We start from the raw sequence: 142198 nt of genomic DNA, 5'->3' as shown, positions 1-142198 counted from the left end.
AAGCATCTGAAAACTGCCAGTTCTAAAATGAAGCAGAAAAACATTACTAAAGTCTAATATTTTTCCACATATAATTTCTATTTAATATTTCTATGGCAACAAGATACACAGAGTATCTCATACTGGGACCAAAGTCTTCTATAACACTCATTTGATTGTCCTGCATCTTTGATATAATTCTTCCCCTAAGCCATGAAACCAGGACCTAGAAAGAGAAAGAACTGGAAATTTTTAAATAAAAGCACATGAGAATAGCAAGGTTTGAAAAGATAATTCTGAAATTCCCAGTGATTTAGTTGACAGCATTATTTTTTAATTTACTAAATGTGTACTTATAAGTAATTAAAAGAATAAAGTATTCAAAAGACTTATCTTTCAAGGTGCTTTGGCTACACACCTCCAAAAAATATTTTAGATACTGGCAGAAAAGAGCATTTGCAATTTCTAAGATGGATCAAAGGAACAACAAACTTAGCCACCCCTACCTTTGATAGCAAGTTGTTATTTAACATACATATTCATGCCAACCTTCTGAGAACAGCTACTAATCAATAAACTTGTAACCACCACTCCTTAATCAGGCTTGTTTCTGTCAAAATCGTTTAGAGCAGTGTTTTCAATCTTTTTTTATCTCATGGCACACTTGAACCTAAAGTTAAAACTTCCACAGCACACTTAAATTATGCTGATCCAAAAAAAAAAAGAGTTTAACAAAAAGAATATACTTACTGTGCTTTGAATTCTTTCAAAAATAATTTAATTAATGATCTTCAAAAATTTTTCAAGGCACACCTAAGATCCTCTCACAGCACAGCACACTAGTTGAAAATCACTGCTTTAGACAGAGAAGTTGGCACAGGTCTAACATCACAACTGTACATTTTTAAATCATGTAAAGTAAATAAAAATTTTTTAAAAGAAAAATGCATTCATTAAAAACATGAGTATTTTAAGGAGGCAGAACCACCTTACACTTACACAGCAAGCTGCTGGAGGGCTTCTTTGCGTCTCTCCTCATGTCCCTTCCATTCCCGACTAATAAATGGTGGGACAGGATCTGACTTGCTCCAATACAGAGAATATCTTGGATAATGGATCAGGTTACTGAACATGGTTCTAAACCTAGGAACCTTTTTCTAATGTTAGGAAAGAGAGTCAGGGAGAAAAAAGGAAAAAATTATACTGTCAGATTTTCCAAAGCATTTTAATCATGTTGTACGTTTTTAAAAAGAGTACAAAACAATGTATATGGCATAGGAAGAGATATTAATAATATATGCATAGAATATCTCTAAATGGATTCCCAAGAAACTGATGACAATGACTGTTTATGTGGAGGGGGTTAAAGCTAGAATTTACTTCATACTGCACTTTTGTACTACTTGAATTCTTTTAACATAGGCATTACTTTTCCTATTAAGATAAATTAGTTATCAAGGCCAGGTGCAGTGGCTCACGCCTATAATCCTAGCATTCTGGAAGGCCAAGGTGGATGGATTGCCTGAGCTCAGGAGTTTGAGACCAACCTGAGCAAGAACCAGAGTTTGCCTCTAAAAATAGCGGGCACCTGTATTCCCAGCTACTATGAAGGGTTAAGGCAAGGGGATCGCTTGAGCCCAAGAGTTTGAGCTTGCTGTGAGCTATCACACCATGGCACTCTATCCAGGGTGACAAAGTGAGACTCTATCTCAAAAATAAAATAAAATAAAATAAAATTAGATATGTGTCTTTTATTCATAATTAGTAAATTAAACCTCACAACGAACCACAAGTATTAGGATGCATTGCCCCCTAGTAATCATGGCAAAGCAATTTCCGCAGAACCTAAAATCCAGCAGAGATTTGGTGATGAATCAATATGATCAATGCAGTTAGCCAAATAAGGTGGCTCAGGGTCATTAGGCAGCCTTAGTCAATGAATTAGACATACCAGTCGGCTTCTAAACAGGGTGGCTTGGATATTTGCCTGTGTGTGGTCTTTCTCACTTGACACAATGAACAGTGGATCTGCAAAACAAACAATAAAGTAGCATAAGGCATAGAACATATCTACTCCTAGGCTGAAGATAATGGCAAAGCAATGTAATTGGAAAACAAGTTAGAACGTTTAGATGTTGAGTAACTCCCCAGCAGCTCATGCTCTACCACATCGACCAGTGAGAGTTTCTTTTCTTTTTTTTTTTTTTTGTAGAGACAGAGTCTCACTTTACTGCCCTCGGTAGAGTGCCGTGGCGTCACACGGCTCACAGCAACCTCCAGCTCTTGGGCTTACGTGATTCTCTTGTCTCAGCCTCCCGAGTAGCTGGGACTACAGACGCCCACCACAATGCCCGGCTATTTTTTTGTTGCAGTTTGGCCGGGGCTGGGTTTGAACCCGCCACCCTCGGCATATGGGGCTGGTGCCCTACTCACTTAGATGCATTTCTTTTCTGTTTATCCCAAGTCAGCTTATGGAATTGGAATGCAAAAAGAAAGCCTAGCTTATTCTCAAGTACAATACTCTAAACACACTCTGTCCCCCCTATAATGAAAACTCTTTCTGGGGCTGGGTAGCCCAAGAAATACTCCAAGAAAAGAGTATTGGGCATAAGAACTATGCCCATTTGCAAGTGAAAGAAGCAATAAATTTAGATACTATATATCTCCTATATTCATGTACTGGGAAAATGCAAACATGACACCTCAGGATTGGTAGACACAGCAAGAAAATGTCATTCTGGCTCGGCGCCTGTGGCTTAAGCAACTAAGGAGCCAGCCACATACACCTGAGCTGACGGGTTCGAATCCAGCCCAGGCCGCCAAACAACAATGATGGCTGCAACCAAAAAAAAAAAAAAAAAAAAATAGCCAAGAGCTGTGGCGGGCACCTGTGGTCCCAGCTACTTGGGAGGCAGAGGCAGGAGAATCACTTGAGCCCAGGAGTTAGAGGTTGCTGTGCTGTGATGCCACACCTCTCTACCCAGGGCGACAGCTTGAGACTCTGTCTCAAAAAAAAAAAAAAAAAGAAGGGCGGCGCCTGTGGCTCAGTCAGTAAGGCGCCGGCCCCATATGCCGAGGGTGGCGGGTTCAAACCCAGCCCCGGCCAACCTGCAACCAAAAAATAGCCGGGCGTTGTGGCGGGCGCCTGTAGTCCCAGCTACTCGGGAGGCTGAGGCAAGAGAATCGCTTAAGCCCAGGAGTTGGAGGTTGCTGTGAGCTGTGTGAGGCCACGGCACTCTACCGAGGGCCATAAAGTAAGACTCTGTCTCTACAAAAAAAAAAAAAAAAAAAAGAAAAGAAAATGTCATTCTCTAATAAGTGGTAAATAAGATCAGCTGCCTTTAGAATTCACCCCTAAAGTTTATAAATATGGTGGGCCTAAGTTATTTCTCCAAAATGCATAAATATATTGACCTGCTGTTGTGAGTATCTGCTTATCAGGTACATCTTTAAAGTGATGAAGAGTATTCATAATTAATTATACTGTACCATCCTTTAAAACCAACAAATTTGACATTAAACTCACAAGCACACTTGATCTCCCAAGTAGACATATCTCAGGGAGAAACAAATAAAAACCCTGACCAGCTAGTCTAGATGACTTGGTAATATATATTTCTCCATACAAATTAATATATTGGTATTACGGTTTAGAAATAAGTCTCTTTAAGCATCAGTTTTAACTTACCACTATGAAATTATACTGGGCCTACAATACCTTACTCACCCTTGGTTAGGTCTCTATTTTTTTAACAGGGATATATGCCCAGGAATGAGAAAGTGATTTCCTCGCATAGTGGCTCAGTTCAGCTTTTTTTTTTTTTAAAGAATTGCCATTTTATTTCATTTTTGCAATTTTTGGCCAGAGCCGGGTTTGAACCTGCCACTTCCAGTATATGGGGTTGGCGCCCTACTCCCTGAGCCACAGGCACCACCCTCAGTTCAGCTTTTGACTTAATGATAATGACATTCATTTGAAGTCATCACTTTCCCCCAAAATACACAGTGTAAAACTATTTACTAAGTTTCCAGTGTAAGTTTTATTTATGCAAAGAAACTTCTTTTCCCACACAAACTGAGGTTTCATGACATTGGCACCTTAGAACATATTTATTGAGAGTCCGAGTGAAAAGACCATGCATATAATTACCTTTCTGAGGTATAATGCTCTTTATTTATCAACTGCAGATTCTTCTGCAGAATTGCATTTTAAGTTCTTTTGTGTATTCATTTAATTCTAAGGCCCCAGTTTAATGTACTTTTTCCTTAGAATAATCTATAAAGGCTTAGAGCCTGTAGCACAGTGGGTACATGCCAGCCACATACACGAAGTCTGGCGGGTTCGAACCCGGCCCAGGCCAGCTAAAAAACAATGATAACGGCAACAAAAAATAGCCAGGCATTGTGGCAGGTGCCTGTAGTCCCAGCTACTCAGGAGGCTCAGGCAAGAGAATCACCTAAGCCCAAGAGCTGGAGGTTGGTGTGAGCTGTGACTCCACAGCACTCTCCCGAGGGTGACAAAGTGAGACTCTGTCTCTACAATAATAATAATAATAATAATCTATAAAATATGTAAAACAGGGGCAGGTGAGAGGTGAGACAGGGCAGAAATGTGTCAGGTTGGCAATATTCGTATACTAGACCTTGATTTCAAAACCTGTATTTTACTAAGGAATCCTTGCTTCCTTTTTGTTACAAAAGGTTAAAATTTTTTGACAGCGATGATTCTTAACAGTTGGATAGTAGAAAAATATAAAGAAGCATAGCAATCTTGTGTAGTACCCAGCCAAAGGACCCCTAAAGGCCCCTAACTGTCTCAGCCTGAGTCCCCGCACGTCTCAAATCCCACCTTGGGTTAATTCTGAGAACAGGTTTCAGGACAAGGAAGTTCCCTGAGTTCCCAAAAACTTCTAGCAACAGGGGAAACAATGGTAGAACTTACCCCAACCCCCTAGCAATGGCTAAACAATGGTGGAAAGCTTACTCAAGCAAAATTTCCCAAGCCAAGTTTCTCCTCCTGCCAGCTGCCACAATGCAACCCCCTGAGCCAACCAGCTCCCCCCACCACTGTAACCCCGCCCCGAATTAACCCCTGAGCTAACCAACCACCATGGTCTGCTTCTGTTTTTGCTTGGCTTGCCACGACAGCACAAAAATGGTATAAAAGACAGCCTGCTTTTCTCTTTGGGGCTGTTTGCCCTTTGGGGCAGCAGCCCGGCTGTGCAGGTGTTAATAATCACCATCTGATTTATACCTGATGTGGGGTTCGAGTCTTTCTTACAGGTGGCATGAGTACAACACTTGTAGAAAGGGCTTTTTTGGGACAGGTGTGGTGGCTTATGCCTTCAATCCTGGCACTTTGGGAGGCTGGGAGTTCAAGACCAGCCTGAGGACCATAGTAAGACACCCCCCCCCATCTCTAAAAAAAAATTTTTTTTTAATTAGCCCACGCCTGTAGTCTTAGCTACTCAGGAGGCTGAAGTGGGAGGATCATGTAAACCCAGGAATTTGAGAAAGAAATTTCTTTTGAATTTGGATAATGTGAGTCAGTTCCTAAAAACCTAATAATTCCACAGTTACCCAACAAAAACAATTTATTGAATGCAAACATTTGATATTCCCATCAAGGTTGAAATGCTACAAGGGGCTCAGGCTCTTTTCATTCAACAAATATTTATCAACTGGCCTCTATGTTCTAGGTGCTTGGACTATTATCAATGAAAAGATAAAAATCCCTGACTTCATGGGAGAGAGACAATAAACAATTTATTTATTATTATTTATTATAATAATAAATAAATATTAAATAAATATAATAAACCAGTAAGTTATTATATATTATGTTGGAATTAGAGGGTAATAGTTTGTTTTTTGTTTTTTTTTTTTTTTAAAGAAGAGATAAGGGGAAGGGAGATTTGGTTGCAATTTTAAAGGTGGTCAGGGCAGGCTTCACTGAGAATGTGACATGTAAGGAGACTTAAAAGTGATGAAGTTAGCTAAACAGGTATCAGGAGGAAGAACATTCTAGGCAGAAGCAGCAGCTACAGCAAAGGCTCCAGGAGGGGAGCATGCCTAATATGTTTGAAAAATAACAAAAGCCAAACAAACGAACAACAAAAACAGAATGAATGAAGCAGAATGAAGGAGGGGAAGAGTAGTAGATCAAAGGTGAGAAAAGTTACCAAGGGGCTGGATGACATCCGGCTTTGCAGAGAAGGGTAAAAGAAAGGTGTTCATATTTGTCCCACTGGCACCCACACCCATGCCACCACAGTTCTTTTCATCAAATTGGAAACCTGATCCAAGGCCAGTCAACTCATTGGCCAGCCAACAACTTTATTTCTCACTTAAACTTTCAGTTAAGATACTTGAAGATTCTACACAATTGGTGTTATGCTTTAGGGCTAAGAGATCAAATAATGTGCCACCCAGTCCCTGTCATAGTAAGAGAAATCCATACATAAGTGTCTTTCTGTCAGATGGAAGGAGGAACAAAGAGGCATGTACAGTCATGCGTTGTTTAATGACAAGGATACTTGCTAAGACATGGGTTCTTAGGGGAGTTCATAACACTATGGAGTGTACTTTCCAAATCAAGAGAGCATACCAGGCTGTATGTATAGCCTATTGCTCCTAGGCTACAAACTTAGACAGCATGTTACTGTGCTAAATCATGTAGGCAACTGTAACCCCAAACTATGGTATATCTAAACATAGAAAAAGTAACGAATTGGGCTGCAATGTTAAGAAGGCTATAGCTTCTAGGAATTAAGGAATGTTTCCACTTAGCCTGTAGTCCCAGCTACTAGGTAGGCTGAGGCAGGAGGATTGCTTGAGTCCAGGAATTTGAGATTCCTGTGAGCTAGGCTGTCACCATGGCACTCTATCCCATGTGACAGAGTGAGACCCAGTCTTAATTAACAAAAAAAAAAATCAAAAGCAAAAACAAAAACATCATTGTCTAGAGTTTCCAGATAAAATACAAGATATCTAATTTAAATTTCAGATAAGCAATTATAATTTTTAATATAAACATATCCCTAATATTGCATGAGATAAAATATCTATACTAAAATATTATTCATTAGTTATCTGAAATTCAAGTTTAACTGTACAACCTTTATTTTTATTTGCTAAATCTGGCAACTTCAACACAGTAAAAGATCATAAGATTCAAGAATGGGCCAGGCGAGGTGGCTCACACCTGAAATCCTGGGATACTGGGAGGCTGAGGCGGGTGGATTGCTTGAGCTCAGGAATTTGAGACCAGCCACAGCAAGAGTGAGGCCACATCTCTAAAAAACTAGCTGGGCATTGTGCCAAGCGTCTTTAGTCCCAGCTACTCCAGAGGCTGAGGCAAGGGTATACTTGTGCCCAAGAGTTTGAGGTTGCTGTGAGCTATGACGCCATAGCACTCTACTGAGAGCAATAAATAAATAAATTCTGTCTAAATAAATAAATAAATATAAGTTTCCAGAAAGAGAGCAGGAGAGTACAGCAGCTTAGTTCTGCCCTTCCCTGCTCAAGCTCTAGTATGCCCTGGATCTGCACTGCTTCCTTCCTTTGACTAGCAGTGAGATGGCTCACTTTATTGTAGCATCCAGACTTCCATTTGACCTGTTCTGAATGGATTTCTTTTCCTTGCAGTGGACATGGAATAGCAATTTAGCAATTCTTTGCAAAACAGACACTTAAGGATGAAAGAAACAACTACCTTAACAAACCTTTTGTCCGTCTTTACTGAAGATGTTTAACCCCATGCCCAAATTACCTTTGGAAAACACACACACACACACACACACACACACAGTGATGTGTTTACAGAAGTTTATTAGATTTATTCCATAAAGTCAAGAGTAAATAAAGAAAACCACTGGCCAGAATATATAAGCAATCATTACACAGCCTCTATCTAGGCAATGGGTACCCTGTAGATTCTCATCCAAAAGAGACTCTGGGATTCCAAGAAGTAACACGGTTCCAGTAAACAGCTTAAGACTAAGGAGAGCAATATTGTAAAAAAAAAAAAAATGCTCAGCTGGTTACAATTTTTCTAACAGTGAATTTGATAAACATTTATGAAGAACCTACCATATGTACCAGCACCAGTTGAAAATACATTCTTCTTAATAAAGCATCACAAAAATGGAGAGGCAAGAATCCAATGTAGTCAATTCTGATATGAAGACAATTGATACTAGTACATGGTTGGGGGTGGGGGAAGGGGACAGAGGAGAGAGGAAAGGAGGGAAGAGGATGGGGGGGTCACAGTATGTGACACACCTCTTGGAGGCAGGACATAATTATAAGAGGGACTTTACCTACCAAATGCAAACAGTGTAACCTGGTTCTCTGTACCCTCAATGAATCCTCAACAATTAAAAAAAAATGCTTTGATGGATAATGAATGAAACAAAATTGAAAGTAAACGTTAAGTAAACTGGCGATTCTTTACCTAGAATGCCAAATTTGGATTTGCCCAGAGAGTAGAAGAAAAAAAAGTATTTTATTTATTTATTTTTTTTTTTTGTAGAGACGGAGTCTCACTGTACCGCCCTCGGGTAGAGTGCTGTGGCGTCACACGGCTCACAGCAACCTCTAACTCTTGGGCTTACGCGATTCTCTTGCCTCAGCCTCCCGAGCAGCTGGGACTACAGCGCCCGCCACAACGTCCGGCTATTTTTTTGTCGCAGTTTGGCCGGGGCTGGGCTTGAACCCGCCACCCTCGGCATAATGGGGCTGGCGCCCTACTCACTGAGCCACAGGCGGGCATTTTGTGCAGTTTGAATTTGGGAGCGTTGAGTAAATCTCCAAGTCTACATATAATTCCATACTTTTCAGGATATCCAAAAAGCCCGGAATAGATTTCAGGAAGATCACTCTGGGCTGAGAAAATTATCAGGAAAAGAGGAGTAAGGCGGACTGGCACTGCGCTACGGTGGGCAGAGCACACCTGAGATTTCTGCTGCGCCCCCCACCCCCACTCCGAGCGCTTAAGTCACCTGGAGGGCTTGGAGCTGCCCCCACCCAACAAAGGACCACCGCAGGCAAGGGGTCGGTTCAGAGGCTTTTCTTTCGTTCGCTACGCCCCTGGCCGTGTTCCTCATCTGGAAGCCACCTGACCGGGAGTCGACAGCCTTGGGGCGGCCCTTACCGTACAGGAAATCATACACTCGACCAGAGAAGATTTTCCCGGTCTTCGAACTCATCCCACACTGGAGTTTAGACACTTGCGGCTTGGCCTGGGGTTGGTCCACGGTTACTATGTGGCTCATCGTGCTGGCTCCTCCGGCCATCCTGGGACCGGCTAGGGAGGCCTGCTTCTGTGTGCACTGTAGCTATGGTAACCGCCGCTGGCTCGCCGGGATGCGGGGCGGGGCGCGGTTGCGGACGGGGCTGGGCCCGGATACGGGAGGGGCGGGGCGGGGCGCGGATGCGGGCGGGGCGCGAATGAGGGGCGGGGCGCGGTTGCGGACGGGGCTGGGCCCGGATACGGGAGGGGCGGGGCGGGGAGGGCGGGGCGGGAATGTGGGGCGGGGCGCGGATGCGGGAAGGCGGAGCGGGGCGCGAATGAGGGGCGGGGTGCGGATGCGGACGGGGCGGGGCCCGGATACAGGAGGGGCGGGGTGGGGCGGGGCGGGAATGCGGGCGGGGCGGGTAGGGCGGGGCGCGGATGTGGGAGGGCGGGGCCCGGATACCGAAGGGGCGAGGTGGGCGGGCGGGAATGCGGGATGCGGGGCGGGAGCGGATGCGGACGGGGCGGGGCCCGGATACGGGAGGGGCGGGGTGGGGCGGGGCGGGGCGCGGATGCGGGAAAGCGGGGCCTGGTTACGGAAGGGGCGGGGCGCCGATGCTGGGCGGGCGGAACCAGGAACCCCAAAGGAGTGAAGGTGGAGAATGGGTTGGCGAGCGGGGAGAGAAGTGAAAGGAGAAAAGAAAGGGCAGGCGTGAGGGCAGCGGCGGGAGTCAGGAATCCACAGCAGCCGGCTCCGACCTTTCAGCCTCCCACAAGTGGTAGTGCTGGAGGCTGGGGAAAGAGCTATTTGGATTTGCCGTGTACACCTTGTAGCTCCTTTCGGAAATCCCTGGGAAATCTCGGAATCTTCTAAAATAGTTGGGTGCTTTTTTTTTTTTTCGCCACACCTCCCACTTTCCCGACAGCCCCTTTCCTCGGGGCGCATCCTGAGACCTGAGGAATGCAAGCTTCTAAATGTTGGACCTTGCACACTGAGCTCTGGGTCCCACCACACAACCACGCATCAGCACTTATAATGGGTTAGTCGGTTCTGCAAACTGCTGCCCCTTTCTGAGCTCTGGGCATGTTAGATCAACTTACGATGACCTGGTGAAGGGGCACTGGATCTTTTTTTTAAAACTATAATGGAAAATTTTAAACGTAGGAAAAAGTGATTTCACTTTTAAGAATGAACCCTCAGTACTTGTCACTCAGAATCAACATTTATCAACATTTTGCCAATCTAGCTTCCTGCCCCTTTTAAAAGAAATCCTAGCATATTGTTTTACCCTTAAATTACCCTGCATCTAAAACTGATACAGATTTTAAAAATTTAACCACCATTGTCGTATCGAACAAAATTAACAATTCATATCATCTTATATTTAGTGTATATATTCAGATTTTCCTGGTTGAGTTCAAGATGTCATTGATAGTTGGTTTGTTCCTGTCAAGATCCAAAGAAAGTCCTCATGTTGCACTTTGGTATGTCTCTTTACATCTTTTAAAGAGGACCTGTGAATTTTTAATACTTTCCATAATTTTCCATTTATTACTTGGAAGTCATCTATAAAAAGAACTTTTTAAAACCAGCTCATTGGTTATCCCGAAATATACATCATAGAGAAAAGATCGGATAAAAGCTGGATTTTTTTCTAGTTACCAAATTTCAGAGAAATGCGTTGGTGCCATAGCACCAGTGTTAACCATGAAATTATTTTTATCTTTTTAGAATCTTTATGAATGCATGCATTTTTACACATCTGGTGATTTCATCCATTTTGGTCATTATTATGCTTAAATTATCCCAATAGCCTAGTGCACACATTAGAGTTGGCTTCTTCATCCTTTTGATGTGCTCCATAGACACTTGTTTGAGACAGTCTCATTCTGTCGCCTTAATGCTGTCATGAGCTTGGGCTTAGGCAATCTTCTTGCCTCTGCTTTCCAAGGAGCTGGGATTACAAGCACCTGCCACACCACCAGGCTAATTTTTCTTTCTTTCTTTCTTTCTTTTTTTTTAATTAAATCTTAGCTGTGTACATTAATGCAATCATGGGGCACCATGCACTGGTTTTATATACCATTTGAAATATTTTCATCAAACTGGTTAACATAGCCTTCCTGGCATTTTTTTAGTTATTGTGTTATAATTTTTCTATTTTTAGTAGAGACGGGTCTCAAACTTTTGAGCTCAAGCAATCCTCCTGTCATGGCCTCCCAGAGTGCTGGGATTACAGGAATGAGCCATTGTGCCTGGCCTATGGACACTTTTTTTTTTTTCACTTTTTGAATAAGCTTCCTTATTTGCTACTTCTCTTTCTGCAGATACTCCTGTTTTGTTTTGTTTTGTTTTTCACTTATTGTCTCAACTCCTAAACTAGAGTTTTTGGAAACCAGCCATCTAGTTTGTCACTGCCAGAGCTTTGCTCAAGCTGATTGCTTTCCCTAAAATGCCTTTTCCTATTTATGCCACTGACAAGAGATTCTTTGCTTGGCCAAACTTTAATCAGGCTCCCAAATCTTGTCCTAGACCCATCTGTGTACTTCCTTGTCACTGTGAAGTCCCTTTGGCTAGAATCTCCCCACCATCAATATCTGATGGGTTCCTCATCCTCCACCTTGGCCTGTATTCAGCAAGAATTCCGTTCAGTTGGTTTAACCAGAATCCCTCCAATCCTCCATATTTCCTCTTAGTAAGTTTCTATCCACTGACCCCTATCTTGCTCTTTGCTATAAATTTCTGCTTGCACGTGCTTTATTTGGAATTGAATCAAGTCTGTCCCCCACTGCAAGACCCTGTTGCCATAATCCCTATACCTATGGCAAAGGTTTTGAGTACAATTTGCCTTTCTGTGCTTTACCAATTATCCTTGAATGAGTTTTTCTTTAACACCCCAAAAGTAATCTACATATCCTTCAAGAATCACCTCTAACTTTGCCATCTCTAGGCAGTTTCCCCAAGTAGAGTGAGATGTTATTTTGTCTTCCAATGCTGCAGTAGCATCAGTAGCATTGACCACTTCATATTGGTAATGGTTTGCAAATCTGCTCCCCACAACTTTGAGTTCTTTGAATTCATTGAGGGCACAGACATTCACACAGATATTCTTGTATCACTGAAGTACCTGGTACATGAAAGCTTAATAAGTGATTACTAACCCATCCATTTATTAAACAAATTTACTGAATGTCTACTATATAATTAGGTGTTAAGATTCTGAGATCATTTGTACAGCTCACTGGATGATGGAGAAAGCAGACACAGAAAAAATAAAATTCATTGTTATTTTTAATAATATAATGGTATAATATCTTTCTGTTTATTGAATGCAGATAGTTTACATGCCCAGCAAGTATGTAAATTTGGAACCATAGGTGATGGGGTATAACAATATTATTTAAGGCACAGAAATCCTGAACAAATCTCCATCCTCAACCATTAGGTTTTCTTACTGGGAAGATAGGAGTGTTACAGGGGCTGGTATAGGGAATTATTCTTTGACAATGGGCCTTGTGCCTTCTAAGACAGTTAATGGGCCTTATGCCTCATAAGGTTGTTTAGTTCAAGGAATATTGTTTTATACTAGGCAAATTGGTTTGGTTGGCTCAATTTAGATTTTGACTTGGGGTGCACTATGGATTATATCAACATCTGTTGATGATGTGGCTTATAAAGAGACAGGTATCTGTTCCAACAGGGAACCCTGAGACTCTGTGGGGAGGTCTTTGGTGCATGGAACAGCATAATAAGAGTGGGACATTATCTATAGAGTCTGATGGGCTACTGGGCTTATCAAATTCTAAAATTATTTTTCCATTTAGGGAGAAAGCGATCTCAGCATGATATTTTTGTAAAAAGTCTTATCCCACTAAATGAGATGGAACAGATTCTACTAATAAAAATGGAGGGCTATCTTATAAAGGTCCAGGATGAAAAGCAATGGGCTGGGCTAGAAAAGCTGTCAATGGTTTATCAGAAACTCTCACCATATGAATTATTTTATTAATCCAAGGCAGGAGCTGGTTGAGGTTAGCAGGGTTGCACACTGATAGGGTTGCTCCTGTGTATATGAGAAGTTAGGATCTCATTGCCAATTTGAAGAGAGGCCTCCCCAAGAGCATTAAAGACAAGAATTGAAAAAAGCCTCTCTTTATCCTTAGAGCCCTTCATTGAGAGGGAAGAACTCAAGGGCTAAATGAAAAGACCATTTAGATTGCTTAAGTTTATGACAGTTTTTCTTCTTCTCAGTGGCCAGGTTGTTTACAATTATGACAGATGCCAGGAAGTGAGTTTCCTGGATTAGGGGAGTAGTGTCATGTAGGGTCCCAAATATTTTCTCTGAGAGCATTCATCAGTTGTAATTGGAGGTTTCGGATTTTAGTAATCTTCCTTTTATCGGAAAGGTGTGATCCAATTGATTTGCCAAATTAATAAGGTGAGGGATAGAAATGGTTTCTTATTCCATGCAAGCTCTTTTTACTAACTGAGAAAGTTCTTAGGAGAGACCAGTAATAAACACAGAGTCAAAGTTAACTCCGATAGAGTCTATGTCCATGAAGAGGCAGAGTTCTCTTTGAATACAACACAGAGTCTGCTACAGTAGTTATGAACTTATTCATTTGCCTCTGAGGTACTAGTCTGAATTTATTCCAATAGGGATGCTTTGCAGATGACCTTATAAAAATTTTTTGCAAGTTGCTAAGCCAGGTTCTAGGGAGATGAGATAGGTTTTTCTAAATCCTGTGGAAGTGTGTGTCTAATTGGCCTTTTTCATTTAGGGTTGGGCCTGGCCTTCTCCCTAGGATGTGGACAAGTTAATAAAGATCAGAGAAGTGGGCTGGTAAGCTTGAATTGTGTTAAATGAACCAGCAAAGCAATGAGGGTTCTGAGTAACTTTAGGAAATTCCTTAGCTATAGCAGGATTTCAGCTTTAGTCCAAGGGACATGGGAGATCTAAGGAGGGTCAGGATTATTAGTGGGTCTAACATTAAAAAGACAAATTTTTATGGGTTGAGGCTGAGAATAAGAACAAAAGAGGTTAATGGGGGGAGTATTAGAATGGAAGGGAAGTTCAGAAAGGGAAGGGTAGAGAGGAGAGACAGTAGGTGGTGCCAGAGGAACAGAAAGGTTCTGAGTTTCCAAAGCCTTTTTATCATCCTTTACTTTCTATTTATCTCTGTCAATTTAAAGATAGTATTTTGGAGTGAGACAATTTTTGAGTTTTAAATGCCTTTAGATGTTTCAAGATGCCAATTAAAGTATATGTCCCATTCACGTTGTTTGATTTTGTAGCCATGGCCTCCTAATTTAGTTTTAAGAAAAACAAGTGTAGCATGTTCCAAAGAACCCTCAGATGGCCATTATAATTCCAAGTATGATTGGTCCATCAAGATAAGAAAGATGAACCACAGTGCTTGTGGCTCAAGGAGTAGGGCGCCGGTCCCATATGCCGGAGGTGGCAGGTTCAAACCCAGCCCCGGCCGGAAAAAAAAAAAAAAGAATATAACTAGTGGGCGGCACCTGTGGCTCAGTGAGTAGGGCGCCCGCCCCATATGCCGAGGGTAGCGGGTTCAAACCCAGCCCCTGCCAAACTGCAACAACAACAACAAAAAATAGCCGAGCGTTGTGGCGGGCGCCTGTAGTCCCAGCTGCTCGGGAGGCTGAGGCAAGAGAATCGCATAAGCCCAAGAGTTAGAGGTTGCTGTGAGCTGTGTGACGCCACGGCACTCTACCCGAGGGCGGTACAGTGAGACTCTGTCTCTACAAAAAAAAAAAAAAAAAGAATATAACCAGTTACGGTGGCACCTGTGGCTCAAAGGAGTGGGGCACCAGCCCCATATAGCGGAAGTGGTGGGTTCAAACCCAACCTTGAAAAAAAAAAAAAGGAATATAACCAACTAGACTCGACGCAGGGGTCCTCAAACTTTTTAAACAAGGGGCCAGTTCATGGTCCCTCAGACTGTTGGAGGGCTGGCTATAGTTTAGAAAAAAAAATATGAACAAATTCCTATGCACACTGCACATACTGTATTTTGAAGTAAAAAAAAAAAAAAAAAATGAGGGAGGGGCGGCGCCTGTGGCTCAGTGAGTAGGGCGCAGGCCCCATATGCCGAGGGTGGCGGGTTCAAACCCAGCCCCGGCCAACCGGCAACAACAACAACAATAACAAAATAGCTGGGCGTTGTGGCGGGCGCCTGTAGTCCCAGCTACTCGGGAGGCTGAGGCAAGAGAATCACGTAAGCCCAAGAGTTAGAGGTTGCAGTGAGCCGTGTGACGCCACGGCACTCTACCGAGGGCAGTACAGTGAGACTCTGTCTCTACAAAAAAAACAAAAACAAAATGGGAATAAATACAATCACATCGCTGCATGTGGCCCGTGGGCCATAGTTTGAGGACCCCTGATAGAGTCTCTAACAGAGGCTATTTCAGTATAGCTTTGAATTCTGGGAGCCCATTTATAAATAAAGTTATCCAGGCAAGTCAGTGAAAGCCAAACATGAAGAGCCAAAATAAAAACAAGCAAATAAAATGAACCAGAAAGTAAAGTATATACTCATCAGGAGCAACAACAAAGCCTTCTTTAACAGGAATACATCATAAATGGAAGTCCTCATAAACAGGAAGAGAAAAGCCCTTTCTACACAAACCCCAAATAAAGTCAGAGAAGGCAAATCAAAAGAAAAATAGTTCAATCCAAAAGAGACTTAATGGGGCAAGTGATAACCAGTAGAAGTAGAGGGTCAAGGGGCTGAGTGTATGTATGAAATGCCATTCTTAGGTGAATCAGCTTCACATCCCACTTCTGGCATCATGTAATGTCACTAACAAATATGTAAAGACAAACCTCCAAGCAAAAAGAGTTTATTTGGGAATAAACAAAGAAACAGGATTGCAACTTGGGACAAATGAATAGAGTGATATGTGTCTCTGATAATGTCCAGTGAACAAGGAAAATGTTGGGGTTTTATTGGGAAAGGAGAAAAGTTATATACGTTTTTATAAAAGAAAGTTCATTGACTCTTGTGGCATTTTGCAAGAGCTGGTAAACCCTGGCAAGCTGAAACAGTAATTAGGTAAAACTAGTTTCAAAATCATGGTAGTCATTCATCGTAAAACTAGTCTTAAAATTATAGCACCTGTTTTCCTGGATTGAACTTGCAAGGACAGTTTCTGGAGTCAGCTTTTGAGACCTGAGTGTTTCCCCCTATGACCCACTCATTCTGAATTTTTGTTGTGCGTGACAGTAATAACTCCATTTGAATGACCAATTTTCACACTTTAGATAATCAACCCACGGTGAACAGACTGTTAAGGTGACCTCCAGGATCAGTCACCCTCAGTCCTACAATAGCTGAATTCTGTCAACAACGGGGTAAGATTGGAAGTATAGCCTGCCCTGGTAGAACATTAGATGCCAAAATCTTGATAGATGTCTTAAGAGGAGCCACTTAAGCCATGTCCACATTCCTGAGGTATGGAAACTGTGAAATGATAAATGTGGATTGCCCCTAGGTTTGTGGTTACCTCACTGCCTTCGTCTCCTTGGGTTGCTATAACAAAGTACCATGGACTGGGTGAATAAATAACTTTCTGAAATGCAGCAAGACAAACATCAAGATGTGAGTCAATTCGGTTCCTGTAAGGGCCCTGCCTTTCTTCCTAGCTTACAGACAACTGCCTTCTTGCTGTGTCCTCACATGGCAAAGAGAGAACGGGCTCTGGCTTCTTATGAGAGAACTAATATCATCATGTGGGCTCTATTTTCATGACATCATCTAGAACTAATTATTTCCCAAAGACCCCATCTCCAAAAATCATCACATTGAGGATTAGGGCTTCATAGATGAATTATGGGAGGACACAAACATTCAGTCCATAGTAACAGCAATTTGTGACTAAATTAGGTTCTGTGTCATTTAGTTTACTTGTATAAAAAAACTTTAATATTGGAAAGGGGTGTTGGTCAATAAAACTTAATTAAAATGAAATACCCAGCCTTATTGTATAACACTTCTCCACGAGTGCTCACATTTCAGCATGTCTTACAAGGATCTGCACTGTCTGCCTTTGTTCCTTTGTTTGTTTAGGACACGACCTTGGAAGACAGAGATAGTGTCCACTTTGAGGGCAGAAGGCAGACAATTTTACTGCCCATTATTAAAGTTTGGGTTTCCTAAGCTCACTGCTCCTTTCTTGTGATTCAACCCAATGTGTAGGCAGCTATCATCTGACCTTTACATTATCCTGTTGGAATTGAGGCTCAGGGAACTGGCAAGAAAATGCTGATACTCTGCTGCTGTTATTGCTATAAGTAATAATTGTCCTTCATCTGTGACTGAGCTTTCATACAACCGTGGCAGGTAAGTACAGTAAAGTTGTAGATTCTACAGAGTACTTAAAAAGATACAGAGATTGCCATACAGCACACAATTACCTGTGGAAATTGGGAAGCTTTTATTTGTTTTTTTTTGACAGGGGCAGACATATAGATACAAAAATTATCTTACTTACCTTTGTAAGTTAGACTGTACACCTATCGGCTAGGCCAATGAGAATTTAAGACTAGCAAGTCTTTTTTCTCAGAATATGGTGTCACTCCTTCTCCACCAACCTTAACTACCCACCCTTTATTTACATCTTGGAATAGTTAGGCCCAAAAATGGCTAAAAAATACCATTATCCTGGATGGATTTTAGAAACTATTTCCGAAGTTGTTGCTTGTTATAATACCAGGACTGTCATTCAATCCACAGAATTGGTATTTGATGTCATTGGGAGCTAATGTCCCCATTTGGTACCATACAATAAACATTCACTTTACTGTGAAAAGGTCCACTACAGTCACCATTTCAAGTTTTAATACTTACTAATTTGGCAACTATAGCAATAGCAAATTGTCCCAGAGGTTTAAGAGTAAAGCATTGCTAGTTAAAGTTAGAAGTGAGAGCTTAATATAAAAGATACTAATCAAATTCATCTTGGAGTTGCCTTTGTAAAACAGATAGTTGCATGCCATCTTTTATTATTTAGTCCCAATCAGTTGCCTACTCTCAATTTAATCTCTAATTATAGCTCTCTAAAATTGTTTTTCTCAGGGGATGTAGATTATTGAGATTTTTCTTGGGGTCAAATAGAGAATAATACATTTCATATTCATACTTTTCCTTTAATACCAAAACAAGCCATCCCCCAAGTCTAAAGTCATTCAGGCTGGGCAAGAAAAGCATAATATAAAAATCAAAAGTTGACATTGGCTAGCTGCAGTGGCGCATACTTATAATACTAGCTACTTGGGAGGATGAGGCAGGAAAATTGCTTAATCCCAGGACTTAAGAGACCAGCCTAGGAAACACAGCAAGGCCCCATCTCAAAAAAGAAAAGTTGACCTTAAAGTTTTCTTGTTCATAAATTAAAAGGTAGCAAAAAAAAGTAATCCATATGTCTGAGTTAGCTGTACCACTCTGAAACATGAGAAGAGTTAAGTAGACAGATATAAATGTAAATATTTTATTTCAGAAAGGAACAATCTTTGGTATTATTTTTCAAGGGCAGGAGAATATTTCATCCCAATGAAGCACTTGTTGAAAGACTAAGGGTTGGCTCGGCGCCAGCGACATACACCAAAGCTGGTGGGTTTGAGCCCAGCCTGGGCCTGCTAAACAACTGCAACCAAAAAAAAAATAGCCAGGCGTTGTGGCATTGTGGTGGGCAGCTGCAGTCCCAGCTACTCAGGAGACTGAGGCAAGAGAATTGCTTAAGCCCAAGAGTTTGAGGTTGCTGTGAGCTGTGACACCACAGCTCTTTATTAGACTCTGTCTCTAAACAAAATAAAGAAAGACTAAAGGTTACTATGCTCATGGAGGAAACTAAGGGTTTGGTAATGTTTGGCACACAGCAGATTAAAGAAAGTACCAGGAGACTGCTACCCAACTTCTTTGCCTGAGGCCTGCCAATAGTAGCTTACCCGGAAGTCAGTACCCTCTCTTCATTCATCAGGGAAGGAAAGTAGGCCAAACATAGCTGTTTCAGTTGTTTGATCTATTATCTGTGTCTACAGTTTATCTCAATTCTCTTAACTCTCGAAACTCTCATAGGTATTTCCCCCTTTTCTTCCTCATTTATTTCCTATTCACAAAAATTCAGTAGCACAAGTAAACACCAATCAATGGTTCATTTTAAAATAAATACTGCCTTACATTTAGACAAATTAAGTGGTACATTAGCTAGGATACAGGGAGAAGCTGAGGCTCAGGACTGCCACTTTCCTGTGACCTTAAACAAATTGTGTACATCTCTGAACCTCGATCTTTTCTTATATAGATAGATAGATAATTAAGCTGCTCTGAAGATTAAATAATGGTTCACAAACTCAATAGCCCTACATACATGGAAGATATTGTGGCTGAAAATTATATTGTTTCAACTGATTATATATTCTACGTAAGCACTTTTTTTTTTTTGAGACAGAGCCTCAAGCTGTCACCCTGGGTAGTGCTGTGGCATCACAGCTCACAGCAACCTCCAACTCCTGGGCTCAAGCAATTCTCCTGCCTCTGCCTCAAAGTAGCTGGGATTACAGGCACCTGCCACAACACCCGGCTATTTTTTTGGTTGCAACCATCATTGTTGTTTGGTGGGCCCGGGCTGGATTCGAACCTGCCAGCTCAGGTGTATGTGGCTGGTGCCTTAGCTGCTTGAGCCACAGGCGTCAAGCCATAAGCACATTTTTTAATTTTAAAAATGTATAAAGAGATTTCAAATATTTTCTCCCAATTTGTTGTCTATTTGTTAAGTTTGCCTTTTGTGTCCTATGTAAAACCCCAAGTCTTTATTATGGTGTAATTAACTTCATCCATGCTTTTTTTTTTTGAGACAGAGTCTCACTATGTTGCCCTCAGTAGAGTACTGTGGCATCACAGCTCACAGCAACCTCAAACTCTTGAGCTTAAGCAATTCTCTTGCCTCAGCCTCTCAAGTATCTGGGACTACAGGTGCCCGCCACAACACCTGGCTATGTTTATTGTTCTCATTGTTGTTTAGCAGGCCCGGGTTGGGTTGGAAACCACCAACCCTGGTGTTTATGTGGCCAGTGCCCTAACTACTGAGCTACAGGTGCTGAGCCATCCATGCTTTTTACATAAATTTGTATTTTTGAAATGTAAAATAAGTCATTCCCCACCTTTCAGGATTAAAATATTCCTCTCTACTATCTTCTGTTAAATTCCTTTTCTTTTTTTTTTTTTTTTTTGAGACAAGAGTCTCAAGCTGTCGCCCTGGGTAGAGTGCTGTGGCGTCACAGCTCACAGCAACCTCAAACTCCTGGGCTTAAGCAATTCTCTTGCCTCAGTCTCCCAAGTAGCTGGGACTACAGGCACCCACCACAATGCCTGGCTATTTTGTTGTTGTAGCTGTCGTTGTTTTAGCTGGCCTGGGCCGGGTTTGAACCCGTCAGCCCTGGTGTATGTGGCTGGCACCCTATCCACTAAGCTGTGGGCACCACCCTTCTGTTCAATTCTTAACTTAATCTTTCACATGTAGGCCTTTAGTGCATCTAGAGCCCTTTCTTTTGATGTAATGTTTAATTTTCACCAAATGATTGTACGCCTGCTTTCTTTTCCTTATTGATTAAAGTACATTTATTGTATATTAAATTTATAAGTGCACTTTTTGATTATCAAGATCCTAAACATTGTGAGTGAACATTTAGTTGTAAGAATCCATAATAACGGATGAGGGTGAAGTTAGAGCTTTAGGGTAATGTATTATTAAACATACTGAAAGCATGTTGGAGCTTTAAAAAGCCAGCGGGTTTTCGGGTGGTCAAAGAATCAAAAGACACACCACTAAGGAACACAGAACCACAAAAAACAGACTAGGACTGGAGATGGTCCCTTGTTAAAAGAAATCCAGGGAAAAAAATCTGCTTCTCCCCCTCATGGGGAATCCATCCACGTTCCTTCCAGGGAGGCACTTCAAGCCACACCAGGGGAGGTAACCTGGCCAGAGGCTTTCAGTTAATGTACCCCTTCCCAGTAGACACAACAACCAGGATGAAATAAAAGAGTACATGCCACGTTATAGAAGTCAGAGTCTATCGAAAGACATAAAAAAGCTCTGCAAAAGTTAAGACGAAGCTTAACAATAGAGGGGTGGCTGAAATGGCTCACCAATCCTTACTCAAATATTGACTTCTTATATACCCAAAGCTACCTTTTTCCAATGTGGCATTCTTTCATAATTTGCATATTTCAAAGCAAAGACCCCATTAACCTTCAGCATAACTCAGTAACCTATTACAACATTCCATTTCAAAAGTTAATCTCCTAAATCAATCCACCTAAACTACTCAAAATAGGCATCATCATGGTGGAAGCTAAATTTACAAAACAGTAAGAATGGGAGACAGGGAGTGAAGGTCAGGCAGGACCTAAACCGTCCAGACCAGCTGTGTCATGTCCTTCTTAGCTTGCCTGACTCCATCTTACTCTCACTACAGGTACTTTCACCCTGGTGCAAGATCAACATCTGTTGTGTAATCAGTCTCAGACACAGCCATCATCTACTCTGCAAGAAAAATGACTTCCCTCACCTTCTCACAACCCCCTTTCAATCTACACAGGTACCCCCTGCCCCATTGTTCCCTCTGCCTTTGAATAAGTTCATTCCTGTTAGTTAATCTTCTTTGGCTCTATGCTTTGTCAATTTCAACTATTTTTCTCAGGGTTGCTCTCTGATTTACACAGTTTCCTCTGAAAAATAGACAAGGGCTGCTTTTTGCTTTTCAGAGACCCCTTTCAATATCAATCCAGAATCAAATAAAAATCATGCTTATTAAAATGGGGATGACAAAATGGGGATGGCCTTAGTAACTTGGAAAATACACATATATAAATTACTGACAAAATGGGGATGGCCTTGGTAACTTGGAAAATACATATACATAAAATACTCATATACGGCACTAGTTGACAGATAGGCCCATAGATTCCCTGAATTAAATATCTAAAATATAAAAAGAAACTTTAATTAGGTGATATTGTAAGTTTGATACCCAAAATATCTTTCACTGGGCAGCAATTGGACAATGCCTCCAAGTCCTACTTTAAAAAAGGAGTTCATGGGCAACGCCTGTGGCTCAAGGAGTAGGGCGCCAGTCCCATTTGCCGGAAGTGGTGGGTTCAAACTCAGCCCTGGCCAAAAACCAAAAAAAAAAAAAAGGAATTCATTCCCTGTTTCCAACAACTCTTTGCAGGAAAAAAATCCAGTGATTATGTTTATTCTGTTGCAAATGTCATGGGCACCAGTTTGTTTATCTACCTAACTGAACTCAAGAAACACCATGGAAGAAGGTATTTTTTTCAATTTTATTTCCCAGCGATACAGGAGTCCACCACTCAGGGCTAGACAGGGAGCCCCCATTCTCTAGGCCCAGGTGCGTTCAGAGGTCAGACCCCCATTTCCAGGCACAGAAGACTGCCTTTTTCGGGACACACCCTCTGGGCTCTGATAAGATCGCGAACAAAGCAGCCTGTGATGGTTTTTTGGGTGGTTCCACCTTGGGTAGGAGCACACCCTAATCCCTTCTCAGGGACAAATAAAGGACGAACTGCCAGCCATGTCCAATCCTCTAGCCTGAAGACCACTAGATAAAAGAGTCCACATGGAAGCTCCGGAGGGAGTTCTTCAGTTCTTTCCCCCTTCCAGAAGCTCTGGTGCTTTTTACTTCTTCTGTATTCCTTTCTAACTTCTAATAAAAGTCCTATCTTACCACTGATCTGTGGTCCGTGGGTTCATTCTTCCAATTCCTGAGACCAAGGACCTACTGAAGAGTGAAATCGGATAGCACCAGCATATTAACAAATATTGAGCAATTCATACCAAAATCAAATCTGTTGGCTAGGGGACAAACAAAAATTATTAGAGAATTTAACGTGTGTGAGGTAGGGATTTAACGGACCTTATTTTCCTCTGACATTGTGGATTGTTCATATGTCTTTGCTCTTCTTAGCAAAGGGTGGAGGTGGAAACTATGCACAGGGAGACATGCATGTAATACTCCAGCATAAAAAACGGCAACATAGGGCGGCGCCTGTGGCTCAGTGAGCAGGGCGCTGGCCCCATATATCGAGGGTGGCGGGTTCAAGCCCAGCCCCGGCCAAACCGCAACAAAAAAATAGCTAGGCATTGTGACGGGCGCCTGTAGTCCCAGCTACTCGGGAGGCTGAGGCAGGAGAATCGCCTAAGCCCAGGAGTTGGAGGTTGCTGTGAGCTGTGTGATGCCACGGCACTCTACCGAGGGCAATAAAGTGAAACTCTGTCTCCACAAAAGAAAAGAAAGAAAGAAAGGAAAAACCGCAACATACTAATGGATCTGGCTTCAGTGGTGGCTTAGTCTTATTTAGCTTGAATAAGTCATTTCACCTTCCTGGAATTCGGTTTTGACATTTCATAGCGATGGTGCAGCTGGTGGTGGCGGTGGGTGGGGGAATTGGAGGATTGAGCGATTTCTTGGTACTATTTTTTTTTTTCTTTTTTGGTTTCAGCTAAATTGCTAACCTGTGTGGCTCAAAGAGGGGAAATGACTTGCCACAGCTCAAAGTAATAGAGCCAGCTTTTTTTATTACTATTATTGCTTGGGATCAGTTTTATTACTATTATTGCTTGCTAATCGTTGAGTGTACAAAGAATTAGGGTACACTGATTACTTCTGTTAGATATTATAATTGTGTCCCGCCCCCAAGAGGTGTGTCCCACACCGTTACCACCCCCCTCCCTGCCTCGCCCAACTCCCTCATTCCCCTACACCCCCTTGTATTAGCTCATCTACTACCTCCATATTAGAACAGAATACATCGTATCTTGCTTCTCCATTCTTGGGATGACATTTCTGTCTTCTTGGAAGACTCCAGGTTGACCTTTTAGCCGGCCCCTGCGCATGCGCCGAAGAGGCACCCTCTGATCCGGCCCACGTTTTGCCTCTCGTCCGGACGCGCTCCTCCTCCAGATCCGGGAAAGTGGCAAGACTTCCGGTCTTGTTTACAGCGAAAGCCGGAAGTGGCTGCGAGCGAATCGGCGTTTGCTGAGGCTGCTAGTTTAGAGTGTTTGCGCTGGTAGCTGCTCTTGGCACGAAAGATGCCGAGTGTGGCGGCTGCAAGCACCGCTCCGTCCGAGTCTCAGGAAAAGAAGCCGCTGAAGCCCTGCTGCGCCTGCCCAGAGACCAAGAAGGCGCGCGATGCGTGGTCAGTGCGCAGCCGGGGAGGGGGCGGCCGACGGGTCCCGCGCGCCGCGGTCGTGCCTTCCGGTGTCTCTGCCCTTTGCCCTCTACCCTTCGCCCTTCCTTAGCTCTGCGGCGCTCGCGAGAGAGTTATAGCGCCCTGCAGATGTCACGGTTAGTTCTTTGTTGAGTTAGCATGTAGCTCAGTCCGGGAAACGATGGGAGAAGAGAGAGGTCAGATTGGCCCGAGGCTAGCTTCACTCAACGGAATCCTGCCTTCCTACAAATGTTTTTTAAGCATATGTTAAGGCTTAGCCATTCCCTAAGTTATGAAGATGTTGAAATGGATAAAGATGCTACCCCATTTAAAGGGGCTTAAGTTAATGGAGATAAACCGATTGGCATACCACGTTGTAAGGGACTGTTTCCGAAGATTTGGCAAGACCAAAGAGTAAAAATTTTCTGGTGATTGCTAAGGCTTTCTCTCCTAAAATTTGGAGATAGAAGGACACAGGGTATATTCCTTACAGTTCTGAAGAGTTCCCCTTCAACCCTTCAAAGGCAACCAAAAGTTAAAAGTTAACCAGTCTGTCATGTAGGTGACATTATAGTATTCAGAATAGTTCATCTATCATCATCTCCTAGAGGAGAGTTTGTTCGTTCCTTCTTTATGTAGCCTCCTTTGTGGACCAAATCTCATTAGAAGGAGTCCTTAGATAGCATGAGTGTACACCTCTCCCTCCGGCCTCTTTGACCTCACAAGTGGAGAAATAGTCGACATAAAAAGAAGAGAAATCATAATAGGCATAAAGGGATAATGAAAGTGTAGGAACTCAGTGCTTTAATAGTAATTAGTACTCTGCAGATAATTGTGAAGAGAGAATTGAACGACGAATCTGATTAAGAAATTGCTTCCCAGGGCTATTGAATGTTCATATAGTATGGCATCAAGATTAAGAGCCTGAGATCCAGAGTCACGATTTGAATTAACCCACCAACTTGGTGACCTTGACTAAATTATCTAACATATCTGCCTCGTATGTCTGTAAAGTGGGCCTAATAAAAGTATCTGCCTCCAGGATTATTGGAAGGGTCAGTGCTATAAGTCAGCTCCCCAGCCCTTTTGGCACCTGGGACCAGTTTCATGGAAGACAAGTTTTACCACTGAGGGGGATGGGACAGGAGGGGAGCTCAAGTGAAGGGGAGCAGCTGTAAATACAGATGCTCTCCCACAACTCACCACCTGCTTTGCATCCTGGTTCTTAACAGGCCAGGGACCAGTATTAATTAGTCTGTGGCCTGGGAAGGCTGGGGACTGTAGATATAATCCACATCAAGTGCCTAGCATATTATGTATAGTATTCCATAAATGTTCAGTAATGCTAGCTGATATAAGAAGCTTACTATCCCAGACACTCCCTCCCATTTGCAGGCAGCCCTAGAACTATATTGAAGGATGGCTAACATTTTCATGGGAGGAGAACTTAACCTCTTTAAATTCCTTTTGCATCAATTGCCTCATACCACTATGTCTTCTCCCCAAATATCTGTATTCAGGAGTCAATTTTTTCTTGTAATTGAATTTAACTTGATTATCTGCTAAAATTACATTTTCTGGCTGTGGGTTCCTACTCTTTGTGGATTTTATAAGCAAGTTACTTGATCATCATGAAGAGAGTTCCTCTTCGTCTCCTGACTACCAAATCCGTTTGATGTATATATTGTTGGGTGGTCTTGTGATTAGCAGTAGATTTATTTAGGTGTATTTGAATGTAGGGCAGAATCAGAAAGTTAATTTCTCTGTGATAATAGATGAAAATTAAGCTCTTCTCTCTGCCCTTCTTTTAACATTTTATTTAGTCTATTTATTTCATTATGGAGCAGTGTTATTCCTTAGATATGGAAAAGAGGCAATATTTGATATGTGTAATTACTTCTGATCAGATTCCCTCTCAAACTAGTTATCTGTGGGATATCTTTGTATGCATAGAACTAGGACAAGATCAAATAAAAACAAGCTGATGTAACAGCATTCCACCATACCCATGTTCTGGCTCATTGTCTGTCGTTGTCATGCATGCTTATTTATTAATGTGCTTAATTACTACTTAGATAACAAATACGTTTTGTTTTATAGTATCATCGAGAAAGGAGAAGAACACTGTGGACCCCTAATTGAGGCCCACAAGGAGTGTATGAGAGCCCTTGGATTTAAGATATGAAATGGTGAGCTTATTGCTTCAAATTTGTGCATTCTTTACAGATTTAGCAGCCATCCTGCAATACTCTATCTAAAAGGTGCTTCACTTGGTTAATCTAACATGCGTAAGTATCACAAAATAAGTAACGATTTTTCAGTTCCCAATGTAGAGAGTAAATCCTGCTAATAAATTGAGAGGCATTCAGCAGATTTGGGAAGGAAGAACTTAGCTTTCAAGGAAAGGTTTGACAAAAGCCTTTAGTTCTATGATTTAATAATAATTAAAAAAAATTAAAATAAAAGCCTTTAGTTATGTTAGAGTTAGGTTTCATGGCTGTAGGAAGTTCAAAATATTTCATTGTTTGACTTAAAGGAATGAAAGGGAAATACTTTTCTGAAGTATTTCTATTTCTTTTTTCTGAATTTGTGGGTCTTCAGTAAATGCTTCTGGTAGAAAGTCGGTGACCCATGGAAAAAGTGCTCTCTGCAAAATGAAAATGGAATTGTTGCTATTTCTTTTGTACTATGCTTTATTCTAATAAATCTAAAACCTCAGTCTAAATTTCTAATGCTGAAAGGAACCTTAAGTGCTCTGTATCCAACAGTAACACAAATAACTGATTGCTTTTTGTGTGGAAGCTATTCCTTCAATTATCAATTTAGCTCACTCCCCACTTCATTCAGATCTCTGTTTGAAAGTCTTTTTTTTTTTTGTAGAGACAGAGTTTCACTTTATGGCCCTCGGTAGAGTGCCGTGGCGTCACACAGCTCACAGCACCCTCCAACTCCTGGGCTTCGGCGATTCTCTTGCCTCAGCCTCCCAAGTAGCTGGAACTACAGGCGCCCGCCACAACGCCCGGCTATTTTTTTGTTGCAGTTTGGCTGGGGCTGGGCTTGAACCCGCCACCCTCGGTATATGGGGCCGGCGCCCTGCTCACTGAGCCACAGGCACCGCCCTGTTCGAAAGTCTTATTAGCGAGGTTGTCCCTCAATGCCCCATGTAAACTAGCATTCCTTCCCTTTCACTTTATCCTAGCACTGTCTAGTAGAGCTTCCTGTGATGGAAATGTTCTGATCTGCATTCTTTAGTCTGGCAGCCATTTGCTGTGTGTGGCTATTAAGCCCTTGAATTGTAACTAGTGAGATTGAGGTACTGAATTAACACTGTCACTTGCATATTAGGTAATTTCCTTAGTCATCTGTGTTGCTTCACTGGAACTAGAATGTAAGCTGTCAGAGAGTAGAATTTTCTATTTCACTGACTTGTTATATGCCCAGCACTTATAACAGGACCTGGCATATAGTAGGTACTCAATAGAGGATTGATAATTAAATAAATAATAAATCAGGAAATTAAGATTTTTAGTTTTGAGATAACTCCCCAGATGGGTTTAGCAGTTTCAGAATTTTGGTCTCCAGGCAGACTCCCTTCCCACATTTCCGCACCACACCACTACTGAGAGAGAATGTCAAAGCCACGTACCAATATTATAGTAGAAGAGAAAGAGAGTCTGGCTTCTTTCCCTTTCACCTCTTCCTGCCTCTGAAATTTCACATACAGCCCAATCTTCTTTAGTGAGCTGTAAAAAAAAAAAAGATAAGTAACATGCCCAGAGCTGATAAGAAATATCACTTTATAGTAGAAAACAGTTAAGGCTAAAAGTCCTGAGGCTTCATTTTGAGCCTCCTAATGTTTACTTGAGCATGTTTTTTATTTTAGTTGCATTTAACTTTTGTCCAGATACTAATCCTCTCTGCATTTCACTTTTTTTAATTTGTAAAAAAAGAACCATAATAGTATATTTTGTGATTCCATATTTAGTATGGTATATATATGTGAGTGGCTTTTAGACTAGATGGTTATTTAAAAAAACCTGCATGATGAATCATTTCATAAAATAAATAAATTTGGAGAGGAGTGCATTCTCAAAATGTATACCTATTAACTTTTTTTTTTTTTTTTTTTTGATACAGTCTTGCTTGTTGACCTTGGTAGAGTGCTCTGGCATCACAGCTCACAGCAACCTCAAACTCCTGGGCTCAAGCAATTCTCTTATCTCACCCTTCCAAGAAGATGGGACTGTAGGCGCTGGCCACAACACCCAGCTATTTTTAGAGACAGGGTCTTGTTCTGGCTCAGGCTGGTCTCAGTCAGTCCACCTGCCTCGGCCTCCCAGAGTGCTAGGATTATAGGCACAAGCCATCTCACCTGACCACCTATTAACTATTTTTAAAAACACAAAACCTTAATGTTTCTGTATTCATAATCCAACTTTTTTCTGTGCTTTTTTTTTTTTTTTTTTTTGAGACAAGAGTCTCAAGCTGTTGCCCTGGGTAGAGTGCCTCAGCCTCCCAAGTAGCTGGGACTACAGGCGCCTGCCACAATGCCCAGCTATTTTTTGGTTGTAGTTGTCATTTTGGCAGGCCCAGGCTAGATTCGAACCCGCCAGCTCCAGTTTATGTGGCTGTGCCCTAGCCGCTTGAGCTATAGGCGCTGAGCCTCTTCTGTGCTTTTTAAGTGCACTCCTCTTTTAACAACCACACAGGCCTCAGCTGAAGAAATAGTAGTAGCAGAGATAATTCTAAATATAAGTTACCTGAAGATTTAATAGTAGCAAAGGACGAGACTTGAAAATTACTGAAAAAGAAAAACTAGGTACAATTCTAGACAGTTTCTTCTATTTTATGACTACTTCTTTTACTGGGAGTGTAAGCCAACCTAGAACCTAATTAGAAATGCAAAGAGGAGGGCGGCGCCTGTGGCTCAGTCCGTAAGGCGCCAGCCCCATATACCGAGGGTGGTGGGTTCAAACCTGGCCCTGGCCAAACTGCAACCAAAAACTAGCCGGGCGTTGTGGCGGGCGCCTGTAGTCCCAGCTACTCGGGAGGCTGAGGCAAGAGAATCGCTTAAGCCCAGGAGTTGGAGGTTGCTGTGAGCTGTGTGAGGCCACGGCACTCTACTGAAGGCCATAAAGTGAGACTCTGTCTCTATAAAAAATAAATAAATAAATAAATAAAATTGTGTCTGTCTCTGTCTGCCACTTACACCACCAACAACCACACCCTCCCCAAAAGTTAAAAAAAAAAAAAATGCAAAGAGGAAATGAGTGGCTACTGTTTTTCTGGCTTTTGGAGTCAAAGAACCTAGAGAACCCTGTTTGGAGACAAAATTGTTGAAAGTAAAGGCCTAGCCCTGAGTAGTGGTAATACTCAGTATTCATTAAGTTTAACTGAACTTAAGATTTTTACATAGAAACAACTGATTATGTATGAGAATTTTATCCTGTGTTACCCAGAGAAAGGGTCATTTCTGCCATTTGGACATTTATTCATTCAGTACGTTTATTAAGACCTGTAAAATGCCCAGATAAGACTGATGGTCCTTTCTCTCAAGGTCTTCGTACCCAGAGATAAACCAGAGAGGCTTACATTCAGGATTTTTTTGCCAGGTAACCCCTTTTCATATGTAGTCAATAGCAAAAAGGTAATGGTGCTAGGGCTGCTATCATTGAAATGTTGAATGGCTGGGCAGTGCCTGTGGCTCAGTGAGTAGGGCACCAGCTCCATACTGAGGGTGGCAGGTTCGAACCTGGCCCTGGCCAAACTGCAACAACAAATAGCCAGGCGTTGTCATGGCTGCCTGAAGTCACAGCTACTTGGGAGGCTGAGGCAAGAGAATAGCCTAAGCCCAAGAGCTGGAGGTTGCTGTGAGCTGTGATGCCACTGAGGGCGACAAAGTGAGACTCTTGTCTCTAAAAAAAAAACAAGAAATGTTGAATGGCTTCATTTTTGGTTATCTTTCCTGCCCATACTTTTGCTTAAATGTATTCTTCCCTTGAGCCTTTTAGAAAAAAGTTTAGATGTTTGTATCTTAATGTGGGTTTATCCTTTTATTGAAACCAAATGAAGGGAATGGCTAGATGAGAGAAGTACTGCATTAGACCTGGAGTTGGCCCAATTTAATTATCTTTTTAGTGGTGTTCTCTGTCTTCAGGAATTATAGGAACTAGAATAGGGGTGAGAATCCTGGTACTGACGTGACTAGACCAGCAGCCCTATCTCTGCTACTCTCCTTTGCTGATCTGTCCAAATAGATTTTAAAAGTGTCGCCCTTATTTTGCCCTTGGGATTAAGTGAGTAACTACACAGGAAGTGCCTTGTATTCTGCCTTTTGCTCTGTGGATTATTGTCAAACATACTTGAATCACCAAAGAGGGGTTTGCAAGTCTCCTGTTGTGAATATCTATGAAAATAAAATGCCTTAGCCCTTTTTTTTTGAGACAGAGTCTCAAGCCGTGGCCCTGGATAGAGTGCTGTAACATCACCACTCACAGCAACCTCCAATTCCTGGGCTTAAGCGATTCTCTTGCCTCGCCTCCCAAGTAGCTGGGACCACAGGTGCCTGGCACAACACCCGGCTATGTTTTTGGTTGCAGCCGTCATTGTTGTTTGGCGGGCCTGGGCTGGATTGGAACCCACCAGCTCAGGTGTATGTGGCTGGCGCCTTAGCCGCTTGAGCCACAGGCGCCGAGCCACCTTAGCCTTTTTTATGGTAAAGGTATTTTTGAGGAGAGAGAGACAGTATTTACTTAAAAGCTACTAAAAGTTTAAACATGTAATGAATGGTTTCAGTGATGTTTTTAGTTAGGCAAAACAAATTAAAAATGTGGGTTTTGTCTGTTATGACTGGTTTAAACTAATAACTGTGACAATTAGTTAATTATTAGACTGAGGAATTTAAATTCAGAGCCCTGGCATGATGTTTAAAATCTGACTTTCTAAAATGAATTTTCCTGTAGGTTCCCTGCTGTGTGAATATGTAATTACTGAAGAATGGAGAAGACTAAATAATATTGGGAGTTCTTTGATGAGCTTTAATAAATGGAAAAAGTATTTATAATTTATTAAAAAGAGGAAAATATCCCTGGTTAATGATCTTCATGTGTATTTTTTTTTCTGTGTTCCTCACACATATATGGCTTCCCTCCCCCCTTAAAAGATCTATATCAACACATCTTGTAACATAACTTTCTTATGTTCTCGTTACTATATCATTTTGGGAACTCTGGATATTTGTTTTTACGAGAAGACAGACACTGATCTCAGACAATAAAATCTCAAAAAATAGAATTAAAGATTCATAGTCCTTTACCAATTCAGAATCACTGTAGTAGCCATAATCATCTCATTCAACACATGTTTTTTAATTTTTAACTTAAAGGCAAGAACTGGACAAGACTTTAGTCTTAATATTTTAACCATTATTGTTCTTTACTGGCTGTCCTTGGAAAAGTTGGTTTAGATTTTGAACCTAATCAAGGTGCTTGCCTTGGAGGAGCTCAACTGTTTGACATCTGTGCGTGGCTAGTTACACTTTAGGGTAGATTAGAATCATAAATTTAGTTCCTAGGGGACAGACAGTTGTCTGTTATTAACCAGAAGCTGGCCCAAGCTAGAGGCTGGATTGGTCCAATAAGTCACTAATCAAACAGCTCAATGCTATGCCATAGTGACACCTAGAATAGAACAGGTGACTTAGTGCAGCAACTCTGTGGTCCTCTTAGCTGCTTATGGGCTAATTAAGCTATCGATCATATTTGGCCTTTAAATACATTAAATTTAAAACCTCAAAAACAGAAGATACTGAGGAACATAACTAAGGATATATAATATATAGGTGTCATTGTGTGTTGGGAAAAATGTCTCCCTTTATAAAATAAAGGAGTTGAATTAAATGATTCCTCGGGATACCTTTCTAATTAAGAGCATGGCTTTAAAGTATGACAGACTTAGGTTCAACAACTGACTGTGTGTCTTTATGCATGTCACAGCTTCTTTGGGTCTGTTTTTCTTAGCTGAAAAAAAAATAGAAGTAATACTTAAAAATTATAGAGCACTAATTGAAATAATGTCTATAAAGCATTTAGCATGGTATCTGGCACTGAGTTATTAGCATTCTCATTCTTTGGTTCAATATTTTTACTTGAATATTCATTTGGATATTACTTTTATTTTAGTAAATTCTTTATGGTTTGCAGATAATTGCTAAGACGGGTATAAACTACTTCCCACCCAGTACATATCCTTGGCATAGATTTCCAGATTCCATTTGAATATGTTCTTGAACTATAAAAAAGAAACAAAAAAACTGCAAAAAAAAAAAAAAAGTCAGTTTCTTCGGGCAGCGCCTGTGGCTCAGTGAGTAGGGCGCCAGCCCCATATGCCGAGGGTGGCGGGTTCGGACCCAGCCCTGGCCAAACTGCGACAGAAAAATAGCCGGGCGTTGTGGCAGGCGCCTGTAGTCCCAGCTGCTCGGGAGGCTGAGGCAAGAGAATTGCATAGGCCCAAGAGTTAGAGGTTGCTGTGAGCCGTGTGACGAGTTAGAGGTTGCTGTGAGCCGTGTGACGAGTTAGAGGTTGCTGTGAGCCGTGTGACGAGTTAGAGGTTGCTGTGAGCCGTGTGACGAGTTAGAGGTTGCTGTGAGCCGTGTGACGCCACGGCACTCTACCCGAGGGCGATACAGTGAGACTCTGTCTCTACAAAAAAAAAAAAGAATCTATAACCTTATCACCCAGTAATTTCTGGCATACACTGTCCCAGAATTTTCCAATACATTTATATATTTTTTAAAATAAGAGGGAGATTATTTTTTGTGATATGTGTTTTTAATGGGATTATAACATTATTGACTTTCTCCCCTAATATATTTTACCATTAGTGATTATTGTTCTACAACGTCATTTGTGTTGGCTGTGTGTAAATCCATTCTGTGACTTACCATATTTTTTTTACCTATTTTTTTTTTACACTGACTGCATTTGTTGGATGAAGTCCCTCTTAAGACTTCCCATAATTTAATACATTCCCTATTGTTCACACATTCATTCATTAAACAGATGTTTTATAGAGCACCTGCTATATGTCAGATGCCATTTTGGGAGTTGGGTCTTAGTCTGAAACAATATATATCAGATACTTAAATTTTTTTGGTCAACTCTGTGATGGATATTCCAAGATGCTTTCCTAAAAAAAGTGCATGTGTGAAATATCTAGCATTTCTTTAGCTATTAAAAACTGCTAGACGGTAGTTCTATCTGTATCAATTATCGTACTTTTGACAGCAAGTAATAAAAATCTTCATCAAGGAAAACTTTCATGCAGTGGAAGAAGTCCAGAATTAAAGTTAGCTGTAGGTGCAGTGATGTTACCCAACTATCGTCATCAGAGCTCTCTCTTCTAGACTGATAAAGTCAATTGTGTGTGTGTGTGTGTGTGTGTGTAAGTCTAATAGAAGAAAGAAAAACCACTCCCCAGGTATAGACTTTTAGTTTTATTGAACCAAATTAGGTTATGTGTACATTTAGGGACTAGTAATAGTCACCAGAATACCTGGTCTGATTAGCTTACACACACATACTGCCCCCGATGCCAGTCCATTTGTAGGTTTGATATCTAGACAAAACTGAAATTCTGTTACAAAGGAGGAAGGGCAAAAATGGGTATTGACATAGCCAGTTTTCTACTACATCATCTTGTTCACCTATCAACCAGGTTATCCTGAATGGTCAAATTGAGTTCATAGGAGCAGTTCCTCTTGTAGTTTACTCAAACTTTAGAGAGAAAATTATTGGTAGGACATAGTAAGTTGACAGTTGACAGATGTTCAGAGAACTGTTTTCTGAAATGTAGTTGTTACGGAGGTCCTTAGGGAGAGCTGAATTAGGGTATATTCAGCCGAAAGTAAGAATAGCCAACTATTCTGATGCTTGCAATAAAGAAAAGTAAATTTATCTCCCCTGTCATAAAGTCCATAGATCGAAAGTTCCAGGTATAAGACAATGGCTCAATGGTGCTTTCAAGAACCTAGGCTTGTTCCATTTTCTGCTCTTTATCGTTTTCATCCCTGGGCATATCTTCTCTCGTGACTGTAGTAACTTCATGCATTCCGTTGTCACACAGCTGTATTTAAGCCTAGATGAACGGTAGCAGGCCTTGCTGTCTATCAGTGTATATACATTTCCCCAGAAGCTCCCCTACGCATTTCCTCGTATGTCAAACTGATCACATGCCCACTCTTATGCCAGTTGCTATCAACAGGAATGAGATAGTATGCTTGGCTTTAATGAATCTTAATTCAGGCCTTGGTAATTGGGGAAGAGAGAAGCCCACCTTCTTTAACATGTTGCCCAAGCAGGCTCGGAGCCTGTAGCTCAGCAGCTAGGGTGCCAGCCACATATACTAGAGCTAGTGGGTTAGACTCCAGCCCAAGCCTGCCAAACAACAATGACAACTACAAGCAAAAAATAGCTGGGCGTTGTGGTGGGCACCTATAGTCCCAGCTACTTGGGAGGCTGAGGCAAGAGAATTACTTAAGCCCAAGAGTTTGAGGTTGCTGAGCTGTGATGCCACAGCACTCTACCCAGGGCAACATAGTGAGACCCTGTCTCAAAAAAAAAAAAAAAAAAACATACTGCCCAAGCAAAATCAGAAATTGAAGAAAAGGAGGAAATAGCTACAGGAAGACAATAGTATCTGCCTCAGATCAGCTGGGCAGTATAGGCAGTCTCCAGGTTACAAACATCTGACTGACATATGACTCACACATGCATGGCGGCTATTACAGGTAATAGGTAAATGTAGCTGTTCCAACTTAAATACAACTTCAATTTAACAAAACTACAGAACCTACCTTGTTCATAAGCCAGGGATGGCCTGTATGCACCCAATGCCTGAAATCATGCTTCTGTTCTTTTTTTTTTTTTTTTTTGTAGAGACAGAGTCTCACTTTATGGCCCTCAGTAGAGTGCCGTGGCCTCACACAGCTCACAGCAACCTCCAACTCCTGGGCTTAAGCGATTCTCTTGCCTCAGCCTCCCGAGTAGCTGGGACTACAGGCACCCGCCACAACGCCCGGCTATGTTTTGGTTGCAGTTTGGCCGGGGCCGGGTTTGAACCCACCACCCTCGGTATATGGGGCCGGCGCCTTACCGACTGAGCCACAGGCGCCGCCCTCATGTTTCTGTTCTATTTTGATATGTATAATGAAAGCATTAACCTCAAGCTCAGTGTTTCTCAAACCATATTTGGTGAAGAACCAGCTTTTTTTTTTCAACTCATCACAAACCAACACTGGGAAAATGAAATATTAAAAGAAACAACCAGAATGTTTATTGCAGCTCAGTTCACAATCACCAAGAGATGGAATCAACCCAGTGCCCTTCAACACATGAATGGATTAATAAACTGTGGTATATGTATACCATGGAATACTATTCATCCATAAAAAAGATGGAGACTTTACATCTTTTGTATTAACCTGGATAGAGTTGAAACGCATTCTTCTTAGTAAAGTATCACAAGAATGGAAAAGCAAGTATCCAACGTATGCAATACCAATATGAAAACAATAGAAAAACAACTAAAAATCCACATGAGAAAAATACAATTAAATTGGGGGAGGGGAGGGAAAGAGGAAAGAGGAGAAGGGAGGAGGAATGCTAAGCTCCCGGCTAATGGGAACAATGTAAGGGTATACAGTACACCCCCTGGGTGAAGGGCTCTACCACAACTTCAACTATACCTAAGAAATGCAAACAATGTAACATCATTTGTACCTCATGTCAATCTGAAATAAAAAAAAAAAAAAATTACAAAACGACCATATAGTTTTGTGTTTTTTTTTTTTTTTTTTTTTGTAGTTTTTGGCCAGGGCTGGATTTGAACCCGCCACCTCTGGCATATGGGGCCGGCACCCTACCCTTTGAGCCACATTTACCGCCTTCAGTAGAGTGCCATGATGTCACAGGACTCACAGCAACTTCTAGCTCTTGGGCTTCCGCGATTCTCCTGCCTCAGCCTCCCGAGCAGCTGGGATTACAGGCGCCTGCCACAACGCCCGGCTATTTTTTGGTTGCAGTTCAGCCGGGGCTGGGTTTGAACCTGCCACCCTCGGTATATGGGGCTGGCGCCCTACTCACTGAGCCACAGGCGCCACCGACCATATTAAAAGACACTATAGGGCGGCACCTGTGGCTCAGCGGGTAGGGCGCCGGCCCCATATGCCGAGGGTGGCGGGTTCAAGCCCAGCCCCGGCCAAACTGCAACAAAAAAATAGCCGGGCGTTGTGGCAGGCGCCTGTAGTCCCAGCTACTCGGGAGGCTGAGGCAAGAGAATCGCGTAAGCCCAGGAGTTAGAGGTTGCTGTGAGCCGGGTGACGCCACGGCACTCTACCAAGGGCGGTACAGTGAGACTCTGTCTCTACAAAAAAAAAAAAAAAAAAAAAAAAAAAAAAAAAAGACACTATATAAGCCCAAAGTTTTTGTTACTAAATTCGAAGTTTCACTGTCATATTGCTATAAAAATATCTCAACACTCTATTTTTGCCTTTATCTCAGCGTGGACCAGTAATAAACAATTTGGACTCCAGGCTGGGTGTGTGATCACACTTGAGTGGCACTACACAGCCAGCTGACTTAAATAATCTGGCTCCAGCCTGCCTCTCCTGGCTCATGCCCTGCTACTCTTTCTGATTCACATACAAGATGTTCTGTCTTACCCAACTATGGCACGTATTTTTGCTTTATTTCTAGGCTTGACTTCACATTCTGTTTGCCCTTCCTGGAATGCCTTCCCCCAGCTGGGGAACACCTACTCATCTTCCTAGTCAAGCTTCCACGTTACCGTCCCTGTCATGTTTTCTCATGAATTGTAGTTAATTTAGTTAGGTTATGGCAGTATAGTACAAGTCCCTATAGACTGAATTCTTTGCTTCCCCATCAGTGTCCTTCCTTTGAATTCTGGGTATGCTTTATTGGATTGCAATTCTTTTCTGGGTCAGTCCCCCCTGCTAGACCAAAAGTTTCTTGAAGGTGATGATTTTTTTTTTTTGAAACAGTCTTACTATGTCGCCCTCGGTAGAGTGCCGTGGCATCACAGCACACAACAATCTCAAACTCCTGGGCTTAAGCGATTCTCTTGCTTTATCCTCCCAAGTAGCTGGAACTACAGGCACCCACTACAGTGCCTGGCTATTTTTTTTGTTGTAGTTGTTGTTGTTTTTAGCAGGCCTGGGCTCAGTTCAAACCCACCAGCTCCAGTGTATGTGGCCAGTGCCCTAACCACTAAGCTACTGGCGCCGAGCTGAAGGTGATAATTGTTTCATTCGTTTATAAATCCCCTGTTCCTGGAATACATAGTTTTTCCTGAATAAATGCTTATTGAATTAAATCAACTCACCAAATGATAAGATTTCTGTTTCTTCCCTGTTTCTTTCCAGATATTTTCTGTTGTGCTTTGGACTTCATATGTCTGTGGGTTTCCTTAAAAGAACACACCATTTTGACAGGTCCTGTCCTGTGGGCGTCAGCATCACTGTCCCTGTATGCCAAGTGAGGGGTTGTGCATCTCCGATTCTCTTGCCATCTATATCACCCATGCTGCAGTAAACAAGCCTGTATCTGCATCTATATAAACTCCTCCAAGTACCTATCAAGTTGGTATAGCACAGAAATATACAATTTACAGTCACACTGACTGGACTTTAATCCTTACTCACATACCAGCTCTGTGACCTTGGGCAAGTTCCTTGACCTCTGAGCCTGTTTCTTCTATTTAAAAAAAAAAAAAAAAAAAAAGAGTCCAGGCGCAGTAGCTCATGCTTGTAATCGTAGCACTCTGGCAGGCCGAGGCAGGTGGATTCTTTGAGCTCAAGAGTTTGAGACCAGCCTGAGCAAGAAGGAGACCCTGTCTCTAAAAACTAGCTGGGCGTTGGGGCAAGCACCTGTAGCACCAGCTACTTGATGGCTGAGGCAAGAGGATCACTTGAGCACAAGACTTTGAGGTTGCTGTGAGCTATGACACCATAGCACTCTACCAAGGGTGACAAAGTAAGACACTGTCTCAAAGAGGAAAAAAAAAAAAAAAACTAAAAATTAGGTAGGTATGAGATGAGGAGGGAACAATAGCTGCTTGTTACATGTTAGTACTCTCTGCTGAGGTAGCACATACATGGATTGACAGTATAGTTAATGGGTCTGCCTGTCTCTTTAAGGCGTCAGGGCCAACGGTTTGGGCAGGCTGGCTGAGAAAGATGAGCTGCTTTGAAATTCTATCCCAGGCAGAGCCTTGGCTGATTCTCTGTTCCTGTGCTTCTGACCTCCCTGCTCACAGCTGGCAGGGACAGCTACTCTGGGAGCTCAGGGTCAGCATGACCAAGGTGGAAGGATGAGCAGCTGCTCATTAAAGTCGTTGGGCTGCTTGGGAGGCAGGCGAGTGACACAAAAGCAGCATATGGAAATCCTCAAAACTCCACTGCTCAGATGACTTCACACTCCAAATCATTGCCCTGAGGGAGGCTCAGGGGTATTTCTTCTCCTAGCTTCTTCTAGCTCTTTGCTTTCCACTGATTTTTTTCCTCCTTCTGAACTTAGAAAGGAGAGAATAAGATACATTTGTTACTCAGTTGATTTTAATTAAATAAAAAAACTGGCTTCTTTCAACATACCATGCTTTTTCACACTTCTGTGCCCATACCTCTGGTCTCACCCCTAAAAATGCTGCTTTCCCTCTGCCCGCATGGTGAACTCAAGCCCTAAACCTCCAATCAGAGGCTAGCTCTTCCATCACCCTCCCTAGTACCACCCTGCCTTCTGGGCGCCACCACTCTTTAAACTTTAGGCAGTTACTATACTTCACACACTGAATGTTCATTCTTTTTTGAGGTCTCTTTTCTCCTGAAAGAGTGAGAGCTCTTAGGAGATTACTTGATTACTAAGTGCTTGGCTCACAGTAGGCACTCAGTAAATATTTGTTGAGTTGGAAACTTCTCGGCATATTTGACAATTTCTAATTTCTTAGGAATTTTTATTGACAGGTTATAGCATTATAATAAAAATCCCTAAGAATTGATCACTTTACTAGTTCTAGGAGGTTACTGGCACCTCACTTGTAACTCAAGGGCAATAGGAGTAATGCTAGTGAGGACTAACCCAGCAGCAAGGAAGAAGCATCAAAGCGTTGTTTAGAAAACAGAGAATTATATTTCTTAGTTTAATATTTGCATACTCCAGATTTATTTCTTGGCAACCCAGAGTAGATCCCTCGGTTCCACCAAAAATTCCATGGAAGTTATCAGGCTTCATAGGAGGAGTGTGGGAGTCACGGTTCTAGTCCTGTATTTATACTTGCTATGCAAACCAGCTGGGACAGAGGATTAAGCTTGACAGACTTGGGTTCAAATCCTGACTCTGTCACTTTCTACCTTAAACTTGTTACCTCTCCAAGCCTCCATTTCTCCCAGATATAGGAGGATAACATTATTTTGAAGGGTTGTTGTAATGACTAAATAATAAGAATGTACAATGCCTAATCCAGGTCTGGCACTTCATTTAATAGGTGATAATTATAATTTGGAAATATTGGGGTGGGTGGGGTAAGGATCTTGGTAGCATATTGCCATTTATTAACTATTACCAGATCCAGATATATTCAAAACCTGCTTTTTATAGCTACTGTGTTAAATAGGTGTAAAATAAATTCCTAGTGTTATTTACAGTGTGACTCAATAAAGGCTTTCAAGGGTTTTTCCAGTTTTCACTGTTGGGATTTTTTCTGGTAATAGTCCCACACGTTGTCACTTTGATATGTCCTCGTACTTCAGGAGCGTATCCTCCCTGCTCACTCCTCCTCTGCCCTTGCCTGCCTGTCCTGCCCTGAGGTCTTATCTTGTCCCCTGGTAGGTATGTTAAGTGCTCTGCCTGCCTGCCTGTGTGCCTGGCCTGTTTCTTCTCACTGCCAGCACCTCTTAGATTCCATTCCAAACATGGTATCCATCTGGGGTCACCCTTTCTTCCGGTGCCAAGGGAGAACACATTCCAAATGGAACACAAGTGTTCCTCCCGCGCTGGGCTCTCCTCAGTCTGCCTGGGAACAACGGAGAGCAGGATGTGGCCACTTCATCTCATGCTGCTGAAGTTTTCAGTCCCATAATCTTACCTCAGAACAGCACAGGTTTTCAGCTAAGAACCAATTAAAGACTGTCCTAAGAAACCTGGAGCCAAGGAAGTTTGCCAGAGCTCTGCAGCGAAAGCCAGAGCCTTGCCAAAGGAAGAGAGAGAGAAAAGAAACGTTTTTAAATTCTTCATGAAGTGTACTATGTTCTGTCATTCATTCCCAAAGCCCCCAGAAGCATCCCCCCCCGGAAAAGTGGAGCTGGAAGTAAGAAGCCGGAGGTGAGAAGACACCGGAAGGGCAGATTCATTCCTTTTCTACGTGTCCTATGTGGGGACAGTATTAGCACCCAGCAAGGCTTGGAGACGCCTCAGAGATGAGCGCCAACGGCAGCACAGTGGGCCGGCTCCTCTGGCAGGGGCCAGCATGCATTAGTTGGAAGTGGGATGTGGAAGGGGCTTTCTACCACCTGGCCAACTGCATCTTGCTCCTGGGCTTCATGGGGGGCAGTGGGGTATATGGATGCTTCTACCTTTTTGGCTTCCTGGGCACAGGCTACCTGTGCTATGTGCTATGGGGCTGGTTCAATGCCTGTGGCCTGGACATTGTCATTTGGAGCTTCCTCCTGGTGGTGGCCTGCCTGTTGCAGCTGGCACACCTGGGATACCGCCTTCGTGAGGACACGCTCACTGAGGAGTTCGACCTCCTCTACAAGACGCTGTGCCTGCCCCTCCAGGTGCCCCTGCAGACATACAAGGACATTGTTCACTGCTGCAAGGAGCAGGTCTTGACTCTGGCCACTGAGCAGACCTATGCTGTGGAGGGTGAGACACCCATCAACCGCCTGTCCCTGCTGCTCTCTGGCCGGTAAGCGACTCTGTCAGTTACCCAGAATTTCCTTTCCCAGCCCACACTCCCCATTTCTGGGTGTGTCCCTTTCCATTGTACATTCCCTCCCACTGACGGAAGGTTGTGGCAAGTCAAACAAAATAGATTTTTCTAAGGGTGGGTTTGCTTCCTTTTTCTTAGTATTTTCCACGAGGAAATCAGATCATGGGGCATCTTCTTGGCTGGCAACGATGATTGCGTGTGCACTTGCTACTAAGAGGTGTGGGTTGAGTGTTTCTTGAACTCTGGCCTTACATGACCCCTGCCCACTCACATACAGTGTGTCATCCCTAAGCTAAAGCAGTATCTCCATAAAACTCAACGGTTCCGTGAGATTAATTTGTTCCATATGCATTCAACATTTGCTAAGCACTAACTGTGCCTGGGGTCTTAGCATCATAGCTCATGAAGAGTGTGTAGCATCATAGCTCACAGCAACCTCAAACTCTTCGGCTCAAGCAATCCTCTTGCCTCGGCCTCCCAAGTAGCTGGGACTACAGGTGCCCACCACTACACCCAGCTAGATTTAGAGATGGGGTCTCTTTCTTGTTCAGGCTAGTCTCGAACTCCTGAGCTCAGGCAATCCACCCACCTCAGCATCCCAGAGTGCTAGGATTGCAGACATGAGCCACTGCACCCAGCCTGTTTTGAATTTTAGACTGAGAAGTCCTGAGTTGAGTGAGCTATGAGGGAGACATTTCTTTCATTTGTGAGTAAGCTGAAAGTGTAAACAGATGCCATTATTTGTAAACAAAGGTGGGTATAAATACACATATATTATGACTATTGCCAAAATGTTTGCCACCTACAGTTGGTTTCATGCTTAAAGACAATTTAGGAAGCTTGTTTATTTGTGAGATCCCTGGTGTTATTTGCCTCTCAGAGCTCCTCTGTTGAAAGGAGGGAATTGAGACCAGCAGAAGTTCCCCCTCCAGTGCATGGTGCTCATTTCCTGGAAGCGTGTTACAATTATTGTATGGTTTAGGGATCTAACATATGCTAAATTCACCACAAACCTGGGAAGGGCAGGGGCGGGGGGGTTATTCTTCAGTGTAACTTCTTTTCCTACTATACATAGCATCAAAAGCCTAAGCCAGAAATTAGATAATTTTGATTTTTTTCTTCGCGCTTTTTAAGGTTTGTAGTAAGAGTTTGTTATTGTTCTTGCTTCATCATCTTTCCTGTCTTAACTTTGCTAAGCTGGACACAGGGAAGAAGGGGCTTCTAGTCTATGACTGGGCTTTAGTTTTAAAGGAGAATCACTGTTGGACGGCGCCTGTGGCTCAGTCGGTAAGGCGCCGGCCCCATATACCGAGGGTGGCGGGTTCAAACCCAGCCCCGGCTGAAATGCAACCAAAAAATAGCTGGGCGTTGTGGCGGGCCCTGTAGTCCCAGCTACTCGGGAGGCTGAGGCAAAAGAATCGCTTAAGCCCAGGAGTTGGAGGTTGCTGTGAGCTGTGTGATGCCATGGCACTCTACTGAGGGCCATAAAGTGAGACTCTGTCTCTACAAAAAAAAAAAAAAAAAAAAGGAGAATCACTGTTACAGTGAGGTGATCAGAACCCTTGGAGTAGCAGACAAGAGCTCCGTGCCAGGAGCGGGGGCCTCTTATGTGGACCTTCCTGTCTCACGTGCAGACCATTATCTGGAGCCCTCTGTTTCTGTATCAACTCCAGAAGGCTATGTTGTTTTATTTTTATTTTAGGTTTTTTTTTTGTTTTGTTTTGTTTTTGGCAGTTTTTGGCCAGGGCCGGGTTTGAACCTGCCACCTCCAGCATTTGGGGCCGGTGCCCTACTCCTTTGAGCCACAGGTGCCGCCCTATGTTGTTTTATTTTAATAAGGGCAATCAGTCCCTTTGAAGACTCAGAGGGGCAAAGTGATTTCTTCAAAGTCTATCACCCTGTGAAGCTGTGCTGACTGTTGGACAGTTTCTTACATATAAAATTCAAAACACAACCCCCCAAATGTACATCCTCCTGAGCAGGTAACTAACTGTTGAAGCTGTAGGAGGACATTAGCCATCATCCAGGAGATCAAAAAGGAAGCAGAGACAAAGGATGAAGGGCACTGTATACCGGTTTAAAAGGCTTCAGCGAGCCAGGCAGGCTCTTAGACTCTAACGCTCTTAAACTGTTGTCCCTCCTTCGTGCCGTGCCTGAGTAGCCAGATTCCTTGCCTAAGGAGATGATGGGAGGAGCCCATATGTGCTGCAGCAGCTTCATTCTCTCCTATTGTCTTTTTTCTTCGAGAAGCTTTTCACTAAGGTTTTGATCCTGTTTGTCCATTGGTTCATTCACTCCTTTGTTCACTTATTCCTTCCTTTCTTCTTCCTTTCTTCCACTCTCCTTTCCCCCTTCCACAAATATTTACTAAGAGCGCTAGAGACTAGGAATCCAGTGCTACATATGAAAAACATTGTCCTATACTCATGGATTTGTAGTCTGTCAAGAAAGTTAGTGTTTCCACTGGGAGCAGTGGCTCACTAGGAGGCCGGGGGAGAGGATCACTTAAGCTCAGGAGTTTGAGACAAACCTAAGCGAGAATGAGACCCCTGCCAGGCACTGTGGCTCGTGCCTGTAATCCTAGGACTCTGGAAGGCCAAGGCAGGTGGATTCTTTGAGCTCATCAGTTCAAGAGCAAGAGCAAGACCTGTCTCTAACAATAGCCAGGCATTGTGGCAGGCGCCTGTAGTCCCAGCTACTCAGGAGGCTGAGGCAAGAGAATCACTTGAGCCCAAGAGTTTGAGGTTGCTGTGAGCTATGACATCACAGCACTCTACCAAGGGTGACAAAGTGAGACTTTGTCTAAAAAAAAAAGTCAATAATTCATGTTTGCCTGATGGTTCGTAATGAACGCAGTATTCCCATGGAGAGGTGCAAAGTGCAATGAAAGCATGTAACTGGTGGGTCTGACACATCTGGGAAGGTCAAGCAAGACTTCCTGTTTAAGGTGAGACCTGATGAGAAGGGGTCCAGCTGGAGCTAACCTATATGAAGACCCTGAAGTAGAAGAACATGGCACTTCATTTTCTCTTGTATCCTTTCATTACTCAGGGAAGTTCTGCCAGACTCTCTCTTTATATTACTTGGTCTTAAAGGAGCAAGTGCCTTTTTGCCATCAGAAGTCGTAGGCTGACTCCCTGTTTAGTTTGGTTTGAGACCTACTTCTCCTCCTGTCTTCTGTCTCTAGGTTGTCAGATTATAGTCGATAGCTTATTAATTGGTGATGGTCTTTGGTAATTTGTGTGCACACATTTATATGTGCATTTATGAAGAGCGAGACTCAGGAGTGCTAATATCCCATGGTCCAGAACTTAATCACATGGCCTCGCAAGCAGCATGGGAAGTAGGGCGATGTAGACACAGCTGTGCAGCTGTGTGTCCAGTTAAAACTCCAGTTCCACGGAGGAAGAAAAAAAGCATATATTGGAGAACATGCTGCCACACTGGATTTATCAGATCTTTGTCTATTCCCATCCTTATCTGCTTCTCAATATCCTTTTCATGTTAAAAACTCAGTTCAAATGTCATCTCTGAGATGTCTGCCACCCAAAGAAAACCCGTCTCTCCCCTTCCACGATGCTCCTGTTCTACAATAGCACTTAGCACACTAACTTGCAGCCAGTTACTAAAGTGCTTGTAATTTCCACTAAATCGCAAAATCCTCAAAGACAAGGGCCAGACTGTACCCATCTCTGCGTGTTCAGACCTCCAAGAACACAGAAGGTGCTCAATGAATATTTGTTCAGCCAATAAATCTCCAGAAGTAAGGGAAACATAGCTCTGTGCAAATGGGCAAGTTGGACCTTGGACCTTTCCATCTTCCCCTTTTGCCTGGTAGAGGCACCCCCTCTCCTGACAAAATTCACTTTAGAAAAGAGGTGGAAGATACTGAGTTTGGGGGGGAAATGATAAAGCCCATCTTGGATTCTAATCTTTTCCAGATGCAGCGTCATGTCTGAAATGCCCTCACTGTCCCCAGGCATAGTCAGTGATGCGCCATCAGTTCTAACAAGTTCTCATAGAATGCACCCCTACTACTCTGCAGGGGTATTAATTTTTATAACAACCTGGATGGAACAGGAGGCCATTCTTCTTCTAAGCAAAGTTTTGCAAGAATGGAAAATCAAACACCACACGTACTCATTATTAAATTGGAACTAATCAATCAATATCCATGCTCACATTTGTTAGTACAACTCAACAGAAAGCAAGCGGTGGGAGGGGACAGGAGAGGAGGGGTAAATTCACACCGAATATGCGTAGTGCACACTACCCAGGTGAGGGGCACAATACAACATTGACTCAAACTGTACAAAAGCAATTCATGTGACCAAAACGTTTGTACTCCCATAATATTCTAAAATTTTTTTCAATTCAAATGTAAATGTATTTATTTATTTTTTGAGACAGAGCCTCAAGTTGTCACCCTCTGTAGAGTACTGTTCCATCACAGCTCACAGCAACCTCAACCTCTTAGGCTTAAGCAATTCTCTGGCCTCAGCCTCCCAAGAAGCTGGGACTACAGGCACCCGCCACAATGCCCGGCTATTTTTTTTGTTGCAGTTGTCATTGCTGTTTAGCAGGCCCGGGCCAGGTTTGAACCCTCCAGCCTCCGTATATGTGGCCAGCGCCTTACCCACTGGGCTACAGTCACCACCTCAAATGTAAATTTAAATAGCCATATGTGGCTAGTGAACAGCAGAGCTTTAGAGCAGTGGTTTCTACCCTGACTGTGTATTAGAATCACTTGGGAGATTTAAAAACTAATAATATCCAGATCCCACCTACAGACTCTTGTTTAATTATTCTGGGGTAGGGCCCAAGTCTAGGTGTGTGTGCGTGCGTGCGTGCGTGTGTGTGTTTAAGCCTCCCTGGGGCTTCTACTCAGAAGCCTGGAATTGAGAACCGCTGGTAAAGAGAAGGAGGAAATGATGGCTCAGGAAGTCTCCATGGGTTCACATTCTAAACTGCTTCCAAGCAGTAATAAGGATACTCTTGCTCTGGGTTTTACCATGCTTTAGGCAAGGTATTTCTTTCTTTCTTTTTTTTTTTTTTTTGAGACAGTGTCTAACTGTGTTGCTGTGAGCTGTGATGACACAGCACTCTACTGAGTGCAACAAAGTGAGACTCTGTCTCAAAAAACAAAAATACTCTTGGGCTCAAGTGATCCTCTTGCTCAGCCTCCCAAGTAGTTGGGACTACAGGCACCTGCCACAACACCCGGCTATTTTTTAGAAACGAGGTCTTACTCTGCTCAGGCTAGTCTCAAACGCCTGAGATCAGGCACTCTACCCGCCTTGGCCGGCCACGGTGCTAGAATTACAGGGGAGCCACCGTGCCAGGCCCCTGGACAAGGTATTTCTGCTGGAAGATTCCTGTTAATCATCGACATGTAACTTCAGCAAAGGGTATTTGGGCGGCCATTTCCTTTTTCCACATGCTATCTTCTCTCCCTTTGCCAGGGTTCGTGTGAGCCAGGATGGGCAGTTTCTGCACTATATCTTTCCATACCAGTTCATGGACTCTCCCGAGTGGGAATCGCTGCACCCCTCTGAAGAGGGGGTGTTCCAGGTAACAGTGAGCCCCACGGCAGTGCCTCCCCCCACCCCACTGCAACCTGCCCATGTCCGTACCTCCATCTTTCCTCTTTCACGTCTCTCCTCCGTACGACCACCAGTCTGATGCTGGAGGAGGGAGCACTCCTCCTCTGTGGAAAGAGTGCCCAGACCCTGGCACAGGTGGGGTACGATAAGGAGGTGCCAACCCCTGATAGGTGGACCATGCCTAAAACCCTTCCTGAAGACCCAAGTCACCACCCAATAAAAACCCACACTCCCCGGTGGGTAATTTGAACCCTTCGGTGATCTCCAGCCCTTCCTTCCCCCTTCCCCTTTTTGCCTAGACTAGCCATGCTGGACTTCTAGCACCTCCCTAAACACACCACGTTGTTTTGCAACTTCATGCTTTGGTCCCTACTATCTGCAATGCATTTCCCCTTCTAGCTACAATCATGGCACCCCATTGCCTCTGGGAAGCCTGCCCAGCTCAACCTCACCAACTCCTACTCACTGCTTAGTGTTCTTGCCTGTGTGTCTTTTCTATTCCTTTTACTTATGCTGACTGGTGCACATACTGCTCCCTGTTCTAATGATCTGTTTTCCTTTCTCCCTTCTACACAGTGAATCTTGGAAGTAAAAATCTGGGCTTTTCCCTCTCTGTCACTAGGCTCCAAAGGACAGTACCTGGAACACAGTAGGTGTTCAGTGTGCATTTGCTGAACTGGCTTGCCATTGGGCAGCTGGTGTCTCAGAGGACTTTATAGAGCATTCACGTACATGTTCCAAGGCAGGAGCCGGCTCCTTGGTCCTCACTCTCTTTCCTGCCAATGCTTCAGACTTTGATTACTTTCTTTGTAGTTCTCCCTTATAGAATGGCTAGCATGTGGTAGGCCATTACATTATCATATTGCCACATTGATTCTCACAACTCTATGGGTTGGATATTATTATTACCCCATTGAACAGATGAGGAAACTAAGGCTCCAAAGCATCAAGTAATTTGCCTAAACTCTTCAGTTAGAAAGTGGAAAACTGGCCTGGTGCAGTGGCTCATGCCTCTAATCCTAGCACTCAGGTGAATCACCTGAGCTCAGGAGTTCAAGACCAGCCTCAGCAAAATCAAGACCCTGTTTCTACTAAAAATAGAAAAAAAAAAAAAATCCAGGCATGGTACCTGAAGTCTAAACTACTTGGGAAGCTGAGGCAAGGGGACGGTGCACACCCAGGATCTGTGGTTGCTGTGAGCTCAGCTAATGCCACATGACTCTACCCAGAACAACAGAGTAAGACTCTATCTCAAAAAAAAGAAAGAAAGAAAGACAGTGGAAAACCAAGTTGCCTGGATCTACTATTTCTAGCCCTCTCTCTTTTTTATTTTTTTATTTTTTGAAACAAAATTTCACTTCGTTGCCCAGACTATAAGCCAAGGAGACAGCCTAGCTCATGGCAACCTCAAACTCCTGGATTGAAATGATGCTCCTGCCTCAGCCTCCCAAGTATCTTGGATTAGAAGCACCCACCACAACAACTCTGTTTTTAGTAGAGATGGGGGTCTCAGTCTCGTTTAGGCTGATCTTGAACTCCTGAGCTCAAGCTATCCTCCAGCCTTAGCCTCCCAGAGTTCATGAGCCACCATGCCCAGCCTCTATTTCTCATTAAAATGGGAGGGCTACCAGGATAGTAGAGTTTACCTTCACACACACAGACACTCTCTCTCTCTGTGTCTTTCTGTCTGTCTCTCTCTGTCTCTCTCGCTCACCCTTTAGGGACTCCCCAGTCCAGGTAGTTTCCCAGACCTGGGTTCTATGTGTCTCCTACTACTTTTGCCAGGGAGTCTCTCCAGCCAACACATGAGCCAAGCCCAGAACGGATACATGCCAGGCAGTGCCACCTGGCTGGACCTCCTTTCGGCTGCACCCTCACACTGGCTGTGTAATGACAGAGTCTGAGAGGCAGTCCTGCTCCCGCTGCTAGGGTCACCAGCTGTAGACCCCTCTAGATCCCGTCTCTAAGCCAACCCACCACACACACTCTCTAACTAGCCCAGAAATCTCCTTTAGGAACTCCTTCAGGCCCAGGAAGACCTCCAGAAGGGCTGAGTCAGGTCCTGAGCCAGCTGGACCGGGGCTCTATTTCTGACACTGACATGGAGGAACAGGTGTCCTCCCTTAAGCCCAGTGTCCTCCCTTAAGTTATGCTCAAAAGGAAGGGCTGTAACCCCAGATGGCCTCCTGGCCTGGAATGTAGGTTTGTTCATATTCCTCTCATTTGTATTTTTAGGGTGCACCTCCTTTCAGAGCAATAAGATCCACACATTCGCTATTGGTGTGTAAAGTCTCATTTCCTCTTTGCAAATGTCAGTGTTGTCCCAAGTTACAGTTCATCCTGTCCTTGCCTTTTGCAATTACATCATCTTTGTTGACTGAGTTATCCAGAGTGACTGCCTAAATCATAATTCACATCATGCTTAACACAAATCAATCAAATCTCATCACATCTCTCAACCATTCAATTAAATCAGAATGTATTGACTGTTCAGCACTGTGACACTCACATTAATTACCAAGAAGACAGCACAGGAGAAATCATCATTATTTCTCCAATTTTCTTTTTTTTTTTTTTTTTTTTTTTATATTTTTTTGTAGAGACAGAGTTTCACTTTATTGCCCTCGGTAGAGTGCCGTGGCGTCACACAGCTCACAGCAACCTCCAACTCCTGGGCTTAGGCGATTCTCCTGCCTCAGCCTCCCGAGTAGCTGGGACCACAGGCGCCCGCCACAACGCCCGGCTATTTTTTTTGTTGTTGCAGTTTGGTCGGGGCCGGGTATGAACCTGCCACCCTCGGTATATGGGGCCGGCGCCCTGCTCACTGAGCCACAGGCGCCCACTGGATCTAAATGCTACTTACATAGATGATCTCATTTAATCCATCCAGCCAAATTTTGAGGTATTGGAGAAAAACTAAGTACTTGATAAAACTTTGTAACAGATGCGTGTATGTATGTGTGTATATATGTGTGTGTGTGTGTGTGTATGTGTGTGTATTTGAGCCAATCAAGAAGCAGATTTCTGGGGCAGTGCCTGTGGCTCAAGGAGTAGGGTGCTGGCCCTAGATACCAGAGGTGGCGGGTTCAAACACGGCCCTGGCCAAAAAACTGCAAAAAAAAAAGAAGCCGATTTCCTAAGTACCTTTGGGGATGGATTCTATACGGGCCACAAAATTGATATTAGGTTGTTTTGCAATATACAAGGTTGGTAGTCTTCACTTGATTCATTCATTTCAGTAATATTTATTGAGCACTTATTACATACAAGGCATTCTTTTCTTTCTTTCTTTTTTTTTTTTTTTTGTAGAGACAGAGTCTCACTTTATCACCCTCGGTAGAGTGCCGTAGCATCACATAGCTCACAGCAACCTCCAACTCCCGGGCTTAGGCTTAGGCGATTCTCTTGCCTCAGCCTCCCTCCTGAGTAGCTGGGCATAGGCGCCCGCCACAACTCCTAACTATTTTTTTGTTGCAGTTTGGCCGGGGCTGGGTTTGAACCCGCCACCCTCAGTGTATGGGGCTGGCGCCCTACCCACTGGGCCACAGGCACCACCCATATCACACATTCTTTTTTTTTTTTTTTTTGTAGAGACAGAGTCTCACTTTATGGCCCTCAGTAGAGTGCCATGGCATCACACAGCTCACAGCAACCTCCAACTCCTGGACTTAAGCGATTCTCTTGCCTCAGCCTCCCGAGTAGCTAGGACTACAGGTGCCTGCCACAACGCCCGGCTATTTTTTTTTTGGTTGCAGTTCAGCCAGGGCCGGGTTTGAACCCGCCATCCTCGGTATATAGGGCCGGCGCCTTAAGGACTGAGCCACAGGCGCCGCCCCATGCATTCTTTTTTTTTTATCACAGTTTTTAGCCAGGGCTGGGTTTGAGACCCATACCAGGCATTCTTAAAGTTACTTGCAATATATCAGGGAAAAGAGCAGATAAACATCTCTGCCCTCATGTTAATGACAACCTGGTGCAGGAGATTGCACCAGGAGTTCATAGCATTATGCAATATGTTAGAAGATAATTACTGCTAGTTAGAAAAACAACAAAACAACAAAAAAGTAGTATCAAGGAGATATAGTTGCAATTTTGAATAGGGTGGTCATGAAAGTCAGGTGACATTTGAGCAAAATCCTGAGAGAAACAACAGTATAAGCTTTGTGAATATTAAGGGAAAGTTTATCAGACAAAGAGCCAGTGCAAAGGCGCTGAGGTGGGGCTAGAGTGTTTGAGGTACAGAAAGGAGGACAGAGGGACAGAGGAACAGAGAGGGGAATAGGAGAAATAGCAGAATAGGAAGTTGGAGAGGCGATCAGGAGCCAGGTCATGTAGGGCCAGAGCATACGTTGTTTAACAGAGCCAAAAGTATTTCCTTTTGGAAAATTTGGAAAGGATGGGTTGGTTGTAGAATGTGAGAGAAAGAAAGGATCGAGGAAGACTTTTGACCTCAGCAACTGGAAGGATGATGATGCCATCAACTGAGTTAAGTTGGGCTGCAGGTAGAGCTGGGGAATAAGAAGTTCAGTTTGGGATATGTTAGGTCTGTGTCATCTATGGACATTCAAATGGAGATGCTGCATAGGCAGTTGGATATTTGAGGCTGGAATTCAGGAATAAGGTCTGGGTTTGGGACATAAATGTGAGAGTTGGTTGCATACAGATGACATTTAAAGGCATTGAATTGGAGAAGATCACTGATAGAGAATAGAAAGAGAAGAGTGTTCAAGAATGGAGCTCTGGGATACTGTAAAGAAATTAGAAAGAGGAACCAGCCAAGGAATCTGAAAAAGAACAATCAGGAGATTGTACCAGGAGTTCATAGCATCCTGGGAACCAAGCGAAGAACATATATCAAAGAGGAGGGGACGATTGATAGCATAGGATGCCATGAAAACTGACTACCAACTGACTCAACAACTTGGAGGTCACTGGTGACCTCGAGAGGAGCAGTGTTTAGGGATTACCAGAGGCAAAGCCTTACAATAATCAGAACAACGGGATTGGAGATAGTAAGTATAGACCATTTATGTGTGTGTGTGGAGTTTTGCTAAAAGGCAGAGCAAATTAATGGAGTGGTAACTGGCAAGGAAAGTGAGGTGAAGAAAAAGAATTTTTATTTTTTAATTTTGTTCTATTTTAAAATGGAAGAATTATTATTATTATTTTCTTTTTTTTTTTTTTGAGAGAGAGTCTCACTTATTTGCCCTGAGGTTGAGTACCATGGCATTATAGCTCACAGCAACCTCAAACTCTTGAGCTCAAGTGATTCTCTTGCCTCAGCCTCCCAAGTAGCTGGGACTATAGGCACCCACCACAACAACCGGCTATTTTTTAGAGATGGGGGTCTGGCTCTTGCTCAGGCTGGTCTTGAACTCCTGAGTTCAAGTAATTCACCTGCCTTGGCCTCCCAGAGTGCTAGAAGTACAGGCATGAGCCACCACATCCAGCAAGATGGAATAATTAACAGCATATTCATAAGAATGCCCACCAATTATGTTTGCCTTTAAAAACATTGTTTGTGGCTCAGTGTCTATAGCTCAAGTGGCTAGGGTGCCAGCCACATACATGGTAGCTGGCAGGTTCAAATCCAGCCCGGGCCTACCAAAACAACAATGACAACTACAACCAAAAAATAGCCGGGCATTGCGCTGGGCACCTGTAGTCCCAGCTACTTGGGAGGTTGAAGCAAGAGAATTGCTTCAGCCTAAGAGTTTGAAGTTGCTGTGAGCTGTGACGCCACAGCACACTACCCAGGGCGACAGCTTAAGACTCTGTCTCAAAAAAAAAAAGAACATTGTTTGTATCTAGATCAGCCCTTGCTCAACACACCAGCCTCACGTTTGGCACTCTGATTTCTTGTTTGGGAATTATTACTAAGTACATCTAAAGTACAGACCTATGGCAGGTTGTGAGAGGTACATGCTGAACTATAGTAATGGACAGATTGTATTATTTTCGAATTAGGTTAAATAAATTATCTGATGTCACACAGATGGCAAAGAGGAAAAGCTGAAACTTGAAACCAGCTTCTGGCCTTGGTAATGTATTTAGGGTCCTGATTGCAGAGTTAGAGAGTAAAGGGGAAAAGCTGAGAGGAGGAAAGGAATAAAGGAATTGGAGGAGGAAGAGCCCAGCAAAGAGGAAGGAAGAGGAGAGGAGGGTAGTGGGAGATCTGGTAGGTAATGCAGGATTTAAAAGTACTATATATAATCTCTAACAAAAAAGTGTTTGGAAATTCAACCCTGCATATAATTTGACAACCCATATAAAGTCCTTAACACAAGGCCTGGCACACAGTCACCTCTCAATAAGTGTCAGCTGCTGTCATCCTCCTCGCTATCACCATTTTCATTGTCTCCATCCACATCATGAGCCTAGCCAACCAAAATATTATTGTCAATCAGATCATAAAAAATTGTGTGACTCCACACTCTTTTCTTGTACTGTCCTGAGCATGTTTCCATTTTAACCCTAGCTTTACCATTCATCATTATTTTAACAAGGATTTATCCAGCACCTACTTCATACGGGTACATATTATTGTTTATTTCCTCTGCAAGTATAATTTAGTTTTTCATCATGAACACATAGAGAGTACTCAGACATTCCTAGATAAATAGGGCTGGGTAGGGTGGTTCACACTTGTAATCCTAGCACTCTGGGAGGCCAAGGCAGGAGGACTGCTTGAGCTCAGGATTTCAAGACCAGCTGGAGTAAGAGTGACACCCCCATCTCTACTAAAAATAGAAAAGTCAGCCAGGAATTGTGGCAGGTGCCTATAGTCTCAGCTACTCGGGAGGCTAGGATAGGAAGATCGCTGGAGCCCAGGAGTTTGAGGCTGCTGTGAGCTAGGTTGATGCCATAGCACTGTAGCCTGGGCAACAGGAAGAAAAAGTCCTACATAAACAAGTGGAGCATGGGTATCCTTTGACTTTCTGCTCTTAAGAGTTTGTCTCCCTCTGCATTTTTCTGACTTCAGCCATCAGAAGTTTTCTTGCAGTGGCCAAGTTGGGAGCAACCTCGTGGACCTGAATCCCAGTCAATGCTCAGCCCATGTGTGCAGCTCAGCAAACGTGTGTAGATCGGCCTCCCTAACCAGAAGCTTTTTCTCTAACTGAATTTCTTTCCAGCTCTTTTTGTGTCCCTACCCCCAATATATTATTCTTCTTCATACTTAAGAAGAATAGTCATCAGCATTTCCCCCTTTCTTCAGAGCACCAGGAGGCCCCTTCTTTCTCTCTCAAAATCTGATTCAGAACCTTCTGCATCCAGCAGTGGTGTCAGCCACAAAATCATAGAATTAGAATTGAGGAAACCAGATGTGGAAACTGAGACTCCAGGAAGTGACAGCTGAGTGAGTAAATGGCTGATCCCAGGACTCCTGACATTCCATACACTAGTATCAGGGCACACAAGTAAAAGTCATTCACTAGACAGGGCAAGAGCACAGAGAGCTACTCCCACACAGCTTCAATAAAAACGCAGCTATTTGCCAGGTCATTTTGTTTCCCTGTGCTCAGCACAGACAGATTTTCTAGCTTAAACCTTGATTCTCTGCTCATGACTCCTCCCAGGTTACTCTGACTGCTGAGACCTCCTGTAGTTACATTTCCTGGCCCCGGAAAAGTCTCCACCTTCTTCTGACCAAAGAGCGATACATCTCCTGCCTCTTCTCAGCTCTGCTGGGCTACGACATCTCAGAGAAGCTCTATACCCTCAATGACAAGCTCTTCGCTAAGTTTGGGCTGCGCTTTGACATCCGCCTCCCCAGCCTATACCACATCCTGGGTCCTACGGCCTCAGATGCAGGACCTGAGTCAGAGAAGGACGATGAGGAAACCCATGAACCAGCCACAGGCCCTCCTCAGGCCAGCTCCACATCTGACCAGCAAACGCCACCCTGTTCTCCCCCTCCCGCAGCCACCAACCTTCCCGCACCTCCCTCCTGGGCCAGGATGTCCAGGCCCGACAGTAGCATCCTGGGTGAGGATTCCACCAGTCTGGTGCTGGAGGATTTTGAGGAGGTGTCGGGATCAGAATCGTTTATGGATTATAGGAGTGATGGGGAGTACATGAGGTGAGGGGAGAACTAACACAGGCACAGTCACCAGCCCAGGATTCTGTGTAAGTACTCAGAAGGAAGCCGCCACACATTCCTGCCAGCTGCTAGCCTTGACTCAGCTGAGCAAACAACTGTCTTAGGGAGCATTCCTCTGACAGGACTCACAAAAAGTGGCATTAACCCAACTCTGCAGTCAGCAACTCACTCCAGGTGCATGCAAGGCATGAAGAATTTTTAAAACTCATTGATTATTAACTATAGTTGCATTTCAGAAAGTGTGTTGATTGACATTTTGAGCAGGCAGGTCGGTGGCTGCTACCCTGTTTCCCTGAAAATAAGACAGTGTCTTATTTTAAGGTGTGCTCCCAAAGATGTGCTAGTTCTTATTTTCAGGGGACGTCTTATCTTTCCTGTAAGTAGGTCTTATTTTTGGAGTATGTCTTATTTTCGGGGAAACAGGGTAGATGTTTTTGCAAGTTTACACTAATAGGCCACAGCTGGAGCTAAAGAGGACTCTATTTGTGGCATGCCATCTAAAGGAAAAAGAATGCTGGCAGGGTTGTCTTTCCTATTGATTGTCTTCTCAGCATAGAATCAGTTCTAGAAAGCAGTTATTATTTAGCCTGGACTAGACAGGTATCTCTGTTCAAATAGCGTATTTTAAAGAGGCTTGTGGTTAGAGGCTAATAGTTCTAGGAGGAAAACGACCCCATTTTGCTTTCCTCTTGCCAGTTGGAGAATGTGTTTGTTGATGACTCCAGATCTCTATCCAGACAACTGGACACCGCTCTGATTAAATGTTACTGTGATCAGATACACAGGTGGCAGCTTGGCTTTCCCCAGAAACCCTGCCTATGGGAGGTAGAATGGGTATGAATCTGCAGGGCCTAAAGTGCCTGCAGGATTTCCCTCGCAGGAGCGTGTATGGAAAATGCTATACTCAGTAGTTCTGGGAAATTGCTTTCATGTTCCCCTGGCTGCTCTCTCAATGCTATGACATTTTCCTCTGGAAGTCCACCCAGCCATGATGGAGGCCTGGCTTTTCCTAAGGAAAATCCCACCTCATTTGGAAGGCATTTCTAGGTAAGAGGGGCCCAAAGAAACACACCATTTCTCGGGAAGCACCAAAGAATTTCCTGAGAAGCCAACCCAGCGAGGAAGGCCTCCAGGGTACACGAAGTGAATGAGTAGATGTTTGTGTATTTTGAAAAACAATTTATATAAATGAGGAAACGGGGCAAGAGAGGTGAGTGATAAGAGGTGAGATAAGCGGTCTTATGGATTTGTAATCTCCTGTGGCTCTAACACCCAAGACCCATTTGTTGGCTTCCTCCATTTGCACCAGCTGCTCTCATGAACCCTTTCCCATTGTGCCGCTGTCCCTTCCTGCATAGTGGCTGTGGCCATGGGCCCCTGTCTCTGTGCGGCATGCCCGCCCTCAGGGCACTCCTCAACTCATAGCAGATCTGCTTTCTTTCTGGTTTCATTCTCTTTCCCGGGTTGTATTTGTCTCTTCTTTCTTCTCTTTCTGACTTCTGCTTGGCCCTTGGCTGCCTCAGTTTGCTGCTCTTGAGTGTCCCTTTTCTGCCTCATAGCACTGAGAGAGCAGCCAGAGGAACATGAAAGCAAATTTCCCAGAACTACTGAGTATAGCTTTTTCCGTAAACGCTCCTGCGAGGGAAATCCTGCATGCACTTTAGGCCCTGCAGATTCTCAGTTCATTTCTCCCTCTCTGTCCTCTGCATCTTCTCTAATCTTAGAGTTTCTATATTATTTGCTCCTATTGCCTCTTTTTTCTTTTCACCACTTTCCTCCTTTGCTTTATCTCTTCATCTTCAACCACGGCTGTACCCTCATCTTATTAGCTTTTATTTTATTTTATTTTTTATTAAATCGTAGCTGTGTACATTAATGCAATCATGGGGTACAATGTACTGGTTTTATAGACAATTTGAAATGTTTTCATCAAACTGGTTAACATAGCCTTCACGGCATTTTCCTAACTCTTCCAAGATCAGTATGTTCCCCATCCAATGGAAGGTGTGAAAACTCTAGGAATGTTTTCCAAACGTTAGGTGGCAGGCAGCTTGGTAAATAAGAAAGAGACCAGGAGTGGGAGCCCAGTGTCCTGACCCCTATGTCTGGCTCTGTTACTAATCAAATATATAACTTTTTGCAAACCATATAACGTCACTGACTTGCTTTCTCCATTTGAGTTTGTTGGACCAGCTGTCCCCAAGAGCCTGCTTGAACTGATGTGAGAAGGGAAAAGAGGAATTTTTCAGGGGAGGAAAACAGAAGCACTCAGTCAGCAGTGCAGTGGAGACAGCCCCGGAACATCTGAGTGTCTTTAGCTAGAAATTTCTGCTGTTTTTCACTAGGATTTTTCTGGTGACTTGGCACTGTCCTCCCTTATGGTGGTGGGTCTTGCTGACTAGAAGTTCACCCCCATTTGTGCCTGTAAAGAAGCTGTCACCTACCATGTGATTACAATGTGGACATTCTGTGTCACAGCTCAGCCTCCAAGTCCTTAACCCTTAATACTATCAAATGAAATGCCTCTTTCCAAACTCAGCCTTTCCTGAAACTCAAGATGAGAAGATTGTTAATGTAACTCACATTCTAAAATACCAGCATTTATAGAGACGGTAGATTTTTAATGTTTATTAAAGTCAGACAGAGAAAGAAACAATGTATTGTTTACTTTTCAAACCATAGAATTTTTACAACAACTTAAAAACATGACTGGCTGGGCAGCGCCTGTGGCTCAGTGAGTAGGGTGCTGGCCCCATATGCCGAGGGTGGTGGGTTCAGACCCAGCCCCGGCCAAACAACAAAAAATAGCCGGGCGTTGTGGCGGGCGCCTGTAGTCCCAGCTGCTCCGGAGGCTGAGGCAAGAGAATCATATAAGCCCAGGAGTTGAAGGTTGCTGTGAGCAGTGTGACGCCACGGCACTCTACTGAAGGCGGTAAAGAGAGACTCTGTCTCTACAAAAAAAAAAAAAAAAAAAAAAAACATGACTGGCTAAATTTCAGATGGTTTCAGTTTAGTCTGTGATAATGGAAAGATTTAACCTTAACTCTTTATTTGGAATTGTGTTTTTAGATATTTGGTTTGACTTATTTACCAACAACCTCCTTATAAGGTTATGAATGAGCATATTCCCTTATGACTGGTGGCAATTTACTACCATTTCCTTCATAAAGTAGCACACAATTCACCATCTATTTCCTGGCTCTTTAATTACTGAAATTTTAAGCTCATGGCTCTTTATCCCGGCACAGCACTTACATAAGAGGCATGAAGTTGGCTGCACTCTGGATCATTAGGAATGACATAGCCTTGTCACACTGACACCAGTGCTTGTCTCTCTCACCAGTCCAATTTAAGACCAACTTAAAATAGAGCTCTTTCTGGAGCTCTTTTTTGAAGAGAGTACGTTTTTTAGCCCAGTGGTGCCCAGAATTGAAGTGAAAATGGATGCTGCTGCTTTTAACAGACAAGGCAATGCCTTGGGGTCCTGAATTCATGCTGGGTCTTCCCACCAGACCAAACATTATGTTGCCTTCGCTAGAAATTTTCTATTTAATTCTATGAGCACTCTCCACGTGTTCCATTCGGTGTCTTATGAACAGAAAATTCTCAGTGGATGAGGAGCTTGTCTTTTAGAAATGCATCTCTGAGGTGGTCTATTGGGTTAAATAATGAGTCCATTACCACACACTGAATTGAAAGTTGTCTGAAATTTGGCCAGTTTTTTATTTTGTTTTCTCTTTGTTCTGAAAACTCTTTGTTTGGAAAGTACAAACTATATGTTGTTTTTTTTCTATTTTTAAATAAATGGATAATAAAGAGATTACAATATGGAGGTCACTTGTGGTCAGGGAAGGATCCCAGGACCAGGACACAGTACCAAGGGCCAGAAAGCCAATTCAGCAAGCATTTACTAGCCATCCTAGTATGCAGTTCAGGCACTGAGCTAGATAATCCCATGATAAATAGCCGAAAGAATTGAAGCTGTCTAATCTGCAAGAAAAGGGAAAATGTAATATCTTCACATTTTAAAAATAATAGGAATTAGAATTTGACTTAATTTGGTGTGGTTCTTGTGGGTGGAAATGGAATTAAAGGCTGAAAGTTATAAAGAGAAGGATTTCAGCTTCATACACATATTAACAATGGATTTCTCACAGGGTCCTAAGTTCCTCATGGTTGGAAGAATTCAGGCAGGGACCAGAAGAAATCTCAGAAATTTTACAGGGTGATTTAGTCTCTGGAAAAAGTTTGCCCTGTATTATTCCTTTTAAGGTACCTTCTGACTCTCTGATTCTGTGTTTCTAAGATCTGGACTCTAGATCCGCCACTTAACTATCATTTAAGAACAGGCGGCGTGTGGCTCAGTGAGTAGGGCGCCGGCACCATATGCCGAGGGTGGCGGGTTCAAACCCAGCTCCGGCCAAACTGCAACAACAACAACAAAAAATAGCCGGGCGTTGTGGCGGGTGCCTGTAGTCCCAGCTGCTTGGGAGGCCGAGGCAAGAGAATCGCGTGAGCCCAAGAGTTGGAGGTTGCTGTGAGCCGTGTAACGCCACGGCACTCTACCGAGGGCGGTACAGTGAAACTCTGTCTCTACAAAAAAAAAAAAGAACAGGTTCCTCAGTCCAGGTGCAGGGGCTCACTCTGGAATCCTATCCCTCTGGACAGCCAAGCTGGAAGATAGCTTGAGCTCAGGAGTTCAAGACCAGCCTGAGCAAGAGCAAGACCCCCTCATTACTAAAAATAGAAAAATAAGCCAGGTGTTGTGGCAAGTACCTGTAGTCCCAGCTACTCAGGAGGTTGAAGCAGGAGAATTGCTTGAGCCCAGGAGTTTGAGATTGCTGTGAGCAAGGCTGAGGCCATGGTACTGTAGTCCAAATGACAAAGGGAGATTCCTTATCTGCAGAAGAGAACTGCTGGGCCTCTGTCTACCTTACCAGGTTGTTGTGAGGAGTAATTGAAATAAAATTTGTAAAACACTAGTTAAATGCATAACGTGTTTAAAGAGTGTTGTGTGGACAAGGATGTAGCAATCTCTCCCTGTCCCGGAGACAGATGATTTTTCCTCTTATTTCCCCGTCCTTCAGCCTGTCTCCCTGGACCTGTTCGGGAGGAGACAGTACAATCGCACCATAATCAGGCGCTTTCCCTCAAAAGTGGATGTAGGTGCTTCTGGTAAATAGCACTTTTCTCACAGAACCCTTGGAAAGATTCCTGGGGGCAGAAAATATGCTCTTGAAAGTGGCATGGCCAGAGGTGAGGGGATCTCTGGGTGATGGTGCTACCTCCGCCTGCCACAGGTTTTTGTGTGTCAGGTAAGTTAGAGGCACAGTTCCCTCTGCCCTCTGGATCACAGCAGCCAGGGAGTACCCCTGCTGTTCCCGGTTACTCTTTTTTACAGAAACAGAGTCTCACTTTGTCACCCTCAGTAGAGTGCCACAGCATCACAGCTCACAGCAACCAGCAGCTCTTGGGCTTAGGCAATTCTCTTGTCTCAGCCTCTCTAGTAGCTGGGACTACAGGCGCCCAACACAACACCTAGCTATTTTTTGTTGCAGTTTGGCCAGGGCCAGGTTCGAACCTGCCACCCTCTGTATATAGGGCCAGCACCCTACTCAGTGAGCCACAGGCGCTGCCCTTTTCCCAGGTTATTCTTCTAGTTCTTTCATAGGCCTCAATTTCTTTTCCATCATTTTGTAAAAATAAAAGTCAAGAGTCTTACAAAACTTGTTTTCAATATAGGGTTTTGATTTTTTTTTTTAACTCAGTAGAGTTAGATAAGAAGTTTTATAGGAAGCAACAAAAGCTGTCTTGGTCTCCACACCTACAAAGTAAAAGGACTGGACTAGATAACTTCAAAGCTGACTCACTCTAATATTCTAGAATGAAATGATCCAAAAGGACGATTGCCCAACTGTGCCAGTGTTATACATGTACACAGTTAAAACACTGAACTGCTGGAGGAAGAGAAAATCTGAAAGAACCTTGTGAAGTTAGACAAGCTATCTGGAGCCATCGTGCTAAAATCCTTCCTCTTCTTCTTTCCACAGCTTCTAGAACTCCTCTCCAGAGCTACTCTCAAGTTATGTCCAGGGGACAGGCTCCTTTGGCTCCAATCCATACTCCTGAACTTTAAGGATTATTGGACTATATTTTCCGTCTGGCCCACACAACTCTCTTCCACGTTCACGGGACAGCCACAGACACCCTCTTCTCACCCACTGGGAGGCTCACAGGCCAGCTGGGAGTGCACACAGAAAGTGTCAGCACCATAGCTACACCCAGGCCCCCAACTAACCTTGAGAAAGTATCATTCAGAAAACTTCTGGGACAGGCGTCGCCTGTGGCTCAAAGGAGTAGGGTGCTGGCCTCATGTGCCGGAGGTGGTGGGTTCAAAACCCAGCCCTGGCCAAAAACTGCACACACAAAAAAAAAAAAAAGAAAGAAAGAAACCTTCTGGGAGAAGGGATCCCAAAGTGCAAAAGTACAGATTCCACTGTTTACTAGCTGCAGAATCTTGGGCAAGTTCCATAATCTCTCTGACCCTCACCTGTATAAAGTGGGATTATAACCCACCTCACAGGGTTGTTGTGAGGATCAAACAAGTTTATTTAGGTAAAGCTCCCTAGGACATGGGGTGGCACCCAGTAAGCACTCAATAAATCACTCACCCCCTTTCTCTATGTTGTTCCTTTGAATTATCTGTGAGGGTCAATGGAGTCAGCTCTCCAAGAAATTTTTATTTATGGTTATTTTTTATTTTTCGATTGAGATTCAATGATAGAAGTAGAAATTTTTTTTGGGGGGGGGGGTTTTGGCCAGGGCTGGGTTTGAACCCGCCACCTCCGGCATATGGGACCGGCGCCCTACTCCTTGAGCCACAGGCGCAGCCCGATAGAAGTAGAAATTTTAAAACCTAGTGTTCCCTAAGGCTTTTAAGTTCAACTTACAAATCTCTTATTCTATTGACCAAACTAATATTATACAATAGTTTTTAAAGGATTTGTACAAACTTAATTAGATTTTCTTAAACATTTAAGAGTGGATTTATAAATGTAATATATCCCATTTTCTTTTTTTCTGAAATATTTCAACATACGTCTTAGTTACCTATTGCTATATTAATACCCATATCTAAAACAATGACTTAAACTAGTTATAATCACTTATTTCGATCATAAATATGGGTCTTGACTGGGCTCAATTAGGCTGTTCTCAGGTTTTTTTATGCTGTTGCAGTCAGATAACAGCTGGGGCTAGAAGTATCTCAGAGCCTTCTTTATTCATCTGTCTGAGGCCTAGTCTGGGAAGACTCCAACAACAGAGGGCAGGAACAGCTAGATGTCTCTTTCTTAAAAGTTTCTTCATTTTTGTGTGTGCACTACTATACGAATAGATCAGTATTCTATATATAGAATAGTGGGCATTTGGATGGGTGTAGTTTCTAGTTTGGGACAATTACAAATAGTGTTGCTAGAAACATTCTTGTACATACCTTTGGGTATGTGTATGTATAGTTTCTTGGATATACACCTAGCAGTGGAATTATTCAGGAAATTGTTATATATAGATATAGATACATATATACGCTCAGCTATAGTAATACTGCCCAAGAGTTTTCCTAAGTGATTGTAACAGTTTATGTTCCTGCTGACAGTGCTTCTGACCCTCCCCAGTGGTTGGCATTTTTTCCCCATTTTAGCCATTTGGGCATATATAGCAGGATATCACTGTGGTTTTAATTTTCATTTTCCTGATGACTAATAAGGTTGAGTAACTTTTCTTGTTTGGGGAGGGGGGGAGCATATGGCTAAGTTTTATCGGGAAGTATCTATTCTAGTTTTTTGTTCATTTCTCTGTTTGTTTGCTTTTTCTTACTGACTGAAAGCAATTCTTTAACTATTCAGGTTCTACACATACTTATATTCAAATATATCCTACTTTGCTTATGTTTTTTTTTTTTCCCATAAAAGGTGCTTCTTGATGAACATAAGTTCTTATTTTCAAAGTAGTAGTTATCGGTCTATTCTGCTATGATTAGTGCTTTCTATGTCATATTTAAGAAATCTTTTCCGGGCGGCGCCTGTGGCTCAGTGAGTAGGGCGCCGGCCCCATATGCCGAGGGTGGCGGGTTCAAACCCAGCCCCGGCCAAACTGCAACAACAACAAAAAAAAAATAGCCAGGCGTTGTGGCGGGCGCCTGTAGTCCCAGCTGCTTGTGAGGCTGAGGCAAGAGAATCGCGTAAGCCCAAGAGTTGGAGGTTGCTGTGAGCTGTGTGACGCCACAGCACTCTACCCGAGGGCGGTACAGTGAGACTCTGTCTCTATAAAAAAAAAAGAGAGAGAAATCTTTTCCTCCCTTGAAGATATTCTCCCGTATTAATGCATTACCTTCTAGATGTTTTATTGTTTTACATTTCACAGGAAGGCCTACAATCATCCTGGATTTGGTTTTTGTATATGATAGGAAGGGTCAAGATTTATTATTTTCTATGTGGAAGTCCTACTGAGCACTACTCATTGAGATGATTGTCCTCCCCCCACTAGTGTTCCGTGGCCCCCTTGTCATAAATCTAATGTTCCTATGTCTGTAGGTCTGTTTGGGGGTTTTCTACTCTGTTCTGTTGGTCTATTTTTCCATCCTTTCACAGTACCACCTAGTTGTGATTATTATAGCTTTGTAATAAGTTTTGCTATTTGGTGCTTTTCAAACTTTGTTCTTCAAATCTTGGTTATTCTTGGCCTTTCTCTTTGTAGTTCCATAACATTTTTAGATAAATTAATTTTTTTGAGACAGAGTCTCAAGCTGTCGCCCTGGGTACAGTGCCACAGCGTCATAGCTCACAGCAACCTCAAACTCTTGGGCTCAAGAGATCCTCTTGCCTCAGTTTTTTTCTACTTTTAGTAGAGATGGGGGTCTCACTTTTTTTGCTCAGGCTAGTCTTGAACTCATAAGCTCAAGCAATCCGCCCACCTCAGCCTCCCAGAGTGCTAGGATTATAGGCATGAGTCACTGCGCCCAGCCTAGACAAATTAATTTTGACAAATTTAAAAAAAAAAACAAACCCTGCTGGGATTTTTATTGGAATTTCATTCAGATCTTTCTCACCTTCTCTCCATCATGAAAGGGACCAACTTCCAACTCTCTTTGGGAAGTGTTCTAACCTTTCTCTTTGTTCTTCCTAAATAAAATTTCTCTTTCTTAAAAAAAAAAAAAAGAGATTATATTCATGTTGTGGATCAAGTTGGTAAAGAATTATTATCTTTATAATATTGGTTTTTCAATCCATGAACATGGTTTAGCACATCAATTACTTTGGTCTTGTTTATTTTCTCTCAATAGTGTTTTGTAGTTTTCCATGTAGATGACCTTGTAGGTTTTTTTTAGATTTATTTCTAGGCTTTTGGATGAATTTGATGTGATTGTAAAAGCTATCACTAAATTTTTTTTGCTTTCTAATTGCTTATTGCTGATACATATAAATACAATTGATTTTTGCATCTTCAACTTCTATTAAGTGATCTTGATAAATTCATTTCAATTCTAATCAGTAATCCATACAGTCTTTAGTATTTTCCATAGATAAAATTATGTCATCTGTAAATAATGACAGATTCATTTTTTTTTTTATTAAATCATAGCTGTGTACATTAATGCAATCATGGGAGATTCATTTCTTTATTCCTGACTTACACCTTCTTTCTGTACTTATTCTCCCTCCTTTTCTTGCTTCTTCTTTTGGTGCCTTATCGTACTGGGTAGGACCTTCAGCAGAATAGAAGGAGAGATAGAATATATCTCTCTCTCAGGCTAGTCTTGAACTAATAAGCTCAAGCAATCTGCCCACCTCAGCCTCCCAGAGTGCTAGGATTAGGAAAATGTTTTCAGTATTTTACCATTAATATAATATGATGTGTGCTGTTAGGTTTTTATAATACTCTTATCAGATTAAAGAAATTCTCTTCTATTTTTAATGTGAGTGAATATTATATTTTATCAAGTAATTTTTCTACATGTGATGTTGAGAATTACATTAATAGATAGCAAATGTTAAAGCACCTTGCATTCCTGGAACCAACCCAATTTATTCCTGGAATAAATGCTATATTATGATACATTCCCCTTTTTGTGTATTTCTGGACTTGGTTTGAGAATATTTTGTTTAGGATTTTTGCATCTAGATATCTTGTAATATTGTCAGATTTGGGAGGGGTTTGTTTTTGTTTTTTGAGACTGAGTCTCACTGTCACCCTCGGTAGAGTGTCATGGCATCATAGCTCACCTGCCTCAGCTTCCCAAGTAGCTTGGACGACAGGCGCCCAGCCCAGTGCCCTGCTAGTTTTTCTATTTTTAGTAGAGACAGGGTGTTGCCATTGCTCAGGCTGGTCTTGAACTCCTGAGCTCAAGCAATCCACCCACTTCCACCTCCCAGACTGGAGGTGAGCTACCGACCCGGCCCCTTTATGTTGCTGACATCATGGTTTCCTGTAGACTCCCACACAAATCTTGAAGTGAAATTATAAGTGACGATGTCAGCAGTTTTACTGCTAATTGTCATTGAATTTCTATACTGACATCTGCTTCTCACTCAGAAATTTACCTGGAGATCATAAGACTTTATTTCACTTTTAGTTTACTTCTCTGACGTGATACTTCCCCAAGTGTCTGACACAGCACACAATCACCAACTGTCACATGATTTCTTTGCTTCCATAGGGGAAGCCCAGGGCACAGTCAGTGGACAAATCAGATTAGTCCAGCCTGTGAACTGAACCTTTGACCAAGAACCAGGCAATTCTATTCATCCCCGAAATCCTATTCATCCATCAAAGCCAGTACAATGCCGTCTTCCTTCCCATACTCTCCCTACCCCTCCCAGCGTTTACCCCCTCACTTCAGAGCTCTGAGCATCCTCTGGGACCCGCTCCCTCAGCATTCCTCTCTCTCCAGGCACTTGAGGCTGGGGGATTCTTGTTTATTGCTGTGGTGCCTTCTCCTCACACAGTGCCATGTGTGTGGCATTTAGTTGGCAATTCTGAAATCTTTGTGAAACTCCACTGCTTATTACTAGAACTATTTATTTACCCCTTTCCACATGGGATTCTAGAGAGTTCTAGTTTCACTTTCCAGCTTTCTTTTGCTTCTCCTCCCTATTCAACCCCAGGAAGAAAAAAGACCAGTTCAGGGGTGGGTGCTTAAATCCAGAGCCTTACAAAGGGAACAGATGGGAAAGGACAGATTGCAAGCACATTTTGAAGAAATTGAGAGACAGTCTCTGAATATAAATCGTATCTTAGAGGAAAGAAGGGAATGACGTTTTTTTTTTTCTGCAGTTTTTGGCCAGGGCTGGGTTTGAACCCGCCACTTCAGGCATATGGGGCCAGCACCCTACTCCTTTGAGCCACAGGTGCTGCCTGGAGGGAATGACTTTTAAAAAAATTTTTAGCACCATGGTGTTGTAAATCAAAGAAGACTCAGGCGTGAAGCCTGGATGATTGCATGATGGTGGTAGCTATTACCATTAAAAGAAGAGGGACAACTTTGGGGAAGATGTTGGTTTGAGTTTGGATAAATTGAGTTTGGATTATTTTCAGGACACTAAATGGACACATAAAGAAAACAGTTGTGTTTTCACAGATGAGGGGTGAATACTGAGGATCAGAGAAGACTGATCCCTCATAGGAACAGAGAAGGAAATTCTTCTTAAGGGGAAAAAGCCAACCTCCTTTGGGATGGGGGAGTCTGTGAGGGTCATCCCAGATCCTGGGGTATGCCCCAGAGTGAGGACAGAGGTGCGTTTGAGACTGAGGGGAACACTGTCAGTCACTTGGCAACCACTGAGCAAGGAGGTCCGGGCTGCTGGGTGAGAACTCAGCACTTAGAGAATATTTAAGTTTCAATATAATGTCCTTTGTATATAACCACATTTTTCTTCTAAAGAGATTTTAAATGTTAAAATGTAATATTGACAGGTGAAATTTTAAAACAAGATAAATAAATGAAGGCCATACCTGATGCCTGCCACTGAATGAAAAGATGTCACCCCCTTCTGTGTCTGTCCTTCTCTCCCTGCCTTTGTCTACACTACTAAGATTATCGTCTTCATGGCTCAGTGCCTGTAGCTCAGCGGCTAGGGTGCTGGCCACATACACTGGAGCTGACAGGTTCGAATCCAGCCCGGGCCTGCCAAACAACAATGACAACCACAAGTAAAAAATAGCCAGGCATTGTGGCGCGCACCTGTAGTCCCAGCTACTTGGGAGGCTGAGGCAAGAGAATTGCTTATGCCCAAGAGTTTGAGTTTGCTGTGAGCTGTGACGCCACAGCACTCTACCCAGGTCAACAGCTTGAGACTGTTCCCTCCCCACCCCAAAAAGATTATCGTCTTCAATTCAAGGAGCTCTTATTGCATGCTCATGATGAATTATGCTGGGGAGTGGTAGGACACAGAGAAAGAGAAAACAGCCCATCTTTTACCGTCTCATCATAGAAGCTTACATGCAGTGAGCTATTAACCACCATTGCACAGCAGCTTAGATACTGATATGACATGAAGGTTTCCTGGAGGAGACAGAATTGAAAGCAGAACTTGAATGATTGGTAGACTCTAAAAGGAGGACTGGGAAGCAGTAGCAAAATCACAGGAGAGTATTGGCTCCAGCACATGGGAGAAAATGGCAGATAATTTTAGTTAAGCAGAGTGGGGCCAGATCTAGCTAAGATGTTTTGGTTGCAAGTACTAGACACCAGCTTGAACAGGCCAAACTGTAGGACATGGTGGTGAGAGCCCAGATTCTGCAGTCAGATGGCCTTGGAGTGAATCCTGATTTCACCTATTCTAACTATGCCAGGGGTAAGTTACTTAATTTCCCTGGCTTTCATTTTCATTACGTAAAATGAAATAATACATAGCATTAATGGGGAGGGTAAAATTAGATAATTTGAGTAGGGTGACTCTGGAACTCTACCTGGCACATATTAAATGTTCAGAAAGTTTTCTTTTTTGTTTATAATGTTAATATACAATATTAATGATATTGACATATTATCAATATATCAATTGTTTATCAGACATCTTCCTTGTTTATGTTGTTGTTGTTGTTAAGCAGTTCAAACCCGCCTCTTTGCCCCCATCCCTGGTGCCCAGGACCAGCACTCTAACCACTGAACTATTGACATCTTCAAAAAATCATTCCTTGGGGGCAGAGTATATATTGATTATTATATAATCAATATAATGATATTGATGATAATGATTAAGGAAAGGAGAATCGATTATAAGGACACAGGGGTGTCTTGTGGAATTCAAAGTCAGGAATGCTGCTGGGTTTCAATATGGGGCTAGATGGGAGAAACAGAAAGCCACCGGGAATGCGAGCACCATCTTCTCTTTCTGCGTCCTCAGGAGACCTGCAACACGTTTCTCTTTCCCTACATACTTGTTGTCCCTGTCTTTCTCTCCTTATGGTAGAATATGATTGCCCTCAGCTCCTGAATTCATGTGTTACAATTCCAACTACTGGAAGTATCGTTTGCCTCTTAGTCATAATTTTAAACTTGCATGAAGGAAATCTCACTTGTCCCGACTGAGTCAAGTGTCTGCTTCTGGTCATACAGTACAACAGGGACTGCCCATTTTGTAGATGGGGTCAGTTTTCAGTGAAAGGGATAACCTTTGAGTTCGAAAGACAGCTCAAAATGTGTAGGTGCCTACTAGAGCACTCTGCCCCAAGGAATGATTTTTTGAAGACGTCTGCTGGATGCCTGTAGCTCAGTGGTTAGAGTGCTGGTCCTGGGCACCAGGGATGGGGGCAAGGAGGGGGGTTTGAACCTGGCCTGGGCCTGCTTAACAACAACAACATAAAAAAGAAAGATGTCTAATAAACAATCATTGTTGTCTCAGGATTTGAGTGAGGAAATGAGTGTATTCTATCCTTCGGACTTTATAGAGGATAACATTAAGGAAAATTCCACTCCCAGTTTGTCTCTGAAATAGATCTTTGTAGTCCAGGAGTGAAGATAAGTTATGCATATGTAGCAGAATATCATGTTGATACATAACCAGTGAGTGCATCCCTTCCCCAAAACTGTTACCCCATGACATACCTTCTCAGGGCAGTAGGCTGTGAAGGATCTGCTGCCTCAGTGAAGACTGACAAACAGAAAAAAAAAAAAAAAATTCAAGTCAGATGTGTGGCTTGTGCTATTTTTAAAAAATGTGGGAGAATATTAGATCAAGAAAGGAAAAAACTGGTAATGATTAGAGTGAAAATTAATGAAAAAGAGAATAGGTGGGCGGTGCCTGTGGCTCAAGGAGTAGGGCGCTGGTCCCATATGCCGGAGGTGGCGGGTTCAAACCCAGCCCCGGCCAAAAACCACAAAAAGAAATAGAGAATAGAAAACCAAAGTTAATTCTGTGAAAATATCAACAAAACTGACAAATAATAGAGAAGATAAATTATCAAAATCAAGAATGGAAGAGGTGGCTTGGCGCTTATAGCACAGTGGTTACAGTGCTAGCCACATACACCCAGGCTGGTGGGTTCAAATCCAGCCCGGGCCAGCTAAACAACAACTGCAACAAAAAAACAACTGCGAGGTGTTGTGATGGGTGCCTATAGTACCAGCTACTTGGGAGGCTGAGGCAAGAGAATCACTTAAGCCCAAGAGTTTGTGGTTGCTGTGAGCTGTGATGCCACAGCACTCTACCCAGGGCGACAGCTTGAGACTCTGTCTCAAAAAAAAAAAAGAATGGAAGGGGAGACATCACTACTGACATTATAGAAATAAAAGGGGGCAGCGCCTGTGGCTCAGTGAGTGGGGCGCCGGCCCCATATGCCGAGGGTGGCGGGTTCAAACCCGGCCCCGGCCAAACTGCAACCAAAAAATAGCTGGGCGTTGTGGCGGGCGCCTGTGGTCCCAGCTGCTCGGGAGGCTGAGGCAAGAGAATCGCATAAGCCCAGGAGTTGGAGGTTGCTGTGAGCTGTGTGAGGCCACGGCACTCTACCGAGGGCCATAAAGTGAGACTCTGTCTCTACAAAAAAGAAAAAAAAGGATTCGGCTGGGTTCGGTGGCTCATGCCTGTAATCCCAGCACTCTGGGAGGCTGGGGCCCGTGGATTGCTTCAGTTCAGCAGTTTGAGACCAGCCTGAGCAAAAGTGAGACTCCATCTCTAAAAATAGCCAGGTTGTGGCAGGCACCTGTAGTCCTAGCTATTTGGGAAGCTGAGGCAAGAGGATCAATTAAGGTTGTTATGAACTATGGCAACAAAGTGAAAGTGTCTCAAAAAAAAAAAGAATAAAAAGGATTATAAGTGAATATCATCAAGAATTACATGCTAACAATCAGGTACTCTAACTTACATAAAATGAAGAAATTCCTAAAAAGCCACAAACTCCTGAAACTGACTCAAGAGAAAAAGAAATCTGAGTAGATCTGTAACAAGTGAAGAGATTGAATGAGTGAAAAACTACCCACAGAGAAAATCCAGGGCTGGATGGCTTCACTGGTGAGTTCTATCAGTCAGTAAATCTCTTTTCTCTTAGAAGAGAAAATACTCCCTGGGACTATTGATTAATTTTTTAACACATATTTGAGAGTACTGTATGCCAGGTATTAAGGGTTACAAGAGCAGACAGCGCAAAGACTCTTCTGGCCAAGGTTTGAATTTTCATGGGGAAATCTGTAGTCAAGGCACAATGTTTGATCCATTGGCAAGGGAAGCTGTCTGTCCTGGGTCTGTTCTCAAAGTATGGATCAGAAGAGAACAGGAAGTCATTTCCCCCCTCATCAACCCTTCCCAATTCCAGTCTCCCCCAGCATCTTGTGAAGACAGCCAGTGTTCCCAAAATCATTCTGGAGATGGGCTCCCCACTACCTGCCACAGGACCTGCAGGGGTCAAGCTTCCACCAGCCTCTGGTGTAGAAATGGCTGAAGAGTCTTAATCATCATTTGCCTGAAAATTTAGTGACACTTGATACCATAATGGCCCCTGTGGTCTGAATATTTCCTGCAAGAAACACTTTCGCCCCTCTCAAAAACCCTATAACATTTTTCTCGTCCTTACAACCCTTCTTCTTAGCCAACGGAAGCTTCATCAGGGTTCCCAGTGACACTGTGGAGCTGGCTGGCATGCCAGGTCCTCTGGGGATTAACAGTGTGTGGCTGACCTGGTGGCTGGGCTGGTGTCCCATAGAGTCACATAGGGCTACACACTTGGAAAGGCCCTGCATTTGGTTTCATCCTCTGCTGTCACCATCTCGAAATTCTTAGTTTTTTAAACAAGGAGTCCATATTTTTATTTTGCATTGGGTCCTGCAAGCTATATGGATAGTCCTGCAGAATTGCATTTTGAACCTTTGAGAGGGGCTTTCCTGCTATATTTCTGAGCCTCGTTAGAGAAGTGATTAATCACCTGGCTCTAGGGCCAGACAGCTAGTATTTGAATCCTGACTCCTTTACTTTCTAGCCCTGTGATCTTGAAAGTTCCTCAACCTCTCAATTTCTTTACCTGTAAAATGAAGATGATAATAATAGCATTTCCCAGGCTTCCCGAGAAAATAAAATTTGTTAACAGTGGTGAAACCACTCAGAACAGTACCTGGAACATAGTAAAAAACTTTGCAAAGTTAACTGTTTTTGTCGTGTGGCTATTTTAAGGTCAGATTGCTCTGTATCTTTCAGCGGTGTATCTTGCACTTGGTGGTGAATCTCACTGTTGAATTGAATTAGTTCTGCAGTCATCCCTGTTCACAAAGACTGCAGCAGAGTACTGTGAGCAGTATGGTTGGGCAAGGAGATCCAAGCTCTGCCTCTGCCCTGCCATCAAGCAGAGCTTCTTGCTAGTTCTTCCTTTTCCCTAAGCCCACAGACATCCCAACTACTTAAAGCCAGGTTTCCCAAAGTATTGGCTACGTATCCCGAGACAAGATGATTTTAGGGATTCCATATACCCGGCATCAAACGACATTAAATCAGCTGGGCGTGGTGGCTCACTCCTGTAATCCTAGCACTCTGGGAGGCCAAAGTGGGTGGATTGCCTGAGCTCAGGAGTTCAAGACCAGCCTGAGCAAAAGTGAGACCCTGCCTCTACTAAAAGAAGAAAAAAATTAGCCGGGTGTGGTATTACAAGCCTATAGTCCCAGCTGCTCAGTAGGCTGAGGCAGGAGGATCACTTGAACCAGGAGTTTGAGGTTGCTGTGAACTAGGCTGACGCATGGACCTGTAGCCTGGGCAACAAAGTGAGACTCTGTCTCAAAAAAAAAAAGGAAGGAAGAAATCTCCTAGTGAGAGAGTTATGCATGTTTTATATTCTTTCAATCCACTAGTTAGATATAGAAGAAAATCTCTGTGTTCAGTGTATAGGTTTTTAACATCTCTCATGCACTTGCTAATTAATTTTCAATAAGCAAAGGACAGGTCCGGGACTTAGAGCCTTCAGCAAGCCACAGTATCTAGTTGGAATTTTAAACATTGTTATATTCTCATTGTATTTATTTCTAGGACTAATTTCTATATACAGAAATTGGTTTTCCAGTTAAGGTAATCGTCTAAAGTTTCTGATGGAGAGCAAAATAACATCTGAGAGAGTCTAAAGTAAGGTGCTTTAAAATAAGTAAGAAGACATTAGCAAAGCAATGCAGGGCTAAGGCCAAAACCAAAATGGAAAATATGACAGTGGAAACCAGGTCAGGTCAGTTCAATACCAATTAGCATCATTATCACACAAATGGGGATTTTGATCACAGAAGCATAGCATGATTTATATATACTTGGAAGAAAGCCACTAAGCTGCAGGGAAAACTAGGGAAGAAGTGTGTGCTACATGGCGTCTCCCAGCATGGCGAACACAGAACAGCTTCATATAGCTCAGGGAGAGACTGTCTCCGGGGGGTTTCACAGGGAACCTGGATAGAGTAAAGCCTACGTATTGGGGAATATGTGGAATCTTCAGACATGACTATGATAGTGTTGTGCCCAGGAGTTCCACAAAGATCACACTGCCAAACAAGTTAAATTTAAAGAAGAGCTGGGGCAGTGCCTGTGGCTCAGTGAATAGGGTGCCAGTATATGGCCCAATATACCGGAGGTGGCGGGTTCAAACCCGGCCCCAGCCAAAAACTGAAAAAAAAAAAAAAAAAAAAAATTTAAAGAGGAGTCCTTTTATTGAATAGCTGGCCAGCGACTGCTTCAGTATCCCAACATGGGGTTTCTGAGAGCAGCCCCGAGTGTTTAAGGGATCAAGTTTTTAACGCTTGGTCTGCATCCTGTTTGGCATGCAGGCTGTGCCAGGTGCATCTGGATAGAGTAGCAAGCAAAAGTTAGTTATACGTCATACATCTTTGTTTTAATATTTCCCCCTATACATCTTAGTTTCAGTATTTTCCCCCCATACATCTTAGTTTCAGTATTTTCCCTACCTGATATTGTTTAAAGGTCAGTCCGGGAATAGTTGGTACCTCCTGGTCTGTTTCCCAGGGAGTTAGCCAAGCAAAAAACTTGGAGTGAACTAGAAGCAAGAAATTAATTAGTATTTTCCCATCTATCTTGGGAGTGAACTAGACTTACTTCACTTTTTTTTTGAAAGCTTGCAGTCTGGAAATTTTCCAGGAGTTAACTGGTATTTTTCCATTATAGCCTAGGCCTGACACCTTTCTGTCTTAGCTGAGGCCCATTGGGCTAACAACAGTGAAGAAGATTAAGCATCGCTGTGAATATTCACATTGCCCTTTAGCTTGCGTTTTCACAGCCTGGATAAAGGCTGAAGCTCTGTCTCCTGGTTGTCCAGATAATTTGGCCCAGACGGGGTAACTATAGCCTGTTGCTTACATCATTCTTCCTGTCTTTATTGTGGAGAGTGAATCAACAAGTCAGTAGTTTCTGTTTTAAAGCACATTTATTGAAGTTTTTTTTAAAAAAGTAAATTTAAAGAACAGAAGAATGCAAGGGGAACCCGAATGTAGGGAAAGCGGTGAAGCTGCGCTCGCTCCCCAGCCCCGTCCCCTTCCTTCTCCAGCCACTTCTGTCTCGCCCTGTGCCTGGGCCTGTTTGGGCCCTGACGATGTGCTTCTTGCCCACTGGCTTCTGTTCTGAGTCACTCGATGGGCTTTGCTAGCTGGAGAATTAGGGAGGAAGAAGTGTTTGTGGGGCCCTCCCAGCAGGGTTGCTGCTGGCCCAAAACCCCCTCCATCTCAGCTTTTGGTGCTGCCCACACAGCCTCGCCTCTTTCAGCCTGGGGTAGTAGCAGCCTCCACTGGTACTGGCCTCAGGGAGCCGCACTGTCTTTGTGGCTTTTCCCCACAAAGGACTATTGTAAATAGTCCCGAATTAGCTTCTTCTCCACTGCTATACAGGAACACCTGAGGCAGGGTCATTTATAAAGAAAAGAGGTTTATTTGGCTCGTGGTTCTGCAGGCTGCACAAGAAGCTTGGCACCAGCATCTGCTTCTGGTGAGGAGGCAGGGGCTTCCAGTCATGGACAGTGGAGGGGCAGGGGGCAGCAGGCAGCGTGTGGGGAGAGCAGGAGCAAGAGAGGGAGGAGGAGGCCTGGGCTCTTATCAACAGCCACTCTCTCCTCAGCTAAGGAAGGAGAAGGCCCTCATTACCTCCCTAAGGAGGGCACCAGGCCATTGGTGAAGGATCCGCCCCCATGATCCAAACACCTCCCACCAGGCCTCACCTCCAACACCGGGGAAACACAGGGGATCAAATTTTAACAAGAGACTGGGGAAGGGACAAACATCCAAACCCTATCAGTCCTTTTTTATTCAATCTCCTCAAATTACCCAATTCCAGTGCACCATCTGTTTTTCTGTTGTTTGTTTTTGTTTGTTTTTGAGACAGTCTCAAGCTGTCAAACCATCCTCTTGCCTCAGTTTTTTCTAGTTTTTTTTTTTTTTTGTAGAGACAGAGTCTCACTGTACCGCCCTCGGGTAGAGTGCCGTGGCGTCACACGGCTCACAGCAACCTCTAACTCTTGGGCTTACACGATTCTCTTGCCTCAGCCTCCCAAGCAGCTGGGACTACAGGCGCCCGCCACAACGCCCGGCTATTTTTTTTTGTTGCAGTTTGGCTGGGGCTGGGTTTGAACCCGCCACCTTCGGCATATGGGGCCGGCGCCCTACTCACTGAGCCACAGGCGCCGCCCAGTTTTTTCTAGTTTTAGTAGAGATGGGTCTCAGTCTTGCTCAGGCTGGACTCAAACTCCTAAGCTCAAGCAACCCACCCACGTAGGCCTCCCGGAGTACTAGGATTACAGGCCTGAGCCACTGCGCCCAGCTGCACCATATGTTTTTTGTTGAACTGTAGCTAATACAGGTTATTTATAAAGATCAACTTTTTTTTTTTTTAGAGACAGAGTCTTACTTTGTCGCCCTTGGTAGAGTGCTGTGGCATCACAGCTCACAGCAACCTCCAGGTCTTGGGCTTAGGCAATTCTCTTGTCACAGCCTCCTGAGTAGCTGGGACTACAGGCACCTGCCACAACGTCCAGCTTTTTTTGTTGCAGTTTGGCTGGGGCTGGGTTCATACCCTCCACCTTCTGTATATGGGGCCGGCACCCTACTCACTGAGCCACAGGCACCTCCCAGAGATCAACTTTTGAGAGCGCTAACTTCAAGAAAATCTATGTGTATTCCCCAGAGATCTCTCTGATTCCCTCAGACCTTCCAGACATCTAGAGGGGGCAATGGTAAGAGTTGATGAACAATGCTGTCCTCCTCTGCACCCCTCCGCCCTGCTCTTTTTCCAAGAACTTCTTTTCAGATGTTATTTTAACACAGAGAAATCAATACCTACTGTTTTCTCCAATCCTACAAAGTGTAAATCACACTTTTTTATATATAGCAGAATTCCATTCCAATAAAACAATTAAATGATTCAGATAGTCCATGAAGTTCATTTTTTTCTCTGTATATGTTTCTATAGAATCCTATGTTATGAGGCAATTACAGTTAAGAATGAATAGGAAAGCTTCAATGGTATCTACGTAAGATTGCCAGTGGAAACCAAGTTCTGTTAAATGAGTCATCTCTCCCCTCCAAGGAAGCGGATTATGGGAAACAGAACCAACAGTATCCCCTTCCTCCTTAGTGGTAATGGTGGAATAAGCGCACACAAATCCTCACCACACCACCCTCAAGAAAATCCAGGGAGATGCGTCCTACCCAGACTTACATTATACACCAGCTATTTTCAGGTCATGAAGAAAAGTCACACTTGCTTGTAAGTTCACTGGCTCAGGTAAGCAGACCATATTTTCACTGAAAGAGAAGAGCAAGAAGAGGGCAGCCTGTTGGTTGGTCAGGAGTGAGGGCTAGAAATTACGTGGTTTTCGAGTTCCAGTGACGTCTGTAGAAAGATCCCTATAGTCATCTACAACAGGCACCTGTTCCCACAGTTCAAAGGCTCGGGGTGGTGAGACTAATAGTAGAAATGCCTCCCAGAGGCTGGGGAAAGGGGATGTGGATTCAGATCCACACCCACAAATATGACCCGTGACACATTTGAAGTGGAAGCTAGGATGAGGAAATATGCTGTGAGAAACCTTTGTTCCAATTAAATCGTACATAGAAATCAAATATAGTAAACAGATACAGTGGAGTTTCTTACACTGAGGTTTCTTATATTGAATTACCCCCTACCTTTGGCTTCCATCCTAACCTAACATCCTCAACCCCAGATGGAGGAGGTTCAGAAAAACCCTGGGTCCTTACCATCTCTATTTCTAAGATGGTAGTCACTGTTGATGAGATCAAACCTCCTCAAGGTCAGGATTGGTCCTCAGTGTGTGTGTGTGTGTGTCTGGAGCAGGGGTGGACCCTGGGGCTTACTTGTCATGGATGGGCAAAGGGGCAGTGCAGAACTTCCCGGCAATGATAGTCCGGTCTTTTCTCCAAAGCTGTCGGGAAGGCTGAAACTTGAGTGTCACTTGGTTTATCTGGCGCTGAGGGTTGGAGTGGGCTATGATTGCTTTCCCCTGGAGTTGCTGCTTAGGTCTGCAGGGAAAAGGGAAAGGGACAGGGAAAAAGAAAGGGAACTCAATGATGGTGGCTCCTCCGTCTGTGTTCCTCCCAGATCTCTGCTGGAGCACTGGGTTTTGCCCATCACACACAGAGGGGTTAGCTCCTTACCATGGCCCTTTGTATCACCAGCACTAGCCCCATTGCCTACACACCTACAGCTTTGAATACACGTATGACCCAGAAAATAGTTATTGATTTTCAAGAGTAGGTAAGTAGACACTACAGCAAAATAGGGGCTTTTGGGTTTTCACATCTGGAAAAAATGTCCCTCATTCTTGCATTCCTAGCTGGAGATTTTCATTTTGAGATCCAGTTGCCTGGAAGTAGAGCCCTCTTTTAGAACATCTCAGTTGGAAGAATTTTGTGTAAGGCTAAGTATGGATATGCAGGTGGAAACAAAAACAGTAACAAAATAGGTCTTGAAGCCAGACGGAAGTGGAACCCGGGTTTTGTCTCTTCCCAGCAATGTGGCTTTGGGTGAGTTACCAAACCGGGTAAGGTGGATGTGGAGTCACACAGCGCCAGGTATGGATCCCAGCTTCCCCACACACCATGAGCTTGAACCACAGGGTTTGGCCTAGGGGGCTCAAAGTGCAAAGGAAATCCAGATCTCTCTTAACCACACTCTGGATTTTCCCCTCAGATTCCCCATCAGTTTACAAGATTCAGGCACCACTTTGGCCTGAGCCGAAGGTAAGGGACGAGTATAAAGTGACTGACCTAGCGGGGAAATCCAGCAAGCGCTGAGGGACTCTAGACCAAGGGAAGAACCGTGAGATTCAAGTGTGGAGTCCACTTGGCAGACAGCCCTGAGGGAGTTACATGGGGAGAGGGCTGCACCGCACAGCTAGGGAGGGAACTTGCCTTCTGGCGTCTGCTCCAGGCTTCTGCTCCCTCCCATCCCTCCCTGGGCTCTGAGGCTGCAGGGACTCTGAGAAAGGCGGAGTGGGGGTGGGGGGGGCACTGCTTTCCCCTCTGGAAAGCTCCACACCAGCCTTCCATAGCTGAGCTTCCCTTTCCTTTCTTGCTTCACACGGGGATGACATGTCTTCCTTAAGTTCCTCGGTTAGTCATTTAGTTTATTTCCTGTTATTTTCCTAGAAGCTACACTTATAGCTTTGTTTAAAAGCTCTTCCCTTTTTACCCCAGAGGTGTTTTGAAATATTTCGGAGGGGCCAGTCACAGCGGCTCATGCCTGTATTCCTAGCATTTTGGAGGCTGAGGTGGAAGGATCACTTGAAGTCAGGAGTTGGAGACCAGCCTGAGCAACACAATGAGACCCCATCTCTTAAAAAAAAAAAAAAAAAATAGGGCGGCACCTGTGGCTTAAGGAGTAGGGCGCCGGTCCCATATGCCGGAGGTGGCGGGTTCAAACACAGCCCCGGCCAAAAACCACACACACACACACACACAAAAAAAAAACAATTTAAAAAAATAAATAGAAAGATTAGCTGGGCATGGTGGCATGTGCCTGTAGTCATAGCTATTGAAGAGGCTGAGGCAGGAAGATCATTTGAACCCAGGAGTTTGAGGTTGGTGTGAACTAGGCTGATGCCATATCACTCTGGTGGGGGGCAGGGGGCAATAGAATAAGATCCTGCTTCAAAAAAAAAAAAAAAGAGAGAGAGAGAAATAAGACCATTCCATTTCAGAAACTGCTTGAGTTGAGGAGCTTATAAAATACAGGGAATATAAAAGATGCTTTAAGTGAGTAATTTGGAGAGTTGGTCCAGGAAAATTCTTCAATTAGAAGGAAATCTTGGGGTTGCCCAAAGCTACAGAAAGTAGGGGGAAAACCACATAGAAATATGAAAATATTTCTCCTCCACCTCCCCTCCCCACCAATTTCCGATCTGCCAGATCAAAAACCAAGCGCAGTGGCTCATGCCTGTAATCCTAGCACTCTGGGAGGCTAAGGTGGGTGGATTGCTTGAGCTCGCTGGTTCGAGACCAGCTTAAGCAAGAGCAAGACCCATTTCTAAAAATAGCTGGGTGTTGTGGTGGGCACCTGCAGTCCCAGCTACTTGGGAGGCTGAGGCAAGAGAATCGCTTGAGCCCAAGAGTTTGAGGTTGCTGTGAGTTGTGACAGCATGGCACTCTACCGAGGGTGACATAATGAAACTCTCTCAAAAAAAAAGAAAAAAAATTTTTTAAAAACCAAGGAGTTAGAAGTTATAAGATAGAAGTTAATCATGTTCTGGTGGCCATCTTCAAAAGGCTTATGTAAATCTCTTCTGGGAAGGGGAAGCACAAATCTGCAGATGTCCATTTGAATTACTTGGGGAGCTTTTACAATATAGCCATGGAGTCTATGCCCAGAAATCCTGATGCGATTGCTGTATTGTGTAGAGCTCTCCAGGTGCTTCTAACATGCAGCCAGGGTTGTGTGTCATTTTCATGATACCCATCAGTGTTGTCTGATGTACCAACAGGCTACAGAGATGATGAAACCACATCCTTCTAGAAGTCACACAACCTTGCACTGATGTGAACTGCCCACCACACTCAGCACCGCCCCCTGGGCGCCTGAAGGTCTGCATTGGCGTGCTGCCAGCTGTGCCTAACTGTGTGAGCTGGGTGTGCAAGGAGGCCTGCTGGATGGCAGGGTGTTTGGGAGCTAAAACGTGCTTTCCTCTCCGAGGAAGAAACTTAGCTTCCCTCACAGCATGGTTCATGGCCAACACTGCAGCCTGAGAATATTTCTAGACCCAAATCTGATCTGGTCATTCTCCCAATGGCTCCCTGAACAGCTGTCAGACAAAAACCCAAATTCCTACCATGTCCTTCAGAGGCTGGCATAGTCTGGCCCTGACCTGCCTCCTCAGCCTCCTCTCATACCACAACCACAGCCCCACTCAGCCCTGGCCTGGGCGCCCCTACAAATCCATCGCCTCTCTGCTTATCACTTCCTCAGACTCGGTCTGAGGTCAGACTTGGTCAGGCTTCTTACATGCTCACATGACATTGGTCCCTGTTGATAAATGTACGTTTAAGCATATGTGCACTGGTCATTTCCCTGTTGTACTCAATCCATTCCCCCGCAGGCTCCCTCACCCATGGGGGACACACACAGGTGGGTGACTGCTTTAGGTAGGGCTGCCAGAGGGGCTGAGCTCCTTTGGTTGTTCCAGCTCCTGCCAAGCAGCCTCCCCTGTGGACCAGGCTCCCACTGGGAGGGCACCAGGGCTTTGCCAGCTCTACCCTTTCCTTTGCCTTCTAGTCTGAGGGTGGTAGTGGCTCCTGCTCATCTCACTGTGGTTTTCTAGCTCTTCCAAGACACTAATAATCACTTTGCTGTGTTACATTCCTTCCCTTGGACCTCCTGGCATAGGCTCTGTTTTCCTGATTGGACCCTGACTGAGACTCTGACATTATCTGATCAGTCTGTCTCCTGCTAGCTTGGGAGGAACCAACCAATTGCTTTTTAAAGAAACAGGACCACTCATCCCAGCACTCTGGGAGGCTGAGACAAACAACCAGCCTGAGCAACATAGCAAGAACTTGTCTTAAAAAACACTGAAAAATTATTCAGGCACAGTGGTGAGCACTTGCAGTTCCAGCTACTGGGGAGGCTGAGACGGGAGAATCACTTGAGCCCAGAATCTCAAGGCTGCATTGAGCTATGATTACATGCACTACTGCACTCCATTACAAAAAAAAAAAAATGTGCATTTATTGCTCGCTTCTGATCCCCTGAAGGCTGTGTGGCTTCCTACAGCTAAGGTTCTTTGCCCTCTCTATGCCAGCCCAGCAGCCGTTCCCAGGCCCACATCTGCTCCAAAAAGGGAAGGAAATAATCAGCCCCAGTTCTAGGTACCGGAACCACCCAGCGTCAGGCCCTCCTGTCTGCTACTCTGGCCCTTACCGTGTACTCATTTGCTAACTGACCCTCTGCCTCCAAGTCTGTTCTGGTAACCAACCTAGTACTGATCCTCCCTGCCAGGAGTAGGCACTCCCAGGCTCCTGGGTGAGGGACTGAGGTCCTCCTCCTTACTGATACCCTGTCTGCTCCCTGCCTGGATTCCTGAGCACTGTTTCCTATCAGATCCCCAATTCCTACATCCTAACCACCTATTAGGGCACCTCACTGCTGCTACCTGCACCTTATCTGCTGTCATCTGAGTATACCCAGTGCTGGATGGTTCCCCAGCATGTGTCTGTGGGAGGGTCTATAGTAGATGCTGCCCCCAGCCTAGTCAGCTGGGTCCCCCCATCAACAATCACACAGAGCCTGGCCTGTGTCCACCTGTGCACATGTGTAAAATGAAAAGGCAACTAACTCCTAAGGAGAGGGGTCAGCCATGTGGGACACTTACGTACATGGTGATCTTGACCGAGGAGCTGACATTACAGCTAAGGAAGGTGACCTCAATGTTGGTGTCTTTGTTTCTCGGCTTCTCCAAGTAAAACTCCACGAGGCTGTGATGCACTAGGAAACCAAAGCACATCAGAGGCTGGGCCAGAGGGTAGAAGGTGTGATGAGCAGAACACCCCAGAGAGCAGCCGGGATGTTGAGAATCTCACTGGGCTCTACCTCTTAGTAGCCATGTGCTGTGAAGCAGGTTGCCTATCAGCCAGGGTCCTAAGTTTCTTCATGTGTAAATTGGGGCTAATAAAAATAGATGCCCCACAGGCCTGAATGAGATTGAAATAGGTTAATGAATATAAAGTCCTTAGGACAATTTCTGTGCCTAGGAAACATTCACTAAGTGTGTTTTTATTATGACTTATAATGCATTCTAGCCTTCCACTATTCCATTTGGTAACATTATCATAGTGGTATGATCTTGAAAGAGCCATAAAAGATTTGTCATATAGTACTATTGTTTGAATGTTTGTGTCCCCTCCAGAGTTCACGTTTACACTTAATGCCCAAAGCAGTGGTTTGAAGAGATGGGGCCTTTGGGGGAAGTGATTAAGTCGTGTGGGCTCTGCACTCGTGAACGGATCAGTGCCTTATAACGCGGCTCAAGGGAACTAGCTAGGACCTTTTTTGACCTTCCACTTTCTGCCATGTGACGAGATAGCGTTCGCCCCCTCTGGAGGACACAGCAAAAAGCTACCATCTGGGAAGCAGAGAGATCAACCCTCACAGACACCAAATGCTGGCACCTTGATCTGGGATTTCCCAGCCTCCATAACTGTGAGAAAATAAATTTCTGGTCTTTATAAATGACCCAGCTTCAGGTATTTTGTTCCAGCAGCACAGACTAAGACATCTGCTAAATAATTAATTCATAAAATATAGCAATGCGCCTCTTCCCTCCTCATACACATGGTGTCAGGGAACCAAGCTGCATGTGAAGGAGAAGACTGTTGTCCTTTCTGTGGCAGCTGGCTGTCTCTGTGGCATCCCTGCCCCTCCATTTGGCAGCGTGGATGCTGGAGCGGTCAAAGTGGGTATCAACGTGGATTAGGTGAGAGCCTGAGTCACATTGATACCCCCAGGACCTGCCGTCAAGAGAAGTAAAGAAGGATTACAGCTTCCCTAACGTGCTATCCTTTCTTTACTAAGGCTGGGCATACCTGGTTGTGTTTCGCAGTTATTTTGGTCTCAGGACATTTCCCAGGCTCCTTTGATGATGGGGACATAACTAGAGATGCAGTCCTTCACTTCTTTCCACCTGCATTTTTTTCATTTGTCATATTTTAACACACTGACCATTATGCCAGAAAAAAAGATTTTTTCCTAGGGGCCATGGTGTTTTATTAGCTCAAGATAGGTCAAGAGATATGTGAATTATATATGTTTCATGAGGCCCTGGGCTCAAAAATAGCATAAGTTGAATACAATTCACATGGCAGTCGATGTGTGAAGGGGTGAGTTTCAGGAGGATATCACACAGATGTAGGCGAACTCAGTGCTGAGTTGGAAGGGTGCTGTGGCCTAGCCAGGCTCAACAGGTGCCAAGAAGCCAAGAACCCATGAAAAGGAAAAAACACCTATGCTCCCCTCTCCATAGAGGAAGACATCAGATGCCACATCCCTCTGTCTCTCAGGGTTGTTTATTATGGGATGTAGCTTTTTATAGGTATGGGCAAGGTCTGAAGTAGAGAAAATACATGCAATGTGGGCTCGGCACCTATAGCTAGGTGAGTAGGGCGCCAACCCACCCACTGGGGCTAGTACGTTCGAGCCCAGCCTGGGCCTGCTAAACAACAATGACAACTGCAACTAAAAAATAGCAAGGTGTTGTGGCAGGTGCCTGTAGTCCCAGCTATTTGGGAAGCTGAGGCAAGAGAATTGCTTAAGCCCAATAGTTTGAGGTTGCTGTGAGCTATGACACCACAGCACTCTTCCAAGGGTGACACAGTGAGGCTCTGTCTCAAAAAAAAAGAAAAAGAAAAGAAAACGTGTAATCTGGAAAAATGGCCAACTCACATATGCTTAGGAATTTAATTCTCTGAACAGAGTTTGATATATCATATCTTCCTTTGTTAGCAAGTGTTATTGATTAAGGAAGTTTCCTAAGGTTCTTGACTCCCTTACCCTGGAAGCTCCAGGAGAGCTAGGCCTAGTGTCAGGCAGGTGGGAAGTGGGAGTGAAATCAGAGCTGCACAGGAGCCTGGCTCAGGTGACAGAATACAGAGCCTGGGGCAGCTGGTCAGCAGGCCTGGATTCAAGGCCCACCCTGCTGGTTACGAGCTGTGCTACCTTATCTGAGTCACTGACCCTCTCTGTGTCTCAGCTCTATCTCACCTGTCAGCAACCTCTAATGTCACCTCATAGGACATGCTGAGGATTAAATGAGGTAATAGAGAGAAGAAACTAGGTGGAAAACTATTCTATAGGGGACAATACTGTTTAAAAATTATCTGGTAGATCCTCTGCCCATGCTGGTGCATGCCTAGCAAGGTCCAGGGTAACCAGTGTCTTTGTGAGTATGGTTGAGGTCAAAGCAGCCCAAGAGTGCTAGGCATGGGAACCCAGCACCATGACAGCATGGGAGTGGCTGGGAGCTGGAGCTGCTGGCGCTTGGCCCCAGCTGAACTTGGGGAAATGGCCCGGAGTATGCAGGCAAGCGGATGCTCACCTTGGCATGTTTCTGCAGCCCTCTGGTTTTTGAACGGACAGGGCTGTGATTCTGGGGCCCTAGGGAGTTGGTTTCACAAGAAATATGAAGCAGTCAGAAAACTTATGGCTCTGTGGATCTCTCTCTGCCGGGACCTTAAAGCACTTTTAACCTCCGAGCATTCCCAGGCCTTCCTGCCACTTGTATTCTTAGCTATGCAGACACGGAGGAGTCCTGCAGGTTGCTGCAGACCTGCGGGGCAGGCCTTAGAAGCCAGGAGGTCTGGTCCGGGCAGCACTGCCTCATCCTCCGGATGAGACACCCACCCATGTGCTGACTCAGAGGGGGCACTGGGCGGAGAGTAGCCAGGAAACATGCTGCAGACAGCAGGTTCTCAGAGAGGGAGAAAGCAGCCAGTGGGAGGCAGGTGGGGGTGTGGAAGGAGTTCAGATTTGGGAGTTAGAAGACCTGGACTTGAGTCCCTACCTTTTCACCAGCCCTTTCCTCACACCCATAGGCTGTCAGTGGGTGGTCAAATAATCCAGTACACGTGAAAGGTCCGCAGTTGACTCTGTGGCCCCCTTTGTTCCTAAGAGATGACCATGGATTCTCTCTGGCAGGAAGGTAGAAACACTGCAACTATGCAATCACTGCCACAATGACTGTCTGATTGACTGAGGGAAGGAATTATTACTTACTGGGTGGCAGTCACGGTGCTAGTGACTTCCTGTATACTATTTTATTTTATCCTCATAATTGATGCTTTCAAGTAGGTACTATTATTGTTCCCATTTTCTGCATAAGGACATAAAGGTTCAGAGAGGTTAAGTGAGTTTTTCCTGATCATGCAGCTGATAAGTGGAGAAGCCGAGACTCAAATCCAGGCCTGGTGAGCTTCAGTCTGAGCTCCGGCCTCCATATCACACTGTACCTGGCCTTCTAGTGCCAGGAAGATATAGCCACAAATGTCCTTCCACTAACTTGACACAAACTGATCAGAAAATCAGTTAAAAGTAGGGTATCCATATAACTTATCATCCAAACCAACATACTTATGTCCTGTACACATAATAAAGCAGGCAGGACCCCAGGAAAAAGAGCACAAACCAAGCAGTAGTCACCCTCCTTAAGATGCACACAGTGCGGGGAAGGATGATGGTTTGGCATGTTATGTATTTCATGGATTCTAAGCCACACTTTTCTTTCACCTTGTTTAGAATCACTGGCATCTGAGGTTCAAAGAAATGCAGTGCTTAGGAGTGACAGTGGGCAGCTGGACTGTGTCTGTGACGGGGAAGGAGGGAGCCCCAGGCTCGAGATTCCTCAGGGACCCTGACGTAGAGGTTGCCAAGGTGGGAGGCACAAAGGATGGCCACCCAGGGCAGGGAGAGGAGTGTGCTGGAGGAGGAGGCCAGAGGGTACTCCTAAATCCCACACAGAGGAGAACTCCCATCAGAGGGCAAATTTCAGGGGCTTGGAGGAACTAGGATTGGGACATGGATAGTCATTACCTGTGCTGTGGACCAGACCAAGAGCTGCTGCCCCACCCGCCATGACACCTGCACCCCCGTCCATCACTGCACCTCAGTCACCATGCCAGGCTGGACACAGCCCAAGCTGGAGCCCCAGCCTCCTCCAGCTGTCACATTGGTAGAGCTGTGTGCATGAATGATCTGCTTACTCACCACAGTATGGAGCACTGGAAGTGGTCATGAGGTAGACTTTCACTTCCTTGGGGAGCGGCTCTATCTTGATGCCACTTTCTTCCACCAGCCCTGGAAATAAAGAAGCAAAGACAGCAAAGCCCTCAGGAGACTATTCCAAGGTCCCACTGTACCCAGTACATACTTATTGATCCACACACCCATGTCTTCAACAGACATGTACACTGTATGTTCATTCTGTGCCGTACTCTGGGGTAAATCCCAGGATATCAGCAACTAGCAACTCAGTCCGGTGATAAACACACATGTAAACAGGAGGTATGCTCTTTGTAAGTAATTATAAGAAATCTGAAAGTATGTCTCTAACTTGCAAAACCAATCTCTATGACAGGTGTTTTAATGGCACTTGTGTCCTGCACAGTGGGAAGTGGCTGACCTGAAATCTAGTGGATGGCAAATGGGGAGAAGGCATCCTGGGCAGAGTATGGTTAGGACAAAGGCAGGCAGGGTAGGAAACATGAGGTACATATGGAACCACAAACAGCATCCTGGATGTTTAGTGAAAGGTGAAGCTCGGCAGGTGGGGCCAGGTGGCTGTAAGATCAGCTGGTATATCACATCTAGGGGAAACCGTGACATATGTCCAATGAATAGGAAATAATGTTGGCTTGTTTGAATACGGGGAGCTGCCTTACTTTAACCTTTTGTTGACCTGGTGTCTATTTCATTCATGTAAGCAAGGCCAGGCTGCAGCAGTTCCGGGAAGGGAGAAAGTGTGGGACAGGGAGGGACCATTTCTATTCCCCAGGATTTTTTCCTGACGCTCCTAATCCTAGATAACCCCAGGGATATTTACAGCAAAGCTCTGTACAGGTGAGTTAGAGGCCAGATCCCATAGTCTCCCTGGAGTCCTTTCTCCAGACTGGCCTGGATCTTCTAAGAGGGTGCCCAAGGCTCCCAACAAAGAGGCATTCCTCCAGGTGGCAAGCAGCCACCACTACCTCATGCCACACACAGACTTAGGGTCTATGAAGAGGTGGAGAATGCCTGGCCCAGCAAGAAAGACTTACAGAAAGCATCTGATCTGAGAGTGGGAACAGGTGCTTGGACCGTTCCATTGTCTCCAGAGATTGTCCTGAGGCTGGACTTACAGGTGAGACACTTCATGGGAGACAGGGGTGTGCAGAGCTAGTGTGGCCACGGAGAGCTTCAGCGCTCATAAGGGTGAGGCACAAGGGCCAATGCCTGCTCCCCAGTGAGAACAGTCTGAGCACCTCTTCATTTCATCTTCTTGGCCCAGGTAGATGGACTTCTGGACCATAAGAGGTCTGGACATGAAGAGGTGACAATTGGCGGGACCTTCCCCAAATGTCAAAGGAAGCCAAAAGGGTGACATTATACCTATCCTTGGACAGGACAGCAGAAAAGGGTTGAAGCAATCCAGACACTGTCCGGCAAGGAAGGCCTTGTAGCTGCCACAGGGAAAGGCCATCAAGGGGCAGGAATTCTCCAGGGCACTGATATAGAGATGCACAGCCCTCATGTGATCACAGATCAGAAAGCTGTAACCTGAACAGAAAAGAAAAAACCACAAGGTCTCACTCACAAGGTAAATAGGAAGTCTCTCCATGCTACTTACTAAAACTCTATAAGTTATAAATAAACAGGATATCCCCTGAGCTGCATTTTTAAAAATTAATGAACTTGAACTCAGGAGTATGAGGCCAGTGTGGACAATATAGCTACAACTCACCTCTAACAAAAAAGTAAAACTAAATTTAAAAAAAAATTTTTAATATCATTTCTGAAAACCATTTTAGAGAACTGTTAAATTTAGTAAATTTGGTGAAATTGCCCTGCAGTGACTTGATCTTTCAGCTAGCTAGCTTTGGACACATTGGCTTGATTCTGCCACAACTGGGCTCTTTGGAGGATGCAGCTGCTATGTACTGTGCCACACACGCGTCCAGGGTAAATAGAGGTTACTGACTTCCACGATGTTAGATTCTAGCTTGGCAACAGAGTGAGACCCCATCTCAAAAACAAAGAAACACAAAAAAGTAATAAACAGAGATCGGCATTCTAAACTTTCATGTAAAATGCTGATACATGGGCTATATTCATAAGAAGAATATAAGAAAACTAAATGATCTATTCTTTGTCAGACATGGATTACTTAATCCATTTAGCATGTGCTGAGTCAGGCATTCTGGGAAGCAGCAAAGGACACTGTCAGGAAGACGCTCTGTGGCCCAAAATGGCTGACTCATTGTGAAAGCTGTTGGTGAATTCCAGTCACTGGGCTAGCCCAACCCCAACTCTCTCTGACTTTCTGACCTGAATAAATGAACGTGGGACAGCCAGGTTGGTCCTGGCCTCCGTTGACATAGTAGTCCACGTGTCCAACAGGAATCCGAATACCCAAATCTGGAAGACAGAACTCCATTAACTTCAGGGGCGTATTTTCCAGGTCCCACCTAAGGGCCCACTGGCAGCAGAGCTGGACATCTGACCTCAGGAGCCCACCTCACTCCTAAGTGCTGAGACTTTGCAGCACCCCCTGTGACAGTTTTCTAAAGGGGGTTTTCCCTGCTGAAAGGAACTAAAGAACAATCAACTTATAAAACGCTCATATTTGCCTAAAATTTAATTCCTTTACACAAGTTTTGAATGAATCAGTAAATATTATAAACTTGGTGAATTTCATCACTGAATAGTTTCTCACATAAATATATTTGGGGTCACATTTCCACAGTCTTCCATAAAACATAACTGTGTGCTCTCCTGAAATATAATATGGTTCAAAGAGCTGAGTTTAAAAGAGAAACTGAGGCCTCGTCTCATCTTTATGATCACCTCCCTGAAGCTCTATCATGGCAGGGTCAGACCAGAGCTGAGACCCCGACTGTCACTGCTGTTACCGTCCATCATTACTGTAAGGCTGTGTCTTATTTGCTTGATGCCATCTCTCTTTTTTTTTTTTTTTTGTAGAGACAGAGTCTCACTTTATGGCCCTTGGTAGAGTGCTGTGGCCTCACACAGCTCACAGCAACCTCCAGCTCCTGGGCTTAAGCGATTCTCTTGCCTCAGCCTCCCGAGTAGCTGGGACTACAGGCGCCCGCCACAATGCCCGGCTATTTTTTGGTTGCAGTTCAGCCGAGGCTGAGGTTTGAACCCGTCACCCTCAGTATATGGGGCCGGCACCTTACCGACTGAGCCACAGGTGCCACCCTGCTTGATGCCATCTTCCCAAGAGTTAAGCAGTGTCCCAGAAACCATGGGACTCCATGCTGGAGTCCTGCCCACAGGCTGCCCGTCATGCTTTCAGTCAGATCTGCCTCCAAAATCCATTTTCAGTCTTACCACTTCTCTCTGTCTTTTGTGCCACATCATTTGCCCAAGCTGCCATCCTCTGTCACCCAGAACATGACTGTAAACACCCTCTAATGGCCTCTGGGCTTCACCTGTGCCTCTTACAGTCTCCTCCCGGCAGAGGAGCCACAGTAAGGGTTTTTTTTTTTTGCAGTTTTGGCCAGGGCCAGGTTTGAACCCACCACCCTCAGTATATGGGGCCGGCGCCCTACTCCTTGAGCCACAGGTCAAGTAAGTTTTTAAAGAAGCCCACCACAGTACGTTTTTGTTTTGTTTTGTTTTGCAGTTTTTGGCCGGGGCTGGGTTTGAATCCGCCACCTCCAGCATATGGGGCTGGCGCCCTACTCCGTTGAGCCACAGGCGCCACCCCACAGTAAGTTTTTAAAGAAGCCCTAGTCAGTGCCCTGGGCTCAGGGGCACTCTTGACCAGGGTCAGCCTGAACTGGCTCTCTCTTCTCGAGCCTCCCTCTACATCTCCTCCTCTGGCCACTGCACTAGAGCCACATGCATGGTTCTCTTTCCTGTCTCTGGACAAGCCATGTCCTCACCGGCGTCCAGGCCTTCATTTTGGCTGCCCTGTCTACCCAGAATGCTCTTCTCCAACTTCTTCCCGCTGACGCCCTCTCATCCACTAAGTCTCGTTCCTTGGACAGACTTTCCCCGATCATCCTGCCTGAAGTAGACCCCTACCCAAGTCACCCTGTCTCGCACATCCTTTACTGTAATAATCACAGGGTGTAACCATCTTGACTTTCTGTGACATCAGCTCCCCAATTGCAGGGCCTCTGCCTGTCTTTTTTTTTCTGCTGTACCTTCAATACCTAGTGCAGTCGCTGGCACACAGTGAGTGCCTAATACATGTTTATTGAATAAAAAAAATGAGTTAGCTTCATGTGGGCGGGGACCTTATTCAATGTCTTATTCATTGCAGCATCCTTAGTATCTACTACACAGTTCCATCAATATTGATTGAATAAATGGAATCATTATTCTAGTTACATCAGGAAGAGGCTCTAATTTTGAAGGGGCCTGAGCTCAGGTAAATGGGGACCTAATAGATCACCTACTTAGAAAATTTAGGGACAGAAAGGATTCACCTTAATAATTAGCAAGGTTAGTTAGCATAAGGTAGCTAGGCTGGCCTGTGGGCTTTGGTTTCCTACACTTGATCTTAGCCAAAAGGCCGAGAAGCGATGGGCTTTGGTTTCCTATCTGTGAAATGAAGGTGGGAAAGAGGGTTGGACTGTATGACTGCCTGGGTTTCTTCCAGAATCATAAATCTGTGGGTCTTGGATGCCAAAAGAAGGCATCTGACCAAAGGGAATCAGACAAGGACATCTCTCGCTTGAACTGCAAGCTCCTGCAGTCAGGGACAGAAGTGATTTCTCCTCGCACCACCACACTGAGCGCAGTGCCTGGAACAGACTCCTGGGGCATTTGACACAGAGTAGAAGTGAACAAGGATGCCCACTGCCTTTCCCAATTGAAGAGTGTAGTTTGATCACAATGGATTGAGAGTTGCGGGGGTCTTTCCTGTATCCGTCACTATGGGGAGGGGATTCTCATTCTCCCCTGGACTGAAGAGCTGGGGTTGTCTTGTGGGGACGTCCTGACAGGCTGCTGTGCCCTAACCCTGTCCCTTGGGGCCAGGCACACTCATCAGAGAATAAGACTCCCAACCAATCATTTTGGTTCATGAAAGAGAATCCTCTTTTCTATAGGTAGCTAAAAATAAATCCGTTCATCTCAGTGGTCACAGAATGACAGTGCTGGAGAGACTTTCAGTATCATGCTGGTAAATGCCTCACTGAACAACAGTAGCTCAGAGCGGGTCAGGGCATCTCTGTCCAGGGCCGCACAGCTCAGCAGCAGCCTCCGTGCCCCCACCCCTGCCCCGTGCTCATTCCCTCACCCCAGGAAGGTCACCCCAGCTCACTGTCAGTGTCTGTGTGGATGGCTTCCACGAAGCGGGCGTCTCCGGCATCCAAGCGCTCCTCAAGGCTGGCCCTGGTGTACTCGGGTCCAGCAGGGTCCAGGCCTGCAAGGACAGACTGATATCAGCAGCTTCTTTCCTCTCAGCTGCCTGGGCATCCATGGATCCACCACACATCTACCCTGGCGACCCTCCCAGTTCGGGTCATGCAGTCTTCCAACAAGGACCCCAGGGTTGGGAGAATTAACTCGAGACTGAGTTACCCTGGAAACCTCTGTTGTCTCTCTAGAGGTAACCTCTCATTGACCTAGTTTCTCTAGCTCTAAAATACACCAAACAATTTGGGAAGAGTTAATGCAAGTAATATTTTATTTCAGTTTAGTTTAGAGATAGGTTCTTGCTCTGTCGCTTTGGGTGGAGTGCATGCAGCTTCCAACTCCTGGCCTCAAGCAGTCCTCCCACCTCAGCCCCTCAAATAGCTGTGACTATACGTGTGCACCACCCAGGCCAGCAACAGTTATAATTTTTTTGGAGTAGTTACCACATGCCAGGCCTTGTGGTAGGCAGGATCATATATTCTAGTCCTCACAACCAGTGTACAGTGAGGTAGACATCCCTCTTCCCACGTCCTAGTTTTTATTATTATTATTTATTTTTTTTATTTTTTATTTTTTTGAAGATAGAGTCTCACTTTGTCACCCTCGGTAGAGTGCCATGGCATCATAGCTCACAGCAACCCTCAAACTCTCAGGCTCAAGCAATTCTCTTGTCTCAGGCTCCCAAGTAGCTGGGACTATGGGCACCCACCATAACACTTGGCTATTTTTAGAGACAAAGTCTTGCTCTGGCTCAGGCTGGTCTCGAACTTGTGAGCTCAGGCAATCCACCTGCCTCAGCCTCCCAGAGTGCTGGGATTACAGGCGTGAGCCACCGCACCTGGATCCTTTTCCTCTTTCCCCCAGCAAAAAGGAGACCCTGCCACAAGGTAGTTTATCTGGGAGAAGGTCACAGAAAGCCTTGTGAGGGAATGGGAAAACAAGTCAGAGAATGAACAAAATATTGAGTAAATTGTCACTGGGCCTATAGAACATGATGCAGAATTGTCCCCCTGAGGGGCAGGAAGCTGGGGGATTTATCATGCTACTCTAGTCCCTTATTAACTGAGGGTGAATCTGGAAGTTTCAAGTCCTCCACACTTCTGCAGGTGTTTAACAAGACTGTCTGCAGGTGGTTTCCCCAGTGGGCCAAGGAGACACGACTGCCACAACACGTTTTATAGATGCAAAAACTGAAGCTCAGAAAGAAAGACGCAGCCTCCTCCACTGATCCTAGAGATCATCACACTGTTTGGTGTAGGAGGACCACAATAAATAAATTGTAGTGGTAATGGACGACTTGATCATGAGACAAAAAGGTCAATACTTGCCTTTGCTCATCTCAGAAGAGGCATTTCCATGGCAAATTTCTATCTCTAAACTTTGAGTGGATGGGCAGGGAGGAATGTTACCTGTGATTCGTCCCAACTGGCCTTTGTAGAAATGTCCCACCATGCCCCCAACGTGGGCCCCCAGGCTAACACCAATGATGTGGATTGAAGACTCCGATACCCCCAGCGCCTAGGACAGGCATGGACAGTGAGTTACAAGTGAGCCACAGCAGCCGCTGGTCTCACAGTGGCACACTTTTCCGTGAGGCTTCAGAAACACAAGGCCTTGGGGCATGACATGCCTGCCACACACCTGAGTCACTTCCTCTCTTCCTGGGCTCCTCACCCTGACAGCCCTCCACTTTCCCTCATGTGTAAGTAGGGATCACAGCCATTTCCTCTCAGGGACGACCAAGTGCCAGGCCATCTGCACTCACTACATAACATGCAATGGCACTTTTTGAAGAAGAGCAGCTGAAGGCTCAGGAGATCCAATGACCTGCCCAAGGTCAGCACTCTCAGCGGCAAAGTCGAGACTCGAACCCAAGGGCAACATGCCACTGTGTGGCTCTACTTCCACCCTAAGTCTTTCACGCAGTGTTTTTTCTTCCTGATCTCTCTTTCTCCATAAGCAACCCAACTCCCCCTAAGCTCTTCCCCCTAAGCACCTACCTGAAGTTTCCTGAGGAAACGGGAGATCTCCAGGCTCAGCTCGACCACATTCTCCACGGCTGAGAAGTAGATCCCTGAGGACCCGTAAACCCAGTCCACGGCAATCACATTAGCATCTGCTGCTCGTAGAACAGCTCTTACAAATCTGTTAATCCAGGAAGGCTTTGTTCCTAAAACCCTGGACATGGGGCCAAAAGAGGATAGGAAAATTACCTGCCATGCTGTTACCCATTGTTCTGGAAGCCTCTAGTATCCCACACTGAGAAAAGAAATCAAAACTAAAGGAGGCTGTAAATCACTCGGCACTTTGAGCACAGGGAGGACATAATTCCAAGGCTACCAGACTTTCCACCAGCCATTTGAAGCCTTTGTGCAAATTATAAAAAGATGGCTATTGTTTCAGGTAGGTGCAACCTCATGCCAGGCTTCAGAACTCAAGCCGGGTTTCAGCCCCAGCAGCCTTCAGTCAGCCACCTTTGTGTAATGTATAACCTCCTTAGACCACAGGCACTGCACTGCCCTGTCTGTATTAGGTGGAAAAGAGAAGATAACTTTGCATCTTAGAATTGATGTGTGCAATCTTAATTCTCATTCTAGAATATAGGCTCTTTCCTTGTAGCTGTTAATTATTTCTTCTTTCACTCACCCATCCATTCATTCAACAAACATTTATTGTGTACTTATGGGCCAGATAGTAGGCTAGGTGCTTTCCAAATAATAAAGACAAATAAGATAGAGACCCTATCCTTCTGGACCTTACAGTCTGATAGGACTTTTCTAGGAAAAGGAGAATGACAGAAAAATGTTTTAGAAATCTTTCCCAACAGATTAGGATCAGGGAAGAAGATGTTTTTCACATCCCCAATGCAGGAGGAATGAGAGTGGGCTTGCCTGAGAGACTAAGAAAAGCCTGTGACCTCATTGCCTGAGATGAATCATGCCGTGCACCCCACACTTCAGAGAAAAGAAGACCGCTGAGCCCATCCTACAATCTCTCCTTTAATTCAGATATAGAAAGCAAGGCTCCGAGAATGGAGTGGCTTGTCCAGGGTCACACATATCTACTGTTTGTGAATGTGTAGATAAGACTGGGGAAGGGAACATATACGACCAACAAGAACAAACAACATGATGTGTGTGTGTTGACACAAGACCTCTTCAAACTTAGCAGGTGTGGGCGACAGAACAGGGCGCAATCGCTAAGCCATTCCTCTTGCCCCTCACTAACTTCTTACGGCACTATGGTCACTTGATAGTTCTTGGCTGAGAGATGCTATTGGTTGGTTGGTTAGCTCCCACCTGAATCCATGAATAATTAGCTTGGTTCCCAGAGTGGCATTGAACCCAGAGTTTTGGAGTTCATGACTTCCTTCCACTAGCTGCCCACAGCTAGGATCCGAAGGTGTAAAGAGGAGAAACCGGACTTTGAGATAGGTGCCCTGAAGGAGATTGGCATTCTGGAAGTCAGTGCAGTTTGGTTGTGGGGTGGGAGGTGCATCCCCTGGAGGAAAACAAAACAAAACAAGAAACATCCAAAGTCAGGTCAAACGTTCTCAGAAGTAAGAAAGAAATGGGTTGACAGCAGGCATATGGTTTATTCTAAATCAGGAAGGGCAATAATCACTTACTTATTAAAGGTTGCATCACTGTGGTAAACGATATCTGTGAATATTTTTCATGGCTAAGGATAAAATACCAGAGAATATGCATGTCACTCAACTACAGGAGATCAAATGCCATGGTGAAATGGCCATTGTTACAGGCTGAATCGGGTTTCACCTCCCAAATTTCCAAATCCTAACCCAAATCCCAAATCCTAACCCCCGATACCTCAGAGTGTGACTATATTTGCAGATAGGGGAGAGGTAATCAAAGTAAAATGATCCCACTAGCGTGGGTCCTAATCCAATATGACTTATATATTTGTAAGAAGAAATTTGGCACAGAAAGAGGAAAGCTGATGTGAACACAAGGAGAGGATGCTCACCAACAAGCCAAGGAGACAAGCCTGGACCAGATCCAGAAGGAATTCACAGCCCCCAGAAAGAACTACCACCACCAACCCCTGACGTCAGACTTCCAGTCTCCATGGCTGTGAGACAAGTGCATTCCCCTTGCTTAAAACCCTGTGGCTCTTTGTGAAGGTAGCCCCAGAAAAATAACTAACAGAGACTTCTAAAAGAAACCCTGGGCAGGATATCAGTGGTCACCTGGGTAAAACCACCATGTTGTTTACCCCTGAGAGACTGAGAAAAACCTATGACCTCATTGCCTGAAATGAATCATGTCACGCACCCCACACTTCAGAGAAAAGAAGACCTCTGAGACCATCACACACTTTCCCCTTTACTCCATCCCAGAGGATTTCAAACCCCTACTCGAGCCTAATCACTTCTTGTCCTTACAAGCGATACAGAGCCACAATGCAGCCTTCCGGTGCCCAGCTGGTGGAGAAGAGCTACACCTACCCCACAGCACCTTCTAATAGAGAACTAAACTTGATTTTTTTTTTTCTGGCCAAGGTCATTCATTGAAGGGTCTTTTGAAATGCTGAACACAAAAGGTGGCATGAAACTCCTGATTCCCAGGGAGCTGCAAATCCAGCCCCATACCCAGTGTCTCACATCAGCCTCTGCTATGAGGGATGAAGGGGTGGGGTCCCTGCCTCCCACATGTCCCGAGGGAGACTGGCAGAAGGAGCAGGGTGCACGGATGCTCAGAATACAGCCCAGTCGTGGCGCTGTTGGCAGTGACCTAGCATGGCTGCCAAAGGACAAGGCAATCCACAGAAGCAGCTGTTCAGAAGAGAGGTGCAGACTGGTTTGTGCAGGCTCGTTTCTGGAGAGATTATTTGTCATCAGAGGTGGTGACTCTCTGGGATATGGTGCTGTGAGTAAACCGTGGGAACCCAATGCTTGGAGAATACTTCACGCGGCAAGGCCTTCCACAGCAGCACTGCAGTGAACCAGAGGCTTCCCCATCACCACTTCTGAGTCCCACACCTCATCCCCAGCCCCCATGCAGAGCCTTTTGAGCAGCCAGGTCTGGGACACTCCTGACTCTGCTGCCGTAGCGGCCTTCTCTGCCTTTTGCTCTTTATTTATTTTTTATTTTTTTATTTTTTTGAGACAGTGTCTCACTCTGATGCCCTGGGTAGAGTACCATAGTGTCATCATAGCTCACAGCAACCTCAAATTCTGACCTCAAGCGATCCTCCTGCCTCAGCCTCCCAAGTAGCTGGGACTACAGGTGCCCACCACAATGCCTGTCTATTTTTTGGTTGCAGCGTCATTGTTGTTGGCGGGCCCGGGCTGGATTCAGGCTCAGGCTGGATTTGAACCTGCCAGCTCAGGTATATGTGGCTGGTGCCTTAGCTGCTTGAGCCACAGGCGCCGCCAAGGCAGGGATTTTTATCCATTTCAATCAGCCTACTACTTAGAATAGTATATGCCACACACATAAATCCCCAAAGTTGGTCCACTGAAAAGAATAATGAACTAGGCTTGGCCCCTGTAGCTCAGGCAACTAGAGCACCAGCCACATATACCAGAGCTGACAGATTCGAATCCAGCCCAGGCCCCCCCCCCCCCAAAAAAAATAGCTGGGTGTTGTGGCAGGCACCTGTAGTCCCAGCTACTTGGGAGGCTGAGGCAAGAGAATCACTTAGGCCCAGGAGTTTGAGGTTGCTGTGAGCTGTGACACCACGGCACTCTACCCAGGGCAACAGCTTGAGACTGTCTCAAAAAAAAAAAGAGAACTAGATGTATTTTTGATAAGACATAGTAAGAAAAAAGGAGGGAAGTTACAAGTAAGCAATATCAAGAGTAAAAACGGGATGTAAAAATAGACACAGAAGATTTTTTTGAACTGCAAAAGAATGCCTTTATACCCCCCTGAAAGTTGAAAAGATGAATGTATTCTGAGAAAATGGAACTTAGCAAAACTGATTCAAGGGAAAAAAAACTCAGAAAATCAAATATGAAACTGTAGCATAAAGGAATTGAAATAATAGCTTTAAATCTATCCCTCAAAAAACTCTCAAAAGGCCAGTTTTCCAGAGAACCTCTGACATTCCTCAGTCCCCATCTTATGCATATTGTTCCAGAGTAGCAAGGAAACAGATTCCCCACTATGAGAATAACCAAAATATCAAAACTGGATAAGGACAGAAGGAGAAAGAAAATCTAAAGGCCACTTTGACTTCTAAACACAGACACAAAAATCCTAGTTAAAGTATCAGCAAATCTAAATACATTAAGGGTAACGAGAACAAAATACAGCCTGGGCTGCATACAGTGGCTCATGCCTGTAATCCTATAACTCTCTGAGAGGATCACTTGAGGTCAGGAGTTCAAGACAAGCCTGAGCAAGAGTTAGAGCATGTTGCTACTAAAAATAGAAAAAATTCACCAGGTATGGTGAGGTATCCCTGTAGTCCCAGCTACTAGGGAAGCTGAGGTAAGAGAACTGCTTGAGCTCAGGACTTGGAGGTTGCGGTAAGCTATGATGATACTTCTGCACTCCTCTAGCTAGGGAGAGGGAAGGAGACTGTCTCAAAAAGAAAATAATAATAATAATAATAATAATAATATGGGCAGTGCCTGTGGCTCAGTGGGTAGGGCGCTGGCCCATATACCAAGGGTGGCAGGTTCGAACTCAGCCCCAAACAAACTTCTACAAAAAATAGCCGGGCGTTGTGGTGGGCACCTGTAGTCCCAGCTACTCGGGAGGTTGAGGCATGAGAATCGCCTAAGCCCAGGAGTTGGAGGTTGCTATGAGCTGTGATGCCACAGCACTCTACCAAGGGTAATAAAGTGAGACTGTCTCTAAAAAAAATAAAAATTGAAAAAAAAAAAAAAAAAAACATCATAGCCAGGCAGGATCAAATCCAAGGAATCAAAGGATTTTTTTTTTTTTTTTTTTTTTTGCAGTTTCTGGCTGGGGCTGGTTTTGAACCTGCCACCTCCGGCGTATGGGGCCAGTGCCCTACTCATTTGAGCCACAGGTGCTGCCTCTCAAAGGATGTTTTAACATTAGAGAAAGCATTGTAGAGGTGAGGGGGGTGGCTCACACCTGTACTCCTAGCACTCTGGGAGGTGCCAGGTGCAGGTGGATCGCCTGAGCTCAGGAATTCTGAGACCAGCTGGAGCAAGAGCAAGACTCTGTCTCTAAAAATAGCCGGTGTTGTGGTGAATGCCTATAGTCCCAGCTACTGCAGATTGAGGCAAGAGAATTGCTGGAGCCCAAGAGTTTGAGGTTTCTGTGTGTTATCAGGCCACAGCACTCTACCAAGGGTGACAAAGTGAGACTCTGTCTCAAAAAAAAAAGAAAAAGCATTAATATAATTCATGTACGAACAAACCAAAGAAGAAAAACCATATGCTTATCTCATTAGATGTACAAAAAACAACACGTGACAACACCCTACACTCCTTAACATAAGGAAAGATAGCTACCAAAAGCCTAAGGATCAGACTTATTGATGAAAGCTTAGAAGAATTCCTCTTAGAAATGGGAACAAACACAAATGTCTGCTATCACTGCTTCTATCAAATATTGTACTGGTCATCCTAGTCCTAGGCAGTGAAAGAAGACAATGCAACAGGATAAAAGTTACAAAGTTTGGAAAGAGAGAGAAAAAAGTTGCCATTATTTGGAGATGACAAAATTGTCAATCATTCAAGAGCATGGAGGATGGCAGAGTCAGTCACATTCAGATACTGCCTCTCCCCCAGAGGCACTCCGACCAAAGAGCAAGGGCAGATGAGTGTCAAAAGGGAGAGAGATGAAAAGGCATTGCCAATCTCAGATTATCTCTGTGAAAAAGAAAAAGAACAGAAATGTAACATGGTGCTAGGTTCCCGGTCTGGGAGAAGTCAGTGGTTGTAAGAAGTCAGCTCCTTGAGGGTGGACGTGAGGACCAGCACCAGGCCTACCCGTTGCCAATTGTGGAGAGGGGGTTCTTCAACTCATGAAAGGAAGGGGAAAAACAAAAACAAAATGAAGAAAAGGCAGTTGGTGACTCATTGCCTGGGGCTACAGCTTTATTTAGGGAGGTAGCATAGAAAGACCAGACTTGGCTACCTGGAGCTGAGACAGGAGCCCACTTGCTCCCTGACTAGAGGAGAGAGTCTGAAAACAAAGAGGGGAGCTGGGAGGCTGGGGGTGGAGTGGGTGGGTGAGGAGCGAGGCTACACTGAAGTTTTCATTAAAAATTAAAATGAAACTAATCTAGAAGCCAAGATAGTAGTTACCTTTGAAGTGACAGTGACTAAGAGAAGGAATAGGAGGTGACCTTTAGGATTCTGGTAATGTTTCATTTCTTTTTTTTTTTTTTGGCTGGGGCTGGGTTTGAACCCACCACCTCCAGCATATGGGGCTGATGCCTTACTTCTTTGAGCCATAGGCACCACCCTGTTTCATTTCTTGATCTGGGTGATGCTTACATAGGTGAATTTACTCTGAAAATTCATTAATCTGTATAGTAATAATTTGTCAACTTACCTGTATATATGTTATACTTTAATAAAAAGTTTACTTAGAAATAAACCTGCAGGGCGGCACCTGTGGCTCAGTCGGTAAGGCGCCGGCCCCATATGCCGAGGGTGGCGGGTTCAAACCCAGCCCCGGCCAAACTGCAACAAAAAATAAAAATAGCCGGGCGTTGTGGCGGGCGCCTGTATTCCCAGCTACTCGGGAGGCTGAGGCAAGAGAATCGCTTAAGCCCAGGAGTTGGAGGTTGCTGTGAGCTGTGTGAGGCCACGGCACTCTACTGAGGGCCATAAAGTGAGACTCTGTCTCTACAAAAAAAAAAAAAAAAAAAAAAAAAAAAAAAAAAAAGAAATAAACCTGCAAACAAAATGCCTAAATATGTAAAAAAAAAAAGGGGGGGGGAGGGGGGCAGTGCCTGTGGCTCAAAGAGCAGGGCATCAGCTCAATATGCTGGAGGTGGTGGGTTCAAACCCAGCTCTGGCCAAAAACTGCAAAAAAAAGAACTTTAATATGTAAAAAAAAAAAAAATCAAATGTGTACAAAGATAGTTAATAAAACCAGTAAGTAGGTCATTAACTCACTTCAGGTGAAATATGCTTTAATAAACCTTTAATATAGGCTGGGCAAGGTGGCTCACACCTGTTATCCCAGCATTCTGGGAGGCCAAGGTGGGGGGATTGCCTGAACTCTTGGGTTCAAGACCAGCCTCAGCAAGAGCAAGAACTCACCTCTAAAAAAACAGGAGAGCATTGTGGCAAGTGCCTGTAGTCCCAGCTACTTTGGAGGCTGAAGCAAGAGAATCTCTTGAGCCCAAGAGTTTGAGGTTGCTGTGAGCTATGATGCCACCGCACTCTACCAAGTATAACAAAGTAAGACTCTGTCTCAAAAGAAAAAAGTCTTTAATATAGATTTTAAAATAAGTATGCTAAGAATATACATGATAAAAATTAAGGAAGCATAAAAATTATAAAATATAAAAACAGGCATAAATGATAAAATAAGATATTTGGGAAAAACTGATTAGAAAATTGGAAATGAAAAAGATAGTCATGAAAATAAAAAAGAAATCAATGCTATAATATCTAGCACAGAGTAAAAGAAAAAAATTTTTATAAAAACAAACACATGCAGAAATAAAAACAAATTTTGGCAAATCAAATTCAACACTGTGTTAAAATGCACATCACGACCAAAAGATTTGTCCTTGGTAATCTTGGTCTGATTTAAGCTAGCCCATAATATTTAGAAGGAAATATGAGAGATTATCTTTATAGGAAGATTGCTTACATGAGATACCAGAAGCACAAATCATAAAACAAAAGATTGATAAATTTCATTGTATAAGCTTCTGTCAAAAACACAAGCAGAAAGTAAAAGTAAAAAACAAGTCATAGGCTTAAAACATCCTTTTATGCAATATATATTATAAACAAAGGATTCGTGTCAAGAATATATAAAAACGTGACACAAAACGATGAGAAAAAAATGAGCAGGTCGGTAGAGAATAACTTACATGAGCAAGTTTTGTAGAGGAGGAAATCATAATACCATTATGAAAAGATGTTCAATGCTACTAATAGGTGCTAAAGGGCAAATTAAATTGAGAAGCAGGTAGTATTTCATTCCCATCAGATGAGCAAAAATTAAATAATCTGACAATACTAAATACTAGTGAGAAGGGAAACAGGATCCTACACATTTTGACTACCCTGGTAAATTGCCGTGGGACCCAGTGACCCCATTTTTAGAGACCATCTTCAACTTTGCACATTGTAGTGGGGTGGGGAACCTGTGACCTCCAGGCCAAATGTAGTCTTCCAGATCTCCAAGTCTGGCTCCCCTTGACAGAATCCAAATAAATTCCGTAAGGGATTTGTTTTGTGAAGTTTGGATTTGGTCAAAGGTAGCACTCAAAGATCCAGATGGCCATGGGACTATATTGGCATATTATTTACTGAACTTTCTTATGTCTTTAAAATATCTTATAATTAATTTTTTTTTTTTTTTTTTTGTAGAGACAGAGTCTCACTGTACCGCCCTCGGGTAGAGTGCCGTGGTGTCACGGCACTGTGACACCACGGCACTGTGGTGACTGTGTTGCTATGTCACGGCTCACAGCAACCTCTAACTCTTGGGCTTACGCGATTCTCTTGCCTCAGCCTCCCGAGCAGCTGGGACTTATAATTAATTTTTTAATTTACTAAACGAAGAGAAAAAAAGAAATGAAATACAACAAAACTGTTAAAATATATTTGTGTCTGGATGATGGGCTATAGATGATATTTATTTTCTTCCTTTTTTTTTTAAGAGATTCTTCCATTTACTTTTATTTTCTTCCATTTACTTTTATGTATTTTCCAAGATCACTATAAGTCTAATATTACTGTTTTTTTTTTTTTTTTTTTTTGTAGAGACAGAGTCTCACTTTATGGCCCTCGGTAGAGTGCCGTGGCCTCACACAGCTCACAGCAATCTCCAACTCCTGGGCTTAAGCGATTCTCTTGCCTCAGCCTCCCGAGCAGCTGGGACTACAGGCGCCCGCCACAACGCCCGGCTATTTTTTGGTTGCAGTTTGGCCGGGGCTGGGCTTGAACCCGCCACCCTCGGTATATGGGGCCGGCGCCTTACCGACTGAGCCACAGGCGCCGCCCTAATATTACTGTTTTTAAAAAATCAGAATAGTGCAAAGAAGAAAGGGGTGCTAGTGCTAGAAATAATACACAATCTCTCCACCAGTTACTAACTAGGACGACAGGTGTCCGCCACCACATCCAGCTAAATTTTTCTATTTTTAGTAAAGACAGGGAGTCTCTTTTGCTCAGGCTAGTATGGAACTCCTGAACTCCAGTGGTCCTCCCACCTCAGCCTCACTGAGTTGCTAGGATTGCAGGCCTGAGCCACTGCTCCTGGCCTAGAATGTTCTTTCATCAAAAGATATGGAAAGTGTTAAAGAGAAAGAAAGTGGACCATCAAACCACACCAACCATTTTGGGCTCTTAAAAAGAGAGAGAGAAAGTGTTTTAAGACATGAATACGATAATTCCCTGGGGAAGAACTGAGCAGCCCGTTATCCTTAGTTCTGTGATAGTTTCTCTCTAGGATGATTAACCCCTAGGAGAGGTGTTAGGCACTGGGTGCAGGAACCTAGGATTGCGGCGGAAGAAAGCACACACGCAGCTGAGCAGCACCTTTAAAAGGCACCCGAGAATGCAGGGAGAGCAGTCCCTTGTGCAAGTTGAACTTGCAAGCAGAGAGGGGTGCTGAGCAGAGGAATGGTGGGTTACAAGGAAGGTAAGAATCATGGAAGCCCCCTTGGAAGACATGAAGAGCAGAAATTAACCCACAGGTAGTCTGAGCAACTCCCAGTAGAAGCAATGACATAGTCTGGAGCTGGGGAATGGAAAGTAAACGTCTTACGGGGAAGATCTGCCATTTGGCACAAAGGGAGGGGACTTTTCTGAGGGTGAGGCCACTGCTGGGGTGATGGGGGGAGTCTTCCGAGAACTTCAGCACCACACAGGGCAGAGATGGAATAGGTTAACCCCCAGGGAAAATGGGCCGGTTCTTTACCAGGGGAAAGACAGAAAGGAAATCACAGCTAAGGGAAGTTGTGCTCAGGGGGCATCTGTAGTCAGTAGGGACTAGTTATCAGCCAAGAAGGACAAACCTAAACTTGAGTTGGGTCACAGCGTAAGAAAGGACATCTGACAATCTTAATGACAGACAACATCACCATTAGCTTGGAAAATTTAAATTTAAAGTCAAATATATCTTGGAACAGTGGATATTTAGAGGGCAAAAATGAATAATACTTTGGAGTTAATAAAAAAAAAACTTTGAAGAGTCATCCTGGCTTGTGTAAGGCAAAAAGGATTATAGTGTGAGTTTTAGAAAAATGAGTCAAACAAACAGGAGAAGTTGAATTTCTCTAACCTGAGAAAGTGTCCTGTTCATCCTATTTCCCTTATGATAGTAGGGTTTTTCCCCATGTTTTAATTAAATTCACCTCAGAAGGCAAGAGGTTTTTAGGGGATGTTCCAACAAGTTAGTACTACGAACATAGTTTGAGAGATACGATCCTTGACTGAAATGAGCCCTACCCAAGGCCTGAGCCCCCAGCTTACCTGAACATCCAACTTGGAGCCGCAAAAAGAGTCCCCACACACAGAAGCATCTCCCCCAGAGGCCTGGGGGCATTGCTGGGCTGGAAGTCCTACTGCCTAATGTTGAGGACAACACACAGCCGGCCTCTCACCAAACCTCCACTTGGGTCTCACTAATCATTAACTGGCCTCATGACCCCGTAAGAGAAAAATACATTCTTCCTGTTTATGCAGCCTCCAGAGTTTTCAGTTTCTTTTCCTCAATGAAAATAAGTACACTTTCCTTTTTCTTTTTCCTTTTATGTTTTTTTTAAACCAAGGAACATTGAAACACACTGTCCTTCCTCTTAGAGCCAAACATGATCAGGAAGCTTTCTTGTACCTCACCCATTTCCCATTATAAAATGTCAGTAAAAACTGAAGCAGAAGTCTTTCATCTCCAGGTTGTCACAAAGCCCTCATTGTACCAGAATTATCTGTGGACATGTTTGTTTCTGTAGAAAGATTCTAAGTGACTTGAGAGCAAAGCCCTTCACTTCACTTTTGAAGCCCCAGGGCCTAGCGCAGAGCTAAGCCAAAAATACATGTTAAGTGTAAATTTAATGTATAGAATAAAGAAAGTTGGGCTTTGTTGAGAGAGTACTGAACTTTCATAAAATTTTGGAGCTACAAGTAAAGCCCAGTCTCTAAGAATAGATACTCAGGCTGGGCAAGGTGGCTCATACCTGTAATCCTAACACCCTGGGAGGCTGAGGTGGGTGAATTCCTTGAGACCAGCAGTTCAAGACCAGGCTGAGCACTAGTGAGACCCTGTCTCTACAAAAAATAGAAAAGTTAGCCAGGCATGCTAGAGGGCTCCTGTAGTCCCAGGTACTGGTGAGGTAGAAGGATGGCTTGAACCCAGCAGTTTGAGGTTGCTGTGAACTAGGCTGATGCCACAGCACTCGTGCTTTGGAGACAGAGTGAGATTCTGTCTCAAAAAGAGGAAAAAAAAAAAAAATAGGTGTTCAACTTCCTAAATTCACAAATAAAGAAACTGAGTAGGGAAAAAAATGACCTATAGAGGCTCTGTTGATAAAAGTGGCAAAACTGGGCCTAAAGCAAGGTGGCTCCACCATACCACATGGCCTCATCATCCAAAGGAGTGGCAGAAACCACACTAAGCTATTTCTAGATATGTTGGGGGCCAAGCCCAGGGCAGGGCACTTACCTGGCATTCTCTAAATTGAAACACCCTGCTATAAGTCAGAGGACTCCCTAGCAAGGCCAGGATCGTCCTTTCTGAACAGTAACTGAGACAATTGCTATCTATGTACCTGGCTTTCGCAGTTGTTAGGCCATAGGTTAAATAATTTGCACAGGTTTGCAGAGCTGTGATTGAAAGCAAGACAGGCTAGTCCTAGAACCCATGCTCTGAACCACCACACTCTACAGCAACAACCCAAAAGAGGCATTGGCACCGTGCAGTGTAATGACTTTGAAGGGACTAGCCTCCTTCAGGTCCTAGGAGAAGAAAATGCCCAGATGGGACTAGATGCCCAAGAGATTTACTGGATTAACACCTGTGAAGAGTACGGGGCACTGGAGAAGGCAGGGGTCTTGCTTCCCCTTGTGCACACGATCCCTGTGCTCCAGTGTTGCTGCCCCAAGGAGGGAGTGTGGCAATAAGTAGGGTACATAGGGGCGGCGCGTATGACTCAGTGAGCTCAAGCCCCATATACCGAGGTTGGCGGGTTTGAACTTGGCCCTGGCCAAACTGCAACAAAAAATAGGCATTGTGGCAGGTGCCTGTAGTCCCAGCCACTCAGGAGACTGAGGCAAGAGAATCGCCTAAGCCCAAGAGCTAGAGGTTGCTGTGAGCTGTGATGCCACGGCACTCCACCAAGGGCAACAAAGTGAGACTCTGTCTCTAAAAAAAATAATAATAATAAGTAGGGCACAGCAGAGGTCATTGCTGAAGGCTGTCCTGATGTCAGAGACCAAGCCAAGTGTATTACTTCAGGTCCTAGGAGAAGAAAATGCCAAGATGGGACTAGATGCCCAAGAGACTTATTGGGTCAACACCTGTGAAGAGTACGGGGCACTGGAGAAGGCACGGAGAGCCTTTATCAGGGGTCCTCAAACTGTGGCCCACGGGCCACATGAAGCGGTGTGATTGTATTTGTTCCCATTTTGTTTTTTTACTTCAAAATAAGGTATGTGCAGTGTGCATAGGAATTTGTTCATAGTTTTTTTTTTTAAAACTATAGTCCGGCCCTCCAAGAGTCTGAGGGACAGTGAACTGGCCCCCTGTTTAAAAAGTTCGAGGACCCCTGCTTAGATTGTGAGGCAGACCTGACACCTGTGAAGGAGAGTAGAAAGGAAAAAGAGGATCCCAGCATGTTTTCTAAAATATTCTGGCCAGGCCAATGGGGAGTCCTCAGACTGGACGCTCCTATTAAGCAGTTCTATATCTGTAGGAATGGGTCAGTGTGAGCAGCCATACCCTCTCAGTCCCTGGCTGGGCCCAGCTGCAGCACAGACAGGGACCTCTCATCCCCTGAGAATCCTTACAGTAGCCGTCTCCATGTCACCAAAGCAGAAACTAAAGTGCAGAGAGGACAGGGACCTGCTTGCGGGTGCCAAAGAAGTGGGGTCCTTCTGGAAAGTGTTTGTATATTTCAGAAGGTGAAAATGAAACTTTTCTGTCAGGAGACACTGAGGAAACCACAATTTATATTCAGCATCTACTGGCTTCTTCCCCTAGGAGAATGTCAGCCTCAGAAGGACAGAATCCTAGCCTGTTTTGCTCACTGAGGTACCCTGGCACCTAGCACTAGCACAGTCTTGCCACATAGCTGGTGCTCAATAACTATTTGCTGTGAGAAGACATATACCTGGTAGGATGTGCTGGTATGTCCCCACTTCACTGGTTCAGCCAAGTCCTAGTCACCCATTTTTAAGTGGAATTAGATGGTTTTATGTGCCTAGGATCTTGTACACAGGAAGGCAAACAAATGACCAAGGAATCTATGTTCAAAATTCCCTGCCCATTGCTCAGTATTCCCTTCTGAGTGCTCAGTGCCTAGAACAGTGCCTGATATATCATAGTACTCCCTAAATACTAAGAAAGAGAGACAGAGTGAGAGAATGAGAGTGAGGAGGTAGGGGAGGGAGGGAAAGAAAGCAGGAAAGAGGAAGGAGAGAAGGCGGGAGGGAGGGAGTGTACCATGCTTGGAATCCATTGACTCCCTTTTACAGAGTCACAGCTTCTTCATCTTCTTTCAGGATCTTTAGCTGATGGTTCCTTAAGTGAATTTGCCTTTATTTGCTTAGGTGTGGGTGGGAAGAAGGGTGCATTGCTGCCTTCAATGTGTGTGGGGGCAGGGGAGGAGTGGGAGGTGGGTATGAACTAGGCTATGAACTAGGCTAGGCACCCATAGCACAGTCGTTATGGCACCAGCCACATACACGGAAGTTGGTGGGTTCAAACCCAGCCCTGGCCAGCTAAAACAATGACAACTGTGACAAAAAAAAAAAAAAAATAGCTGGGCATTGTGGCTGGCACCTGTAGTCCCAGCTACTTGGGAAGCTGAGGCAAGAGAATTGCTTAAGCCTAAGAGTTGGAGGTTGCTGTGAGCTGTGATGCAACGGCAGTCTACCAAGGGTGACATAATGAGACTCTGTCGCATAAAAAAAAAAAAAACAGCTATTGGGCAGCGTCTGTGGCTCAACGGAGTAGGGTGCTGGCCCCATATGCCAGAGGTGGCAGGTTCAAACCCAGCCCCGGCCAAAAAAAGTTATCAACTAAACTTAGGAAATAATAATTCATTTATGACTGCAAATTGAGGTCACATTAATTTTTTAAAGTGTGTTTTAAAATAGCTCTATATCTATGTTCCGTTCTAAAAATCAAAAAGTACAAGCAGTGGCTCATGCCTGTAATCCTAGCACTTTGGGAAGCTAAAGTAGGAGGATTGCTTCAGGCCAGGAATTCAAGACCAGCCTGAGCAAGAGTGAGACATCATCTCTACTTAAAACAGAAAAATTAGCCAGGTGTCCTGGCAGGTGCCTGTAGTCCTAGATTCTCAGGAGACTGAGGCAGGAGGACGGCTTAAGCCCAGGAGTTTGAGGTTGCAGTAGGCTATAATGATGTCACTACACTCTATCAAGGGCAACAGAGTAATACCTGTCTCAAAAAAAAAAAAAAAGAAGAAGAAGAAATAAAAAGCATATGCTGAAAAATAAATTTCCATCCTCCTGCCCCAGATCCTGTAGAAGGCAATCGTTGTCCCCATTTTCTTTTTTTTGTTTTTGGCTGGGACTGGGTTTGAACCTGCCACCTCCGGCATATGGGGCTGGCGCCCTACTCCTTTGAGCCACAGGCGCAGCCCCATTGTCCCCATTTTCTTACATATCCTTTTAGAGATATTCTAGCTCATGGGTAGGTTTAAACACACTTACTGACTTATTACATGAACCTTTTTGAACTTTGCCATTTAAACTAAACAAAATACTTATGTCTGTTTCATTCTTTCTGTAAGATTCCCATTAAGTGGAATCTTTTCATAGCTGTGAATCTGTCGTAGCTGTGAGCTATGACACCATGGCACTCCTCGGTCATGAAATTCTAGTGCCCAACCCAGAATGGTTCAAGGCCTTGTCCTACTTGACTTTTAGAAAGTCTTATTTTTTATTTTATTTTATTTTTTATAATTTAAAGAGGTTTATTCTGAGCCAAATTTGAGGACCATGACATTGGGCTACACCCAAAAGCCTTAGTAAGTGGACTCTTTGTGAGGGGGTTACAGTTTGGGTTATACATTTCATGGAGATAGGAATTATAAGTAAAGTTTTATAAATCAGTATGTGGAAAACATAGTTTGGTTTGGCCCCAAAAGGTGGGCTATCTCAAAGGCGGGGTGCCCACAGGTGGTCGGTGAGTTTAAATATTCTTTAGCTGACTATTGGCTGAAAGAGCCAGGCTCTATCTGATAGGTCAGGAGTCAGAGAAAAGGAATGCTGAGAAAGGTCAGTCCATCAGTGACCAAGTACTGGACAAATGCCCAGACGCCAGTGGTTTGCTGTGTATATGGAGGGCCTGCAGGTGTGTCTTGCAGAGGCTTGGCCTTGTTAATGAGTCACAGAGGACATCTCTAAGAAGGCAGGGGACATGATGAGGCATGTCTGGTCTTGCTCATGGCCAGTAACTCAATTTTCCCGGATCCCCTTGGCCAAGAGCGGAATCTAGTCAGTCAGCCGCTGGGTGGGGGAGCCTAAGGTTTTACTTTAGTTCACGTTGTTCATGCAAGCTCCTGGCACATGATGTTTGTTAGCACATCACCACATGAAGGGGCTTTGTGTGCTTTCATAAAAAATGCGAGATACTAAAATTACAGTATTAGGCTCAGCGCCTGTAGCACAGTGGTTATAGCGCCAACCAGATACACTGAGGCTGGCGGGTTTGAACCCGGCCTGGGCCAGCTAAACAACGACAATTGCAACAAAAAATAGCCCTGGGTATTGTGGTGGGTGCCTGCAGTCCCAGCTACTCAGGAGGCTGAGGCAAGAGAATCGCTCAAGCCCAAGATTTTGAGGTAGCTGTGAGCTATGACACCATAGCACTCCTCGGAGGGCAACATACTGAGACTCTGTCTCAAAAAAAAAAAAAAAATTACGGTATAGCAGAAAATGCTGTGTATTTAAGGCAGTTTGTTTTGTAAAATTCTGTTTAATATCATCCTTCAGTTTCTGATGGCAACTTACTGAGTGATACCTGGTGAATTAGAAAAGAAAAAGCAGGGTGGCGCCTGTGGCTCAGTGAGTAGGGCGCCAGCCCCATATGCCGAGGGTGGCGGGTTCGGACCCAGCCCCGGCCAAACTGCAACAGAAAAATAGCCGGGCGTTGTGGCGGGCGCCTGTAGTCCCAGCTGCTCGGGAGGCTGAGGCAAGAGAATCGCGTAAGCCCAAGAGTTAGAGGTTTCTGTGAGCCGTGTGAGGCCACGGCACTCTACCCGAGGGCGGTACAGTGAGACTCTGTCTCTACCAAAAAAAAAAAAAAAAAAAAAAAGAAAAGAAAAAGCACAGACACTATTTTCTCTGAATAGGGAATAACAGGTCAGTGCAAAGCCTTGTCTGAGGCTGAAAATAAAATCCCACTTGAGATCAACCGTAGGAAACCCTTGAAAGGATAATAAACAACAATGGAGTTTGGAAAGGAAGATAAATGGTAAGATCTTTCCAATGCTGGGCTAAAATGCCATTTATAGTGATTCTCCTGTTAAATGTTTTATTATGATGTAAATTATGTGGCCCTTTTTTCAGACTGCTTCTCTTTCTTGCAAAATAAGAAAAGAAAAACAGTGTGTTAATAACAAAGCATTCTTTATTTGTTCTGAAGTATTTGAAAAAAGAAAGTCTCACCTTTTGCCAGATTCCTCTCCCACTGAGGTGAAGAGCATGATTTTGGAGTCTCCACTGCTAATATCCTGTGTGTACTGTATGTGAACATATAATGTGCAGGCACACACAGACACACAACACATACACATCTTCTCAGAACACATCATAGTATGTGAGCACAGCAGAGGACAGTTTGCAGGGAGCCTTGGACTGATGCAGTTATCCCCCTTTCTTATTTGTAGTTCTCAAGAACAACTATAGGATGTTCTGGGCATACAACATCCTGAGATAGTAGGGAACCAGCCAGAACAGCCTAGGCTCTGTTCCAGTACCCCAGGCCCCACTCCTGAAATGGATGTCCTTTGTGGCTTTAGCCCAGAGTGTCCTGTTGCCCTGGAGCAAAAAACCCAGAGTGGGCTGTTTCCCGGGGCCTTCCAATGTGGTGTAGGTGGGAGTGTGCATATGAGTCTCCACTTGCCCAGGGCTGCTCTCCTGAGCTTGGGGGACTGGCTCACCACGGATCCTAGGCTTCTGTTGTCCCTCTCGCCCAGCTATAGATGACAAGCCCAGTTCAGCTAACTTGTGTGTGTGTCTCTCACCTTAGACAAGCTGGTAACCAGCACACTTAGGACAATCTAGATTCTCACGGGAAAAGAGAACATTTCATGCCCCTTTGGTAACCCCAAACCACATAATTTTAGTTTCATTTTAAAACATGTATATTCCATGTTTTCCTAGAAAGAATAGGTGGTAGAGGAAATTAGAAATACTTTTACCCCAAAATATGACATTTTGCTATTCTGGACTGACTGAAGAAGCCTGGACGACTCTCTGACTGGCCTTCCCTCAGCACCACCACCATGGACTCCCGAGATGGCTGACATTCCTTTATCAGCCTGAGATCAAGATCCATCCAGGATCACATTTGTCTTTTTTGTTCCTTCTCTGTAAGACCAGGGGTGTGACCTCACCTGAACAGATCCTTTAAGAAGATGGTGTCCCTTGCTGTGTGTCACACTTTATGGGGGCAAGACATGATTGCAAGAGCAACTTTACCTAACAATTGCAATCAGTGTAACCTGGCTTATTGTACCCTCAATGAATCCCCAACAATAAAAAAAAAAAAAAAAAAAGAAGATGGTGTCCCACCTCACAGACTTGTTAATCCCAAAAGGGAATTATTTACTTAATTAATCTTCTTTACTTAATCTAATTAATTAATCTTAATTAATCTAATTTACTTAGTTAATCTTCTTTCTCCAACCATTCATCCTCCCTGATGGTCATTTGTTGCCCCTCAACAGAATTCCTCTTTTTTCCCCCTCCCATTGTACCAGAAAGGCATATGATGATTCTGAACCCACCAAGAAGTTGAAACCTCATTTTCTGTGAGTATATACATTAAATACATTTGGTTACTTTTCTTTCTTTTTTTTTTTTGTAGAGACAGAGTTTCACTTTATGGCCCTCGGTAGAGTGCCGTGGCATCACACAGCTCACAGCAACCTCCAGCTCCTGGGCTTAAGCGATTCTCTTGCCTCAGCCTTCCGAACAGCTGGGACTACAGGCGCCCGCCAGAACGCTCAGCTATTTTTTGGTTGCTGTTCCGCCAGGGCCGGGTTTGAACCCGCCACCCTCGGTATATGGAGCCAGCGCCTTACCAACTGAGCCACAGGCGCCGCCCTGGTAACTTTTCTTAATCTGCTTTATGGTGAACTGATTTTTCAGCATACCTTCCCAAGGCAAAGGGGAAGTTTAACTTTCGGCCCCCACAGTGGATACCAGCTTTACATTTTCTCAGAAAAATGACCTCTTGTAGTTTTTTTTTTTTTAGACAGAGTCTCACTCTGTTGCTCTGGGTAAAGTGCTGTGGCATCATACCTCACAGCAACCTCAAACTCTTGGATTCAAGAGATCCTCTTGCCTCAGTTTTTCATTTTTAGTAGAGACAGGGTCTTGTGCTTGCTCAGGTTGGTCTCTAACTTGTGAGCTCAGGCAATCCACCTGCCTTGGCCTCCTAGATTGCTCGGATTACAGATGTGAGCCATGAAGCCAAGCCAAGACCACTTGTACTTTTGTCAGAAAAGAGAAGTTAGGTACCTCCCAGGTGACTCCAAGCCTGTAAGTGTGGAGAAAGTGTGAAAATTGTTGTTAGCGTCTAAATAACAGTTCAATAATAAGATGCTGTGGTTTAGAGTTCTCTAAAATCTCTTAACTTCAAAATAAAATTATATGTGAATCTTAAGGCTTATCACTGGGTGTTTAGAACTGCAAGGTGATACCAGGAGAAAGCCCCGTGAGCCTCTGGGGTTGTGTCAAAGTTTCCCATAAGTAATGTGATGAAAAGAACTGGCTGGGAATGATCATCTGGGGGTTTTCCTGGGTCTACCATTTAAAGAAAGGTTGGTGGAAAATAGACCCTGACACATTTCTGTCAGTTACTATGTATGTAGTATATGTCAACGTATCTCCTCCCACTTTTTTTTTTATTGAGACATGAGTGGCATCATAGCTCACAGCAACCTCGAACTCTTGAGATTAAATGATCCTCCTGCCTCAGCCTCCCGACTAGCAGGGATTCAGGGGCCCACCACAACGCCCAGCTATCTTTTCAGAGACAGGATCTTGCTCTTGCTCAGGCTGGTCTCAAATTTCTGAGTTCAGGCAATCGGTCCACCTCAGCCTCCCAGGCTTTGTCCTCCCACTTTTTGTTTGAGGGCATATCATATACCCGATACTATTCTATGTAGAATGTACAACATCCCAGGTGAGTATTGTCTTTTGGGGTTTTTTGTTTGTTTGTTTTGAGACAGAGTCTCACTATGTCGCCCTAGGTTGAGCACTATGGCATCACAGCTCACAGCAACCTCAAACTCTCGGACTTAAGCGATTCTCTTGCCTCAGCCTGCCAAGTAGGTGGGACTACAAGCACCCGCCACAGCGCCTGGCTATTTGTTGTTGTTGTTATTGTTTGGCAGGCCTGGGCTCAAACCCATCAGCTTCAGTGTATGTGGCTGGCGCCCTAGCTGCTGAGCTACAGGCCCTGAGCCAGACTGTAAATTCTTTTTTTTTTTTTTTTTTTTTGAGACATAGTCTCAAGCTGTTGCCTGGGTAGAGTGCCGTAGCATCATAGCTCACAGCAACCTCCAACTTGGGCTGGAGGGATCCTCTTGCCTCAGTTTTTCTTTTCCTTTTTTTTGAGACAGAGCCTCAAGCTGTCGCACTGGGTAGAGTGCGTGGCATCACAGCTCACAGCAACCTCCAACTCCTGGGCTCAAGCGAGTCTCCTGCCTCCACCTCCCAAGTAGCTGGGACTACCGGCGCCCGTCACAACACCGGCTATTTCTTGGTTGTAGCCATCATTGTTGTTTGGCGGGCCCAGGCTAGATTTGAACCTGCCAGCTCTGGTGTATGTGGCTGGCGCCTTAGCCTCTTGAGCCACAGGCGCCAAGCCAGTTTTTCTATTTTTAGTAGAGATGTGGCCTCGCTTTTGCTTAAGCTGGTCTCAAACTCATGAGCTCAAGCAATCAACATGGGATATCTGACTGGCATCTGAAGTGGAAGGCAGCCTTGTGGGACTGAGCCTTTAACTTGTGGGATCTGACGCAATCTACCTAGAATTAAATTAGAGGACAACCAGATGGCATCCACTAGAGACTTGCTTGGTATATGGGGAAACAACTCTCACACCTTTGGTGTCAGAGGTATTGTGTTGAGTGGTGTGTGTTAGAAATTCGATTTCTGGGCGGCGCCTGTGGCTCAGTCGGTAAGGCGCCGGCCCCATATACCGAGGGTGGCGGGTTCAAGCCCGGCCCCAGCCAAACTGCAACCAAAAAAAAAAAATAGCCGGGCGTTGTGGCGGGCGCCTATAGTCCCAGCTACTTGGGAGGCTGAGGCAAGAGAATCGCTTAAGCCCAGGAGATGGAGGTTACTGTGAGCTGTGTGAAGTCACAGCACTCTACCGAGGGCCATAAAGTGAGACTCTGTCTCTACAAAAAAAAGAAAGAAATTCGATTTCTTCTTGTCTTATAGGACAGACAGACCTGGTTTAAATCTCAGCTTCATCTCATCCTAGCTGTGTGATCTTAAACAGACAGCAACCTCTCTGAGCCCAATTTCTTAGAACATCTATTAATGGGTTTTTGTGAACCATCTGATATGTGGCAACACTGTCTTCTTCCTCTTTTTTCTCCTTTCCCAAATAGAAAGAGCTTCACTTATTCTCTTGGGTGTTGCTCTCCCCAACCTCAAACCTAAGATGAAAAAAATGATGGCGGGCTCCCTTAGCCCTATCTGAATGACTCTGGTTCTTAACAAAAACCCAAGCAGCCATTTCTCAAAGAGCTGGCCCAGCAGGCTGGTTTGGATTGCGAAGTTACCAGAGTCCTCATTCCTCACCCTGCAATACCCTAAAAGCTCTGGGGATGTCTTAAAAAGATGCAAGTTTACTTGCTCCAGAGAGGTACAGAAAGAACAAATGGAGAAAGTGTTGGTTGGAGATGCTTAGAGAAGGGTAAATTAGTTGATTTCTAATTTTGCGATATTAAATAAAATTATTGCCAGGCATGGTGGCCCATGCCTGTAATCCTACCTCTCTGTAAGGCTGAGGTGGGAGATAGCTTCAGGTCAGGAGTACAAGAATGAGACCGTGTCTCTACTAAAAATAGAAAAACTACTCGGGCATTGTGATGGGCGCCTATAGTCCCAGATTCTCAGGAGGCAGAGGCAGAAGGATCTCTTGAACCAAGAGTTTCAGTTTGGGCGGCGCCTGTGGCTCAGTGAGTAGGGCGCTGGCCCCATATGCCGAGGGTGGTGGGTTTAAACCCAGCCCCGGCCAAACTGCAACAAAAAAATAGCTGGGCGTTGTGGCGGGCACCTGTAGTCCCAGCTACTCGGGAGGCTGAGGCAAGAGCATCGCGTAAGCCCAAGAGTTAGAGGTTGCTGTGAGCCGTGTAACGCCACGGCACTCTACCGAGGGCAGTACAGTGAGACTCTGTCTCTACCAAAAGAAAAGAGTTTGAGTTTGCTGTGAGCTATGATGAGACCACTGCGCTCTGGGATATAAATAAATAAATATTGCCAAGTTTTTTTTTTTTTTTTTTTAAGACAGAGTCTCAATTTGTCACCCTTGGTAGAGTGCTGTGGCATCATAGCTCACAGCAACCTCAGACTCTTGGCTCAAGTGATTTTCTCGCCTCAGCCTCCCCACTTGCTGGGACTATAGGCGCCCACAATAACACCTGGCTATTTTTAGAGGCAGGGTCTCGCTCTGGCTCAGGCTGGTGGCTAACCTGTAAGCTCGGGCAACCCACCTGCCTGAGCCTCCCAAAGTGCTAGGATTACTGGCGTCAGCCACCACGCTGGGTCTCTATTGCCAAGATTTCTAGACAATATTTAGCAATCTTGGCTAACAAAGCCATGAAGCACCATTGCATAGCAGCTTTAAAAAGTCCTAGCAGGCCAGGCAAGGAGAGGCACGCCTTTGATCCTCGCACTCTGGGAGGCCGAGGTGGGCGGATAACCTGAGCTCAGGGGTTTGAGACCAGCCTGAGTAAGAGTGAGACCCTATCTCTAAAAAACAGCTGGGCGTTGTTGTGGGCAGCTATAGGCCCAGCTACTCAAGAGGCCAAGGCAAGAGAATCACTTGAGCCCAAGAGTTTGAGGTTGCTGTGAGCTATGACACCAGGGCACTCATCGGAGGGTCACAAAGTGAAACTCCATCTCAAAAAAAATGTAGTAGCAATCCCTGAAATGTCACATATGACCCATTCTGCTTTTCAGTACACACATTAACTTGATAAGCAAGACAAACTCATACTGTGTATTGTCAGGGATCAACGCATGAAACCCTGACCCTGGTGAATACTGGGTGGGAAACAACAGGGAAAGGGGGGAAAGACCACCCAGCCCCAGTTGTAAGGTGCTGGAGGACACCTGGAGACGGCTTACTCAGGCTGGGTAGACTGAGATAAAGCACTCCTGAGATAACGCAGCGCCTTTCTGGCTTCTTCAGAAGATTTTTTATTAGTTTTTAACAAAGGTGCACATGCAAAAGATAGGGTTGAAAGCATCCCAAGTTCCCTGGAAGACTGGATAGCGAGAGAGGCTGGGTAAGTGGCAGTGGGGTGGTAATGTAAATACAGGGGAAGGGAGAAGCCAGTTCTGTTCAGGCAGGGGAAGTAAACCAGGTTTTAGAAAAGTTTAATCCCTCCCATCTCAAAAGCTTGGGCCTAGTCCATCCTGACCAGGCAGGCAGGCGCCTCCAGATTCTTTTCCCCTTCGTGATTCTAAAGAACCCCCAGGAATTGCTGGACTACAAGCGTTCTCCCTGGTTACCCTGGAATTGAGGCAGGGTACTCCACTGAGAAGTCAACCTAGCTACCCCCCACAGTGTATCACACCATCTTTATTGATTTACTCCAACATTATGCATATAATTAAGTCTCCTTCCCCTCCCCTGTGATTGTTCTCACCCTCCCTCCTCTCTCACACACACAGACAGGAAGCAAAGTCACCAGTTAAGAGTGAAGTCTGGGGAGGTTTTGAGGTTTGATAAAAAGGAAACTTTTTGAAGTGGGCCTGTGATGAAGAGTGAGAATTAGCAAGGCAAATATAATAGGTTCTCTAAAGAGCTTTTCCTCTTCTTTTTTTATAGACACAGTCTCACTTTGTGGATAGTGTGCTCTGGTGTCATAGCTCACAGCAACCTCAAACTTCTGGGCTCACGTGATCCTCTTGCCTCAACCTCCCAAGTAGCCAGGACTGCAGGCACCTGCCACAACATCATTTTTGTTGTTGTTGTGGTTGTTGTTTTTAGTGACAGGGTCTGCCCTTGCTCAGACTAGTCTGGAACTCCTAAGCTCAGGCGATCCACCCACCTCAGCCTCCCAGAGTGCTGGGATTACAGGTGTGAGCCACAGCACCTGGCCCCAGAACTTTTCCTCATGTACAACTGTAGCTAAAGCCTACTCCCAACAACACCCGCCCCCCCCCCCCATCCTAAGGAGACTAGAAGGGCTTGGAAAAACAACCCCCTGTGGGAGTAACTCAGAGTCGGCAGGACTGCTGTAATCAGACCTCCTTTCCGCACATCCCCCTGCTGAAAGTCAGGATCTGAAGGAAAATTGTGATAATCATAGTTCTGGGCTTTCTGAAAAGAGGAAGGAAGGGTGTGCTCTTCCTATTGCCTGCCACCAAATCAAGAGAGAACAGGCTTACTGCCTGACACTGAGGGTGACAAATAAAGTGATGATGGCATCTCACTTCTGAGTGGGATGTCTGCTGGACAGTGTGCATCTGAGATTGACCCAGAAGACAAATGATCACCACACAATAGGATCCAGGTGGTGACAAGGCTAGGACAGAAGACTGTGGGTACAGTGAGAAGGTGGCCAAGTGCCTGAACAATTGAAGCAGAAAGTTCCTTTTTTTTTTTTTTTTGAGACAGCCTCAAGCTGTCACCCTGGGGGAATGCCATGGCATCACAGCTCACAGCATCCTCCAATTCCTGGGCTCAAGCGATTCTCCTGCCTCCACCTCCCAAGTAGCTGGGATTTCAGGCACCTGCTATAATGCCCGGCTATTTTTTGGTTGCAGCCGTCATTGTTGTTTAGTGGGCCCAGCCTGGATTCAAACCCACCAGCTCAGGTGCATGTGGCTGGCGCCCTAGCCACTTGAGCCACTGGCGCTGAGCCGAAGCAGAAAGTTATATTTGAGCTGGGTCTTGAAGGATGAGTAAGAATTTACCAGGTGGAAAAGGAGAGGGAAGAACTTCAAGAAATGAAGAAGGAATGATGTATAAATGGGAACATGATTAGAGGCATGACTGTGGCATGATTGATTTGTTATTTGTAAAGATAATTCTGGAGGGTAATGAGGGAGGCACCAGACAAGAGGCTAGTTAACAACTACTCTTCAATACATACTGATTAAGTGCCTATTTTATGCCTAGGCACCATGCCAGATTCTGTCTAGAGGCCAATATAGACAAAAAGATAGACAGTAATGAAATTGGTAACATGTCAAGTGCCGTGATGAGGAAAGCACCGAGGGCAGCTAGGAGCAGCATCTCACCAGACCTGAGCAGAATGGATTATAGAAAACCCAGCTGAAAATACTCATGCACGAAGGTAAAGCATGATAGTTTAAAAATATATTTACAGGGCGGCGCCTGTGGCTCAGCGGGTAGGGCGCCGGTCCCATATGCCGGAGGTGGCGGGTTCAAACCCAGCCCCGGCCAAATTAAAAAAAAAATATATATATATATATTTACAAGGTAGAAGAATCTAGTAGATGCTGTTAGGACTCCACAGACACCCGTCACTGCTCCCATGCACCTTACACATTGCTTCTGCAAGCATCTCTAAGTCTTTACCTGAAAACAGTTGGGTTGGGCTTGCACAAAAGACAAGCCTAGAGTTAGTATCCCTGGGAGTGGTCCTCAACCTGGAAGTTGGTTTGCTTGCCCTTCTGGTGGGACTAATTTGAGAAATGCCTTAAGCAGAGGACCCAGATAGACTAAGCCCCAAATGCCCACAGTGGAAACCTGCTCACTAACACACCCTAGACCAGCTCCCTTCCCTTCTTGGTCTTACTTCTCCATTCTCCTACATGTAGTCCCTGGAACCATCTCCCAGATAAACTACTGGCACTCAAATTCTGTCTCAAAGTTTATTTTGTGAAAGAACTCACCAAGGGTGGGGAACCTGCAGCCTTCTGATTTCAAGATTGTTTTTCTTAAGCACCAAAGGAGGCAAGGAAAGCTTCATCTTTCTCTGCTACACTCTTTTTAATAAGAAGATTTGCTCTGGTTGGGTATGGTTGCTCACACCTGTAATCCCAGCACTCTGGGAGGCCAAGGCAGGTGGATTGCCTGAGTTTGAGACCAGTCTGAGCTATGGCAAGGACCCCACCTCTAAAAATAGCTGGGAGTCGTGGCAGGCACCTGTAATCCCAGCTACTGGGGAGGCTGAGGCAAGAGGATCACTTGAGCATAGGAGTCTGAGGTTGCTGTGAGCTATGATGCCACAGCACTCTACCAGAGGCGACAAAGTGAGACTCTGTCTCGAAAAAAAAAAAAAAAATTTGTTCTGTAAAATCTGGATTAAGTCAAAAGGTCACACTTAAGGACCTAGAATGACATATGTGGCTTTACGGCCAGAGGTCCCCCACACTTGAAACCTAAAGACAAACAGAAAGAAACTTTAGAACAATTACACAATGAAACTGAAGACTCACATATGAGGTTTTGGGATTTCTATCTTGAGAGACATTGACCCCATCAACTGAGATAAGAGTCTTCAATATAAGAAGAGGACAGATTAGGGGGAACAGTGTGAGTCTGAAAAGACTGAGCTTAAGGTGGCTAAGGGACTTGTTATCTCAAAATTCCTGAGTACAAGGTTAAGAGTCTTTGGTGAAAACAAAGAGAACAAAGAGCAGTGCCTGTGGCTCAGTGGGTAGGGCGCCAGCCCCATATACTGAGGGTGGTGGGTTCAAACCCAGCCCTGGCCAAACTGCAACAAAAAATTAGCCAGATGTTGCGGCAGGCTCCTGTAGTCCCAGCTACTCACGAGGCTGAGGCAAGAGAATTGCCTAAGCCCAGGAGTTGCAGGTTGCTGTGAGCTGTGTGACGCCACGGCACTCTACCGAGGGTGATAAAGTGAGACTCTGTCTCTACAAAAAAAAAAAAAAGAACACTCAAAAGAAGAAACCACTAGAAAAGAATATGACATGGCCCTAAAAAGGTAATTACAGTGACTTCCTTTGACCAAGAGAATACAGAGCCCTAGCTGTCTCTTCCAGCCGGTTTCTGTACTCCAGTTTCTCATAGTTGGAGGGACTCACGCCTTTAAAACCATACATAACTCCCCACCAGCAGCCAGCAATGGCAGCTGTAGAATCACTGTCTCCCCCATGAAAAAAGGCTCGGTGGGCAAGCTCCTTCCAGGAGTCTCCTACAGCAAGGATGGCGTCATAGGCAATCATGGGGGCATCATGCCCACTGCTGCCACCCCAGCCTGAGTAGCTCAGAGATGTGTAGAATTGATCCCTCTCCTTCACATCGAAGGGCTCGGGGAAGGTGGGGGCTGATTGGCCATCCGAAATCCCTCGAAGTTTTAGGTACTTTTCCCATTGGTTTTGGAAGTAGGACCTGTAAGAAGGAAAAAATTAAGTGAAAAGCCATAAAGAAAAGTACCAGGTAGACGTGTAAACAGAGAAAATTCCAAGATAACGTCAACATTTTGTACTACTATGTAAACTATATAAAGATTGAGATTATCTCTAATTGCCACTCATTCTATAAATTTTGGCTAAGGATTTAGATGAGTAAGGCATTGGTGCTGTTGCTAAAGAAGACATATATGAAGTTACAGGATAGGAAAGAAAGGTTTGTTTTTCCTAGGTTGACCGTAATGTCATGTCACATTTTCCAGGCGGAACTTTAGGACATCACCATCATGGGTGACTTCAGCAGAAAGCTTTTTTTATTCTAAGAAAGAGAACGTGCAGTGACCTCACAAAAAGGGGAAGACGTGGTCTTACCACTTATTCATTAGCTAGTGGAAAACTTCTCTTTCTCTTTGGCATTTTAACCAAGGATTTTAAAACAGTATTTATGTGTCAAGACTAATAAAAAAAATGAGTTCTAGGGAAATGGGAAATAAGCACAAAAGTTCATCTGACTAGAGGACAGCCACAAAATCTACAGAAAGCTAGAACACAGGACAGGATTCCTACGTAAGAGACTCATTGAGGTATTTACTTGGCTTTTTTTTTTTCTTTTTTTTTTGAGAGTCTCAAGCTGTCACCCTAGGTAGAGTGGCATCATAGCTCACAGCAACCTCCAACTCTTGGGCTCAAGCAATCCTCTTGCCTCAGTTTTTCTAGTTTTAGTAGAGATGGGATCTTGCTTTTTGCTCAGGCTGGTCTCAAACCCGTGAGCTCAAGCTATCCACCCGCTTCAGCCTCCCAGAGTGCTAGGATTACAGGCGTGAGCCACCGTGCCCGGTCTAATTGGTTATTTTGTGATAACCACGGCTGGAAAGAAACTTGAAATCTTTGGCAGGTGGGCAGGGAGGGGCCTGAGTGCTGAGGACCACCATCCTGAATCCTAGACACACACGTGCAGGGCTGTGTGCACACATAGATCCAACCATGTTTTGGCAGGTGCATGCACCTACAGACTCACCAGTGTTGAAGATTTTCCTCCACAAAGTAGCCCGATTGGACAATGTACTTCTTAGCCTCTGGTAGCAGCTCTATCAGTCCTTTTCCCCACTGCCTAGGTGGTTTGCCATTCACAGCATAGGCTGTAAAAAGAGCAGACACCAGGGCCCCCAGGTAGCCTGTGGGGTGGTGGTGGGTCATTCGACCACTCTCAATGCTCACTTGAATCAGTGTGCCCAGCTGGCTGGGGTGTGGGAACCTGAGACCGATGCACATGGCCCGCATGGCAGCTCCACAGCCACCCTCATGGCCATTGAAGGGAATCCTCCAGCCATCAGCCTCATTTGGCCTCAGCATCATGGCGTTCTGCATCGAGGCGCCACCTGGGGAAAAGTCAGGCAGGGTATGGAATCAACGTAACCAAAGCAAAGGGCCTGGGGAGAAGAAAGACTAAGCTCTATCTCCAGATTTCTTTGATGAAAAGGGAGAGCCAGAAAAATATGATGACGTATGGCCACAGACTGCTAACTCCAACCCAGCAGTGTTCCTTACTTTATATACTGCCCTAAGCATTACTATAAAGTCACTCATGCAGTGACCCCTGGAATCACTATCAGTTAATACTGAGATGGCACACACCTGAGAAAAGGAAGTGTAACTTGGGCAGCGCCTGTGGCTCAAAGGAGTAGGGCGCCTGCCCCATATACCCAAGGTGGTGGGTTCAAACCTGCCCCTGGCCAAAAACTGCAAAAAAAAAAAAAAAAAAAAAAGTAGATGTAACTTATTATTCTCTTCTTTAAAATAAGGTAAGGCTCAGAGCTTAAGAAATTTGCTCGAAATCACATAACCGGCTCATCAGTGGCCAAGTAAAATTTATCAAACTCCAAAGCCCAAGCCCTTAAGGAGTCCAATAAGAACCTGGAAATTGGGGCGGCACCTGTGGCTCAAGGAGTAGGGCGCCGGTCCCATATGCTGGAGGTGGTGGGTTCAAACCCAGCCCCGGCCAAAAATCACAAAAAAAAAAAAAAAAAAGAACCTGGAAATTGGGCAGCGCCTGTGGCTCAGTCGGTAAGGCGCCGGCCCCATATACTGAGGGTGGCAGGTTCAAACCCGGCCCTGGCTGAACTGCAACCAAAAAACAGCTGGGCGTTGTGGCGGGCGCCTGTAGTCCCAGCTACTCGGGAGGCTGAGGCAAGAGAATCGCTTAAGCCCAGGAGGAGTTGGAGGTTGCTGTGAGCTGTGTGATGGCATGGCATTCAACCGAGGGCCATAAAGTGAGACTCTGTCTCTACAAAAAAAAAGAACCTGGAAATTGGAGTTTCTGAGTCTCATAAAGAGGCCACAACTTCTAGAGTGAGCCCCCACGCTCAGATGAGGAGCAATGGATTCCAAGAAGTAATGTGCCCTTGGCTATGCCCTACCTGACAGTGGAGTAAGCAGGTTTGTCCTATTGACCTGTCTTACTGGGGAGCTGTGAATCTGTACAGGAGCCAAGGGACAACAGAAACATATATGGAGTGTGGTATTAGTGTTCCTTCATTAGTCAATTTGCTCACAACAATGTTCATGGATAGCACAGGCAGACATGGAAAACTTTCTACTTGCCAAACTGATGAGCTATCAGATACTTAGCATGGACAAAGATTGGTTTCTAAGGCCAATCCTTGGGGTCACCAGAGGACCCTGGGTATGGTGGTGAGGAGCTTTCCATAAGGTAGCATTGTGGGCTGAGTTGTCTCTCCCAAATCCGTATGTTGTAGCTGTAATACCCAGTACCTCAATTTGGAAATAGGACTTTTAAAAGATGATTAAGCTAAAAATGTAGGTGGGCTCCAACCCAATCTGGCTGGTGACCTTACAAGAAGATTCATGTGGACACACAAAGAGATACCAGGGATGCATGAACATGCGGAGAGACCATGTGAGGACCCAGAGAGAAGGTGGCCATCTGTAAGACAAGACAAGAGGCCGAAGAACAAACCAAAGCTCCCAACACCTTGACTTAGATGGGTGTCTAGTCTCCAGAACTATGAGAAATAAGCTTCTGTGAGCTGCGTCCATGGTCTTCAGTTATGGCCCTAGCAGACTAAAACGGGAGGAGAGGTAGGTCAGATGGGCCAGAGAAAGGGGAATATCACTTGTTCAGAGTAACTATAATAAGTTTCCGAAGTAGGCAAGAACCATTTGTGGGGAGCCCTGGGACCAGAAGAGGAGCTTCTATAAGACCTTTTCCATTCTTCTTTTTTTTTTTGCAGTTTTTGGCCAGGGCTGGGTTTGAACCCGCCACTCCAGCATATGGGGCCTGCGCCTTACTCCTTTGAGCCACAGGTGCCGCCTTTCTTCTTTTCTTTTCTTTCTTTCTTTCTTTTTTTTTTGAGACAGTCTCACTATGTTGCCCTCAGTAGAGTGCCATAGCGTTACAGCTTACAGCAACCTCAAACTCTTGGGCTCAAGTGATCCTTTTGCCTCAGCCTCCCAAGTAGCTGGGATTACAGGTGCCCACCACAATGCCTGGCTATTTTTTTGGTTGCAGTTGTCATTGTGGATTAGCTGGCCAGGGCCGGGTTCAAACCCGCCAACCTCAATGTATGTGGCTGGCGCCATAACCACTGTGCTATGGGTGCCGAGCCAAGACTCTTTCCATTCTTCTTTAAAAAGAAAAAATATATATTTTTTTGTAAGGACAGAGTCTCACTTTATTGCCCTCAGTTTGAGTGTCATGGCATCACAGCTCACAGCAATCTCAAACTCCTGGGCTTAGGCCTCTTGCCTCAACCTCCCAAGTAGCTGGGACTACAGGTGCCCACCACAACGTCCGGCTATTTTTTTTGTTGTAGTTTGGCAGGGACCGGGTTTGAACCCACCACCCTTGGTATATGGGGACAGTTCCCTACCCACTGAGCCACAGGCGCCACCCTATTTTTTTCTTGATACTTGTTCATTACAGAAAATTTAGAAAATAAATAAAAATCAAATAAGAACCTATAAATATTCTCATCACCCAGATATAATTATTATCTTTGTGTATGTCCTTTTAGACCTTTCTCAATACAGAGGAACATATCTATTCATTAAAGAACAGTGGGTTCGGGCGGCGCCTGTGGCTCAGTGAGTAGGGCGCTGGCCCCATATGCTGAGGGTGGCGGGTTCAAACCCAGCCCTGGCCAAACTGCAACAAAAAAATAGCCGGGTGCTGTGGCGGGCGCCTGTAGTCCCAGCTACTCGGGAGGCTGAGGCAAGAGAATCACGTAAGCCCAAGAGTTATAGGTTGCTGTGAGCCGTGTGACGCCACGGCACTCTACCGAGGGCGGTACAGTGAGACTCTACCAAAAAAAAAAAAAAAAAAAGAACAGTGGGTTCATAACATATATACTTTTTGTAACATAGTTTTTAACTAAATATATAATACCTCTTTATCAGTGAAATTTATCTGTCTAATTTCATTTATACTTTTATTTTATTTTATTTTTGAGACAGAGTCTCACTTTGTCACCCTTGGTAGAGTGCCATGGCGTCACAGCTCACAGCAACCTCCAACTCCTGGGCTTAAGTGATTCTCTTGCCTCAGCCTCCCAAGTAGCTGGGACTACAGGCACCTGCAACAATGCCCAGCTATTTTTAGAGATGAGGTCTTACTCTGGTTCAGAAACTGTGAGATCCGGCAATCCACATGCTTCAGCCTTCCAAATGCTGGGATTACAGGTGTGAGCCACCACGCCTGGCCTCCTTTATACTTTATTAATATTTTCATTGACAAACCATAATTTTATGGGGTATAATATGATAGTTTGATGTATGTATACAACGTAGAATGATTAAATGAAACTGATTAATGCATGTTACCACACTTATCATTTTTTGTGATGAGACATTTGAAATTTACTTATTTTGATATATACATTATTATTGACTATAGTCACCCTGCATAATTTTATTTTATTTTATTTTTGAGATAGAATCTCACTTTGTTGTCCTCGGTATACTGCCACAGTGTCATAGCTCACATCAACCTCAAACTCATGGGCTCAAGTGAATCTCTTGCCTCAGCTTTCCAAGTAGCTGGGACTATAGGCACCCACTATAGTGCCCAGCTATTTTTAGAGACAGGGTCTTGCTCCAGCTCAGGCTGGTCTCAAACCCATGAGCTCATCCTAGCATTCTGGGAGGCCAAGGTGGGTGGGACCCAGCCCTTCCATTGGCATTCTTGATGATCTCCTTGGGTCAGTTTTATTCTCCACCCTCCCTGCCCTTCCTCGGCCTGGCTCACCTGGTGCCCGGCCGTCCATGTCTTCCATGCAGTCTTGGTAATGTTTAGCAAGGAGGGAATACAGCTGAGCCAAGTCTTGGGGTTCCCCGGCTTCCAGGAGGGCTTCCGCTGTAGCCAGGTGCATCACGGTGTCATCACTCACTCTCCATCTTCCCACATCCAGGGCGTCCAAGCCACCCAACTGGGCCAGCTGTCTGTGTATCTTCTCTCCATCCCGGAGGAACTCCCACTTCCCATTAAAGTACCCCAAGGCATCTCCAGCTGCACTCAGCACCATGGCAGCCACATATCTCTCCATCAGTCCCCCACAAATGCTGGGCTCTGACGAGGTCATCTTTAGGGGACAATTAAGACACACAAGGAAATAAGAGGCAGAAGAAGAATCAGAAAAGACAAAAGCATCTACATTTTATTGACCACTCACTACTTGTTGGCATTTCGTCTAATCTTCATAAGTGCTCTATGAGGAATGTATTATTAGGGCCATCTTCCATATATAAGTAAATGGAAGATCATAGAAATAATAAAGCTTTGGGGTGGCGCCTGTGGCTCAAAGGAGTAGTGAGCCGGCCCCATATTCCGTAGGTGGTGGGTTCAAACCCGGCCCTGGCCAAAAACTGAAAAATAATAATAATAATAATAATACAGCTTCAAAAAATGTTTGATGATTTTTACATCTCAGGTCACAAAGCCAATGAGTGGCAGGTCTGGGATTCCAGAGCAGGTCCATGTGACTCCAAAGCCTATGATTTAAGCTAAGACTAGGTGTTAGCCTTTCAGTGAGTGGCAAGCCCATTAAATTCTGCAAGTTAAACCCAGCTGATCATTTTCTCTTTTTACTTGGGATTTGGCCTTGGAAGTGCAAGGTTTTACTTAAATAATAATAGTTTCTACTGGTATCACAGTGACAAAGTGCCTGCATATTCATTGCCTCACCAGGAAGGGACTGCAGTGTGCATTTTCCAGATACGAAAACCAAGGCTCAGAGAAGCTAAGTTTATACAACTAGAGAGTAGGAGCCCTGGAACCCAAATCTGATTCCATCCACACCAGATGCTTGGAATCACATCACTCTTCCTACTTACTTTGGGCAACCTTTTAGTGCCTCAGTCACATGTGTAAAATGGCACTGATAAAAAAAAGTAACAACCACTTAGATTTGTTGGGAGGCGTAAATGAAGTAATTTTCATAAAGCACTTAGAACAGTGCTTGGCACACCCATAACACTATTTTTGTTACTGTTTTCTTTATTTATACATACCAAGAAAAAAGGATTTGCTATTATTGAACTAGAATACTTTCTCCCCACAACAAAACAGCAATACCTGTAAACGATGGACTTCTAGACTATCACGATCTTATCTTATATATCCTCCATGAATTAAATCCTGGGTACACTGCTCTAGGTGCCCTCTTCCTTCAGCCAATTCCCCAGGGTGCCCTCTTCCTGATACAGGACTCCCCCACTCAGGGCTAGACAGGGACCCTCCCCATATTCCGTAGGTGGTGGGTTCAGGTGAGCTCAGAAATCAGACCCTTATCTCTAGACACAAACAGGCTGCCCTTTCCAGGCCACACCCTCTGGGCGGCCTGAAAGGTTTTGTGCAGTTCCACCTTGAGTAGGGAGGATACACACTAATCCAGTGGTTCTCAACCTTCCTAATGCCGCGGCCCTTTAATACAGTTCCTGTAGGTTGCGACCCACAGGTTGAGAACCACTGCAATCACTTCCCTGAGACAAAAACCACAAAGACCTAATAACCTTGCCCCAGCAGAGGGCCTGCATGCATTCATTTATTAATACACTCATTAATTTTGTAAAGATGTTTTTCCAACTACCAAGTCCTGGCCAAAAAAAAATGCAATTTGGCTAGGCGCCTGTGGCTCAGCAGCTAGGGCACTGGCCACATACAGCAGAGCTGGCAAGTTCAAATCCAGCCAAGGCCTACCAAACAATGGCAACTACAACCAAAAAATAGTCGGGCATTGTGGCAGATGTGTCTAGTCCCAGCTACTTAGGAGGCTGAGGCAAGAGAATTGCTTAAGTCCAAGAGTTTGAGGTTGCTGTGAGCTGTGATGCCATCGCACTCTACAGAGGGCAACATAGTGAGACTCTGTCTCAAAATATATATATTTTCTATATAAATATAATATATAATTATACAATTATTAATCATATAATCATAATATATTTTATTATAATTAAATTAATAATTTAGTTAATTATATGATCAATATAATTATTAATTATAATTATAGCATATAACTATAGCATATAATCATATTCTATTAATATATTAATAAATATATCGATATTAATATAAATATACAATAAATTTATAAATGTTTAAATTATTGAATATATTATGTATATTATATTCAATAATTTATACATATTATACATTATGCATATTATATTATATTATATTCAATAATTTATACATAATATATTCAATAATTTATTATACATAATAATAAATATATTATAACATATTATTTGAACCTGCCAGCTCTAGTGAATGTGGCCAGCACCCTAGCCACTGAGCCACAGGCGCCTAGCCGAATTACACTTTTTTTGAGGGGGTGAGGACCTGGTAGTTGGAAAAACATCTTTACAAACTTAATGAGTGTATTAATAAATGAATGAATGCAGGCCCTCAGCCTCCTGAGTAGCTAGGACTACAAGTGCCCGCCACAATGCCTGGCTATTTTTTTTGTTGCACCACCCAAGACAGGATTTTATTAGACAGAAAGGAATACAGAAGGAGTAAAAAGCACCAGAGCTTCTGGCAAAGGGGAAGACTCAAGTTAGAAGTCTCCTGCATGGGTCCTTTGTCTAGGGGTATTTATAGTAAGGAGAATTATATAGATATATATAATTATTACATATATAATTATATAACATATATTATATAAATATTACGCATTATATATTATATGTAATAATATATTATTAGTAAATATATTATTATTTTAGACAGAGTCTCACTTTGTCACTCTGGGTAGAGTTCTTGGTGTCATAGCTCACAGCAACCTCAAACTCCTGGGCTCAAGTGATCCTACCCACTGAGCCACAGGCACCACCCTTGGGAAATAATTCTTATGATTTCCCCCCATGCACATGGTATTTGGAAATAAACCTTTCTCTTATTAATCTACCGTAACTGTGAGGTGATGTTTTCAGTGAACCAACCTAGTGAAAAAGGGCAAGTTTCCCCATGATCCTTTCAGTTTCACCTACTTGGCAGGATCCCCCAAACCAGTCTGTTGTCCTGAAAGCTTCAGCAGGAGGATTGGTTGAGCAGATTGATCTAGTTGAGCAGACGGTAAAAGATCTTTGTTCTTTCCATATTTAAGATCAATAAGAGTAACATTTTGGTTGGTGACTAGTCTTGTAAGCGACTTTAGTATTGGTATATTTTTAGATCCTTTGTGGTGTATGAACATTCATATTGTTTGAGTCCATCTCCTCTCAGAAGTAACATTATTTGTTATTGTTGTTATAGCTTGTCTTTTTGTTTTGTCATTTGTCTTTCTGTGTGGTTTTGTTTAAAGGAGGGTTCTGTGTCATTTCACCCCATAGGGTGAAACTCTGGCCTAGCCACCTCCCCCAGCCTGATGTTCAGACTGGCTCAGCATACCAGCAGTTATACAGTTCCTGCTGGTCCAGTGTCTTTTAAGAAAAACTTTGTTGCAGGTCCCTGAAACAAAAACTGTAGGAGGTTTCTCTCTTGTCCTGTTCTATGTCTCTGAGCTTGACTTTTTAACTCAGTGAGAATTCTCTCCTCAGTCTCCACCATCCGGAGTGTGTGTTTTGTCAGGAACACTTCAGGTGGCCAGTCAGGAAAGACCAGGAGTCAGAGACACATAAGATTCTAAGCAGCACACTATGTGTCCCGAACGTGTCAAGCTCTGAGGAGTCTTTTGTCATTGTCTATTCTTTATTTTATTTTTATTTATTTATTTATTTTTTATTAAATCATAGCTGTGTACATTGATATGATCATGGGGCATCATACACTAGCTTCATATACCGTTTGACACATTTTCATCCCACTGGTCAACACAGCCTTCCTGGCATTCTCCCAGTTATTGTGCCAAGACATCTACATTTCACATCTACCAAATTTCACATATACCCTTGTAAGATGCCCTGCAGGTGTAATCCCACCAATCCCCCTCCCTCCATCCACCTCAACCCTCCCTCCCCTCCCCCCTTCCCCTTATTCTTAGGTTGTAACTGGGTTATAGCTTTCATGTGAAAGCCCTAAATTAGTTTCATAGAAGGGCTGAGTACATTGGGTACTTTTTCTTCCATTCTTAAGATACTTTACTAAGAAGAATGTTCCAGCTCCATCCATGTAAACATGAAAGAGGTAAAGTCTCCTTCTTTCTTTAAGGCTGCATAATATTCCATGGTGTACATATACCACAATTTATTAATCCATTCATGGATTGATGGGCACTTGGGCTTTTTCCATGACTTAGCAATTGTGAATTGGGCTGCAATAAACATTCTGGTACAGATACCTTTGTTATTGTCATTGTCTATTCTAACATAAGTCTATTTCTGAGTGTGAAATTTTGGGAATCTTGGAAATGGCCTTTTCTATGAAGAAGCATTGGACCTTATAAAAAGGCAATGAATTGAGTCACTTTTAGAACAAATATACCACTATAATTAAGTGGCCAGAAAACTAGAAAAACTTTAAACTAGAAAAACTCCTTAATCTAAAGAAAATTTTAGAGAGCTCTCATCTTAAGCAATTCCTTATTTATATTTATGGGAAAATCAAAAGAAAGACAAACATCCCTAAAAAAACTGACAAGCAGGGTGGCACCTGTGGCTCATTAGGTAAGGCGCCGGCCCCATATACCGAGGGTGGCGGGTTCCAACCCGGCCCCAGCAGAACTGCAACAAAAAAATAGCCAGGCGTTGTGGTGGGCGCCTGTAGTCCTAGCTACTTGGGAGGCTGAGGCAAGAGAATCGCTTAAGCCCAGGAGTTGGAGGTTGCTGTGAGCTGTGTGATGCCACAGCACCCTACCCAGGGCCATAAAGTGAAACTCTGTCTCTACAAAAAAAAAAAAAAAAAAAAAACTGACAAGCAGAAATCTGACTTAGAGCAAAAGTTAAAATCTGTCTCCACCTTTAACTCCCTTCCAATTTATATTCCTCTCTATCCTCAATTACCTATCACTGATTCCCCCAGAAAATCTTTTAGACAATAGGCAGGGCTCCAGCTCCCTCCCTTCACAAGGCAAAAAGATGGTGTGAATGGTTCCTGTCCATATTCCTGTTTTACTGTATCTATGGCCCTGTTTTTATCCCATCTGTAACATGTTTGTAGTTTGTCTGAGGGAGAAATAAAATGAGAAACACACGGGGAAGCCCACCCTGTTGGGAACTGTACTTTTAGCATTTTGAGAAAGGGTACAAGAGACTATGCAGTAACTATATCTCCAGAGAGATTGAGAACTTTATGTGAGCAGAAAAAAACTCAAATGCCTTGTTGTTCAGGCAATTATGGTTTACCCTTTAAGATAAAACTAGGTAATAGCCGGGCGTTGTGGCGGGCACCTGTAGTCCCAGCTGCTCGGGAGGCTGAGGCAAGAGAATCACATAAGCCCAAGAGCTGGAGGTTGCTGTGAGCCATGTGACGCCACGGCACTCTACCAAGGGCAGTAAAGTAAGACTCTGTCTCTACAAAAAAAAAAAAAAGATAAAATTAGGTGTTTTTTTTTGTTTGTTTGTTTGTTTTTTAAGAGACAGAGTCTCACTTTGTTGCCCTCAGTAGAGTGCTATGGCATCATAGCTCACAGCAACCTCCAGCTCTTGGGCTTAGGCAATTCTCTTGTCTCAGCCTCCCTAGTAGCTGAGACCACAGGCACCTGCCACAAGGCCTGGCTATCTTTTTGTTGTTGCAGTTTGGCAGGGGCCAGGTTAGAACCCGCCACCGTCGGTATATGGGGCCAGCACCATACTCACTGAGTCACAGGTGCCGCCCAAGATAAAATTAGTTTTACACCTGTTATTAAAGTTAAAATGTTTGAAGATTATAAAACAGCCACCTGTATAATATTTCTAAGTTTGCTAGATTCAATTGTGAGCTCATATCCTTGATTTTAAGCCTCTGAATTCTGTGAGTCCTAACAGCATATCCCTCCCATACTTAGGTCAGCAGCTGCAAAGCACAGTCTAACCCATATAGTCACTTGTGGAGAGTGGACTGTGAGATGGCAGGGCCCCCACAGCCTGAGGAATATTCGGGGAATGAACCCCCAAGTGCTTCTCCTCTGTTCCCAAAACAACCATATTCCTTTCTTCATGCTCCCTCTGCAGAAGTCATGTAGCCCTTTCTTTGTCTTATTAACTATGCAGAATATCTTTGCCTTCTTACTTCTTGTCATATGTTAACAAAGTTGAGTAGAAACCACCAAGTCACATAGTTATTCCTTTGTTTTGTCAACTATGCTGAGATCCCCGTGATCTTTTCTTTCTTACTGCTTGTCATATGTTAACGAAGTTGAGTAGAAACCATCAACAAGATGATATGTTTTTATTAAAGTCATTTACATTTTTCTATTGTACTGTAAGAATAAAATTATGACTTTTGTTTATGCTATTTCCCCATATCGTCTATGCTACTTCCCCCCTGGACAACCCTATACAGATACTATAAAATAAAACTATTTTGTGCTTTGGTGCTGGCTGCAGCCATCAGCTCAGTCAGTCCTCCTGATCCCATCTTTTGTATCTGTATCTTCTCTTGTGCTGTATTTTCCTCGTTCGCCACCCATTCCACTCTGGTTTGCTCCCCTTCACCACACTGGTTCACAACAGTCACTTCTTCTCATCCCTGTCTATTCTAAGAAGAACTGGATGTTCTAGTTTCCTACTCTCTGCCTTAAACTCTGCACCTAATAAATGAATTAAAAAACACAGGTCCTGTCCTTTGCCTGAAAAATGAATTAAAAACACAGATCCTGTCCTTTGTGGCTATTTTTAATGCCATGCGACCATGTAAAACTTGAGGGGACAAATGAAAAGATATCAAAAAATAATGCCCCGTGTGGTTTCAAAACATTTTTAGTAACTTCAAACCTTACAAGTCATGTTGTTACTAAAATTTCTTGTTAGGTGGGTCCTTGGTCTCAGAGATTTGAAGTGAACCCATAGGCCACAGATCAGTAATAAAGTGAGATTTCGTTGAACAGAGGGGCATGCAGAGAGTGGAGAGCACCAGAGCTTCTGGCAGGAAAGAGGAGACACAAGTTGGAGGTCTCCTGCATGGGTCCTTTGTCTAGGAGTAAGTAATTGGCACTAAGAAATATTTTGGCCCAGACTTGGTAAATGAAAAAGCACCTTTACAAGCTGAATGTTTTAACAAATGAATAAATGCAGTCCCTCCCCTTGGGCAAGGTTATTAGGTCTTTGCAGTTTTTGGTCTAGAGAAGGGATTAGGGTGTGTGCTCCCTACTTAGGGTGGAGCCAACCAAAACATTGTGGGCTGCTTTGTTCAAGACCTTGCTAGTGCTCAAAGAAATGTAGTGTGTTTGTACCTAGAGATGGCAGTCTGATTTTTGAGCTCACCTAAGCCTGAAAAATGGGGGTTCTCTGTCTAGCCCTGAGTAGGAAAATCCTGTTTCAATGTTATATTCCATAAAATGTCTCTCATTTGTAAAATGTAATAATTTGGTTGTTTAAATTGTTTGGAAAACTGAGTCTTTGTCAGAGAATAAGACTCTTGCCTTTTAAACATTCTAATTATCAGTTTAGCCAAGTGAATAATTAACTTCATAGTAAACTGTGATCCTGTTTTGTAAAAAGTAGTTTTTCAGAATTAAAAAAAAATTAGACAAAAAAGAAAATGGCATTGTATAAGAAAGAATCTTGTGTGATAAATTTTGTCCTGAAACAGAATGATTATTTAAGAAAGTGGGCTTGGCGCCTGTGGCTCAAGCAGCTAAGGTGCCAACCACATACACTTGAGCTGGCAGGTTCAAATCCAGCCCGGGCCCACCAAACAACAATGATGGATGCAACCAAAACATACCCAGGTGTTGTGGTGGGCGCCTGTAGTCCCAGCTACTTGGGAGGTGGAGGCAGGAGAATCGCGTGAGCCCAGGAGTTGGAGGGTGCTGTGAGTTGTGATGCTACGGCACTCCACCCAGGGCAAAAGCTTGAGGTTCTGCCTCAAAAAAAAAAAGAAAAGAAAAAGAAAGTGATAGTGCAATCCAGAAAGTTGAGAATGTTTATAAATTGTCTGTGCAGAATTGAATAAGGTTCATAAAAAGGAAATTTGTGAAAGAATTTGCATGTGATCCAGTTAACTATCCAGTATTACCTTTAGAATCTTTTAACTTGCATCTTATTCGAACAAATATTTTAAGCCTTTGATATTTGACAAACCTTCCAAAATCAAAACTCTGAATTTAGTCTTTTTGAAATATTAAGACCACTGAAAGTCTGAGAAAGACATATTAGGCTTATTTGGTATATTAAAAATGTATAGGAAATACTGTCAAATATAAAATGGTAATTAATTTGTATAGATTATATTTATGTATATATATGTTCCAATATTATAAAATAGTGATCTTAGTATACATTAGTATATATTATCAATAATAATTTTCATACATCTCAGAAAATGTTTTGTTTTTTTTTTTTTTTGAGACAGAGCCTCAAGCTGTTGCCCTGGGTAGAGTGCTGTGGCATCACAGCTCACAGCAACCTCAAACTCCTGGGCTCAAGCGAGTCTCCTGTCTCCGCCTCCCAAGTAGCTAGGACCACAGGCACCTACCACAATGCCCGGCTATTTTTTGGTTGCAGCTGTCATTGTTGTTTGGTGGGCCCGGGCTGGATTCGAACCCGCCAGCTCAGGTATACATGGCTGGTGCCTTAGCCACTTGAGCCACAGGCGCCGAGCCAGAAAATGTTTTTATAACTGGCTATGACTTTAGAGATTAAATACCATTAGACTAGAAACAAACTTCCAGGACTTTAATTAAACTAACATATCCATGAGTATTGCTAACCCAACTTCAAACAAAACAGAAATCTGTTACATAGAACCAAGCTAATTGTTTTCATAGATTATTATTTTTATTATTTTATTTTATTTTATTAATCAATTAATTTGTGCGTGTGTGTGTGTGTGCGTGGTTTTTGGCCAGGGCTGGGTTTGAACTCGCCACCTCTGGCATATGGGGCCAGCGTCCTACCACTTTGAGCCACAGGTGCCACCCCCCAAGCTAATTGTTATGACCTTTTGTTTAAAACACTGCTGATTCTTTCTGTATTCTGTTTTCCAGAAGTCAAGAAAACTGAGTGCCTATAATCCCAGTGGCTTCCCAGCAGTTTCCAGAGGCTGAGGCAGTGGGATGCCCAAAGCCCAAGTCAGTGAGCTATGACACCATTGCACTCTGCTCAGAGCAGAGGGTGGGACTCTGTCTCAACAAAAAAAAAAAAAAAAAAAAAGAAGAAGAAGAAAGAAAAGAAAAGAAAGTAAAGAAAACCATTTTATATCTTTTGAGCTATGCGTAACTTTCAGCAATGTATGTACTTATATAGGCAGAATTTGAAACGTTTATTTTTTCTCTCTCCTTGATTTCTCCAAAATTTAAAAACCATTTATAAGTATTCTTAATTTCTGACAATAGAGTTACTTGCATAAGTTCAATAAGAATCTGTTTTATTCTACAGGACATGATAAAGGCACTGGTTATTTACCAAGGCTTTGACTAGAACAGCATTTTCAGAGGTGTCCAAACTGCGTTAAGGAATTAAGGTTATAAGGCAAATAAAAAGCCCCTTGGAAAAATTGGTCAGATATCCATCAATAACATTTCCTGATCTGTGGTAAGTAATTGAAGATCTGGGGCAGTGCCTGTGGCTCAAAGGGCTAGGGCGCTGGTCCCATATGCCAGAGGTGGTGGGTTCAAATTCAGCCCTGCCCAAAAACCACAAAAAAAAAAAAAAAAAATTGAAGATCACTTTCTTTTTTTTTCTTTTTTTTGAGACAGAGTCTCACTTTGTTGCCCTTGGTAGAATGCCATCGCGTCACAGCTCACAGCAACCTCCAACACTTGGGCTTCAGTGATTCTCTTGCCTCAGCCTCCCAAGTAGCTGGGACTATAGGCGCTTGCCACAATGCCCAGTTATTTTTTGTTGCAGATGTCATTGTTTAGCTGGCCTGGGTCGGGTTTGAATCCACCACCTTCAGTGCTACAGGTGCCGAGCCAATGAAGGCTGCTTTCTGACAGGTCTGAATCAAAATTTGCTTGGGGACCTCAAGAGAAGAGGAATTTACCCAATGTATACAGGTATCTAATGACATAGATGAAACCTGGGCTCATGAAAGGCTTTCAAGTTTCACCTAAAATTCCCTGTAAAAGATTCCAGCAAAGCCAATTTTAAAGGGAAGAAAAGCCTAGATGGCTAATAATTGTTCTTGCTGCACTTTATGCAAATAATCAGACTCAGTATACTGAAAGTACAGTTAATTTTAGCAATTAAATTACTTCTACTATAATTTTGCCGGGAGCCAAAACATATCACAAAAATACCCCTTGCTGTCTTGATTTTACGAGCAAACTATTCTCAGGAATTCAACCATAAATAGCAACGATACTTTCCCCTTGCGTATCTCTTCAAAAATGTACCCCCCGCCTTAGGGTCCTTCTCCTAGTAATTTTCCAGAAACTAGCCCCCTCCCCGCCCTGTTAGGAATAGCCCTTAGTTACTTCCTCGTTTGAATGCTTATAAGCCCAGCTGAAACAATAAACTCTTCGGAGCTTGATCAGACTCTTGACTTGCTCTCATTCTTTCGTGTCTCTTGTCCCCTCATTCGACTGACCCCTTTGTTTCCCAGGTCCCCGTTGAATTCCCCGCGGGCCAGGGCATAATTTGTTTTTAATAAAGTGAGAAATCAAAGAAAGAAAAATAATTCACTAATTCACTTTTTTTTTTGCATTTTTTTTTTGGCCAGGGTTGGGTTTGAACCCACCACCTCCAGTATATGGAGCTGGCACCCTACTCCTTGAGCCACAGGAGCAGCCCAGAAAAATAATTCAAAAAGAAAAAACTGTGGCCCACCTATATTAGATTCCAGCTTTGTCTACAATGCCAACTCATAAAATGAGACATAGCTGTTTTACTACACTGATCTGTTTGAACAGGATTAAGAAACTGGCCAAAGAACATAAAATTATATATAATGGTTATATTTACTCTAAAGCAGTGGTTCTCAACCTTCCTGATGCTGACATGTATTTTCATTGTTACACAGGGGTCACGACCCACATGTTCAGAACCAATGCTCTAAAGCCTTAAGGCTCAACAAAGGTCGCCTGTTGACTACATTGGAAAAATTTGTGCAGTATTAAACGTTATCTACTGTATCTATATAGATACCTCAGGAAAAATTGGAACCTGAATTAGAATTTCCCAGTAAATGGTATGACTGTAACACAGCCTCATAAGTGGACCCACACCCAACTGATGTTCAGGAATATTCACTTGAATTATCCAGAAGTTTGAATCATTTATATAGGGACTCTTAAAGCTAAATATTATCTTAAGAACTGTGCTAAGTCTGTAAGCAGAAATACTAATGTTCTCATTGTGTGAACCTTAGCCTTGAAATCCAGAACTTGCAGATATTGTAGATGACTGCTAAATAGTTTCATTCTCTTACCCTGAATCCAACTTTGACTTCATCCCTGTCAGTGTAAGGGAGCCAGAAAGCCCACAAACATATATAAGGTGGCTGAAGTCATTCAGAAGCCAGAGGAAGAACACTTGCAGACACTGCCGTACTGGTGCAAGAAGTTAATAAGTTATCTTTAGAACAAAACTCAAGAGTTTAGGTACCATAAACAGTGGTCACATTGGTTGACCAACTCCTGCCTCACTAAATATCAAAGCTTACTATGTAAAAATACGAATTTTTAAAAGAGTTATAAAAGTTATATACATAAAACATGCACTTAAAATAAAAGAAAATTAAAAAGTTTCTGGGAAAATACTTCTACATTCCCCTCTCTAAGAAACAAAATTTAATTGAGTACAGGCCTGGCCATTAGTCTTGTTGAAGATTCATTGTACCCCCTTCTAAAATTTAAAATACTCCCCTTATAAAATAATGTATAACAGGGCTCTATCCAATCCTCTGCAATTTAGCAGAAAGTCCTACGAGAACTGGGAAAGACTGAATTAAACAGGCATTTAGAAGCCGAGAAGAAAAGCAAAAAAGATCTCCTCTTGAGTAATTAACTATGTTCTATTTAGTCTTTTACGTCTATACACCCTTTCTCTGCAAAGAATCAAGTCTAGGTCAAAGATTGGAATGAGTCCCCCTCAAACCAAGAACCCTATGCCATCATCCAGACCACCCCCACAACAGTGAAGATGAAAGAAATCATAGCCTTCAGGAGGCGCCTGTGGCTCAAAGGGGTAGGGTGCAAGCCCCATAAGCCTGAGGTGGAGGGTTCAAATCCAGCCTCGGTCAAAAACTGCCAAAAAAAAGGAAATCATAGCCTAGATCAGGGGTCCTCATATGCGTCTGGCTGAGGACATTGATCCGGCCCTCCTGCCACCGCTGCCTGTCCTGCTACAGTGCGCATGTGTGGAATGTGTGCAGCACTCTCTAACTCCTCCTCTCAGTCTCGGGACTAACTGATGCACACTTGCATCACTTGTAATGACTAGCAGTGACAAATATGGAACCACCGGACATTGACCATCTCATTAGCCAAAAGCAGGCCCATAGTTCCCATTGAAATACTGATAAGTTTGTTGAGTTAACTTTACTTGTTCTTCATTTTAAATATTGTATTTGTTCCTGTTTTGTTTTTTTACTTCAAAATAAGATATGTGAAGTGTGCATAGGAATTTGTTCATAGTTTTTTTTTTTTAAACTATAGTCCGGCCCTCCAACGGTCTGAGGGACGGTGAACTGGCCCCCTATTTAAAAAGTTTGAGTGGCCTAGATCCATCACAACAGGCTAAAGAGAACTGTGAAAAGCAAAAATAGGTCCAGCCAACCCCTGCAAGGTAACTTTTGAGGTGGTCAACATGCCCTGCTTTAGTCATACTGGAAGCTGGTTGATCAGCCCATGGCTGAAACCTAAGAAAATTCCTCATGGGACTTGTCTTAATTAAATTTTGGACTTCGAAAAATGAAAAAAAAAAAAAAGTAATCTGTGCACCCACCCACTAAAATAGGACTCTTAGTAACCTATTCCCAGAAACAGGAGACTGATTTAATGGAGTATAAGGAAATGTACTTAAATCTGTTCTTTTCTACTTACTCATTCTCATTCTAATTTATGTTCTTATATCTGTTTTCAATCAGCCTATTACTAAATTACTAACCTGCTCTCTCCACACTTATCAACTCAACTCTTAACTGTGTGAAACTTCTTCTTTTTTTTTTTTTTTTTGTAGAGACAGAGTTTCACTTTATTGCCCTTGGTAGAGTGCCGTGGCATCACACAGCTCACAGCAACCTCCAACTGCTGGGCCTAGGCGAGTCTCTTGCCTCAGCCTCCCCAGTAGCTGGGACTACAGGCGCCGGCCACAACGCCCAGCTATTTTTTTGTTGCAGTTTGGCCGGGGCTGGGTTTGAACCCGCCACCCTCGGTATATGGGGCCGGCGCCCTGCTCACTGAGCCACAGGTGCCGCCCTGTGTGAAACTTCTAGTGAAGTTCCAGACCAGGGGAATGAAGGAGCTAAGGAAATTTCATACCAAAATTTGATTCCTTGGTATAAAGAATATTTTAAATGAAAGGCCATTTTGATCAGAAAGCTCTGTCCTCTCTATAAAACCTGGGTAACCTGATTTAGAAAAAGGCTGCTGGCCTCCTTATCACATGCTAATAGACCTAGATTTGAAGCACAATACTTGTCCTCCAGGTTAATTTACAAATTAATCTGTTTCCTTCCATCTACCCATGCCCCCCCCCAACCACTTGCTACACTTAAACTTTCCAGTTTCTCTCCCCCCTCCCTTCTAAAAGACATCTTTAAAAGCCACTATCACTGATACTTTGGGAAATCATTCTTATAATTCCCTCCATGCGCATGGTATTTGGAAATAAACCTTTCTCTTATTAATCTACCATAACTGTGAGGTGATCTTTTCAGCAAACCAACCTAGGGAAAAAGGGCAAGTTTCGCCATGATCCTTTCACACCTGTCTTGGCCTCCCAGAGTGCTGGGATTACAGGTGTGAACCACCATCCTGGCCTTGGTGCAAATTCCTTTTAACTTTCCCACACTCAAAGCCTCAAGATACTGTAATTCCTTAAACTCCTCTGCACTAGAATGGCTCACCGGAAACTAAGCTTCCAGACAGACAGTCCTCTACTTTGGGGGTGGGGGCAGGGATGACTGTTACCCTGTTCACACAATTTGCAAAGAGTCCCCGGAGCTGGGGTAAATCTAACTGCCCCCACCCGTGGGGCAAGTTCAGAAAAGGCAAATCCGACTGCCCAGCACATTCTGCCCTGGGAAAAGGGGAAGCCCGTCACCCCCAGAAGAAGCAAGCCCGGCGGGGTCGGGGGAGGAGTGGGCGGGGACAGGGAGTCGCCCCGGGGAAGCCGGACTGGGTCGGGGACTTGGTCTCCGCAGGGAGGGGAGCGGCGCGGGGGTGGGAGGATTCGTGGGAGGCGGGTGGGGCGGAGGACTTGGTTGCCGAGAGGAGGGAGCGGTGGGCCTACCGGGTCGCCGTGGTAGCCGAGCGCGCGAGGGTGAGTGTGGCGCGCTGTCGCCGCCTTTGCGCTCTGCCGAGCTAAGTTTGCGCGAGTCTCGGGGCTTCCGGTGAAAGCCTGCTGGAGCTTACAACAGGTGAAAGAATTGAAAGAGGAACCACTAGCAAACACAGAGCCACAAAACAGACTAGGACAGGCCACGTCCTTTGTGAAAAGAGAGCCAGAGAAAAGCCTGCTTGCCGCTCTCACGGGCAAATCCTTACACATTCCTTCCAGGGAGGCTCTTCAAGCTCTTCCAGGGCATCAGGAAATGCCCTGGCCAGACCCTGTCAATTGACGCATCTATTCCCAGCCCTGGGGACAACCAGGATGAAATAACAAAAACAAAAATAGCCCGGCGTTGTGGCTGGCGTGCGTAGTCCCAACTACTCGGGAGGTTAGGGCAAGAGGATTGCTTGAGCCCAAGAGTTTGAGGTTGCTGTGAGCTGTGACGCCACAGCACTCTACCAAAAGTGACAAAGTGAAACTCTGTCTCAAAAAAAACTGAAAAGAGTGACTCTTACAACTTTGTGAGCAGTTCTGGTGCACAATAGGGCAGGGTAGGTGGCGGCTGCAAATGGCAGTGACTCAACACTGTGAATCCCGGAAATCCTGGGAAATCCCAGACGACTGACCAGGACTCGGCCAGGGGTCCCTCACTCTCAGGTAGAGAAGTGTCGGCTCTCTTGGAGACAGGTGTTAGTCTCTTAAAGTATGGGTCAGTGAAACTCTGCAACCTTCTTTGAAAGTTGCCCTTTTCAATTTCCTCACAAATTCTTTCTGAAACACAACCAACATTTCTCTCGTTTCATTTAGAAATGCTTCTGTTTTCAAGAAACAGAAACGCTTCAACACAGTGAAAGATCACTTTTAAAAGCATTCGGCCAGTCTAAAACGTTTCAACTCTCCATTTCTCTATTCTCTGATTTGCCCGGTTTAGCATCTTTTTTGTTGCTGCTTGTTGATTTTTTCAAGATATTCTCTATTCCGGGTGGCGCCTGTGGCTCAGTGAGTAGAGCGCTGGCCCCATATACTGAGGGTGTCAGGTTCGAACCCGGCCCTGGCCAAACTGCAACAACAACAACAACAAAATAGCCGGGCGTTGTGGCGGGTGCCTGTGGTCCCAGCTACTCAGGGGCTGAGGCAAGAGAATCGCCTAAGCCCAAGAGCTGGAGGTTGCTGGGAGCTGTGACGCCACAGCACTCTACCCAGGGCGACAAAGTAAAACTCTGTCTCTAAAAAAAAAAAAAATCCTCTCCATTTCTTACATTTAGTTTGAAACTGGATATAATATTTCAGTAGCAATCTGGGCTCATGTAGAGAGAATCCATGAAGATATTAATAATTCCTGGGCATCATACATTTCCACTCGTACCCCACAGTATTTTGTTGGCATTTTTGTCATGCTACTGGCTTATGTTCAGCAAATGTCCCTGGTCTTTTTCTATTGTTTGTTTCTTTTTCTTAGGATCTGACTACTTTTTTCTGGGTTGCTGGTTACCAGGTGGGCATAGTAGGAAATTATCTTGAAACAACAATCAGAGAACTTCTTTTTTTTTGGTTTTTGGCCGGGGCTGGGTTTGAACCCGCCACCTCCGGCATATGGGACTGGCGCCCTACTCCTTGAGCCATAGGCGCCGCCCTAATCAGAGAACTTCTTAAGACTCTTCCCTGCTGAGACTGCATCCATGTCCGAAAATGAACATCCAGCCCCCTGGGAGGGGCACGTTATTAGAAAAGGAAAAAACAGGC

General features: G+C 44.2%; 5 protein-coding genes across 13 annotated transcripts in view; 2 read left to right on the top strand and 3 right to left on the bottom strand.

Annotated features, from left to right (window-relative positions):
• CFAP91 (cilia and flagella associated protein 91) overlaps positions 1–9299 on the bottom strand; it is a 108753-nt gene extending 99454 nt beyond the window's left edge. Inside the window, exons 1-4 of one of the 2 annotated variants that reach the window (XM_053565579.1) lie at positions 9134–9299; positions 1931–2007; positions 979–1136; positions 1–22 (exon numbers count right to left, since the gene is read on the bottom strand). The exon at positions 1–22 is cut by the window's left edge and continues 59 nt beyond it. In XM_053565579.1, coding sequence (XP_053421554.1) covers positions 1–22; positions 979–1136; positions 1931–2007; positions 9134–9275 — 399 coding nt within the window. In that variant the 5' untranslated portion in view covers positions 9276–9299. Of the gene's footprint in view, positions 23–978; positions 1137–1930; positions 2008–2867; positions 2938–9133 lie in introns of those variants that run through there. The other variant, XM_053565580.1, reaches the window with a different exon arrangement.
• A 14896-nt stretch (positions 9300–24195) lies between these two features.
• On the top strand, positions 24196–31561 carry LOC128567360 (cytochrome c oxidase copper chaperone). 2 transcript variants are annotated; one of them, XR_008374882.1, is made up of 4 exons: positions 24196–24457; positions 26570–26658; positions 30027–30081; positions 31432–31561. XR_008374882.1 is itself a non-coding variant. In XM_053564592.1 (3 exons), exons 1-2 carry the CDS (start codon positions 24351–24353, stop codon positions 26652–26654), a joined length of 192 nt encoding a protein of 63 aa, XP_053420567.1. In that variant the 5' UTR covers positions 24196–24350; the 3' UTR covers positions 26655–26658; positions 31432–31561. The 2 variants fall into 2 exon arrangements, 1 of the variants encoding a protein (XP_053420567.1); XM_053564592.1 differs by lacking the exon at positions 30027–30081.
• A 1593-nt stretch (positions 31562–33154) lies between these two features.
• On the bottom strand, positions 33155–140687 carry ADPRH (ADP-ribosylarginine hydrolase). 2 transcript variants are annotated; one of them, XR_008374881.1, is made up of 5 exons: positions 140417–140687; positions 125691–126024; positions 121446–121806; positions 119952–120407; positions 33155–33188 (listed from the first exon to the last, which is right to left on the bottom strand). XR_008374881.1 is itself a non-coding variant. In XM_053564586.1 (4 exons), exons 1-4 carry the CDS (start codon positions 140672–140674, stop codon positions 120005–120007), a joined length of 1356 nt encoding a protein of 451 aa, XP_053420561.1. In that variant the 5' UTR covers positions 140675–140686; the 3' UTR covers positions 118475–120004. The 2 variants fall into 2 exon arrangements, 1 of the variants encoding a protein (XP_053420561.1); XM_053564586.1 differs by lacking the exon at positions 33155–33188 and having other exon boundaries at positions 118475–120407; positions 140417–140686.
• Positions 40532–64016, top strand: POPDC2 (popeye domain containing 2). 2 transcript variants are annotated; one of them, XM_053564588.1, is made up of 4 exons: positions 40532–41446; positions 46933–47041; positions 54651–55059; positions 61225–64016. In XM_053564588.1, the coding sequence occupies exons 1-4, from the start codon at positions 40956–40958 to the stop codon at positions 61308–61310; spliced, it is 1095 nt and encodes a 364-aa protein (XP_053420563.1). In that variant the 5' UTR covers positions 40532–40955; the 3' UTR covers positions 61311–64016. The 2 variants fall into 2 exon arrangements, with proteins under 2 accessions (XP_053420563.1, XP_053420562.1); XM_053564587.1 differs by having other exon boundaries at positions 54651–55200.
• Positions 73816–104103, bottom strand: PLA1A (phospholipase A1 member A). 5 transcript variants are annotated; one of them, XM_053564581.1, is made up of 13 exons: positions 103895–104056; positions 94907–94959; positions 94578–94779; positions 93279–93456; positions 92688–92796; positions 91184–91285; positions 88213–88302; positions 87277–87444; positions 85897–85986; positions 81519–81627; positions 77007–77171; positions 76351–76436; positions 73816–74290 (listed from the first exon to the last, which is right to left on the bottom strand). In XM_053564581.1, exons 1-12 carry the CDS (start codon positions 103942–103944, stop codon positions 76352–76354), a joined length of 1401 nt encoding a protein of 466 aa, XP_053420556.1. In that variant the 5' UTR covers positions 103945–104056; the 3' UTR covers positions 73816–74290; position 76351. The 5 variants fall into 5 exon arrangements, with proteins under 5 accessions (XP_053420556.1, XP_053420557.1, XP_053420560.1 ...); XM_053564582.1 differs by lacking the exon at positions 94907–94959 and having other exon boundaries at positions 73819–74290; positions 103895–104097; XM_053564585.1 differs by lacking the exons at positions 94907–94959; positions 103895–104056 and having other exon boundaries at positions 73822–74290; positions 94507–94720.
• Positions 140688–142198: the final 1511 nt, after the last annotated feature.

Source organism: Nycticebus coucang, chromosome 16 (assembly GCF_027406575.1).
Source record: "Nycticebus coucang isolate mNycCou1 chromosome 16, mNycCou1.pri, whole genome shotgun sequence".
Lineage (NCBI taxonomy): Eukaryota > Metazoa > Chordata > Mammalia > Primates > Lorisidae > Nycticebus > Nycticebus coucang.
This window is presented reverse-complemented; position numbering and strand designations above follow the sequence as displayed.

Bases quoted from the DNA above. Each gene is read 5' to 3' on its own strand.
- LOC128567360 (XM_053564592.1), top strand. From the start codon at position 24,351: ATGCCGAGTGTGGCGGCTGCAAGCACCGCTCCGTCCGAGTCTCAGGAA. The intron at 24,458-26,569 runs GTCAGTGCGCAG...TTTGTTTTATAG, and splicing joins AAGAAGGCGCGCGATGCGTG to TATCATCGAGAAAGGAGAAG.
- POPDC2 (XM_053564587.1), top strand. From the start codon at position 40,956: ATGAGCGCCAACGGCAGCACAGTGGGCCGGCTCCTCTGGCAGGGGCCA. The intron at 41,447-46,932 runs GTAAGCGACTCT...TCCCTTTGCCAG, and splicing joins TCCCTGCTGCTCTCTGGCCG to GGTTCGTGTGAGCCAGGATG. The intron at 47,042-54,650 runs GTAACAGTGAGC...GACTCCTCCCAG, and splicing joins CTGAAGAGGGGGTGTTCCAG to GTTACTCTGACTGCTGAGAC.
- PLA1A (XM_053564581.1), bottom strand. From the start codon at position 103,944: ATGCTTCTGTGTGTGGGGACTCTTTTTGCGGCTCCAAGTTGGATGTTC. The intron at 94,780-94,906 runs GTAAGTGATTAT...GTTTTCCTCCAG, and splicing joins AGTGATGCAACCTTTAATAA to GGGATGCACCTCCCACCCCA. The intron at 85,987-87,276 runs GTATAATGTCAC...CTTTATTTCCAG, and splicing joins GCTGTCCTGTCCAAGGATAG to GGCTGGTGGAAGAAAGTGGC.
- ADPRH (XM_053564586.1), bottom strand. From the start codon at position 140,674: ATGTGTAAGGATTTGCCCGTGAGAGCGGCAAGCAGGCTTTTCTCTGGC. The intron at 121,807-125,690 runs GTGAGCCAGGCC...ACTTTTCCCCAG, and splicing joins CATGGACGGCCGGGCACCAG to GTGGCGCCTCGATGCAGAAC. The intron at 120,408-121,445 runs GTGAGTCTGTAG...TCCTTCTTACAG, and splicing joins GAGGAAAATCTTCAACACTG to GTCCTACTTCCAAAACCAAT.